The sequence below is a fragment of the Salvia splendens genome, chromosome 17 (genome assembly GCF_004379255.2).
Source record: "Salvia splendens isolate huo1 chromosome 17, SspV2, whole genome shotgun sequence".
Taxonomy (NCBI): domain Eukaryota; kingdom Viridiplantae; phylum Streptophyta; class Magnoliopsida; order Lamiales; family Lamiaceae; genus Salvia; species Salvia splendens.
In genome coordinates, this window is record NC_056048.1 from 23,672,006 (window position 1) to 23,814,553 (window position 142,548).

General features: G+C 38.3%; 13 protein-coding genes and 2 non-coding genes across 19 annotated transcripts; 4 read left to right on the top strand and 11 right to left on the bottom strand.

Moving 5' to 3' along the window:
• Positions 1–4,545: 4,545 nt before the first annotated feature.
• On the top strand, positions 4,546–7,608 carry LOC121773397. 2 transcript variants are annotated; one of them, XM_042170249.1, is made up of 3 exons: positions 4,546–5,013; positions 6,001–6,661; positions 6,795–7,608. In XM_042170249.1, the coding sequence occupies exons 2-3, from the start codon at positions 6,054–6,056 to the stop codon at positions 7,474–7,476; spliced, it is 1,290 nt and encodes a 429-aa protein (XP_042026183.1). In that variant the 5' UTR covers positions 4,546–5,013; positions 6,001–6,053; the 3' UTR covers positions 7,477–7,608. The 2 variants fall into 2 exon arrangements, with proteins under 2 accessions (XP_042026183.1, XP_042026182.1); XM_042170248.1 differs by having other exon boundaries at positions 4,547–5,013; positions 6,013–6,661.
• A 175-nt stretch (positions 7,609–7,783) lies between these two features.
• On the bottom strand, positions 7,784–9,144 carry LOC121773399. Its single transcript, XM_042170250.1, has 6 exons — positions 8,830–9,144; positions 8,636–8,750; positions 8,361–8,542; positions 8,219–8,283; positions 7,999–8,148; positions 7,784–7,924 (listed from the first exon to the last, which is right to left on the bottom strand). The coding sequence occupies exons 1-6, from the start codon at positions 9,059–9,061 to the stop codon at positions 7,784–7,786; spliced, it is 885 nt and encodes a 294-aa protein (XP_042026184.1). The 5' UTR covers positions 9,062–9,144.
• A 648-nt stretch (positions 9,145–9,792) lies between these two features.
• LOC121774501 (glutamate receptor 2.3-like) lies at positions 9,793–12,937 on the bottom strand. Its single transcript, XM_042171365.1, has 5 exons — positions 12,670–12,937; positions 11,262–12,586; positions 10,858–11,173; positions 10,370–10,779; positions 9,793–10,293 (listed from the first exon to the last, which is right to left on the bottom strand). Exons 1-5 carry the CDS (start codon positions 12,935–12,937, stop codon positions 9,793–9,795), a joined length of 2,820 nt encoding a protein of 939 aa, XP_042027299.1.
• Positions 12,938–17,274: 4,337 nt separating this feature from the next.
• On the top strand, positions 17,275–18,618 carry LOC121774503 (aspartic proteinase CDR1-like). The gene has a single exon (XM_042171366.1). It carries the CDS (start codon positions 17,275–17,277, stop codon positions 18,616–18,618), a length of 1,344 nt encoding a protein of 447 aa, XP_042027300.1.
• Positions 18,619–25,090: 6,472 nt separating this feature from the next.
• LOC121774504 (zinc finger MYM-type protein 1-like) lies at positions 25,091–37,367 on the top strand. Its single transcript, XM_042171367.1, has 4 exons — positions 25,091–25,136; positions 25,190–25,243; positions 35,833–36,863; positions 36,960–37,367. The coding sequence occupies exons 1-4, from the start codon at positions 25,091–25,093 to the stop codon at positions 37,365–37,367; spliced, it is 1,539 nt and encodes a 512-aa protein (XP_042027301.1).
• Positions 37,368–39,605: 2,238 nt separating this feature from the next.
• LOC121775606 lies at positions 39,606–39,766 on the bottom strand. The gene has a single exon (XR_006045158.1). It is a non-coding gene; the product is annotated as a U1 spliceosomal RNA (small nuclear RNA).
• A 1,090-nt stretch (positions 39,767–40,856) lies between these two features.
• LOC121775616 lies at positions 40,857–41,017 on the bottom strand. The gene has a single exon (XR_006045167.1). It is a non-coding gene; the product is annotated as a U1 spliceosomal RNA (small nuclear RNA).
• A 3,864-nt stretch (positions 41,018–44,881) lies between these two features.
• Positions 44,882–45,989, bottom strand: LOC121773965 (short-chain dehydrogenase reductase ATA1). The gene is made up of 2 exons (XM_042170877.1): positions 45,911–45,989; positions 44,882–45,836 (listed from the first exon to the last, which is right to left on the bottom strand). The coding sequence occupies exons 1-2, from the start codon at positions 45,955–45,957 to the stop codon at positions 44,987–44,989; spliced, it is 897 nt and encodes a 298-aa protein (XP_042026811.1). The 5' UTR covers positions 45,958–45,989; the 3' UTR covers positions 44,882–44,986.
• Positions 45,990–49,980: 3,991 nt separating this feature from the next.
• On the top strand, positions 49,981–51,943 carry LOC121774734. 2 transcript variants are annotated; one of them, XR_006044986.1, is made up of 6 exons: positions 49,981–50,155; positions 50,242–50,291; positions 50,478–50,583; positions 50,688–50,746; positions 51,635–51,750; positions 51,860–51,943. XR_006044986.1 is itself a non-coding variant. In XM_042171608.1 (5 exons), the coding sequence occupies exons 1-5, from the start codon at positions 50,051–50,053 to the stop codon at positions 51,684–51,686; spliced, it is 372 nt and encodes a 123-aa protein (XP_042027542.1). In that variant the 5' UTR covers positions 49,981–50,050; the 3' UTR covers positions 51,687–51,943. The 2 variants fall into 2 exon arrangements, 1 of the variants encoding a protein (XP_042027542.1); XM_042171608.1 differs by having other exon boundaries at positions 51,635–51,943.
• A 2,820-nt stretch (positions 51,944–54,763) lies between these two features.
• LOC121774733 lies at positions 54,764–56,876 on the bottom strand. The gene is made up of 4 exons (XM_042171607.1): positions 56,591–56,876; positions 55,572–55,695; positions 55,417–55,489; positions 54,764–55,259 (listed from the first exon to the last, which is right to left on the bottom strand). Exons 1-4 carry the CDS (start codon positions 56,616–56,618, stop codon positions 54,993–54,995), a joined length of 492 nt encoding a protein of 163 aa, XP_042027541.1. The 5' UTR covers positions 56,619–56,876; the 3' UTR covers positions 54,764–54,992.
• A 2,328-nt stretch (positions 56,877–59,204) lies between these two features.
• LOC121775547 (probable xyloglucan endotransglucosylase/hydrolase protein 30) lies at positions 59,205–61,742 on the bottom strand. Its single transcript, XM_042172635.1, has 4 exons — positions 61,384–61,742; positions 61,165–61,265; positions 60,862–61,070; positions 59,205–59,937 (listed from the first exon to the last, which is right to left on the bottom strand). Exons 1-4 carry the CDS (start codon positions 61,586–61,588, stop codon positions 59,421–59,423), a joined length of 1,032 nt encoding a protein of 343 aa, XP_042028569.1. The 5' UTR covers positions 61,589–61,742; the 3' UTR covers positions 59,205–59,420.
• Positions 61,743–73,741: 11,999 nt separating this feature from the next.
• LOC121774505 (non-specific phospholipase C3-like) lies at positions 73,742–77,611 on the bottom strand. Its single transcript, XM_042171368.1, has 4 exons — positions 77,581–77,611; positions 75,651–76,760; positions 75,124–75,294; positions 73,742–74,283 (listed from the first exon to the last, which is right to left on the bottom strand). The coding sequence occupies exons 1-4, from the start codon at positions 77,609–77,611 to the stop codon at positions 73,934–73,936; spliced, it is 1,662 nt and encodes a 553-aa protein (XP_042027302.1). The 3' UTR covers positions 73,742–73,933.
• Positions 77,612–79,605: 1,994 nt separating this feature from the next.
• LOC121775378 (non-specific phospholipase C3-like) lies at positions 79,606–82,827 on the bottom strand. Its single transcript, XM_042172458.1, has 4 exons — positions 81,466–82,827; positions 80,584–80,993; positions 80,251–80,421; positions 79,606–80,072 (listed from the first exon to the last, which is right to left on the bottom strand). Exons 1-4 carry the CDS (start codon positions 82,089–82,091, stop codon positions 79,741–79,743), a joined length of 1,539 nt encoding a protein of 512 aa, XP_042028392.1. The 5' UTR covers positions 82,092–82,827; the 3' UTR covers positions 79,606–79,740.
• An 86-nt stretch (positions 82,828–82,913) lies between these two features.
• On the bottom strand, positions 82,914–84,341 carry LOC121775379 (RING-H2 finger protein ATL52-like). The gene has a single exon (XM_042172459.1). The coding sequence runs from the start codon at positions 84,051–84,053 to the stop codon at positions 83,097–83,099; it is 957 nt and encodes a 318-aa protein (XP_042028393.1). The 5' UTR covers positions 84,054–84,341; the 3' UTR covers positions 82,914–83,096.
• Positions 84,342–97,968: 13,627 nt separating this feature from the next.
• LOC121773374 lies at positions 97,969–108,557 on the bottom strand. Of its 3 annotated transcripts, none has more exons than XM_042170222.1 (20): positions 108,253–108,557; positions 106,792–107,083; positions 106,627–106,708; positions 106,478–106,555; positions 106,336–106,395; positions 106,161–106,265; positions 104,514–104,624; positions 104,346–104,387; positions 103,313–103,426; positions 102,715–102,893; positions 102,391–102,545; positions 102,214–102,320; positions 102,082–102,124; positions 101,893–101,984; positions 101,617–101,665; positions 100,394–100,464; positions 100,143–100,265; positions 99,305–99,393; positions 98,693–98,738; positions 97,969–98,175 (listed from the first exon to the last, which is right to left on the bottom strand). In XM_042170222.1, exons 2-20 carry the CDS (start codon positions 106,875–106,877, stop codon positions 98,143–98,145), a joined length of 1,665 nt encoding a protein of 554 aa, XP_042026156.1. In that variant the 5' UTR covers positions 106,878–107,083; positions 108,253–108,557; the 3' UTR covers positions 97,969–98,142. The 3 variants fall into 3 exon arrangements, with proteins under 3 accessions (XP_042026156.1, XP_042026155.1, XP_042026157.1); XM_042170221.1 differs by having other exon boundaries at positions 102,214–102,323; positions 108,253–108,555; XM_042170223.1 differs by lacking the exon at positions 103,313–103,426 and having other exon boundaries at positions 102,214–102,323; positions 108,253–108,556.
• Positions 108,558–142,548: the final 33,991 nt, after the last annotated feature.

A 142,548-nucleotide genomic window follows, 5' to 3' on the forward strand; every position in this document is an offset into this window, starting at 1 on the left:
TATAGAAGCTCTGCCCTCGCCATCATCCAGTTCGCCGGAGCTTGTTAAGTTTGCGGTGCAGCAACTAGATATTGGCTAGGGCAGAGCTTCGACGGAAGACTATGTAGAGAGAGGGACAGAGCTATGCAAATGATATGCTTGGTTTTCTTGTGTAGAGAATGCAATTGATGCATGCCTATTTACAGGCCAAGCCCACTCATTGGCCATTGATGGAGTCTACAGTCATTATGTGTGCCATGATGGCTTGACTGTAACCGCAGGGGGTTACAAGCCGTTACAGGAGCTGGAGAGACATGATGCATCTGGACACGCTACACGACGAGATTTATCGTGGACCTTTTGGCACATGATGTGTTGGGGTCCATCGGGGACCTTTTGTCACCCGCTATGCGTCGGGGTCCATCGTGGACTGTTTGGGACCCGCTATATGTCAGGGTCCGTCGTGGACCTTTTGGTACCCCCTACGTGTTGGGTCCCTCGTGGACCTTTTGACACATGGCACCCGGCAGACGGGGCACGGGTCACGGGTCACAAGACAGGGTGCACGGAGCGTGCCTCACGGCTCGCGACGAGACATCATGCGCGTGTGGGCTCTGCCGCTCATCTTAGTACATGATAATTATTACAAGTAACAATTCATTTTATTAATACATGTTTAATAAGGTTCTCTCCACCAATGTGAGATAATTAACACTTTTAATTAATCCCTTGATTTTATCTCATTGCTCCTTTATAACTCACAACTGTGACAAACTTTAATTCATAATTTCTCACTCACCGGGAATCGGTTTAGAGAAAATGAATATACCACAGTCATCTACTCTGAAAGTAGATTGTCGCCATTGCATTTAATTTTACAAAATTAAATGTCTCGTCACATTTATTATTGGTCAAAGTCCATTGACCAAATACGATTCCAACAATATATTCGCACCATAAACTTATCTTTCAAAAATAAGTTTTAGAATATTTCAAATAATTTAACTATCGAAAATTTTGGATCATGTGATTCACAATACTCCTCCCGTTCCTGAAAAGTATAAACTATTTCCTTTTTAGTCCGTTTCTGAAAAGTATGAACTTTCTAATTTTGAAAACTTCATTCTCTCTAATGAGGTGAGACTCATTCTCCATTAACAATACGTTAAAATCTTTCTTTTTATCTCGCTCTTACTTTTTCAATTATACATTAAAACTTGTGCCCAACCAAATGTTTATACTCTTCTGAGTTGGAGGGAGTATAATTTATCTCACACATAGAGTGCATCTTTGAGAAAGTCGATCGACCATTACCTACTAGTATTAAACTTCAAATTCCTTGTTACGTCATAAAATTTTGTAAAAAGATGTTAATTTAATCAAGTACTACAAATAGTTTATAAGAGCCGAAAGTCAAAACAAAAAGAAAATTTTTTTCGTTGGCCATTTTCTTGGCATCATGTTGTTAAGGATTAATCATCAAATTCCACTATTTTTTATTTTAATCGATATCTCTCCAATTCACTTCACACCAATCATGTTTCGAGACTTGAAGAGTAGAAAAGTTTATGAGCATAGACCAATAACAGCATGTTGAAGAAAAATACAAAAATAAAAAAGACCAATAACAACAAAATAAAGGTAAAAAGAGAACCCAAAATTTCGCAGATGTCTCCAAGCACTAGTTATTGCTGGTGAAACAAATTAGTTTCATAAAACAATGGTCCCCTAGGAAAATGACATTTGCTACATTAATCTTAATGTTTTAATAATATTTCGTCCCATGTTTTATTTTTCTTGGTAGAATTTTCCTTTATCATGGAGTAGTTATTTTTTAATATTCTCACCAAGTTTTCTTCTTGCCAATCAAAGGTCCTACTGCAATTGCCCATTGTTGGTCATTTTATCCATCAACCTGAATTGAATTAAAATATTATCTCCATGACAAATCCATGATAAAAATGACCATATTCCAATTATTAAATTTGGGAGATATTATATGATTAATTTATTTTATCGATTTAAAATGTAATTAATGCATAATATTTATTTGTTAAACCAAGCCTGCTTGGCGCTTGAGACAAATATATCAAAGACTATATCATTTCAAGCCATAGAAAATACTACTACCTTAAAAACAAATATGGTATCCTATATAGTTATATGTGTAACCATCTTAGTTGCAATTATTGAACGACAAGCTATTGTATATTTTTGCTTTGTCAACTTTAATCCGAATCATGTACTGTATGAATCAGTCAACTTTTGATTGCTTTGGTGTTTATCATTATTAGCGAAGCATTTAAAAGGATTGATCATTATTTTTAACATCTTCATATTAGCTGGAACACACATATTTTAATATTAAGACTTCCACACAATAAAATACGCACTCAAAAAATAATCTAATAATTGCATAGAACATAATGCAATACTTTCTGCAAAACGTTATGATTTTCATATATACCAGTATGAATACAAAAATAAAAGTCGTCAATCATATAAATTAGTGTTCTACTTATAGGAGTACTATTTGTCACTAAATAGGGTAGAATGCAAAGCACATTTTTGATAAATGAAATACTTAATTACTTGAAACAAATACTCGTAACTTACAAATTACAATTATATTTGCACTAAGGATGTGATATTATTTTGAGTTAATTAGTTTTTTGTTGTTTATTTGTCTTTCACAATTAATCTTATGTTGTTTGATTGTTATTTTATTGTTGTCATTATGTCCTTATTCTTAAATTTTTTCTTTAATAAATTTTTATATTTAATTCAAATTTTATATAAAATATTAAAGTTGTACAATACTTTTTAAATATGATTATAAAAACACAGGCTATATATATCAATATTTTTTCTGCATTCACTTCAGATTGCAAACACGATGCTCGTTAAATTTAACTTGAATATTTTTTAATGCATAAAAAGGGGAAGCAACTATATTTGATTATATTATTAGATGGACAAGTATACATAGTTATATCTTTGGTTTTACAAATAAGTGACCCAACATCAGAGTTGCCATAATTTCCTAAACAATATTAGTAATATATTATTAGGTCATATTAATACGTTTTGGGAGAAATGGGAAAACGAAGTTATTCTCCTATCCACAGGCTTCCTTGTCTCCAATATATAGAAAGTGCTGGTTACAGCTGTATCCAAGTTCCTCCACCATACGCCCTATGCATACATACATATATATATATATATATTGTCTCTATATGTGTGTATATATTAATACTAACATATTCTTGAATATTACTCTCAATTTAGAATATTTGCAATTTAAAATTCTACCATTACCAACTTGTCACCAACCAAACTATTCTTATCCCCAAAATATTATAGAAAGAACTTGCTAGAAGTAGAAAACTGGCTGGACTAAGTATATTAATAGTATTCTTTTCTTCTTACTTTGTTTATGTTCTTTTTTTATTCACTACTATGTTTAGGATAAGATGTTATACATAAGGTGTGGTTTGTTAGTAGGTCAATTTAGAATTTCGTTAGATATATTTACCATAAGATGCAACGTGAGATTTAGACGAAATTACAGTATATCTATTACCATTACATCATTCGCTATTAACCAAGTATTAGCCCAAATCCTTTGATTATTTTAACTTACTCCATCCATCAAATTTAGTGATATTAATTTTACAAATAACGTATTATCAATGCAAAATAATATTACTATTCCATCTGTCCGTTGTTACTTGTCACTAATTTCCTTTTCGATCTGTTTTTACTTTTTATTATTTTCGTAATGAGCTCTACATTCCACTAAAACATTTGACTTATATTTTATTATAAAATCAATATAAAAATTAGGGTTCACATTTCACTAACTTTTTCTATATATTTTTTTTACATTTCTAAAACTCATGTAAGGTCAACTTGTGATACTTATTATGGATGAAACTCATGTCAGGTCAACTTGTGATACTTATTATATATGGAAGGAGTACTAGTCAACTTTACATATATGTTTCTTTTTTGTCTTAAATCCATTTCCAATCTACACTTCTATTTGTATTTTGCCTTGAGTATAACAAATACTCACTCCGTCCCAATATAAGCAAGTCATATTCATTTTTGGAACGTCCCATTATAAGTGAGTCATCTCCCTTTTTAGCGAAAAATTTCCACTCTTATTTTATTTTCTCTTTATTTCTCTACTCTTCTCTCTTTCATATTTTACTCTCTATTTTAATTATTTAAATATCAATTCTTTAAATCTCTTGCTCAAAAAAAGTGTTTCGCTTATTTTGGAATGGGGAGAGTACTACTAGAAGAAAAGCAAGTTTCATAAAAGAAACAACTATAATATTTATTAGTCTTTATAAATATAGAATGTTGGTTATATATAAAAAGTGGCGTGTCCCAATATTTGAGCCGAAAAATAATAGTAAATTTATTGTGCAATCTGTATGAAATAATTACTACCACTCTGTTTAACAGAAACAGTTAAATATGGAAGTGAAGTCTAAATTTGGGTCTGACAGTTTTAAGTAGACGAAATTTAATAAGGTAATAAATATGCTTTTACTTTCTCCGCTAATTTGTTCTTTTCCTTCTTAAAACCGCGCGCAGACGGTATGTTGAGACACACACACACACCATAAACTCCACTTCTTCAACCCCAACAACGCATTCATTCACAAACAGTACCCATTTTTCTTGTGATATGTGCATAGTCTATGTGAATTATTCTTTGCAAGCGTGGTTGGTGCTTTGGTTCTATCATCAATGACCAAAGATCCTCTCTTTTCATAATTCTGCATTATCTTTCTTGGATCTGCAAAAGGGAAAAGAGGGAAAAAGGCGATGAAACGAGTCCTCATTTGAGGGCCTCCTTGTTTTGTTGAAGAAAGGTGGAAAGGCTCAATCTTGAAGCTTGCTTTATTAGGAAAATTTTGTGGGTGTGGGGAATTTAGCAGCTTTTTTCTTGGGCGAATTCCTGAAATAGTGAAAGTGGGGTTTTTTTAAGGAGGAGAAGAAGCAGTACCAATTTTCAAGGTGGGTTGTTTTCATCATCTCTTTTTTGTTTTGAACTTTGTGTTGTTGCATGATGTTTATGAATTCTTGAAATGTGTTTATGGGTTTTGAAGGAATTTGATTCTTCTTGTGTGAGTTTTAGCTTCCTATGAAGTTATGCTTTTTACATGTGTAATTTATTGTTTCCAAGTCTTGACTATTCATCACTTGGTTTTACTCTATCTCTTTGTGTGTGTTTATTTTGGATTTTGGTTTATATGAGAGCAAAGTCTACGGCTCAAAGTTGTGATTTTAAGCCTACTAAGATTGAGAATTTGATGGTGGTTTGCAAAGAATTGCTTACAATATACAGAGAAGAAGAATAAGAAACTGCTTTAGTTGGGGGTTTGAAGGGGAAAGATGGAGGGCCTTGAGAATTTCCAATTCATTTGTGTTATCACTTTGGGCAAAAAGCAATTAAGCATTCCATAATCAATTCTTGGAATAAGAATACAACACTTAGCACAAAGGTGCCCCAAATTGCTCTTCTTCTTCCTTTTCATCATTTCTTTGGCAGTGGTAACTTGTGAACTAAAGCAAGTTTCCATGAAGAAATAAGCGAAAATAGATGTTTATATTCATTCCTAAAACTGCCTTTTTTGCATTTTTGTAGCATCACAGAAAGTATAAATCATGTTTATGGTTACTTTTCATCTTCTCCATTTACTTTTCATATAAAATTCTTGCTATATATGCAGCCGGTTTAGACTTTTGATTACAAAACATGAGTTATTGATTGGTAGTTTGTTCCACTTTTATTGAATTGCATTGGCCTTTTCAATTTTTTCGAGTAACTTTTACATGAAAGATGTGTTTTTTCGTAAGACAAAACACGTGATGATACATGTATCTCGAGCTTGAAAAGGCTGATTTCAAATAAGAGTGCCACATTTTTTCTTGACTGTTTTAGTTTTCCATGGTTATTGCATAACATTTATTTGTGATTGAGATCATCCTAATTATGAGTAGTTGGTGTAACAGCTTATGCTAGAAAGAATCTTTGAAGAAATGGAGTTATAGGAATGGATCCTCAGGCTTTTATTAGGTTGTCTATTGGGTGTCTGGGGATTAGATTTCCTGGAAGTGCAGTAGCCGCAGAAAATTCTGGTATATGTTCGTTCTCTTCTCCATGTGTATGTGAGATACGCCTCCGCGGCTTCCCTGTGCAGACAACACCAATCCCTTTTATGCCATCTCCTGAAGCAACTCCTAATTCTCACAGTGTCTCATCCAGCTTTTATCTCGAAGAATCCGACTTGAAAGCACTCTTGGCACCTGGATGTTTCTATGCTTCCAATGCGAGGCTCGAGATAGCTGTGTTTACGGGTAGGAAGGGGAGCCATTGTGGTGTTGGTGTCAAGAGGCAACAGATTGGAGCTTTTAAGTTGAATGTGGGTCCCGAATGGTGCGAAGGGAAGTCAGTTATTCTCTTCAATGGCTGGATTGGCATTGGCAAGAACAGGCACGAGACTGGTAAACCAGGAGCCGAACTTCATCTACGGGTTAAGCTGGACCCTGACCCTAGATACGTTTTCCAATTCGAAGACGATACTAAGTTGAGCCCGCAAATTGTTCAGCTTCAAGGCAATGTCAAGCAGCCTATTTTCAGCTGCAAGTTTACTCGAGACAGGTAATAATGTGAGATAAAAATGCTTGCTTGATTTCTACACTCTGTCAAAAAATGAATGGTTGTTTCTTGTTTTTGACAAATGAGTTAATGAATAGTTGTTTCTTGATTTCTTGTTTTGATAAATAATTCACAGGGCATCCCAGGTAGATCCACTAAGCAACTTCTGGTCAAATACAGCCGATGGTTCGAACCAAGACACGGGGAGACGAGAGCGCAAGGGGTGGAGAGTGAAGATACACGACCTATCGGGCTCAGCAGTTGCAGCGGCCTTCATAACAACCCCGTTCGTGCCGGCAACGGGCGGTGACTGGGTGGCGAAGTCCAATCCGGGAGCCTGGCTAATCGTCCGCCCTGATCCGTGCAGCTCCGAGAGCTGGCAGCCGTGGGGGAAACTCGAAGCCTGGCGTGAACGGGGAGGGATCAGAGACTGCATCTGCTTCCGCTTCCACGTCTTCTCAGAAGGGCAGGAAGGAGGTGACTTTCTCATGTCGGAGATACTGATCAATGCAGAGAAAGGTGGGGAGTTCTTCATAGATACTGACAGACAGGTTCGCTCTGCAGCAACGCCATTACCGAGCCCACAGAGCAGCGGAGACTTCGCAGGGCTGAGCCCGGTGGCTGGTGGGTTCGTCATGAGCTGTAGGGTGCAGGGGGAAGGGAAGTCGAGCAAGCCCCGGGTGCAGCTTGCAATGAGACATGTTACGTGTGTCGAGGACGCCGCCATCTTCATGGCTCTCGCTGCTGCAGTCGACCTTAGTATCGAGGCGTGCGCACCCTTCCGTAGAAAGATCCGAAGAGGCAATCATTCTTGGTGAAGAAGGTGATACTATTCAATCTAAGAAAATAGTTTCCTCTGATTATTGGACCACATTTTGTACAGAATCAACTTGAATTGGATGTGGATTCTACTGTGTTACTGCTAATTAATCATCCCTCTTCTCTCTGAATTTTCTTCCTTTTTATGCTTTTGTGTAATTTTTGAAGGTGAATGAACCAAAAAAAAAACTTGAAAATACATTTAGAACTTACAAGTGTGTAAATATATACAGAGTAATGTATTTACAGAATTAGGTATTTGGGGGAGTTTAACAATCTAGTTTATCCCCACAAAAAATAAGAATGCTACTTTGTGAATTCTGCATAAATGTTATTTAGTTGTATCTTGTATTGCTGTAGTTCCTCTAAAGCCTTGGCTTTTTCTTCACCTGCACTTTCTTCTATAGCCTTCTCAGACTTTGATATTTTTCTCTCAACGCTTTTTATCTGCAACAACACATTGATGTGAGAGAGATCTCACCACTTATAAACAAACATACAGAGAAAAAGAGGAGAAAGACCTTTCTATAAGGCCACCTTAAGACACCATTCTTTCTGCAGATCTTCTTCATGACTGTAGGGCATATATTCAATTTTCGAGCAGCTTCTTCGATCGGAAGATGAAAGTATTCTACAAAGTCATTGATCCCCAGATTTCTAGTCCTTTCCCTCTGCACCAAACATCAAACTTTCATCAACAATTATGCATTAAAAGTAGTATATATATCACATGTTAACAACCTGCATAGCAAGGGGGATCTTCATGGATCCTCCTGCTTCATTCAACTGCTCACTTTGATAATCACCTGCATTTACTCAAGAATCAACAATGAGATGTGATGTTGGATTAGTATATTATCTGAATTCAACGATGCTAATTAACCTGTTATATCCGGTGCGAATTGAAGAAAATGAGGCGTGTTATCTGGTTGGTTGAATCCAACACTAAGAGCTTCATAGAAGGTCGAGAGAGGATCTTGCATCGGACTGTACCCTTCTCGTCTACAAATCTCGTAATACTCCAACAAGAAATTCTTCACTGCCACCGTGCTCTCCTTGTGAAAACTACAACAATCAAATAAGTGTTAATCTAATTTGTTGAGTGATCATATTTTTTTCGATTAAGCCTTTTCCACGTTAAACGAGCAAGAAACTCACTCGAACATTTGGGAATCTTGGGTCTGCAAAGACGAGCCACAGTCATAAATTCCGAGAAGAGCGTGAGTGATTATCCCAAACACTCCATGAATCTCCAGCCGCTTCAAATTGATGCCTGTAAAAAATCAAAGTAACAAGTTGAAAACGGTGGAAATGGGAAGAAGTGAATTGAGAAAGAAAATGATTGAAATCACCATTGGTGTGAGTAATCTCTCGAAGGATTTGACAGCAAGCGCAGTTATACTGAGCTAATGGTTGGAGGAAGGCAGGGTTGAGTGGCGGTAAGTTTCCGGTTATATCGTTGCAAACTTGCCAAATTACGGGATCCGAAAACAGATCCTCTGTGTCCAAGAGATCGTCATCGTCCAAGTTGAAGTCATTTTGGTCTTGGGGTTGGAAAGGGAAGACGACGGTTGAGTCTGCCATTTCAGGAAGAGTGGCGGCGCCGGTGGAGGCGGCAACGCCTCGTGGCGTTGGCGTTGACGGCGGTGTGGTTGGCTTCTTCCTCAGATTTGGGGGAAAGAGGAGAGAAGAATTGAGTAAAAAAAGTGAAAAGAGGCGTCTGTGAGATTACAATAAGCGGGAGAGGCACAAGCGGTTAGTGACCGTTGGAAAAGCGGTTAACTTTCACAATTAAACTTTTCAAGCATTTACATATGTATAGAGAATTAATATTAATATAATATAATTTACATGTATTCATGATTTTGAAAAATTAATGTATACTACTTATATTTTATTTTGAAATATAGAGAATGGACTTAATGCGAAATAAGTGATTAATAGTAGTAAAAAATGTGTGAGTCCATAATGGGCTTTTATTTTTGGGAATGTACATGGCCCATGAGGTTATATATGGGCCGCACATGGGTCAGTCTCTAAACATGCTATGAAGGGAATTTTTATTTGTAATTTGTAATAAAATGTTGAACTAAGGTGTTGTCACACTTCAGTTTAGTAACACCACAACTAAATATTTGTTGATTTATGTTTTAGTATTGCCTCTATTTATAATTCTTTCCGTTGTTCAGTTCCATTGCTAACTCAAGAGTAATGCTATTTCACAAACTATGACTCTACCGTCCAAATTCTATGAATGTATCATTTCACAAAACTATATAACTCCACAATCCACATACTATCAATGTCATTGCTATCTAAAACAAAGAATGTTGATCTATTTGAACTAGCTCAATGTGATTATCATGCATAGGAGTTGCTGGTTCAGTTGTTGAGAACCCATCATCTTGTGAAAACATCCCTTCTTGACTCTGAGCAACTCCTCTCTCCCCACGGCCCCGGCTATCTGCTGCGGTTGACAGCAAATCGCGGCCTTTCTCTTTACAAAACACCCTACCAAGATCACATATCTTTTTCTTGAATGAACAAGTGGATGTCAAAATACACCTATTATCATACATGAACACACACAAGTATACAACTAGAGCAGATGATGATGATAGCCCTGCAATGAGGAAAAGCCCCCTAAAGCTGTCCAGAGTGAGGCTCTCAGAGGCGATCACAGCCCCATCGGAACTGTTACACCCTTCCTCCTCTCCGAGCCACTTTCTTGTGATAACCAACATCTTATCATCCTCTTTCAGTTTCAAGATTTGTCTTGAAACATCAGGGAGTAGTGGTGAGCCCTTTGGAAATGCCTGCATTGTCAATGAGCTAAAATTTTGATGGAGAGAGAGACGGAATAAGCGAGACAGAGAGGGAACACTAACTTACAAATCCAAAGCCAGAAGTCCTATAAGTTGGCCATATCATAGTATACTTATGGCAATATTTTGAAAGAAAGAGCCTAATGTAAGGAAGCTCATCAACAACTGCGCCTACTTCTCCGTCTCTGCTGCCTTTGGAGAGGGCGTCGTCATAGTCCTCCAACGAGCTGTATATCCTGAACTTGGAGCTGTCAAATTTCATACTATCCATCAAGAATCCACTCACAAAGGAGCCCTCTTGATAGCCAACATATTCACCATTCTTGACAAGATCATTCACTTCGTTCACCTTCGGCTGCAGCTGCTGCAGTGTTAGCATGGAGGTCAAGTTTGCAGTGTAGCTCGACGTTAGAACCAGCACCACAAACACCCACACAATCAACACAAATCTTGTCAAGTTGCTCTTCACTCTCTCCCCTGCCACGATAAAACCAAACTAGTTAAAACAAAGGAAAAAAGGGCTGAAAAAGCAATACTATATGTTTTTGGACTTACTATGTGCAAAAACAAGTGTTGAGAAAGAGAACCAGAAGATCATCCCAACTTGTTGCATTACTTGGCCTTGGAAATGTTTGTTAACGCGATGCTCAAGAACCCAAATGACGAATCCAGTGAAGACGAAGAATGCGCCTATGGTTAGCCAAAGGCTGGTTGTGAGAGGCTTCATGAATATCCAAGCATTCTTCTTCCTATCTTGATCCTTAATTGGGACAACTATTGCAACACCAGATTCTGTGTAAGGGAAGGTGAAATCGACGAAGTTTGATCTGTTAGCTACAATGGTGACATCTCCAACAACTGCATCATATTCCTGTCATAACATAAGTAAGAGAGTCAGTAGTACTCACAATGCAAGAAAATTGCCAAAAGAATCAAAATTTTATGGGATTTACATTTACCTCAGCAAATATTTGATAAACAAGATCATTATAATTCCCACCACTCTGTCCATCAATGGTTTCAAAAGGGATATACTCAAATTGAACAGCATAAGGCATTGATTTCATGACTTCCTCAAAAACATCAATGCAGAAACCAGTTGCTTTAACGGCTTTATTTTCTTGATTCCTCTCAACTTTGATAAATTCAGTGAAGCCCTTTTTGACAGGAACTCCAACTCTCAACTTCTTCCCGCTTGTCGGAATCTCCCAGCCTTTAGGCACGGTGCTCGTGGCCCCCGGCCACAAGATTCCTCCAAGATTCCCCTTTTCTTGAACTTCATCATCACACTTCAGCTCCTTTGAAATCCCATTTCTCTCTGACCAAAATCCAACAGTGCATTCTCCTCTGCCATACACACTCACTATCTCAAACGCAGACGGCTGCAATTGCCCATTGCTTATATTGAAATCGCCACTCAGCCCTTTAAACTTACAGTTTCTGATCAAATGGATAAAAGAGGGATCACTGTTTGAAGTCCCTATTGCTTCCAAATCTGTCAAATTCCAACCCTCGACCGGCTTCGAGAACCGTGGGGATGCCACTCCCACGTGCTCGACTGCCTCAGCCAATACTGTCACAGTGTCATAAGCCCACAATCCAACAACATCAAGTTCTGTCCTCTCCATCTCTGGATTCTCCCTATCAAACCTCTTCCTCCATCTCTTCGAAAACCTCCTAACCTCCTCGGATCTTGGAACATATGCCTTCACTCCTAACACGCCTTGCATCGCCTCAATAGTCTCTGAATCCACATAATGCAACAAACTAGTCAAAACATCAGCAATGATCCATGCATACCCCTCTCTCATCATCTCAGCCTCCTTCGCCATCTTAAAGAAACGCGTTGCAAGATATGGGAGCATGTGCACCACGAACACCCTCGTCTGCATAGTCTTCATCTTGTACAATTCTTGAAGAATTCGATCATCTTCTGCTGAAGGAGACACGATGCTTTGGTATGAAACCAAAGCATTGATCTGCATCAGACCCTCAGACAAGAATGGCATCAGGCCACTCCCATAAGTCGTATCCTCGTACACGACAACAACCTCCCTCCAACCAAAATTCTTCACAATTGCAGCAATCGCTTTGGCCTGCGAAGAAGAGCACCATGATGCCCTAACAAAGTGCGGTGACTCTGTAGGCGACAGCAACGGGCTCGTTGATTGAGATATGATTGGAACTCTCACTAGATCACCAATGTCTATCACAAAATCTGCTTGGATCGATCTTTGTGGCCCGAATATCGCCATCACTTGAGTATTCTTCAACAGATCAATGGCTGCAACAAAACATCTTATAGTCAAGAATTGGCTTAAAAAGAAAAATCAAGAAGAAAAAGAAAAAAAGTAGCATTAGCATTACCAGCTGAAGCTGCAGCTGCAGAGCTATTGCTGGCATCTCTGAAATGAGGCACAATCATAGTATTAAAACTTTGTTTTGAGTAGAAATCATCAATCGCCATAGAAATGCATGTCTTCAAGATTTTTCCAACAGTTTGGTTAAGATCAAGAATGATTCCCACATCAGCCTTTGCGGCAGTTGCATTATAACCGTCTGATTGATCAACACAAATGATCATGATCATGATCATGATCATCAACAGATGCAAAGACCATTTTGAAATCTGCATTGGTAAAGCATATGTGAAGAGTGTTGAAGCGAAAAACTTATATAAACACTTATTGATCATGCAAATTTGTTAGCAAGAAATTGGAATATAATTAAATCCGCGTTTAATTACTAAGTCAGTGATGTAAAGGCAGAGTATGTTGCTATGTGTAGTAGACTTGTCAAACATTTTTTTTTCTTGGATACTAAATATTTTCATGGCTGGTAAAAGTCTGCTGATTTGGTGACAGCTCTGACCAATTCTCGAATTTATGGATTTGGTGACAGCTCTAGTCCAATCTACATTTAGTTACAAAAAATATTTTTGTGGAGTATTTAGTGAGACTTAGTATATGACTGAATTTTGAGGTCTGCCCCTTGAGACAAGTTGAGCTTCCAGAATTGAGTTTACCCTTCAATTCCAAGCTTCTTGTTGACAGGAAACCCAACTTATTACCATCCATCTTGTTCTTTTTTTTCCCCCTCAAGTGTCCTGTTTTAGCCTTATTTAATAAGTACATTTTGGCCTTTGGGATTTGATAATAACATTGAGATTAGAGTAATCAACCATCTACATTAAGCTATATGACATATCTATAAGTAATTTATTTTATATACTCCCCCCGTCCCATAATAAATGTCTCACTTTCCTTTTTAGTTTGTCCCACAAAAGATGTCACATTTCCATTTTTAGAAAAAGTTCTCTCTCACATGAATATAAAAGTTATATTTTCTCTCTTCATTTAACACACAAAACAAAACCTCCTAAAATCTCATGGCGTTCCACAAGTGTGACATTTTTTATGGGATGGAGGGAGTGAGAATCAATTTTTTATAGTTATTGAAAATAGATGGTGATGTAGTTATTGCACTTCAATTTTGGCGCCATATCACAACTCTTTTAATAGCTCATACATACCTCTCCCATAACACTACTCCTATAATTTTAATTTTTCAGTTTCTAAAATTACAATGGATTACATATTATAATGTTATAATAAGAATAATATTAATAATTATTAAGCATCCAATATTTTACAACATGGCCTTGATTGAGCATTTGACAACATCTATTGATTATTATTGCACGTTAAAACGTCATTACAGATTTCAAACTGCATCGATTGTGAATGAATTAAGGCTCCCATTACCAAAATAACATTCATCAACTAAAAATGGAACATAAAATGGTAAATTGAAATGAAAAATAAAAAGCAGTAATGGTAAAAAAAATCTAAATCCGATGGTAACAATATGTTCAGAAATTCAATATGTTGCTCATTAATATCCAACAAAAAAATTGAAAAGAGAAAAAGACTCCATGTGGAAAGAATCAGGGGTAGAGATGGGGCAAATCTTCAGCATCAAACGGCTGGTAGCCCTCCACGTCATCTCCGCCCGTCTCCAGCAATTGCCTCTCGGGTCTCTCCGGACATAACAGATCCCCTCCTTCAACGCCGTTAGATATCACGCTGTTTAAATCGCAGTTTACAGCATTATAGTCATCTGTTGCCGGAGACGGCACCGGTGATCTCACTGGCTCTTCCGCACCCTCGATTTCTGGAGCCGGCGATGGACTTGTGCTCGGAGCATCATCACCATCTTCTTCGACCTCCGCCGCGGGAGATGGAAGCCCGACCCAATCGGAATCGGTTGGACCGTCGGAGGCCTCCGGAGCAACTACCGGACTTTCGTATTCCGCCGGCGACGGTGAAGGAACTCTTCCCCCATGAATCGGAGCCGGGGAAGGAACTCCAGGTGATTCGTCGTTATCAGAAACCCCATGAAATTGAGCCGGAGAAAGATATCTCGGGGATTGGCCGTTACCAGAAACCCTAGAAATTGGGGCCGGGAACGGAGCAGAAACCCTAGAAATTGGGGCCGGAGACGGAGCCCTCGGAAAATCGCTGTTGATGAAATCGGCGGGAATTGGAGGCGGAGAAGGAGCCGAATCGGCGGCGGCGGGTGGTGGAGCCGGTTGAGAATCAGCGACGTCGTCTAACGACGACAAAACGGAAACAACAACCATCCAGCGGTTACGATAAACCTCCCTCCTTCCCACTGGAACGCCGTCCACAGTGACGGCGCCGCCGTTGGAGACGACGTGGACCGTCTTGTTCGGGAACAGAGTGTAGAACTCGACTCCGACCGCCGACATCCTCGCAAGATCGGCCAAGAGCTGGCGCGTGGGGATGACGTGGTGGCGGAAATTGTACCGGAAACTCTCCGGCGTCATGAACAAGTGCACGTCGGAAACTGCAAGAACAGTCACCGACGTGAGCGGCAGCAGAACCGATCTCCGCACGCGCATGGCGGAGGCCACCACGTTGTAGCCCTTCCGCCGCAGAGCCCTCATCGCGCGCCCAAGAAACATCTGGTTCAGTTGGAGCGGCGCGGTGTCGGAGGTGGGGAAGCGGTGGGCGAGGGAGCATCTGGTGGCGAAGGCGGGGTTGAGGACGCCGTCGATGCCGTGGACGATGAGGTTCTCGTCGACGTAGAGGTCGGGCTGGCGGATCTTGACGGTGGTGATGGGGTTGGTGAAGGGGGAGGAGGAGATGGAGACCTGGCCAGCGCGGGGGCTCTTGAAGAGGTGGAGGCAGTTGTTATTGTAGAAGGTGCGGAGCTCGTCGCCGTCGTCGCGGGAGGAGATGGCGGGCCAGGTGGCGGGGGGAGGGCGGAGGGTGTGGTAGAGGAGGACGGGGATGGAGGGGCGCGGCGGAGGGCGGTGGTTGTTGAGGATGCGGGTGGAGGCGAAGGAGAAGGAGAAGTCGGGTGGGGCGAGGAGGGTTCCGGAGAAGTTGGCGGTGGAGGAGATGGAGACGAGAAGGGATGCGAAGATGGAGTAGCCTCTGATGCGGAGGGTGTCCGCGGCGAGGATTGCGGAGGGCGGCCGATGGGGGACGGCGGCACAGCTCCAAGAAAGGAGCAGAGAGAAAGTGAAGAGCTTGATGCAGTGGAAAGAATCCATGGCTGTTTGTGATCGAGTTTTCTTGGTTGCGAAATGGAGAGTAATGTGGTTGTGACTTGTGACTGAGAATGAATGAATTGGCGGAGAGATTTAAATGATTCTGCAACTGCTTCTCATCAAACTTTCCCTCGCGAAACTGAGATCTTGATTGGACGGTCAGGATCTAAAAGAAAAGCTGATCTTATCAAATTTTAACTTTTGTCCCGTATTATATGATTTGACTAACAGGAAACAAAATATGTTCTCTTAATACTGAAACAATTTTATTCTTTTAAGTTTTATTTGGCCATTTTATACCACATGCATTCCTTGAGAATAAAATAGATTAACTGAGAAACATATGTGAAGTGTAAGGTTGAGTGGCTGACTATTCTTCAACATGAAGTTAATTACATTGATAATTTGGACAAAGATGAGAAAATTTTCAAAATGAGATGGGACCAATTGTGTGATTAAAATGACCTAAATAGTATTTCATCCGTCCCACTTTAGAAGTCTCATTTTAGTTCGACACGAGTTTTAAGAAATATGAACGAAAGTTGGTGAAAAAAGATTGTTGAATGTAAGTCATACTTTTATATATTAGTTTTATAATAAATTGTGAGCGGGAAAAAAGTAGGTGAAATGTAAAGCCTATTGCCATTTATGGAATATTCCTACTGGAACTCCTAAAGTGGGATATCCAAAAATGATGAACCGGGACTCCTTAAGTGAGACGGAGGGAGTATCAATTTTTAGCATAACAATATTGCCAATATAATTACTACTAAACAAATACATATGACGCCATACATATATTTACCCTAGCTAGGAAGGGATGAAATAGCTAATAGTAGTACCTAAAATATTATGTATTCTCAATCTAAAATTAGAACTTTTCTTTTGATTCTGTATGATTTTTAAGAAATGTGGGAATGAAAATAAATTTTAAAAATTTAGTGGAGAGTATGATTCCATTTTGTATATTATTAGTAATTAGTATAAAATGTGTGTATCTAATGAAGTGATGAGAATCACATTTGCATGATTCTCCCTAGTTTTTAAAAACTTTGTGGTGTGCTATATAGACTCATTCATTTTAGTCCTATTATAGAGGACGTAGTGAGAAAATCCAAAATTAGAGTGATATATCCTGAAGTAAACCATGGCATCACTTATTTAAGAAATATCTCTTACTTTAATCAAGCATTTAAGGCTGTACTCTATCTGAGGATTTCCAATAACAAAATACAAGCAATGATAGTAACTTTCATTTATGCAAGAAAACCATTATTCCAGGAGAGTATCTTGGCCATCGACATCATTACATGAATCATCAAAAACTCTTCAACTATATAAACTCAAACACACACATTAGTAGTATAGCACAACAACATATAACAACATCATTCATGGCTGGAACAATGAAACTCATCAAAATAGCACTAGCTTGTGCACTAGCCCTAGTCTCGATCCTCCATGCAACTGAAGCAGCAGGTTTCAGCGTTGATCTGATCCACAGAGATTCCCTAAAATCCCCCTCACCCCAATCCTCCTTCGAGCGCATCGAAGCCACCGTGCAACGATCATTCAACCGCGCCAAAACCCTAATCCTCAGAGACGGTGGCAACAACTCTCCACAAGCAGCCTCAGTCGACATTGTCCCTGACGCCGGCGAGTACCTCATGAGGTTCGGCCTCGGCATCCCCCAAGTCGAAACCCTAGCCATCGCCGACACGGGGAGCGACCTCACATGGGTACAATGCGCCCCCTGCCAGAAATGCTTCAAGCAGAAGGCCCCAATCTTCGACCCGAGCAAATCCTCCACCTACAAGCCGGTCCCTTGCAGCTCACCCACGTGCAAATCCGTCCGCAGCACCTCGTGCAGCGGCGCTAAGGGCGTCTGCAACTACTCCATCCAGTACGGCGACAGATCCTACAGCAGAGGCGACCTCGCCACCGAAACCCTAACCCTAGGCGCCAACGAGTCCATCCCCACCACCATCATCGGCTGCGGCCACGTCGACCAGGGCACATTCGGCGCCGGCGCGTCGGGGATCGTCGGCCTCGGCGGCGGGAAAGAGTCTTTAATCCGGCAGATGCAGACCTCGATTAAGGGGAAATTCTCCTACTGCCTCGTCCCGATCTCCGGGCGGTCGAGCCAGCCGAGCAAGATGCACTTCGGGGACGAGGCCGTGGTCTCCGGCGTGGGGGTTTTGACCACTCCGATCATCGCCAAGTCGCCGGATACCTTCTACTATCTGACTTTGGAAGGCATGAGCGTTGGCAACAAGAGATTCAACCTGGCTCCGTTGTCATCCGACGACGACGAAGGCGGAGAAGGCGGCGACGTGTTTCAATCGGGGGAAGGGAACATAATCATAGATTCGGGGACGACGCTGACGTTCCTTCCCAGCGAAATGTACCGGGAAGTGGAGACGGCGGTGAAGAGGGAGGTGGGATTGAAGGAGATCGCAGATCCAGCGAGGCAGCTCAAGTTGTGCTACCCTGCGACGGAGGAGTTCGAGAGCAAGATTCCGGAAATCACTGCGCATTTTAAGGGGGCTGATGTGAAGTTGAAGGCTTACAACGCTTTTGTTAAGACGAGTGAGAGTTCAGTGTGCTTTGCCTTTGCGGAGTCGACTAGTTTGGGGATTGCGATTTATGGGAATCTGGCGCAGATGGACTACTTGATCGGGTATGATTTGGTGAAGAAGACGGTGTCGTTTAAGCCAGCTGATTGTAGCAATGCATGATGAAGATGGTAGTATTCCATTAAATAAGGGGATATGAATAATTACATGTTTATTTACTTTATTTTCCGGTAAATTATGAGATTCTTTCGCTAAGTGATGAAGTATTAAACAATGTTCAAGAAATTAAAAGAAGGAAATATCAAACTTTCAAATTTGTATTAGAATTCCAATATGACAAAATAAAATTCAATTTCATGCACCAAATATTGATAGAAATCCATGGGTTCCATCCTAAAACCAATTGGTGATAAGAGGAGAGACCCATGAGACTTATATAGTGGATTAAGCTCTTTGTGTACACTGATGTGAGATATTATTATATTCATTTTTGTGTTTCAATTGCCAACACTCTCCCTCAAACCCTTCAAGGTGAATCTTGGAGGGGTTGGACTTTTTTATGAACGATTGGACAATCGGCCTAATTTTTTTTCGATCGGTTGGACCATTGGCCCAAATTTTCATCCTAGTTATACTGCTGGGTCAGTCATTTTTTTCGGTTTCAGCCCAGATATACTGCTGGGTCAGTTAAATATGACCCACAGTCGGCGACCCGCTCTGATACCATGATAAAAGAGATCGAAATCGAGAAAAAGTTTATATTGTTCACTACTTTGATTTACATAGGTACAAGGTTTATATAGACTTAGGAGTATCTACATAAGGAAAACCTAATTAGCATAATTACATTGATTCGATATCTTCTAAGTATGGTATAGAATAAATCAATATCCTCTGATTGTGATCTTCCGTGATTTCTTCTAACACTCCCCATCAAGTTAAGTAACAGGATTACCGATACATAACTTGCACAGTACTTCTCGAAAGGACTTTGAGTTTACAGCCTTTGTCAAAATATCAGCCAGTTGATCTTCGGATTTCACAAATGGTATTTCCACCACTTTTGCCTCAATGTTTTCCTTAATGAAGTGTCTTTCCACCTCCACATGCTTGGTTCGATCATGTTGCACTGGGTTCTCTGAGATGTTGATTGTCGCCTTATTATCACAAAAGAGTCGGCACGATTGCGACGAGCGGAGATCTAGTTCTGTCATAAGTCTTCTTAGCCATAGTATCTCTGTCAGTCCACTTCTGATTCCTCGAAATTCAGCCTCTGCACTAGATAGTGCCACCACTTTCTGTTTCTTGCTTCTCCATGTAACAAGGTTTCCTCCTACAAAGGTGAAGTATCCGGCAGTCGATTTCCTATCAACCGGATTTCCTGCCCAGTCAGCATCTGTGTAACCATGTATCTCCATATGACCATGATTCTAAAAAAGTAACCCATGTTCTGCCGTTCCCTTTAAATACCGAACAATCCTTAGGACGGCTTCCCAATATTCCTCTTGAGGTAGGTGCATGAACTGACTCACTACTCCTACGACATAGGCAATGTCGGGTCTCGTGTGAGATAAATAGATCAATTTACCTACCAGCCTTTGATATCTCCCCCTGTCCGCCAACTTTTCTCCTTTGCGAATCTGAAGTCCATGATTTTGTACCATCGGAGTCTCCGCAGGTTTGCAATCCAGCATCCCTACTTCTGCCAAAAGATCAAGTACATACTTCTTCTGATTGATAAAGATTCCTTTCTTAGACCTCAAGACTTCGATTCCCAGGAAGTACTTGAGCTGCCCTAGATCCTTCATCTCAAATTCTCTGAAAAGATTTTTTCTTAGCTCAGCTATTTCTTCTTCATCACCTCCAGTGATAATCATGTCGTCTACATAGATGATCAAACAAGTGATCTTGCCATCCTTCTTCTTGAGAAACAAGGTATGATCTGAGTTGCTCTGCTTGTATTCATATTTTTTCATCACTTCAGTGAATCTCCCAAACCATGCTCTCGGAGATTGTTTCAAACCATACAATGTTCTTTTTAGCTGACAGACTTCCCCATCCAGAAACTCTTCCGTAAACCCAGGAGGAGGTTCCATATACACTGGCTTTGGCAGCTCTCTGTGTAAAAAGACATTAGTTACATCGAACTGATGCAACGACCACTCCTTGTTGGCTGCAATGGAGAACATTACTCTCACGATGTTTATCTTTGCCACTAGTGAGAAAGTTTCGGCATAGTCTACGCCGTATGTCTGGGTGTACCCTTTCGCCACAAGTCTGGCTTTGTAGCGATCTATAGTGCCATGTGGTCTCCGTTTGATCGTGAAGACCCATCTACATCCCACAGTCTTTGCACCATCTGGTAGCTTACCTTTTATCTGTGTACTATTCTTTAACAAGGCCTTCATTTTAGTAAACATCGCCTCTTTCTAATGCTTATGCCTCATGGCTTCCTCTATTGTCTGTGGGATTTCCTCATCTTCATATAGTGCCGTCTCAAAGGCTCGGGCCATCTTGGTCAGATTTCCTTGCACAAAGTTTGCTACCCCGTATCTGCTTTTCTTTCCAATCTTCTCAGGTGAGTACCGTTTCGGTGGCACTCCCCGTGTACTCCTATATGGAAGTCTGTACTGTCCTGTATCACTATCAATGGTGTTGTCTTCTTCTGTGCCAACAAGATTAGTGGAAACTGAATTCTCACCAGAGTTTGAGTCTAGAGTTACCTCGGATATCCTCTGAGGAGGATCGACGGGTGATGGATGAGATGACTCAGGTAGAGATGAGACATGCTCGGTGGTAGTGACGACCACTGGCTCGGTTGGTTCCTCGATAGAGGGATTTGGCAATGGCACGACCCAACTTAGATAGTCCGCAGAACTACCTGAATCACTCTCCCCCTGACTACTAAGGTGGGTGATGTAAAAGAAATCGGTTTCCAAAAAATTGCAGTTCATGGTGGTGATAATTTTTCTAGTGACAGGGTCATAACAACGGTATCCTTTTTGGTTTTGTCCATACCCCACAAAAACACATTTGGTTGCACATGGGGATAGTTTGGGTCATTCATGTTTTGGAATGCGGACGTATATTGTACATCCAAAGACTTTGGCTGAAAGGTTTAGGTGGTCAGGGATTTTGGCCATTCTGGATAAGGTATCGAGGGGGGGTTTTTGTTCAGGATTTTTGTGGGTACTCTATTCATGAGGTAGACAGAGGTAGCAACAGCTTCAGGCCAAAAATGTTTGGGTACATTGGATTCAATCATAAGGGCACGGGGCATTTCTAGAATTGTCCTATTTTTCCGTTCAGCTACCCCATTTTGTTCGGGTGTGTAGGCACAAGAGGTTTGGTGAAGTAAGCCTTTTTCCTTAAAGAAGCCGGTCATGGTACTGTTCAAAAATTCCCTCCCATTATCGGATCTGAGTGTTTTGATTGTGGTGTGGAATTGTGTCTGGATCATTTTAAAGAAAAGGATTAACCTATCAACTACTTGAGATTTATGTTTCAAGAAATATATCCATGTCATTCTTGTGCAATCATCAATAAAAATCACAAAATAACGAGAATGGCTTTCGTTATTTTGTGATTTTTATTGATGATTGCACAAGAATGACATGGATATATTTCTTGAAACATAAATCTCAAGTAGTTGATAGGTTAATCCTTTTCTTTAAAATGATCCAGACACAATTCCACACCACAATCAAAACACTCAGATCCGATAATGGGAGGGAATTTTTGAACAGTACCATGACCGGCTCAACTGGTTGGGAAGGGAGGCAATGGATACCGCCCATCCAGGAGGTCAGGAGTTCAAATCCTGGATGGCGCATCCTGGGATTAATTTCCCTGTGGGCTCAAGGCTTGTTGCCTTGGGACTTTGCAAGCGTGCAGGCCTGGACCTGTCTGAGGGTGGTCAACTTACATGCCCAGGACCCGTCTGGAGGTGGATAACTTACCGGTCTAGTACCGGTTGCGAAGAAGGCTAGTTCGTTTGGGGGCCACGAGGTGGTAGATAGCTTACATGCCTAGTACCAGCTGGGAAGAAGACTAGTTCGTTGGGGCCACGAAGGGCTGGGGTGGGCTAGTTCGTGCGGACACGAGGGGCTGGAAGAGGCTGGTTCGCTTGCCAATGTATCTCGAACTCCGATGTGTGTGTGGGTCTGTGTCCGATGTGTATGTGTGTGTGTGTGGAAAAAAAAAACAATAGGTGCAGGCCCCCACACATCAGCATGCACTAAAGAAAATATGGAATTCATTCGAGTGTCTGTAAGTTTAAAGGACTGTCTGTGGCTCTTGGCCAAAACACAAGTTTCACAACAAAAATCAGAAGGAATAGATAGTTTTGGAAAAAAGAGCTTAAAGTAACCAGGAGAAGGGTGTCCTAGTCTTCGGTGCCATAGCCAAGTCTATTGTCTCGTGGATCCGTGAGCCAGCATTGCAGTATCAGTTTGAGCTATCTCGTCCACGTAGTAGAGTCCTTGGTTCTCATTGCCACGCCCAATAATCCTCCTCGTCTGAATATCCTGTAAAATGCAGAAATTGGGTTGCATTAGAAGTGTACAATTCAATTCCCTCGTTACATGGCTAATAGACATCAATCTTTGTGACAAGGTCGGGACATATAAGCAATTCGAAAGTTTTAGAGTAGGGGATATTTCGACGGTGCCCGACCCCTCCACTGGAATCAAATCTCCACTTGTAGTTATATGATTTTGTGATTCCACCCAGGTTGTTAAAATCAGTTTTAAACGGAGTCATAGTATCAATAGCCCCACAGTAAAAAATCCATCCCCTATTAGTACACTCTAGGGGTGAGCAAAAAAACCGGAAACCGAATATCCGAACCGAACCAAACCGAAATTTTGAAATTCGGTTCGGTTTTTTCGATTTTTCGGTTCGGTTCGGTTTTAAAAATAAAAAAAAATCGGTTTTTCGGTTCGGTTCGGTTCGGGCTAAGAAAAAAATCGAAAACCCGAAAAACCGAATTATATATATATTCTATTAATTTAATATATTATATTATATATAATATATATTCTTTTAATATATTCTACTATATAATAAAATACACATATATAAATATATATTTATATTATATTTATTTTTTTCAGGTTTTTCGATTTTTTTCTGGTTTTTCGGTTTTGTTCGGGTTTTTCGGTTTTTTAAGTTCGGTTTTCGGTTTTTCGGTTTCGGTTTCGGTTTTTCGGTATTTCGGGTTCGGTTCGGTTTGAATTTTGAACTAAATTCGGTTTTTCGGTTTTGGTTCGGTTTTGACAAAAAACCGAACCGAAACCCGAATGCACACCCCTAGTACTCCCAGCCTCGTTTTTAACATGGAGTGCAGCGGAAAACTGTTCTAGTGGTGCAAAGGGGTTTTTTGACTCAAATATACTCAGCCTAGGGGTCAATTCACGTTTTTCAAGACTCTGGGGTTCAAATTCTAATTTCTGGAAGTCTGGGGGTCGGATATTCATATAATGGGATAACATTTGGGATTTAAGAATATTGGAGGATTGAAAAGCAAAAAATGAATTAAGGTTTGGTTTATAACCAAACCCTCTACCTCCACTGCAGTCCATCCCCCTTTGAGAGGGTTCTCCTGTCGCGGCTCCTTCGGTCATCATCTCCGTTCTCTCGGCCAAATTTTCGGCACCCCGCACGCTGCTCCCACTGGGATTGCGTTCCCCGCCGGTTGACCCTCTGTTCCCGGCTGCGATTTGGCGCGGCTGTCCTGCTCCGTCAGCGACGGCGAGCTTTGCCATCGCCTCTCTCACTTTCTGCCTTTCTTCCCACCATTCAGGGTATCCTACCCTCTGAAAGCATGTTTCCCGAGTGTGTTTTTGTTTCCCGCAATGGGAACACCACAGTTTGGATATGTCGGGGCGATTTCCCGGTCGGTTGGTAGTGGTGGGGCGCTGAGGCGGTCAGCTCCGTTGCGGTGGACGACTGCTCTGGGCGGCGAGACCAAGCCCGATTTCCCCAAGTGATGAGTTCCCGATGTTATCGCCGGTGGTATCTACGGTGGGCAGAGGCGATGCCGGTGGCATGATTTGACGTCGAGCCGCCTCCGTCTTTACCCACCCGTAGGCCGATTCAACTTATGGGTAGGGATCTTCCATGAGGATATCCCGTTTGATCGAATCATACTCACGATTGAGTCCGATCAGAAACTTAATCAGCCTCTTCTCATTTGAATGTTCTGTATTGGCTAACTCCTTTGTCGCAGCACGTAATGGGTTGCTTCTGGCAGCGATCGATGTTGATCCACGGCCCTTGGATCCTTCGGTAATATGTTTCCAAGTCCAGATTCCCCTGTTTTAACTCGATTGCCTTTTCTTCCAGGTCGTAAATCAGGTACTTGTTCGCCATGTTCTCGAATGTCACGGTGAGTCTTTCCCAGAGTGCTTTTGATGTCTGGTGATGAGCGAAATCGGCGATAATTTCGTTCTCGATGTTATCGACAATCCAGGAAAACACCACCAGATCGTCTTCTTCCCAGTCGTCGTATCCTTTGCTTCCTAGTGCAGGAGGGTCGTTTCTGATATGCGAATAGGCCCCTCGGCCTCCGATCTTGACTTTCATAAGTCTTTACCATAGTGGGTAATTTTTTCCATTGAGCTTGAATGCCACAATGACATTCTTGTTGTTCTTCAACTTCGTTGGCTTTTCTGGATCGTGTTTAGTGTCTTCGGTATCTGACATGATTTCTATTGATTTTTTTTGTTGGTAGGTTTTGATAGGAATTTGGTTTTCTGGCTTAATCTATGCCGTTCGGCCGGGATTGGTATTCGGGCGATGATGAGTTTTTTCTGAGCCCTAATCGGATTCGAAACTTGCTCTGATACTATGATAGAAATCTATGGGTTCCATCCTAAAACCAATTGGTGATAAGAGAAGAGGCCCATGAGACTTATATAGTGGATTAAGCTCTTTATGTACACCGATGTGAGATATTATTATATTCATTTTTGTGTTTCAATTGCCAACCGTTAATATTAATATATATGTTTCACACAAGGATATATAAAGTACAAAGTGACAAGATATGAGTACATAGGATTAGATACAAATATAGTTGTGGCTGTTGTCTTAAAGAGGAGTAGAGGACGCTGCATGGACCATCCTTTATGTAGATAGATACACATCAGACCACCCATAAAAGTGCATAATAGACACATCAAATAAGGATCCATCATATAGAAGACGGTCCTGATCAATTATCGAGAACACGAGTGATCACAAATACTCTCTCCGCGCAGTATTAGGAGTCTCATTTGAGTTAGGCATCAGTTTGAAGAAAATATAAAGGAAAGTGGATGAAAAAATAGAAGAACGTGGAACTCATTTTTATACATTAATTTTATAATAAAAAGTGAACTAAACTTGTTAGTCGAAGATGTGATCTACATACAATCTATAATAAAAATGAACCAAGATTCCAAATTGGACTAAAATAGCAACTGATTCTTAATAGCGACCCCAACAAAAAAGTGATATATTTGTGATTAAAAGGTAGTATTGTTATTAATACACATTTATGTTTTAAAATTCTCTAAAAATAACAATTTAAAAAAAAATTGACCGGGTTTGGGCGGCCTACACACGTATAGGATAGGACCACGATTGCTCACGAAGGCACTTTCCTCGATATGGGTACGAGATCATTATATTACTATATGTTACATATTTACACTATCTGGATTAACAACAAAATCGATTAAATTAATAATGCCCACTAGATTACTTTTTCATCTATTGCTTCATAATATCACGGCACTAAGAAAAATTATTATATATACATTCCTTAAGTTGACAATGCCATCTCCTAATGAACGCATTAACTCTTTCATTTTAGGATTTGCTCATTACTAACATTACAACTTTTCATTTTCTAATAGTAGTGTTCGACTTACTTTCCTTGCCTACTCCACGGTTGAGAAATTTGTCATTCATTGATGTTTCCACATCTCTAACTCATCATCCAGCAGGCTATATTCTCTTCGCTAGTTTCTGACCATTTTTAAATGACTTGTATAACATATAAAACAATGCAAGCAATTGTAATTGATAGAAGTAAACCCTAAATTCATTAAGGAAATCATGCTCATCCATATAAGTATCAATCCCCTAAACCTATAATCGCTCAAACAGACCCAAGCTAGATTAATACAATGAAACTCTACAAAAATAATTACCTAATTTTTGCAATAACCTTAACCCTTGCCATCTCAAATCCCAATTTCTATGCAACCGAAGCAGCTGGTTTCAGCATTGATCTGATTCACAGAGACTCCTTACAATCCCCCTCCCTCCTTTAACCCTTCGACCGCGTAGAAGCCGCTTTGCAACGATCATTCAACCGCGCCAAAACCCTAATCCCTACAGATCACTCCCCACAATCCCCCTCCGCCGAGACTGTCCCCGTCGACAGAGTATACCTAATGCGATTCGCCCTCGGTACCCACAAAGTCGAAACCCTAGCCGTTATGGATACAGGGAGCGACCTCACATGGATCCAATAAAATGTAAAAGACATGAATGAAAAAAGTTAGCGAAAATGTAAAAGACATGAATGAAAAAAGTTAGAGAAAAGTGAATCCTAATTTTATAGCAATAAAATGTTAGTGGAGTAAATTGATGGAATATACTTTATGATTCATTACCAAAAGAGGTATGATAAAAATGATATGAAACAATTAATAAAGAACAATCAAAATAGAACAATAAGAAGTATGTATACACATCTAATGCTAATTAATACTCGTTTCTACAATATTAATATTACATGTATATACATCTAACATTTACAAATCTAGAACAATATATTACATTGTATACATCTAAGGCCATCCGCGACGCGTCTCGTTGCTGTCTCTATCTCGTCTCGAAGAGACGAGACGGCAGTGAGACGGCGTTGCAGCCCTCCATCTCGGTCTCGTCTCGGCGGGCGTCTCGTCCCGAAGGGTGGGCTGGCGAGACGTCTCGCCACGCACCAGCGCCACTTGGCGCGCGCTGGCGCTAGGCGTGACGCCCACTCGCGGGCCACGCTGAAGCAATAAAAATTAAAACGGTAATGTTACAGTTTTTTACCGTTCAACGGTATTTTTTAATTTTTTTTCTTTTTTTACTTTATAAATACTCCTCTTTCATCCTCATTATACACACAAACACACATCTATTCTTCTCAAATCATCTCTCTTTCCTCTCCAATTTTCATCTCACCTCTCCAATTTTCGTCTCAAAATGTCCGGCGACGGAAACTCTAGCGGCTCCAGCGGCTATGACTTGAACACGTTTGGCGACTGAGGGCATGTACAATGTCTTGGGTGGTTCCGGTTCGTTGACGCCGGGCACCCAAGGCTCGTCGATGCCGGCGGCGTACCAACCACCCCATTTTGATGTGCATGCATACGTTCGTCCCTCCGCCCCGAGGTATTCGCAAGGATTATCCCAAATTAGGAAGAATTTTCTGGATGAACCCACTCCGGAAGGAGCACGAGGCGGTGGAAGCTCCGAGGGTCGCGCATTCGACGCTGTGGAGGAAGAGGAGGAGGAGAACGCGGAGGAGGAGGATATCGGTCGTCTTCTATACAGACACAAGGAGACGATGACTTTGTTCAACGCTTGGGTCAGCGTCTTGTACGATCCCATCGTCGGGAATCAACAAACCCGCAAGTGTTTTTGGGAAAAGGTCACCAACGCCTACAACGAGAACAAGCCGAAGGGGGCCCGCCGCTGCACTATGAAGATGCTCCGCAGTCATTTTGACCGAGTCGACAGAGATGTCAAAAAATTTTGCAGAATCTACAAGAATGAAGCTGCGAATTACCAAAGCGGAGCCAGTGGAGCCAACATTCTGAGAGCGGCTTTGCGAGTCTTTTTATACGACAACTGCAAAGAATTCAAACATGTCGATGTTTAGGAGGCGGTCAGAGACGTTGAAAGGTGGGCTGGCGGTGTCCAGTCCAACACGGGCTCGAGCTCGAAACGCACGAAGCCCATGGCGGGTGGCCAATACTCGTCTAGTGAGGGCGGGTCAGGCAACGCCTCACAAGAGTTTGCCTCACAAGAGGTTGAGGGCTTGGCCACCGATGCAGGGGGGTCCTCCCGTGGGCGCCGTCGGCAGCAAAGGACCAAGGCAGCGAAGGCGGCTAGAGGGAGGAGGGGCCGAGGCGAATCAAGCCAGGCGAGCTCGGGCTCGGTCTCGGGCTCGAACACCCTATTGTCCATGTACTTGACCGCCACGATGGCTGACACTTCCCACATGACGCCTCCCCAATATCAAGCTCATCTTGCCGAAATTGAGTTTATGGCAAGACAAATTGGTATTCCGCCTCCAGGTAGCTTGAGTGCACCGCCACCGCCTTCGGGGGATGATTCGCCGGCGGAGTAGTTTTTATAATTTCTATAAAATTATATTTTAAATTATGTAATTTTAATTTTTTTAGGATTTTAATTCTGTGTTTTTTTTTAAATTTTAAGTTGTAATTTTATGTTATTTAATGAAGTGTGTTTTTATTAATTGAATTTGTTGGAAATAAAAATAAAAAATTGAAATTGAATGAATAGTTAAGGGATGAGATGATTAAGAGATTGAAGGTTGCAGGTGTTGTTTCTTAGTTAAGAGATGGGATAAATATAAATAGTGAAGGATGAGACGGTTAAAGACGGATAAGAGACAGTGTTGCGGATGGACCAATGCTAATTAAGTCTACGTTCTACAATTTCTCCAATATTACGGGCATGTTCGCTGACCATTAAATGACCATAAATAGGGTCAAATGAGTGCATTTAATGTGGTTCGGTGTTCACCAGATGAAACGGGGTCGGCCTGCTAGAAACCCCTCGGCCCGCACTGTTGATCCATTTTTTGGTCATATATAATTCACAGTGGCATCGCAATATTTGATTTCTACTGTCATCCAGAATTGGACATGGATTTACAATTTTACCCTTCAAAATTTTGAATTCCCCTCTCTCACCAACATCAGCGTCATTTTGTACTTTTTTGCAATCGTGGATTCTCTCTCTCTACCTCCCACTCCACGGGCCCGTTGAAGAGGAGACGGTCGGCGAAATACCACCATCCTGACGACGTCGACATCTACCTCATCAGATCTAATTAGTCGGAAAAATATGGTTTGGACACATCTCTGTTGGGATCGTCGGAAAAATTCACACAATCGGTTGGGTCTCCTCCCTCTGTCATTTGCCATAATATCAAATCGGACTTTCTCACTCTCATCTATCCTTCTAATGTATCTATATATCTGGCATACAAAACGAACCGCCGAATTCCCACCTTTTCATCTTTCTCTCATCTCTTTCTCTTTCGTCGGAAAATTAAGAAATGCGGCTCATAAGAAAGGGAGAAATTGGATAATGAATTTCCAAACAATTGGGGATGGTTGCTGCGAAGATGTAGAAGGGAAGGGGAATTGCAATGGGGGCAATTAGTTGGGTAGATTTTTAGGTTTTATTTTAACTTTCTTGGTTATTTTTATTTTTATAAAAATGGAGGACAAGATGATCAAATGACAAGTATATGTCATGTCTACTGAAATTCATTTAAGGTTCACCTAGGCATGCACAAACCGAACCGGCGCGGCGGTTAACCGCCGGTTCGGGCACGCCGGTTCATGAACCGGAACCGGCGGTTTGAACTGTCCGGCGGTTGCCGGTTCCAACGGGCCGGTTCAGGGTCGAAGGTTTCGTGAACCGTGAACCGGCGGTTTGCCGGTTTGAACCGCCGGTTCAACGGTTCAAACTGCTATTTCCTGCATAGGGTTGTAGGGTTCAGGCACGGTTCAGAAAAACCGGCGGTTTCTGACAAAAACCGCCGGTTTTTGCCAGTTCCGGCAACTTTTCAGGCGTAGGCCATAGGGTGCAAGGTGTAGGCCTGCAAACCGGTCAGAAACTAGCGGTTTTCGGGCCAAAACCATGGACTGAACCGCCGGTTTGGGGTTGAATCGCCGGTTTAGGCGGTAAACCGCCGGTTTATGTAGAATTCAAAATTTGAATTTTTTTTATTTCTTCCAATTTTACTCCTATAAATACCCCACTTCCCCCTCATTTCTACTCACCTCATTCTTGTGTTAACAAGGATTTCCTTCTCTCAATCTCCATTTCTCTATTCTCTCCTCATTCTCTCTAATTGCTCAAGTTGTTTACTAGTTTCTACATTCTACTACTCACTCTCACTAGTATATTTGTTATTGTGCTCGTAATTTACCACCTATTTCATACTCCATACTGTCCATACATATTTCATCCATACTACTTTACTTTCATTTATCAATAATTCAATATGTCTTCTTCTCGTAGTGGATCGGGCCGTGGTGATCGGGGCAAGGGTATTGCCCAAGATCAAAGTACTAGTCGTCCCTCAAAATCAAGGCGACCTAGTCGTCGAGAAATTATGGAAGAGGTTTCCCGAGTGCAGGCTGAACGCATGCAAGTAAGTAATGAAAAATGATTTGTCCAATTCATATTTCATAATTTCATAAAATTGAGTTCATAATTTTTTTTTCCGTTCATACTTATAACTTCAACTTATATAATATTTGTAGATAGAAGAAGATCATATGACCGCCTTGCTACTCGCTGAAATGCAACAAGGTGGGGGTAGGGGAGGTGGTTCCCAACAAGCTGACGAGTTCGACGTTGCTATATCGTCGGACTCGGACACCAACGAGGATAGATCTCATTCTCGTATTCCGTCTAGCACCGGCAGAAATGAGGAGATGCCTCCCCCTCCACCCACTAACAAGGCAAAAGCTTTGAAATCTGACATTTTTGTCAAACACTACAAGAAGGTCCCGGTGGTGATTCCAAGTCCTCATGATCCGACCTCTCAAGAAGAGACATCAGCGTTTCATGCTTACTGCAACTATTGCGATAAAGTGTACAAATTTGCAAGTGGTGGAGAATATGGCACCCTCCGTCGCCATTTGGTGACGAAGCATCCGGTAGAATGCGGCACTACCTCTACCCAAACCCAACTCAACTTCCAACCCAGCGGCTCGGGTTCGTCAGGTACGCCTCTGTTTAAATATGATCAAAAAATATTTTCTGATGTTATGACTAGATGGGCGGCAATAAAGCATTTTCCTATTAACGTTTATATTGACAAAAAATTTGAGGTTACTATGCAAAGTGGTTTGAACGTAGCAATCAAGAGAATTGGTAGAATGACCGTGCAACGATCTACCGTTCGACAATGTTTGGAGAAAAAGGTAGAATTATCACGTTATTTAGTTAGCTTGGGCCACAGAGTGAACATTTGCTCAGATGTGTGGACGGATTGTTTTAACCGCCATTCATACATGGGCATTACGGTTCACTTTGTGGACAATAGTTGGACTTTAAACAAGCGTTTAATAGGTTTTAGAGAATTTGAAAGTCCACACACTGCACCCGAAATTGCTTCTTTGATTATACAAGTTTTAAATGAGTTTCAATTATGCAACAAGATATTTTCTATCGGTTTTGATAATGCAACTGCCAACACCGCAAGTATTGGCGATTTGATTGCGGCTTGTGCACCGGTAATTGGAGGTAAGTATTTTCATCAAAGATGCATTTGTCATATTTTAAATTTATGTGTACAAGATGCGCTTGAATTATGGCAAAAGCAGGTTTCTCCTATTAGAACTGCGGTTAGATTAATCCATCAAAAGCCAGCTATTGGCAAAGCATGGAAGAAATATTGCCATCAAAAGAATGACAGGTATACGAATTTTACTATGGATGTGTCTCATAGATGGAATTCTACTTTGACACATAAAGATTATTTATTTGATTTTTTTAGAACCTATCCCGTTCATGATTTATATCTTTCGCATAGTTGTTGGGAACATAGTATGGCTTTATTTAAATTGTTTAAATATTTTAAAAATGGTACTGTTGAATTGTCGGGTGTTTATTATTGCACTGCTGTTCGTGTTTTAGAGCATTGCATGTACATATCCCTTGGTTTTAAAACTGTAATGAAAAATGCTTCCTCTTCACCTGAGTTAATGTGTGTTTTATATTATATGATTGAAAAATGACTTAAGTATTTCACTGAGATTCCAACCGTGTTTTTGATTGCAAAGGTATTGGATCCAAAATGGAAATTAGTCGTTACCTCTAGGATTTTAGATTTTTATTATAACAATTTGAGTTCAATTGATCTTGGCCCCCTTCAAGCAATCCAATATGATACCAGTGACGAATTTGGAGTAGACCTCTCAGAAACCTTTCAAATAACCCTCCCGGACCGATCCATTATCCAACAAACCTTCGAGTTTAACTTGCGCGCTCTCTACACCGAATATGAAACCAAGTATAACAACACCCACCAAGTCAGAAGACCCCCCCTCCTCCACAACATAACTATGGCTTTGCATTTCAAGCCGATTATGATGACCCCGACGCGCAATCCCAACTAGCCGACCTATACAACTACAGCACCGACGGAAGGTCCTCAGGTATGGTAAGTGAATTGGATTTATATTTCGATTCACTCTTTTCATTTGGTGATGAAGGTCCTACTCCTCCCGCCCAAATCGACGTCCTCGATTGGTGGGGAACCCACGAGAAAGATTTTCCCATCCTTGCTTCAATGGCCAAGGAGATTTTTTCTGTTCCGGCTTCCACTGTCGCCGTCAAGTCCGCTTTTAGTGTTGGCTCGCGTGTGTTGGATGAATCAAGAAGTAAGCTCTCGGCGAAAAATATGGAAGCCGTGATGTTACTTGATGATTGGGCAAAGCCGACGTCAGAGAACAAGAAAATGATTGGGGTGATCGTCAGGAGGGATCACAAGATGAATTCATCGGGGATGAATCGTAGGCCAACCATCAATCGCCGGCGGCCAAGCCAAATAGGTAAGTAAGGTAAGAGAACTACGTGGGCCTTGATTCCCTAATGCAAATGAGCATTGGGGATACGTAGGCACCTCAACTTAAATTTTAAATTTAAGTTGAACTCAATTCCTTTTTCCTTTATTTCTTTTTTTCCCATTTGTACCTATTTTAAACACATGCAAATACAATTATATAATTGTATTTGTATATACTCAAGTCGACGAAATAGATTTCTCTATACGGCTAAATCCGGGAAACTTTTGACAATTCTACTATAATTGTTGATTGTTATACTAAACTCAACATTTAAAGTTGAATTGCTAAATGTGTCCTTAATTTAGTTATGTAGAAAGATCTCATTCGCCGATTAAGAGTATATATACTTACAAGTTTTTTTATAAGAACTTCTACGTCGTTTTTGTCATTTATAAATTGAAATTAGCTTCGTTGTTTACTAGTAGTCTCGTTTGTATTTAAATTTTTGTTTAAGACTTCAAGACCTCAAGGTTTTTTTATTTGTAATTGTTGTAAACGTGTAATTTCAATAAAATTGCAACTTTAATTGTATTTTTTAAAATTTTATTTACGCACATTTCATACATAAACAAATAAATATAATGCACAAAAAATGTTTACAGTAAAATGAATCGACATAAATAAAGTGAATAAACGAAGAAATGTTTACAGTAAAATAATCGACACAATTACACAAAGCAAGGAACACTAAAAAAATGTGAGAATTTATATATTTGCGTGTTCGTATATACTTAGTTAGTTTAGCTTCAATGTGTATAACTTTGAATTTTCGATTGAAGACTGAACGAGAGAGAATTGCTTCCGACGCTAGCTATAATAACCGCTTATTATTGGAGCCGTAACAACTTTGAAAAGTGAAATGTAATTTAATTAAAATTGAATATTTGAAAAATGCAAAAAAAAATTAAAATTAAAAATCGACGAACCGCCCATTCGTGCCCGGAACCGCTGGTTCAGGCCGAAAACCGGCGATTTTGAACCGCCGAGTAAACCGCCGGTTTTTTAAACCGGAACCGCCGGGACCCTTGGCGGGCCGGTTCCGGTTCAAGCATATCTTGAACCGTGAACCGCCGGTTCATGAACCGGAACCGGCGGTTCAGAACCGTTGTGACTTGTGCATGCCTAGGTTTTCACCAAACACCACAAATTAAATACGGGTTGGTGGGGCCACCCACATTTAATTCTAGCCGGTCATCTAATGCTGACTAATTCTACATTTTATTAGCAACTCAGAATGGTGGCGATAACATTTTCGATTTATTATACTCAAGTTGAGAGTATTTAGCTTTTATTACCTAGGTCGATTCAGCTTAAATGCGCAGATTGATCCGAATAGCTATCTAATTTTTTGTGGGTTAAAATTGAAATATTTTACTTTGGTAATTTCCATTCCAGTGTCAACAATTCAAAAATGATTGGCCAAAAATCCAATGCATTTGCAATTATTGCATTTCTTTCAATTTTTTGTAATTTGTTCCACACTTTATTGATAGTTTTAGTAAAATAAAATAAATCTTTAATATTATATCTAATATATGTATATATGCCTTGTATTTTTATTAAATTAATATACTAATAGATAAACGATTTGAAAATTCACAAGAAATATATTTGGAATTCTAAAGATGTTTTAAAATTTATTGAAATGTATTTATATTTTATTTTGATTTACAGATCTTAAATTAGGTTATTTAAAATGTCAAAGTCCATTATAACTTATTCTTAGGTTAAATTATTTGCCAACTTTATCACTTCATTGAGTTCATTCTTATCAGATGTCAAGTTTTTGTAATTTTTAAACTAATAGTAATATCTTGTCATGTTTAAATTTCACTTTTATCAGATGTCACTTTTATTAGTACTATTAGACATTGGATGGATCAGGGGCGGACACACGTACAAAGAGGGTAGGGCTGGAGCCCTTACCCAATTTTTTTTTATTTTCTACTTTCAAAATTTTTAAAATTTTAAAAAATTCTGTTAAGCCCTTATCAAAATAGTGCTACTGAAGAACAAATTATTTTGGATGCATAATTGTATGGGGCTGAAAATTAAAGAAAGGAAAAGTTAAAATTTGCTGAGGAAATATAACAATGGCGTTGGAGATTGGAGAAGCCTAAGGAAGAAGAAGAGGATTTTTATACATAAATTAATAAAAGTAAAAGTCAGATGGGCCCACTTTAAATGCTTTGACAGGGTGTGGTTACTTTTTAAACTTGAACACGTTTTTATTATTAAATTATAGTAAAATGAGTTTACAATTTACTTGGCCAACACCCCCACACGTTTTTAAGATTTTAAAAATTAAAAAGGAGAACAGAAGGGTTTCATTTTGAAGGTTACAGAGCGGCGATACAGAAACAATAGCATTTCGTGAAATTGGGGTTCAAGTCTTTTAAACTTTAGAGAAATTAATATTCAAATTCTTTACAAATTGTGAGGTAAGGAGTTTATTAAAGTTGTTAATTTTATATTCTATTTCTTGTTTCAGAGGTTACACTTGCCATAGTTAATGATATTGGAGATAAAGTTTTCACTCTTTTGGTTGATGAGGCTCGAGACGTTTCAATGAAGGAGCAGATGGGAGTTGTTTTAAGATATGTGAATAACGAAGGATATGTGATTGAGCGATTTATTGGAATCGTGCATGTAACTGACACTTCCTCTCATACTTTGAAATGTGCTATTGATGATTTATTGGTGAAGCATAATTTATCTCTATCTAAAGTGAGAGGGCAAGGATATGATGGAGCTTCTAATATGAGGGGTGAGTTTAATGGATTGAAATCCTTAATATTGCAAGAAAATCCATATGCCATGTATATTCATTGTTTCTCTCGTCAACTCCAACTAATTATTGTTGCGGCTGCCAAGGGTATTAGAGTTGTGAAGGATGTTTTTAGCTATGTCTCCATGATTGTGAATATGGTCGGGGCATCTTGTAAGAGAAAAGACCAACTTAGGCAGTTGCAACATGACAGATTAGTTGAACAACTTAATGATGGAGAAGTCATAAGTGGAAGAGGTAAAAATCAAGAAACTAGTTTGGTAAGGCCCGGAGATACTCGTTGGGGCTCACATTACTTTACATTGCTTCGTCTATGCTCTATGTGGTCTTCGGTTGAGAAAGTGTTGGAAGTTGTACGTGACGATGCTATTCTCCATGATAACCGAAGTACCACTGAAGGATTGATTGAAAGGATGGATAACTATGAGTTTGTTTTCACTTTGCATTTGATGAAACATTTATTGGGAATAACCAATGAATTATCCATTGCCTTGCAAAAGAAAGATCAAAATATTATTCAAGCCATATCATTGATCCAAAGTGTGAAACATCAGTTGCAAAGTTTTAGAGAGAATGGATGGGAAGACATACATGATCAAGCAACAAAGTTTTGTGAATTGCATAATATTTCACAAGTTGATATGGATGAAATTATACCACGCCGTGGTTATAAGAAGTATGGAGCAGAGTTGATCACGAATTTGCATCATTATCGTGTAGAGATTTTTAATCAGGTATTATAATATTCCTATTCATGTCTTCTATATATATATATATATATATATATATATATATATCATAATTTATGTTATTGTGGTTGCAATGTCAAGGTGGTTGATTTAACTATACAAGAGATGGATAATCGATTTTCTGAAGCTAGCACCGAGTTGCTAGGATGCATATCATGTCTTGATCCAATAAATTCTTTCTCTCGATTCAATGATGATCAAGTAATCCGTCTTGCTACTTTATATCACGAGGACTTCTCTGCAATTGATTGTTCACAGCTTCCACTTCAACTTAGTAATTTTATTGCTAATGTACGATGTGATCCTCAATTTGCTGCCTTAAGCAACTTAGGAGACGTTGCTACGGAAATGGTCAAAAGTGGTAAACATTTGGTTTTTCCGTTGGTTTATCGGATTATTGAGTTGGCATTGGTTTTACATGTTGCTACTGCTTCTGTTGAGAGAGCATTTTCTGCAATGAAAAAATCTTGCAACGTTTTCAATCGATGAGAACACGTAGAATTCAGTTGCCATCGCTTTAGACGTAAAACCGCAACTATGACATGCTGTTTTTATTAGATATATTTTGGACTACTTCGTATTAAATATATATGCATTTTATAGTTTTTGCGGTTTTTATATTATATTATATTATATATATATATATATATATATATATATATATATATATATATATATATATATATATGTTATGTTTACGTGAAGTCCAGCCCTTACAGTCAATTTTTTCTGCGTCCGCCCCTGGGATGGATCATGCACCTCTCATTAAATTTCAAAAAATTAATTCTAGCTTTGATTAGCTTTGGCTAGCCTGAAACTCATTTAGGTTAAGACTAAAATTTTTTAACGCATTTGCAGCCGCTTGACAACTGTATACTTGGTTTTAGAAATGCTTCAAAAAAATAGATTAGATTAGATTAGAAGGGATAAATATAAGATATGCATACTTTCTAAGTTCATTGCCTTTGTGCTCTCATCTCAAGGCCAAGCAACAAGAGAGAACATAATGTTGTGCCTAGGATGGAACACTATGCCTTGCATAGTTGATCTTATTCTATGTCATGGTCTGGAACACTATGCTAATATTTGTGAAAAAATTTCATTCATGCGCACTAACATATGTTTCAAGTTGACTTGCAAGCTCATGCAGAGTAACTTTCGAATCAAATGCAGAAAATAAATCTCTAGGATCGAAACACGTCATGCGTAAAAGTAAATATGTGCTGACTTCATCAAAAGATTCAAAACATCCTTTCCGAACATATGAACTTATGAGTAAATGAAACAACTCTCGCAAAAGATATTCCTACTCAAATGAGAAAGAGATGAGGTCCAAGAGAGTCCTCACTCTCCTACGGTTTTGATTCAAGAAAAATATTTCAACATAAAAGGTTAATCTAAAAAATATATGGAACCAAACCAGAAAAGGGAAGAAAAATATTTGACAGTAATATGGGGAGGGGCTGCGCGAACGGACTGGCACAAATTATGACATAGGCTCGACCACTTGGACCGACCTTAGGTGGGCACCCCGCCTAAGTGCACTGGCATATCTACATGGGAACAAAGGACAAAGAGGTACAGCTGTATCCCCAAATATTTCTAATAATATTATATAAGATTCGGCTAAATGTAATTGGAGTGGATGGCCCAGTGGTAAAATTCCGAGTATATCTCGTGCTGCACCCAGGTTTGAGTCTCCTCTAGAGCTTTTCATAATTTTATGTTCTCCTCTATGATATAAAAGTTTTTTTTTTACCTTTTATTATTACTAATGCATTAAAATATTTAATGCCTTTAATTTTTCTTATGTAACATTTTTTATTTTTCTACTAATATATTTAATTTTCTTTATCTTTTCACTATTCTCAAGCTTAATTCCTTTTAATTTTTTGTATTTTAAAACATTTTTTTGTAATGCATTTAGTTTTTATTGTGTATTTATTGTCCTTTTTAATATATTTGGATCATTTTTCAAATATTTTGTAATGTATTTTAATCTTCTTGTAATAAATTTTATATTTTTATTTTTTGTATTTCTAATACATTTTTAAAATTATTGAAAATTTTCTTAAATAAGCCAAAAGATGTTTTGTCATTAAAAATAACGCACTTTGCAAAAGCTTAAATAAATTATCTCTAATATATAAATATAAGAATTTTCATTTTTGACAGTTGAAGTCATCCAAATAAAATATAATGAAACTTTGTCAAAAAAAACAATGACAAGTTAAAAAAAGATATTAACCGATTCTGAAGCTGGATGATGTAAATATTTATCGTACCCCAAACTAAAAATCCTGGATCCGCAATGGAGGTCACCAACCTAGGCCATAGGCCTTAAGGATCACCCATCAACCCTGTCCAGGTAAGTACGTATCCCAACTCCACTCGTCGCCTTTTTATAACCCTTATCTTTTCCTTCTTCTTTCCAACCAATGTGGGACACTCAACATCACAATTTCCTTTTGCAAACAAATTCCATGTGCTAGGCATATAAAGAGTTAGTCTGCTAGAAATAAATGGAGTAACACACATTGTTTCACTACTTCCACCAAACCAACCAAGCCTGAATTTTATAGAACTTGCTTGACAAAATCATGAGCCACTTTATCTAAAGCCTCTTCGCAAACGGCCACAAATTTTCTCAACCATCTTTTATTAGATAGAAAAACTCTAGTAGTAAAAATCAGAAGAGAGGCAGGAATAGATTTGATTAGAGTTTAGGCAGGGGCTGCGCGAACGCAAGCCCCCTCTGTCACAAATTATGACGCAGGCTCGACCACTTAGGCCGACCTTAGACGGACGACCCTCCTGAGTGCAATGGAAGTCACCAATCTAGGCCATGGGCCTTATGGATCACCCATCGACCCCGTCCAGGTAAGTGAGTTCTACGCTGCTACTCGCCCCTCTTTTATATTCCTTCTTTCTTTTTTATCTTCTCACCTACCGATGTGGGAAACTCTTTTTGCTAATAAAACTCTACACCCATTCACTTTATATTTCTCATCCTTATGTGTGAGGACTACTCTTATGATCTTATCACTATCAAGTAGGTTTTATTGCACAATCTGATTTTATGAAGAGATATGCAAAAAACCTTATGATTTATGACTTGTATGTTATGAAAACTCTGCATCTCAAAGAGTTGTGATCTGTATCATCATGTCACAGCTGATCATCAATTATGCTCAAAGAGTAGTAATTGTGTAAGAGAAAGGTACACACTTTTGATTCTCTGCTCCTAACTCTTTTAATTCATACAGCAGATACAAGGGTGGTGTTACATTTTTCACTCCAATAGCACTACTACTAAAGATACTTTGCAAATTATTCCTAATCGGCAGATTAATAATCGTACGGAAGTATGGTGATCGTTAATCTACATCCTAAACACCAACAACACAATTTTGATTGCCTCCTGAAATTATTCAATCTTTCCAACATGTGAAATGCTTATAAAGATTAGACTAGACAGGATAATACAATTTACATGGACAACTCAAGCATCTTTTTGCAGCCACTCTTGACATGTATATTCTTGGTTTTAGAAATGCTTATAAAGATTAGACTAGACAGGATAATACAAGATTTACCTACTTTCTAAGTTCATTGCCTTTGTGCTTTTATCTCATAGCCAAGCAACAAGAGAGAACATAATGTTGTGCCTGGATGGAAAACTATGCCTGCATAATTTATCTTCTGCCATGGTCTGACTGAAGCTGAAGAGCTAATTCATTAATTCAATACCCCATTACCAAGATCGCTTAATTCAATACCATTACCAAGATCGTTTGCAAACGTGTCTGCAACTAGATTAGTGATCCAGGACATAAATGTTTCGGCTGAAGCTGAAGAATTCATTGATTCAAATCCAATTGAATCAAGAAATATTGTATTTTTGTACAAAATGTTAATATCAGAATCCATTTCGAACCAAAAACCCAAACAGGCTAGAAAAAGATTAGACTAATATGAGCAGGGGCTGCGCGAACACAAGCCCCCTCTGGCACAAATTATGACATAGGCTCGACCACTTGGGCCGACCTTAGGCTGACACCCCTCCTGAGTGCAATGGAGGTCGCCAACCTAGGCCATGGGTCTTATGGATCACCCATTGACCCCGTCCAGGTAAGTATGTATCTCAGTTTCACTCCACCCTTTTTTATAACCCCAGTCTCTCTCCCTTCTCTCTCTCCCACCGATGTGGGATAGTACTACTCAACATCACAAATTCCTTTTGCAAATAAAATTATACACCCATTCTCTTCTCCACAAATCCTTAGAGCACCCACAATGGGGCGCCTGATGCGTGCCATCATCCTCGGGCGCGCCCGATGGCTCCATTGTGGGTGTCCGCCCGATGGCACGCCCTACGCCCACGCCCTAAGCTTCGGGCACGGAAGAAGCGCGGACGATGGCCTATCGTCCACGCCATCGGGCACCATTGTGGGCTCCACGGACGATGACACGCGTTTTTAATTTTTTTTTTAAATGCTAAATTCGAAAAATTTGTATAAATACCCCCTACCCTGGCTTCATTTGTAACATTTCATTTCACGATTCCACTCTCGAAACTCACATCTTCATTACTACGAAATGGATTCAAGTCCCAATAGTCCGATGTTTAGTGGTGATGCGCGTTGGCCGGGTACGGACCCCGACGAATATCGGCCGTTCGACGCCAATACGGAGTACGATCCCGAATTCAGTATGGAATTGTATGGTTTGTCTGACATGGAGCCGTCTCCAAACCGACCAGCCGCGCCGCCGCCTCCACCGCCGCCACCCCATCCGCCGCTGCCGCTGCCACCCCCGCCAAAAAGAAGCGGATCCGACACCGTGCGTACAAGTTTCCACCTCCGGCAACGAATGAAGAGTACGCCCCCGGCCGTACGAACTACAAGCCGGATGAAACCCTCGTCTTGGCTAGGTGTTGGGTGGATATATCGGAGGACCAGATATTCGCCAACAACCAGAAGCAGCTTGCGTACTGGGAGCGCATCGCCGAGCGCTACAATGAGGCGAAGCCGCCGAGAGCGTACAAGCGCCAACGGGAGTAGCTCCGCAAGCACTGGGATCAGGTGAAGAAGCAAGTCAACCTATTCGCGTCGGAGTATGAGAAGTGCGCGAGGGAGCAGGGGAGCGGCGAGAGCTTGAGCGACGTGCGCGATAGAGCGCTGTTGTCGTACCAGTCCTTCAAGCATTTGGGCATCTAGGCGCTCTTGAGGGACAAGCAGAAGTTCCAAAAAAAAAAAGAGCAATAGCTTGAGAAATAACCTAAGGTAACAAAAAAAAAACAGCCAGCAATTTAGTATAAAGAGTGTAGATGAATAGTTGAATAGATAAACTCTAATTTTTTGCTTGAAATGCTAAGGTACCGAATGTTGTCACAAATTTTTTTTTAAGGAAATCATCTTAATGGAATGCATATGCTAACTTTTCTTAAATTGTTAACTTGTTAACTCACCAACATAGTGTATTAAAAATGTCAACACAATCACATTAAAATATCAACATATATTTGTGTTGACATTTAAATATTAAAGTCAACATGATGCATTAAAATATCAACTTAAATTTATGTTGACATTTCAGTATCATCGCGTTGACATTTTTAATACACTATATTTATGAGTTAGCAATTTAAGAAAAATTAGCAACGGATCACACTCCTTGAAATACATTACAAAAGAATATTTTATGTAACAACACAATTGTTTGGAAGGAGTGGAAATAAATGCATCTAAACTAAATTAATAAACAAAATGAAAATAAGCATGACAATAAAGATGAAAACAAAGTGAATCAATAGTGCATATGGAGTATTTTGTATTGAAAGTAATGAAAACAAAACACCAAAATTCAGTAAAAAATAAAGTAGGCAGCAAAAATTTTATAATATGGATGATTAGTTAGGATTTCTCACTAAAATGCATCAAATGGCTCCAAATAGATCTATAATAGAATGTAAAAACATGATATTGGGTAAATTATGAAATTGTTTGGGAAAAAATTGTAGAGCAACGATATGTATGTATCTTCGTTTTTCGTCAAAATACACAATTAGGTGTAAATATTTTTAAAATTTCTATTTTCAATAAATGTTAATGTTGAAGAATTACAGAAATTTAAATAATTAGTGGGAAACTTTTATGGTGTTATTTTATTAAACAAACGAAGTCGATAATTTGCTACTCCATATACTAAAAATTGTCGACCGTTTGAAACACTTTCAAGAATATATAACTATATTATTTATATACTCCCTCCGTCTCTGAAAATTTGTCATTTATTTTCTTTTTCGTCTGTTCCTAAAAATTTGGTGCTTTGATTCAATAAAAAATTGAATCTTCGATTTCACAATGTTTTGTCAGAGTTTTTTTCGTATTTTCTTTTAGCATAAAACTAGAAAATGAAAAAGGAAATATTTTAATAGTATTACCCCAAAATAAATAAACTTGAAAAATTCTTTGCACGTTTTGTTATAAGTTTTTTAAAGGAGAAGATTCCCCTTTAATTTATTTAAAAAACATGAGTCATGTAATCTTGGATTGTATGCAATGCAAGTTTCACTAACGTAAATTTGTAGATTATATCTTAACAAAGTTAAGGTCAATTTCCGACTTTATAAAAATTTGAAACAATACGAAAACAATGTGACTTTATTTCAAACAATATAAATCAATTTAAATTTTCTTTAAAAATATTAAAACTCACTTCTTAACAATATTATAATTATGGATGTTGGCTATACGTATGAAGCGATATCACTTTGTATTCATAGAACAAAAATTAATTTTATTTTGATATAATAATATTAAAATTTAGTGTTATTAATAATAAATAACTATATATTCATTCAATTAATAAAAATGTCGCAGCTCATCGCGCTGGGGCTAATCTAGTTTATATTGAATATTGTAGTTAAATTCTACATTCACACTGTTGGAATTAGAACAGATTCATAGAAAAATAAATAGAAAAATAAATAGCGCAGAATAATAAAAGAATAGCTAAAGAATAAATGGGAAGTAATTTAAGTGAGAGGAAGAAGAGAAAAATTGAAATATTTCTGTTCCAGACTAAAATTTTTGATTGAGAGATGAGTGAGTGACTGTAGGAGAGTGAGCAAGGGTATTTATAGTGCTACACTAATTCTAGTTTTTTTTAATTAAAATAATAGTGCAAAGTTCCCAAGTTTATTAATTCTAGTTCACTCTAGAACTCTTCAAACTAATACTATCCGCCGGTCATTAAGAGTCTCATTTCTTTTTGGTATTATTAGTTTTAGGAAATGTTAAAAAAAGTGACTGGAAAAAAGTTAATGGAATAAGTGTTCCACTTGCATATATTAATTTTAAATAAAATGTGAGTGGAACGAGTTAGTGGATTGTAGGGCCCTATGACCATTTATAGTAAATATGAATCATAACTACTATTCGCAGACGGACTAAAATAGAAAAACAAGACTCCTATTTGCGGACGGAAAAAGTATTCTTTTATTTATGTTTTTGATCTAGAACTTTCTAGCAAAGTCAATGCGATTTACTTGTGAGACTGAGAATAACTTATTTTTGACTTGTGGTGATTTCATTCATTCTTGTTGGCGAAAGGTGATAACCGTATTGAGGATGTCCAATGCATACTTTGGTGTCACTAGTCAACACATACATGATACATCTCCGCTTTCAATCTTCTGCTATTTCAGAACTTCCGCATTATCGACTAGCGGTGTAGTCTTATTTTCTTCGACATAAGTCTTGACCCATGAGATAATATCTCATACTAGTGCTCTAGTCCCTATATTTGTTGTCATTTGGACTGTCGATACTATTAATATTCCTAGAAAAATCCATAGTAAGATATTGGTATTTCTGACACTAATTAAGTAATGAATGATGTTCTCAATCTTTGATTGTGAATCTTGCAGGATCATCTGTTGTGCAATATTGCATAGCATGGGTTGTTGTTCTCTAATACAACAATAGAAAATGATAGGATATACATATAAATAAAATGCAATAAATCCTTTACTTGTTTTGCAGCATCAACATTGACAGTCTGAGCATTGTATTTGTATGTGTTTGATACAAAATCATACACTACTACTGATCATGTGTTTCCAGGTCATGTGGTTGTATGCTTTTATCACCCTTGGTTTGGTATATGAAACTCATTTGACTGCTACCATATGTGAAACCTCCATCTATAACTAGGTTGTGCCCTGTTATAAATCCTGCATTGTCGCTTGCTAGAAACACCACTGCTTCGGCCACATCCTCCACGCTCCCTCCCCTGCCCCTCAACAGACTCCCCTTCTCCCCAACGATCTTGCTAACATCTCGAGGCTGCAGATTCTGATCCCCGAGGAATCTCCGGAAGGAAGACATGAGCATCTCCGAGGGCACTCCATGTGGTGACACGCAGTTCACTCGAATCCCGTGTATCCCCAACTCACAGGCACTACTCTTTGCCACTCCAAGAATGGCAGCTTTGGACAAGGTGTAGGCATGTGATGCTAGGCCTCCCATCATGGCTGCTGAACTCGACGAGCATATGATCGTCCCTGCAATTCTCCCCTCGATCATGGCCCGTGCAGCGTGCTTGATCCCGTGCACCACTCCATTGAGATTTACCGCAAGCAGGGCAGACAATTGTTCCATTTTAAGGCTTGTGATGCTCCCTTCAGGGCCAGATATACCAGCATTGTTGAACATTATGTCCAGCCGCCCCTTCCAGCCCACGGCCGCCTGGATTGCTCGCTCCACGTCTCGCTCCAAGGAGACATCACAGTGCACGTACTGCCCTCCGATTGCAGTAGCTAGTTTTGCTCCTGCCTCGTCTAGTATGTCAGCAATCACAACATTCGCCCCGTTTTCAGCGAAGGCTTTAGCCGTTGCTGCTCCAATCCCCCTCGCGCCACCAGTTATCACCGCTACTTTGCCTGTTAATAATCTTGTTTAACATGAAGAGAGAAGTCACAAATAAAGAAAAAAAAGAGGGCAAAAATATTAGTGTATTGTACTAACCTTTTTGAAGGTTGTGTAATGTCAATTGTTCTGTCTTTTGATTCCATTTGATTGTATAACTCTTCTTGTTTCAATTCATGCACTAATATATAGCTAATTCTTGTAAGGGAATGGTTGAGTTATTGCTCATGCACACCTTTTTCATTCACAATAACAAATTTCTAACCTCTTTTTACTTACCAAACTACATTATAAAGTAGGTGAAAGCTTTCTTAGCATGATTCAGTAATGAAAATATGAAAAGTGGAAGTAATTATATTATAAGTGTGATAGCATCCAATGATAATGTCATGATATGATACACATTTTAACGTGACATATTATACAACCACAATATGTTAGACAAAAGCTAACAAAATGAAAAGAAAAATGAAATCAATCGACAATCAGACAGGAGTGGTCAATGGAATTTGGGAGGAGCCACCGGTGGTGGTGGAGGGGCGTCGGGAAATCTTGTGGTCGGCTGCAGGCGGTGGGCGGGCCCCGCAACAACGCTTCATGATGGTGTATAAAAAGGTGAGGAACCAGAAGATCCAAGGAGCGTGATACGAGTATTCTATCATTATTAATTAGTTTAGATATATTAGGAATTTGCATATCTTTTCTTATATTTATTTCTTGTTCCATAAGCTAGTATTCTAGTATTATAAAGAGGACTAGGTTGTTATCATTTTACTCAGAAAATCAATATATGAAATAATATACTTTGGCTTAATTGCTTTTGCATCAAGAAACAAACCCTTAAGCTGCCGACAAGAACTTCTCGCGCTCAGCTGCAATTTTTTGCCGTCCAATTCACGACCCAACGTTGGGCGCTCGACAAACGACGACATCTCGTTTCTTGATTTTGCGTGGAAATCGACGTTAAGGAATTAGGTCCTTAACAACCGGTGCTTTCATCCAGAGCTCACCATGACTGGATCGGATGAACGTATACCGCCGACGTGGCTCCTCACCGGAGGCAACACGCATGTCCTGATCAAAGACTCTTCGCGCCGCGCGTCCACAAGCGCACGCGGCGACAATCGGCCGCGATATCCGCGGCGCGATTTCCAGGCGGCCGCCGAGGCACCGCACGATGTGGCAGGAACAGCCGTGATTTCCTCCACCGGGTTGGAGAAGATCTTGGCGCGATTTGACATAATGGAACTCAGGCTGGAGAAGTTGGAAGCGCCGCGCGTTCCCGAACCTGATCCCCCCGATTTCTCGGACGAACTTGATGACGAGGGGTATCACTCCCCACGCGACGCTTGGGCGGCAGACGACGGTGTCCACCGGCCTTTCATCCACGGTCGTCGACGAGGCGCTACCCATGCATTACATAGGCGCGACGACCGTTTTCCACAGCAGACCGTTCATCGGGCGCCGTACCGCGATCGCCTCAAGCCTCGGCACCGCACGTGCTGGGACAGGCCGCGGGTCCGATATCTGGGGGGATGTCGACACGAGTTTTCGGGGGTACCGCCACCCGACGTCTTGGGACTCACCCCTTCCTTGGCAAGATCACGGTACCTGCAGGACGGAGAGACCGAAAGAGCTTTCCATGAAGGCTACTCACTTCGACGGATCGGACACGACGAATTAGATTTCGAGGGTCGATTATTATTTCGACCACCTGGGGATGGCCGAGTCCGAACGCCTACACTATGTGGTTATGCTGTTTCGACCACCGGCTGCAGAATGGATATTCAATTACCGTGAGAATAACCCAGTCGTGACGTGGAGGGAATTTTTGGAGGACGTGCGCCACAGATTTGATCCGCCAAAAAAGTGCATTCAGTTGCGAGTGTCAGATTACAAGCCACAGCCACCGACCGGATGGCCCATGCGACAACAACTGCCGCCCTTGCATCAGCCCACCTGTTGGGACCCACCAAAACAACATGAATACTCGTCACATGAGCCACCAACACATGTGGATCCCCTTGACTATGTGTTTGTAAAATTCGAACCTTTGCCGTAGCCACCACTGCCGGATCGCTTTCGGAGTGAGGTAGATAAGGGCAGATGTTATGGAGAGGTCATTACTCACATGCATTCGCCAACACGAGACGGCGACGGGGAGCTGTGTGATTCAGAGGACTCCATATTAGATGCAGAGCTTTGTGATTCAGCGAACTCCATATTAGAGGCAGTAGCAAAGAAGCTCATGGATCGTGGCTTGCCTAGTGAGAATTGAGGATCTAGGGAAGGTAGAGATGGCAGACTCGAAGACCAACAAGTTCCATCCTTTGATGAAATCTACCCACCGTGCAGCCCGGATATGAGTAAAGAGACGGAGGAAGAGGCATTATTAGACGATGTAGAGGAGGTTGATTCCATTGAGGAAGTGAAGAAGGCTGTCGTTGCTCGAGTGACATCCCAAGATGTTATTGAGAATTGTTTGGGTGAAAGGGAGAGTTGCATGATAGTGATGTTGCAAGAATGTTTCAGCGACCGACATTGCTTGCCATCGATGCACGGATGGTCCCGCCGCGAAATTACACGGCGTGTTTGGGAGTTCGTGGACGTGTTAACAAGCATCACGTTTTAGCGCTGAATTTTGACGACTGTTTTGATCCTACCTTGATGATTTTTGATGGAGAAGGTGAAGTGACACGTCCAACTATTCGGTATGCGTTTGATCCAGGAGGAGACGCCTCGCCAAGCTTTTGCTTTCAACTCTCGTCTTTGGTTCGTGGTTCCCACCTTGAGGATAACGTGGATTTTAACCGTGGGGGGGTTGATACGAGTATTCTATCATTATTAATTAGTTTAGATATATTAGGAATTTGCATATCTTTTCTTATATTTATTTCTTGTTCCATAAGCTAGTATTCTAGTATTATAAATAGGTTGTTATCATTTTATTCAGTCAATCAGTATATGAAATAATATACTTTGGCTCAATTGCTTTTGCATCGAGAAACAAACCCTTAAGCTGCCGACGAGAACTTCTCGCGCTCAGCTGCAATTTTTTGTCGTCCAAGTCAGGACCCAACGTTGGGCGCTCGACAAACGACGACATCTCGTTTCTTGATTTTGCGTGGAAATCGACGTTAAGGTCCTTAACAGAGCGGCGATGAGGAAGACGGCGGCAGATTGGTACCACGGCAGCGAGAGGCTGGGGACGAACACGTAGAGGAAGAGGAAGACGCCGCCGGTGGTCACGCATAGGAAGAACACGGCGAAGATATTGATTAGGCATTAATTAACTCTATAAAAGTAAAAAATATTAATTCTAGTAATCTTTTATGAAACTATTTTGTCAATTATAATTAAAATAAAACTTAGCGATAAAAAATTGTTGGATTGAAGGTTAGATTAACACTCGACCGTGTATCCATAGATTATTTTGTTTAGTTATTCAAAATTTTCTATTCCAAATATTTTATTTTTTTAATGAAAAGTAAAAAATTATTTGATTGGAAAAGGTTGAAATAAATAATTCAAAGAGTCCGTAAAGGATCGAAATTAGGTACATCACAAAAAGTTATTTCGCACCCTTAAGTAAAAAAATTGGTTTAGTAACAGATTTAATTATGGATAGTATTCCCTCAGTTCGGTTCTTTATAGTTGATGCATTTCTTTTGAGTAAAAAATTCAAGAAAAATTATGTTAAATAAGTTAAGTGGAAAAAAATAAAGTAAAAAAAATTAAGAAAATATAACGTACTAGTAACTAGTAAGCAGTATTCGTAGGTGGTGTTCTGTTTCCTAGATAAAATAGTACTAAGATATAATCTTGAGTTGTAAGATTATTTTAGTTGGGGGGTTAGTTATAACTGATTATCCCATTATTATTAATCTAGAATTGATATGTGAGATTGAATCTCATGATCAAAACACACTACATTTTAATCCCGAAATACAATTTTGCAAACCGAACACTTCTAGTAGATAAAGAATAAAGTAATATGAGTTGTGTTGTTTTTTGTTAAAAAAAATTGACTAATTTAATCCAAAAAGAATACGAAGTAGTATCACTAATTTTTCTATCCATGTAATGTAAGTAATGGCATTTTATGAACCATTTGGTGTATATTTAATTATTTTCAATTAATAAATACATTTGCTGCAGTTCGTTAATTAGTTACTCCAGAATAATGGTATTCGGTTTCACTAGGGATTGGACAGAGCGTAAAAGATTCAAGAATCTAAGATGGTTGCCTCCAATTACGCTGCGAAATTTTATGTGATGATAGTTTGCGCCGTGATTTTACTCACTTCCGATCTAGTTCTTGCCAAGTCTCGATCCCCCATCTCTGTAAGTCCTGATTCTTCCTTTCTTTTCCCCCCAAAATATATGTGTAATCCGCCCCTTATTTATCGGGTTATTCTCCTTCTTGGCAGGACGCGGAGACTCGACAGAAGAAAAATGATTGCTATGCAGACATTGAGAGGTATTAATTTCTCAAATCCCTAATTTTTCCTTCGTGGGGTTGCTATTTAGTGTTCCGGTATTTATGCAGCTCTCACGCTTACATGATTATGTTAAAATTGCGGATGATTTTTTTGCTTTTTAGTCGTTAATTTCACTTGTATCTGATTCTTGGTCCAGTGCATTTGATAAAAAATTTAAATTGCAGTGGATTGTGGGGTGAGCAATGCACGTCTTCGACTATTGCTAAGGAGAATTGTGCTTTACGATGCCTTTCGCCGATTTGTTACGAGCTGATCTACGAGAGTGATCCGGTGAGGGTTTTACCTAACTTACTACCATCTATGAAAAAATCACTGATTGTGCTTCTGGTTATGGATTTCTGGTGATGAGTTGATGTGTTTCTTAAACTTTGCAGCTGGAAGAAGGGGAGAAAGACTTTACTAGGAGTTCGGAGTATAAATATTGCATGCATAGGTATAATAACTGATGCTTGAAAATTGTTGTTGAATATGAGATGATGGTCAAGGTGCACTGAGGATTTTATGATTTCAATTTCTTGATGGTCTTACTTGTCATTGCTTGTGGAATTATGCTCACTGGTTTCTGGTTTCACTGTGATAGTATGTAAAGGATGAGTGTCTCGGCATAAATTGGAAATACTGTGCTTATGCACGATCCACTATATGCAGTCCTTGGGAGCTCATACTATAGATAACTCTAAGCTTACATTCTCGTGTCCTGTAATTCCGCAAGAAATAGTTGGAAAGATGTTTTCTGCAGAATAATTCATGTCATTGTGAGTCCAGGTTCCGTAACATCTGTATGCATAAAGAAATTTGATGATCATGGTCTTTTCAACCTAGGCTATCTCGTTCTGGTATAGCATGTACGGCTTTTTCTTGGGAGAGCGTTTATAGGCATGGCTGTGATTGTGAGAGACAATAAGTCATAGCTAGAGTTGTTTGGCAAGGTGAATGAGAACTGAGAAGAGTTTGCCATATGAAAAGAACTTTAAAATTGCATTGGTATAAAAAAAATATTATCTGCTTAGTGAAAATTAAGCTAGTTGCCGTATTACACATGGATCACGGGGGTATTGGCATGCTTGGCCGCAGTAGTACTTAGTAAAGTGAACCTAAAACATGCTAAGGCAATACAGTTTGTTACTTGTATCTGCATTGATGAAAAGGAAAGTGGTAGTGCAATTGTTAGGGTTCATCTACTTGCACTCTTGTTTTAATTCCTTTTTTTTGGCCTCTAAATGTGTACCATAACAGAGGTTAACCTTGAATGCAGAGAGCTGTTAATCTCTGGTTGAGTGTGTTTGTTATCTTACTAGTAAATCTTTGAATTCAATGGCAGGGCATCTCTCGGAGAAAGCTTAGATGGCATTAGAGGATCGTTCAACCATTAGAATGTTTGATGCATGATGCATATATGGGACGTAACAGCAAAAACAATTGTCGTCATAGTAATAAGTAAGCTCTGTGGTTTAAACGGCTTATGTAGTCTCTTTTTTCATGTAAATTTCGTGAGCAGATTCAGCACTCTGTACACCTCTTGTTCATGGTTTCTTCTCCTAAGCAGAGTATTTTTAAAGTTGGTATCAGTGACGGATGTTCAGCTTGATTTTTCCCAATTAATAGGTGCTTGCGCCGTTTTACAGATCTATTTTTCTTCTTTTTTAATGTTATAGTATTATTAATTAATTAATTATATTATGTAGAAATCAATAGATTATATTAATTGTGATGATTGTTCATCTAGGTAATAAATAATTTTTCGACATTACCGATGGACATTAGTTCTTTGGTAATCCGGCAACTTCTGTCCGACGTTGGATTTGGGAACAAGCCATTTCTGATGGTTCCGACTGTCAGCATTTTGCCGGTATTGGTTTTGACAGTGACCATCTGTTAATAAATAGTTGTCTCGACAAGACTACAAGTGCACATACAAAGGTCGAATTTTGTGGGTGATTCGTTGGTAATTTTTGGATTTACTAACAGAGACATTCATCTGTAAATTCCTCATATTTAGTAGTGTGTGATGTTGAACAAAGCTTTAGTTGGTAATATGTGTTGGAGTGAATTGTAAGTCATTTATGCGAGTTTGTGTGGGAGCATGACTTGTAAACAAAAATGTGTGCAACGGTGAATCACCACCACGAAATGATAGGAGTATATAATACTCCGTCAATAGATGATCAGTTAACAAGGTTCTGTTTCTGATTTATAAATTACTATTAGTAAGTAATCAAAGATTATTCGACAAAAATTTACTCTTTCACTCGTACAAGTATAACACTATTTAATAGCTACAATTGTTATAACACTATTGTTTTCCCTTCCTACCAAGGCAATCATAATTCATAAATCCCGATTTCAGTAAACCCTAATAAGCTCTTCCCGTCAGGCGTTCAATGTCATCAAACTCGTCATCCTCCGACGATCTACGGAAGCAGGTAATTTGTTTTCAGTTCTTTTCTGCTTTGATTTTAATAGAAAATTATTCGTTGATGAATGATGATGGTGGAATTGACAGGTGAGAAGTCATGAGGTTGCTGTGGCGGAGCTCAATGGTCTTTCTTCCTCTCGGGTGCATAGGCTTTCCTCTGTCTGAAACGCTGCTCTTAAAATGTTGTTTTTTTTCCTGGAGTTTACAAGTTGAATGATTGTTCATTGATGAATTAATTACACGGATTTTATGGCTCAACGTAAAATGTGAACATGCTTATTTGGTGGATGGAGCCATCGTATTTGTTAAGTTTGTTTGTTTTTCCATTCTTCTTATTTTCATGAGGAATGATAGATAAGTAATCATTTCATGGGAAGAGTTTGTTATGTTTTTGCTTAGTATAGATGTGTGGTTGTTTTGTAGTTTGAGGTGTTTTAGGTCCTGAGATACCCGACCTTGGAATACTGTGTTTATCAAGCATTAGTGCATTGAAGAAATGCAGAGGAAGTATATTGTAAGAGAGGAGATTGGGATAATTACTTCATTATGCAACTTACTGTTGTGGTGATGGTTTCTGGTTATTTACTTACCTGGGAAGCCTTATCATGGTATGGAATGTGGTCAAGAAAAGTATGGTGTCATTTGGTGTTTCATATTGAGTGTCAACTATAGTATTAATGATTTTGTATGAAAGCTTTGTATGTGTTGAATAACTTCATTCATGATCATCCTTTTCCGTCTCTTGCAAACTTCGACTGGATTTTACCTTCTTCACATCACACCCCTGCCAACCAACCCACTGAAAAGATAGAGAGTGAGATTCTTCTTGATGAAACTTATTGTTACAGCAATCCTTCCTGGTTGGCTGCTGCTGCTAATTATGTCTACATTCCTCCATCCACCCTTGATATTTTCTCCAAATGTCTCATTTGATTTATTATTGAACGTGTGCAAATTGAACTATTAGTCTATTATAGATTCATAACACTGGTGTAGAGAACTGATCAGTCCTGCATGATATAGTGTGGCAACTTGTGGTCTAGGCTGTGCATAATGAATTGCATAGGTGACATCTTCCACACAAGTTTAGGTCACGGTGCTATATACATAGCATATAAGAAGATGTTTTTTCTATCTGTATGTGTGGAGCTGCATGTACTCTTTCACCTACATTTATAGTATATGAGTCAGGTAGTGTGGGTCAGGTGATATGTACATAGCATATAAGAAGATGTTTGCTCTAGTACACTGTGAAGTGCTGCTTTTTTATCGGAAAAGCAGGAAAAATCAGGGGGGTTAATAGGTTGATGTGCCATAATTTGGAGGTACATCCTCTTGTGTGGGACTCAAGAACTTTTCTCTGTTCCTATTTCTTGTTTGATGATTGCAATACTTAATTTTACAGTTTAATAATATTATTCTATGTAGGCTGTCTATCAAAAAAAATGGCAACATATTTTTCCGAACAACCATTCCGAAAGCAACTGCGTTTGAACAAAGTAAAGTATACCGTTGAGTTTCTGCATATAACAATTCTGTGCATATATGGCTTATGTATTAACACTGCTGTTTTTAATTATTGGGCAGAACAATTGGATGCAGCAAAAGCTAAGCTCCAAAAGCTGAGTTGATCTTGGTGTGATCAAATCCATGCACCTGACTCCTGACCTAACTATTTCAAATGATGTGCATCCATATATAGTCTTGATAAAATTTCAGTACCCAAGTTGTAGACTACAGTTTGGTGGAATACCATGTATTTTCTCTATTCAATTTCTGATTGCAGTGATTACTCAGTAGAAAGTGAAGACGAACAGGTTTGCAGATCACTATGAACACTTCTTCATAGCTCATTCAATTTGTCAATGTGTAGATACTTGTATTGCATATAATAAGTAATTTTCCAAGGCATCAATTTGTTGAGTTACAGTGTATTTTGTTAAAGTTGATTGTGTTATTAATGAAACTGTTTCGGCACCAACTGGGAGTCTGGGACCAAATAATGCTTCTACTATATTAAAATTTTGAGTTATATAGGGAGAGATCACCACAAACTGGGATGACATTATTTCTGTAACAAAAAGGTTCATCCCATAACTATCTGTGGAAGCAATGCAGCTTTTAAACATCGTACTTACATTCAACAATTACTACACCACATTTCCAACATAAAAAGGGTTTTATTTGCCTAGGATTCTATATTGTATTAACAAGTAGCAAACAGGCCATCTTCACACAAACTAGTGAAAAGAAATTGAAGTATTTATGATCTCTCAGCACCTTGTTGGAAAGCAACAACCACGAGGGTGACGAGGGAAGCGTAGACTGAACTGGGTATCTTCTCCACCACCTTTCCGACATGCGGGACGTTCTCAGTTGAGCGCTTTGTTAGCAGTGCCACAGTTGGAGCAACAGCCAGAGCAATGATCAAACCCTGACTTACCATCAAGAGTGTATCTTTTGTAATGCGGCGGGTGAACTTCACAAATTCTTCACGATCTAGCGCACCATCGCAGTTCATATCGCACTCCTGCAGAACATATGTTACACAAGATAAACATACGCATTTATTCAGTAGCTGAATGTGGAAGGTGGGAAAAACTCATGGATTTCTGGTTTAGATATGCTTTTCTGCAAAAAACAATGTGTATTCGATAGGTACATGATTGGAAAGTCTTATCTCATACCTCCAGCAGTTTGCGCACTTCCTCCTTTGTTGGGGGATCAAAGTGAGGACCAGGCAAACGCTTATTAATATCACTACAAAGAAATAAATATATAATTGAGGAACCTCAAAAGCAAATTACAACGATGTAGGAGGAACGAAGGCGAAGCTTCTCACTTGAATACTAGCAGCACACCAATGTATAGCTCTTCAAATGTCAACTTACGGCCCTCATTGTTACTGACACGGTCAAAAACTTTGCTACTGATATGTCGAATCTGTTTTTCTTTCCATTCTTTTCCTGCAAAATAGGGCAGCAAGAAATTATTTACATACATAACTGAGTTGTGACCCTAGTGAAACCATATTGCAGATTCAAGGCATTGAAAAAGCTCACATCCATACACAAACTTAACCGTTACATGAATCAGCTGGAATATAGAACACGACAATCTAGTAAAGGCAGCGCCTGAATAAGAAGATGTCGACAAGAAATATACCAGCTTGCCATCGCAAGGTGAAGCTAGTAAAGTACTTTCTTGCAAGAAAATGTATGATCACAACTCTGTTCTAACCTCAAGTTCCATGAATATTTCAGTGTGCAAGTCAAAACAACAGAAACTACTCTGTTTTCCACGCCGTTCCAAATATAATCAATAGTATATCATCACCCTGTAACAGAGTGTTGGGTGTCTATAGCTATTACATTATCAGTTGGGAATTGAACAGGAGGAGGCCTTCAATCACAGAAAGAGTTTCCACTTCCACAAAATCTCATCTACACCAAAGAAATCATGTAAAAAATGCCTGTTTATCAGCAATTATCTCTCTTTTTACAACAAATTATCTATCTTTTTACAACAAATTATCTTGAGTTTCTGGTTGCTCAAATTTGACATAGACAAGAAAAATTAGGCACGAGAATCAAAATAACCAAACATAGTCACCATAAGTATATGTTTCATCCAGTTTAGTACTGAAATTTCGACATTTTTTTCCCAAAAATGACGAATTTCATGTGCAGATAGCTACAAAAACTCGGCCTTTACACTACTTTTAATCGGTAACAGATTGAAAACATAACTCCCACAATAGATTTTCACTTGAAAGCCAAAAGCCCACACAAAAAAGAAATTAATCAGAATTCAATTCTCAGAAACACGCAGACAGGAAATTGTATGTGAATAATATTATACCTTGAATCTTTTCAAGAATTTGTCCCATGGCTATTGAGTGAGGAGGTCCGAGATTATGGTGTGAAGCTTCAGAAAGAGAAGTAATCAGCGTTTCAAAGTCGTTGGAAAAGACAAGGGGATGAATGATCTATATCATTTCGGGATCTACTCCACGTGAGATCTTGCCGATCACGAGACAGTTAAATTTCGTGATTATTTGTGTCACACTCACAATTTGGAATTATTAATTGAAGAAAGCGTAATTAAAAGAGAAATACCAAAGTGAGGGACGACAGACAGTGACTCTGAATGAAATACATATTCTTGTTTGACATATATACAATTGAGGGAGATTCTAATACGCAGTACATATTGTATATGAAGAATTACAAATTTACAATAAATATTCAAAAAAAAAGTTGAACTCAATTGATTTGTTTAAACATAGAATTTAATTCCATTTCGGCAAATGCTAATGAGTGATGATGAAGAATTCCATTATTTCGATTTCGTTTTCATTTTGAAATTGCATTGAATAGTAAATGTGAACTCTTTTCCTCTATATATTTATTGGGAATTTTCAAATCGAATGCAGGCATGATTTCATACTCCATGATTGATTTGAAGGCAAATTTAAGCATAAAGAGCAGCATGTTGAACTTGTTTGATATTCATTCTTATGAAACTGAGCTCGATAAAGTTGTAATAGACAGTGACGAATCACGATTTGAATAGAGTTATTTTCACCTGGTTTAAGGCCGAAAAATGTCAATTGTCGAGGCCAAACTGTTTGATCTTGTAGTATAATTGTATAGTACGATTCGGAGAAGTAAAAAGGTTAAAATCTAGAATTTTCCAAATTGGCTGAGACTGAATAATTTGTTCACAAAACAGCTAACAAACTGCAGTCTGTGAGTCAAACAAAACATTCGAACTCATGTAAACCACATTGAAACCATCAAACGAATTCCTCCGAATTCACATAGCAAAACATGATACAACAACTACTGAGACAAGCTCACAAACCTCTCCGATGTCAAGTCCATGGTGATGTCTCGCTCGCCCTTAACCTTGTGGCCGAACAATTTGGCTGCCTCATCAAAGGCAAGACCATGAACTTTAACCTCACAGAACAGAGACTTGTGGAGTTCAATACATGAAATGCAATTATAGAATAAGAATTGTGGGTAGAATAACGAATAAAACTGTGAATGTTAAAAAGGATGAATTAGATTCAGATAAAAAATGATGTGGTTCAACTAAGCTTGATAGGTTCTATAGATGGTCTAAGAAAATTTACAATTATGTATGAATGGTGTGGTGTGGTCCTCGTATAATTTATTACTATCCTCCACAAAAAATAATTTTGATACTTAATAGTATGAGTTTTAATGCAAATTATTGAAATAAGAAAGAGACCGAAAGAAAAAGTTATTGAAGATAGAAAATGAGACCCACTATTTTAGAGAAAAAACTTCCTATACATATATAGATAGTGGACGACGTAAAATAGAAAAATAAGACTATTTTTTGTGGACGAAGATAGTAATATTATTCACCTTATGTGATAATATATAGATTTAAATTATATATAATTCTAAAACATTAAAAATTAGGTAATTTTAAACATTGCCCTTATTTTACTTCAGTTTTAAATTGGGGTAACCGTCCCTAATTTCATAAATTTTGGTCGAAACATACTTTGTAGCGAATTTCCATATGTTTGTTTTCCTTAAGTTAAATTTGTCTTGTCAGATTATGTAGATAAAAGAAACGTGTTTGTAATAGGTGTAAATAACATTATTTTGGGCATTATTTGAGTTTTAAAATCCCTATGAGAAACTCAAATACACTGCATAAATTTATATTGCAACCAAATTTAAAGTTGGTAGAAAATACTATAGCCAAAATTTATAATTTTAGAATTCAATAGATCTTTTAAATTTGATTGTAGCCGATCTTATCATCAGAATAAAGTGAAGCCCAATCCGGCCCAAAATAAAAGCCCAAGCTGTATTGCTGTTATGTGTAGAACCCAAGCTTTATTTATGTTTATTACTGGTAAAACAAGCTTTAAGTAGTGCATGAGCATAATTAATTTTATCTAATTTTACTCGAAACAAAATAACTTTGGCACTGAGTATCCGATTATAAAAGTTTAAATTTCCAAAAGCTAAAATAATTATCAGGATTACAAATGAGCTCCTTGCCTTCGTAAATATTCGTCTAACTCGTTTAACTTATGATCAAGCTACTAAAGTTTGAGCTTGACAACAATCAACTAATTAAATTATGAACAAGCTTATTAACTAAGTTAGCTTGAAAGAATAAAATTATGTGATATTTACATGATATTTTGACAAGTGTTTGCTTCTATAAGCTACTATATTTTATTGGTTATTACATAAAGAAGAATTGAAGAAACACTATTATATGGTCAACAGATGTAACTATGTAGAAGGTGTAACTTGTAAGATTGTGGGTAGTAGTTAAAGATATTTAATTGTTGGCCTAGTCAACACCGAATTTTTTGAATTTATAGTGTATACTGAATAGTGAAACAGTAAACTTTATTGAGATTATCCATTTTTAAATTTCAGTTTGGTGGTAACGTTTACATATTTCTTTTACTTAATTAAATCACAAAGTTAAAAATCTCTCACTATCTCAAGAACTAGTACAGTACAAATCCCCATTTATTTTATATTACAAGATGGGTCAAGCTAAAGAATTTCCCACTCCAATCCATAAACAAATCTATATTTATTTGTATCAATCCCAAAAATAAATCTATATCTTAATTAAAAAATCACCTTAACAATCCAATACGGTATAAATATGTACTTAAGTATCACTCCTCCTCTTGGTTTCCATAGTTTCTAGCTCCCATAACTTCGCTTTTTTGCTTGTATCTTCGGTGGCGGCGTTCGAACTTAGGCCGCCCCGTCTCCTTAAATTGTTGCCTCATCACCGGATCAATAACACATTCTGATGGTGGAACCGGGTATCGTACCGTATCGTAACAATATGAATAGTATATGTACTTTGACCTAAATTTTGCCATAGCCAACCTTTGTTTTTGTGTTAGTGTTGCAAAATCAGCTCCGGCTAGATGATCATCTCTTTCGGCACATTCGGTGGCCGTGACCTCCTCCAATGGATCGGCGGCACATCCATGGATGGCGAAGTCGGTAAATTCAGCAACAAAAGGGGCATATTTGTAATTTGCTCGGTATTTACCACCAGAAGTAGCCCAGTCGGAAGCATCCCATATTGTAGCATATAATCCCATAGGCTTGGATGGGAAATCAGCCCCCATTTCATCATTTCTTACTATCTCCCGGATTGGAACATCATCAATGTAAAATCTGCAAATAAAAAGTCAAAATTTATTACATATTGTTTAAATTTTAAGAAGTGTGTACTTTATTTCATTACTACGCCACATATATATGTATATTTTGAAAAGATATTATAATTAAGGTACACGAGATACGATTGTAAGTATTATTTGACTTTACTAGTACTTAAAACACATTAAGTGTGCATTTAAACATATTATTATACACCTATAGGCTATATAGCCTGCATGCGAAAGATATTAAAACACACTTATGTAATTTAAATTAATTCCCCTAATTAATTAAAAAATAGATGTGACACTACGGAAATTGGCCAGGCTTTGGCTCTCCACTAATAACGAATTATCTCAAGTACATATTTAGGTAGGTGCCTAAAACTCAAAGTCCAAAATGGACAATTGATTAATTATACCTTTAATTGTAGTCGTAACTTTCATGAAATAGGTTAAGCAATACGCAAAAGCATATATAGGAACGGTCCATCATAATTATGACTTTTTAACAGCTAATTCTCCTCAAGCTTGACAAGGACAACACCATCATTTATGTTCACAAGATTATTCCTAACCATATTGTGATAATTAACCAAAATACTTTTTTCCCGAAAATTTCATCAAAATCCAACCTTTTACCAGTCGCCAATTAGATCCTGTGACCTTGCATGTGACACATATATTTTCATACACATGTGAACTTTGAAAAGTATAGATGATTCTAACATAATACACATATATACTAATCAATAAAATATAGTACTATATCTTAATTATATGGGGCGGCCTAAATTTTGATGCTTATGTTTAAAGTGTGTGGATAAAGCGTGGTTATATTGTTGATGAAGCAATCTATTTTGAAAAGGTCAAATACCAAAATTTTAAAATATGAAAAGGGGTAGCAGCCAAAAATTAAATTAAATTAAAAAAAACTTACATAATATTGTGGGTGGTCCATAATATGCTGTATCTATGAAACTCTCTGGAAGGGTCAAACCAGAGGTAATATCTCTCTTCTCTCCCTCTGTGTGTGCTTCCATTTCCATACATATTCGTCTGAAACCTCCATGCTTTCCCCTTTATGTTTCCTAAGAACTCGAAATCCAACTCGTCGTGTGTCTTCTTGAACAAGTCCCCATTTGTAGTCTGTATTTAAAAATAATTAGACTATAATCATACCTTATAAATAAAAAATTTAGTACTATTAATTATAGATTATGATGGTTTGTAGGTATCGTACGTAAAAGGCGACAACGATTCCGGCTGTGTAGTCGGACGGAAGCTTGATTTTCGCGCTGAAGAAGCCGTGGTTGTAGTGGTCCGATGATCGGAAGCCGGACCCTATTTGTACACAAATTAATTATCAATATATATTACTAATATAAATAGAAAAAGAGATGTATGTATGCATATGATGATGATCATCATCATCATGATGTTGAATTGAACATGTACATGCCTGTGTATTGGTTGAGATGGAGTTGAACGGATTGATCATCTTGGGAGGGGATGATGTTGGATTCGCCAAAGAGAGTGGTGAAGCCTTGGGTGAAAGGGATGATGGAGATGTCATTGAAAGCTGCAGCGTGGGATATGCATAAACATAAGACATGGAGGAGGAGGAGGAGAAAGGCTGCAGGCATATGGTTTTTGAGTTTATCCATTTTGCTCTGCTAATACTACTCTTTTTGTTTTGTGTAGAGAGTATATATATGTGTAGTTTGAGGGGAGAGAGATGATCGATAATTTAATAATTAGTGGACACAAGAAAAAGTGGGAGTTACAATCGAGGGTATTTTTGGAAACGGTGTGAAAGACTCTCTCAATTATTTCACTACTCAGATTCTTCCACCTTGATATTTAAAAGTCCATATATATAGAGATACCCAAGGTTTTCGGTTCCGGCGGTTAACCGCAGAACCGTGACTTTTTTCTTAAACCGAAACCGCCATATTTTGAACCGCGGGTCGGTCCCGGTTCCGGCGGTTAACCGCAGAACCGTGACTTTTTTCTTAAACCGAAACCGCCATATTTTGAACCGCGGGTCGGTCCCGGTTCCAAATTTTACGAACCGAAACCGTGCCGGAACAGTGAAAAACCGTCGGAAAACCGTGAAATCTAGCCGGAACCGCGGAAAACCGTCAGAAACCGGCGTTCGGAACCGTGAAAAACCGACGGTTCCAAACCGAAACTGTAACCGTCGAATTTGGAACCGGAACCGCGAAATACCCTCACGGTTCGGTTCCGGTTCGATAATTTCCGAAATCGGAACCGGGGGCATCTCTACATGCATATAGTATCATACTTCTTGATTTAGTGGTTATTATTAACTTATTTTTATTGTGTAAAATTAAGTTATGATATTATATTAGTTAAAGGGTGACTATGGCTAATTATTGTATGATTATCCATCTAAGATTAAGTTATGAGACACAATCTCATAAATCAAACATAATAGTATATAGTAATTAATTATGAGATATAATCTTGCTAACCGAACTCAGAGAATATTCTATATATAAAGGTACATAATTAAATATAGTACTACTAACTAATTATTAATACATAAAAAATCATTATTTATGGACAATTGAATAATCAAATCTGAAATATCTAATTACTTGCATGAAAATTATTAATTGAATAAATTAATTCCAAAAGGGCAATGAGATATTTCCTCATTATGGACGGTTTCTACATCTACTAAATACTTACCTTGCTTGTATACTTGTGTAGATGTACCAAATTCGATAGGCCACACCAATTTTCTCTCCTTTGTTAATGTGAATTAGTTAAATATGATTTACAGTATGTAAAATTACTTTTTACATAATTGTCTTTCCTTGATTAAAATAAATAAGTCAAATATGATTTACCATATCACTTTTTAATTATTGTATATCTTATTATATAATTAAGTTAATTTCGTGAAACATGGCATACAATCTATGCTTGTGATATTCCTTTCATTACAACTTCAATATTGTTTTATTATGCAGTATTCCATCCGTCTCTAAAAAATAGGCAACATTTGAAATGACACGGGTTTTAATGCATAATTGTTAAAGTAAAAAAAGATAGAAAGAAAAAAGTGATTGAGTATTGTTAATGAAGAATGAGACTCGTCTCATTAAAGAGAAAAAAATGTTTTTAAGGGACGGAGAGAGTAATATATCCCAAAAAGACAAATGTTTTTTAGAGATATCCCAAAAAGACAAATATGCTCTATTTTGAAGAAACGGAGAGAGTAGTATATTATGTATCGTGTATTTAATGTGTTTCATTACAATTATATTGTTTATAGTAGTACTTATATGTTATGCACAGCATCGTGATTTATGTTATCATTTCTGTTACAGTTATAGAATTGTTTCATTATGCAGTGGACAATTTTTCAGGATAAAGATATCTTATCATATCTAATTAAGTTAATTCCACTAATTAGTCTTTTTGGTTCCTATATATATTTATGAAATTCTTCCTTTTTAATTATTAAATTTATTCTATTAATGTTATATTGGAGATTTATAAAATAAAACAATTAAAATCAAAGTATCCTATTCTTTAAAATTATTGATTTATTTTCAACATTAAGTTATCTATAAGATTTATAAAATAAAGCAATTAAAATCAAAGTAGTACTCATTTGTTTACGGATATTCATATAAGTTTAATGCCTAAACATCTCATTAAATATTTTGCCCAATTTGAAGGTCCTATTCTTTAAAATTATTGATTTATTTTCAACATTAGGCATTAAAGTTATCTATTTATAATAACTAGAGAGCCACTCTTGCGCCAAAGCACAAAAAGTCAAGAAAATGGAAAAGCAACTACTTGTCACAAAACCACATATGTATTAAAACTACAATTAATAGCAGTTGGAAAATGAAAACTTTTTTCCCACCTAATAATCATAACAAAGGACTAAATAGCTCTCTTTTATTGAAGCAGCGATGGGTTAGGCTATCTAAATCAAATATTTATGTATATTAATTTTTAAATTGATTACTAGTCTGACTGTTATCTGTACTGATTAAACAATGTTCTATTGTTTCTCAAACTCAATTTGAATTTCTATCAAAGCTCTGACTTTCTTTAGACAAAAACATCATATGTGTATGAAACAAGCTGTCCACGTGGCTCAGTATTATCAGTTTATACAATTAAATCCATTTGACCAGAAATTGATCAACCAGCTTGATAACTGCTACTATAAAGTAATTTGTGTATAATGAATGTGTCACGAAAGTTTTAAGTAATTAAGAAAGTTGCAATGGCCTTGTCACATAATATTATTTTAATTAATTAAGAAAAATAATACTCCAGTATAATCTACTTGCTCAAAGACAGTTGTCACGCAGAACTGCATGAGTTGCCATAATATTGATGTTCTGTACCTATTCGAGTTCAAAAATCTAAAAATATGTGTTAATTACATGACGAGACAAATGATCACTTACAGAATTTCTGAGTATGACAAAATAATTTGGAAATTGGAAAATTATGAGCTCATTATAATGATAGCTTTGTTTTTCGAAAAGCTTTTTCCTAACTTATCTTGGCAAGCAAATTGCCTTTTTGCTAAGTAAATAGAGGTTTATGTATCAGGTAGGAGACATCTAAATTTGAATAACCAATTTCACATTAAAACTCGTGTCATCCCAAAGTTCCTATTTTTATGGGATGGAGAGAGTAACAAGCTATGGATTTATCAAAATACCCATTAATTTTCCCCCCTCTTTGTTTATACTAGTATTAATCTCAATTTTATGTTCGGTGAATATGTATATAATAGCGTACATTTGAAGTAGTCAAGAGGCTTAAGTCCCTACCATGCTTATTTTTTACAAACACGGCCCATACGGCCCTCGTGACAAAATTCAACAAATTCCTCTATTCCGAGCACACTAAACACGGTTGTATGTGAACAAAGCACGACCAGTGCAATGATCAGAGTGTGATGACTAAATTCAACACAGCCGACTATTCAAGCACGAGGTGCTTGGAAAAATTTCAATATTCAAGCACACGTTATGCTAAGAGATTGCATATTAAATTATTTTTAAAAGTTTTATAAGTATTATTTTCCTTGGATGTAATAGATAAATCTTGTGACCTTGGACTAGTGACCGAGCACCGCCATGTGCTTGAAATATCTATGCGTTGCGCTTATGTTTACCGAGCACTATTGCCTTATAACAACTAACTTTGTGATCCGTAAACATTCTTTTTTGGTGGTGTTCGGTTGTCAAGATAAAATAATACCAAGAGACAATCTAGGATTGAGTTGTGAGATTATTTTAGTCATAGGGGGTTAGCTATGACTAATTATCCTATGATTATCCATTTAGGATTGAGTTGTGGGGTTGAATATCATGAACCAAACACACTAAAAATTTAATCTCGGATACAAGATTACAATCTCTAATACCAAACTCAACACTTAGCAGAAGACATGCTTTGATGACCTGTTTCATAGTTTGTAATAAATAAATATAAGCAAAACAATTGTCTAAGTGAAAGTATGTTGTTGTCAGTTGATAAAAACTGAGATGTTCGTGAGATTTGTTGCACCAACTTTACAAAATAGTCATACTTTAAATACTCATCAAGATAATACGATAAAACGAATCAATCAATTATTGTCTTTTTTTTACCCAATTTAATCATTATGGTATTTGTTGACGAAAAAGACGGGGCGCGGCCAAAGTAATGTAAATAAAAATTCATGCTAATAATAAGTATAATAACTATCCCAAACGTTACACATAAGTAAAAACTATTTTGTAGTGGAGGAATATTTCACAATCTTAAATTGTTTGTGTAGTTGTATTTGTCTGGAAATATATGGGCCAACCCTTTGAGGAATCTACTAGTTGGCCGGTCGCTTTCTCCGCCGTTTTCAGCTATTTTTTATTTTTCAAGCATTTAAATTGGGAATACATTTTAACAATTAGGGCCGACTTTCTAAGGAATACAAGAAATGCCACCTGTGTAATTCTTTGCTTGAGGATGTGTATCCATGAAAAATATAGAAAAGATTTAGAAAAAGTTGGAGAGTAAATAAAAAGGTGAGGGAAAGGGGAAATTAGGCAATTTTGATTCTTCAAGGCATGTAGATGCTATATTACTTAAAAAGAGTTATTTCAGTGGATGCGAAATTGAAGATGCAACTACTTTTTGCATTATAAATCTTATTTGAAGTATATGCCTAGCCTAAATCACCATCCTATATATGACAATTTCAATAAATTTGAATAGTCTTCTTCTTTATAATGACGGATGTACTGTTACACAAAATGGAAGGGATGAATTGATAACTCATCATTTAATTGCTAACTATAACTAATTTAAGATTATATGATTTTAGAAAAACTTGTGGTCTACAATTTGCCACGTGTAATTTTTATTTTTATTAATTAAATCGAAAAAGATAAAAAAAAACTACCAAATTAGGGTTTTAGATGAAAATGTCAATATAGTGTTTCGAAAATATCAACACAATGCTTTGAGAATGTTAACACATTGCTTATATTGACATTCTACATGTATCATATTGACATATTTTATATATCATGTTGACATTTGTTACTGTACGAAAAAATTAAAATTTTTTGAAATATTTTCTAAATTTTGACATCGGAACATATGCAAGTGAGATCTCGTTAGAATCCTTGTGAAATTATCTTTAATTTGATATATGTTGTGCGAAAAAATAATTTAAATCGAGAAAGTTATATGCATTTTAAAGTTATGGAATATTTTTTAAAAGTTAGTTACAACTAATTTGTTGTAAGTTGACCTTAATACCCACGTTTTTTTTTATCTTATTGACATTTTGAGGCTGATGATTTAGGCCTTTAATTTAAATATCTAATAGCTATTATTTAGTTATAGTTAGCAATTAAGTATTGAGTTAGCAATATAACACTCCTCTACAAAAAAAAATATTATGTACTAAAAAATACTTTGCCGTGGAGATAAGGGTTTCATGGTATATGTATTATGTAAGGCATGTACATAAATTCCATCTAATTTGTTTTTATTATATTAATGAATATATAATTAAGTATATATAATATACTTAAGCAAAATATTTATTATACTACACCAGTGTCGGATTAAATGATTGAGGAATTGAAAAAAGAACATTAAATGCATGTGTTATGCACATGGTGTGTGACTTAATCTTTTTAATTTAGTATTAATATGAGAATTGTTAATAAATGGTTTGCAACGCATGGGATTGGCTTCCAAATTTAGAATTTCTGGTAATAGTCTGTAAAATTTACGAACCCAATAGTAAAAGATTCAGTTGATCTATTTATTGAAAAAAAAACAGGGATTGTAGCTAATGATCAAAACCATCGCTGTGATTGAAAGGCTTAATTCAATAAAAATAGTAGTTGAAAGTGTTTGTGTGGAGAAGAAGTCTTACATTGTAGATAACGCTGGGTTGTACTGGAAAAATTGTTTGAATATCTAAATAAATATAGACTAATTTTTATGGAGGTATCAAAATGACAAAAACATGGAGTATATAAATATAGAAATGCAATGATTTATGTTAAAAACATGGTAAAAAAAAGACGCAAAATAAAGTATCTTTAAATTGAGGATGAATAATTTTAATCTTTTATTTTTAGGATGCTTCCTTTTGCTTTTCCTAGTTTTAGTTGAGACATCAACGGCGAAGAAGCTTTTTAAGTGTTGGTGATATATTTATAAATAAATTAAGGTCCTTAATTGTTTTTAAAAATATTCTTAGCTATTTTTTCGGAAGTGATTTAGGGATGGAGAAGTATATGCTGTCAACCTTATTAAATGAAATTATTATACTACTATTATCTTGTTTTCATTAGTGCTCATATTTACTTTCATATAGACTATTTAGTGAGTATAACTAAGTTTAGGGGCTTAAGTCTCAATAATTTTCTCAACGCTCTGATACACGCAAAGACACAATCTTAGAAATGAAATATGAGATTCAATAATATATTGAGATGAAAATTACTTTGAGATAAAGATGGAAAATTCGATGGTTACTGGCACTTTGTCTCCATCAAATTCGTGAAAAAAATTTGACTTGCACATTATTTGTAGTTTGATACCCGTCACTCATCAGTCATCAAAACGTTCTATCCTAAAATTCAACTAATGGTTGAGTTGGATTTTAGCCGAAATACGAAAAATGTCGTGGAAATTATCTATCACGGATCGAAAACAATGTCTATCTACATTTTTTCACAAAAATAATTTTTTTTTTTATCTCAGATGAATCTAGTATTATCCTATGGACAGACATGATATAGTACATGACATTTTTTTGTCTCCAATTAAATGTCACCTACAAATTCTAAGAAATAAAAAAAGTTAATAGTGAAATATAAATTTTATTTTTATATATTAATAGAATGTGAGGCTCATTAAAAAATAATAATTTGAAATGAGACACTTAAGATGAATATTTCGACATGACACGACAATATGAGATATTTAACGATGAACTGTCTTATAAAATATTATAAATCATCAATTTTTCGCATCCATGAAACATAGGCTTGTTCCTGACCTCCTAAACACGCTACCAAAGCCACTCAAAACTTAATCAAATAAGACAATGATGATTAATCATTAGTTTAAAACCCACAAATTCAATTAAATCCATAAGTTCCATCGAGAATTCTCCAACGGCTCTATGAACCTTTTTTAGATTAATTAATCACATAAAACCAAACCCAAGTTGTTAACATAAACAACACTTCATTAATAATGGCCAATCATATGATTATACAATTCCTAATTCAAACACAATTCGATCATCCAATACTAATTTAAAACTTCAATTCGCCAAAATACTGATTTAATTAAACACCAAAAGAGAAAAATCAGTGCGCCAGACTAACATAAGGCCCCCACGGCTTACTTAAGTTGGACGTAATATTAGAAAGTGGCTCACAGCTACATATTGGATTAGAGGTTTACTCATATTAATCATTCCAAACTAACAAAAATAAATTTGTAGTGGAGGCAGTGGGACCGGACCCATTTACCAATTTTATGAAATATATGTCACGCAATGTCTGTTGGTTTTATTGTAATATACTGTATTGTATAAATTGTAGTACATGTTAGGAAACAATTATTCTCACCATATTAAATTCGATGCATTATTTTAGAACTTTGGTTTAAGACAGAACAGGGAAACTAAAAAAATGGAAAATCGGTTTGGTTTGAGCCAATGAGAAGGAGGTCAGCTCGAGTGGTGGGCCATACGAAATCAAACAGCGCCCATAATAAAAAGAGCAGTTCATTTGGTCTGTGACTATGTGCTGTATTATGTGAATATTTATGTTTAATTATTTGTTTTACATGTGTTATTTATAGGTGCATGAGTATGGAGCCAGTAGACTAGATGGAGGGATAAGAATGCATACGTAATAATGTGTATCCACATACAAGATGAGGATGAGGCCATGGGGCCATATAATTCCTACCCTCCACCTCACCCAATTACCAAACAAAAAACCAACATATTATACGAAGATTTCGTTGCAATTAACATATATAGAGATAAGTTTTTAAATCGTACAATTATTATTTTATAAAATTGCAATTTTGTTAAAATATGCATTTTTTTAATAGTAGTAGTACTTCCTCCGCCCCACAAGAATATGCACTCTTTCAATTTTAGTCCGTCCCACAAACATATACAATTTCTAATTTTAAAAATTCTTTTTTCTCTAATGTGGTGGGACCCATTCTCCAATAACAATACTTTAACTATTTTTCTTTCTACGTCTCTCTTACTTTACCAATTGTTCATTAAAACTCGTTCCCGACCCAAAGTGCATATTTTTATGAGACGGATGGAGTATATAAATAACAAAATGCTCCAAATGACTAATGATCCAGTACAAATGTCATATAGGAGTACATATTATGCCGAACAAGTACCAAGAGAAGAGCCAAAAATAATACTCCCTCTGTCCCATAAAAATATGTGCATTTTCCATTTTCATCCGTCCCATAAAAGTATGTGCATTCCAATATTTTAAAAATCGGATCGGTAAGCAAACAGGTGAAGCAACTGGTTCAATGGTTCAATGGTCGAACAACTGGTCGAACCGGAATATTATTAATTATAAACATATATAATTAAATATATAATATATAAAATATATATTAAATAATGAATGATAAATGTAATTAATAATTTATCACTAAAACACATTAAACATTATGTATACTTATATATAAATATATTTTACTAAGAAGAGTAAAATATAATGAATATTAAATTTATACTAATATTTTTCATAATAAAGTATATTTTAAATATACTAAAATTTTGTCGATATTTTATGATAAAAATAAATAAAGTTCATTTTTTTCAAAATATGTTTTATTTGAAGCAATAATATAACATATAGTAACAAAATGCAATTAATAATATATAAAAATATTAAACCTTGTGTATAATTGATTATATATAAATAATAATAAAATTTAGTGAGTGATAAATATAGTTATATATAATGTAATTAATAATTATTTATTAAATTTTGATTATAAGTTAGTGTAAATAAAAATTTATCACGTTTAATATATAAATTTAGTTAATGGTCATGTTATATTACTCAAAGTAGTGTGGTGGAGTGGTAAATGTGTTACTAATTTGACAAGAGGTCTTGGGTTAAAGCCTCCTTGACAACAAAGTTTTAAGCAATTTTTGTGAAAACCGGTTTCCGGTTCGCGGTGCAACCGGTTTGCACTGGTTCAAGGCGGCTCAATATAGTGGCGGTTTATATGATCAAACCGGACCGGACTACTTACCGGTTCGCGGTCCTACCGGCCGGTCCGGTCCGGTTTTTAAAACACTGGTAAATTACAGTTTTGGAAAGTTATATCAATTTAATAATGTAGGTCTCACTATCCACTAACACTACTTTACTTATCATTCTCCTCCTCTCTCGTCTTACTTTAACATACCATTCCCTCATCTTTCTTACTTTACCAATTTTATCTTAATTTTTGTGTCATAACTATTGCTCATATTTTTATGGGCAATGGAAGTATAATCACAGTAAAGTGAAGAAACAAAACACCTCTTACATGGACACAAGCAGTAGGACAAACAAGATTACCATCAACCAACAATAAGAGCCAATAACAACATGAAACGAGCTTGAAAAAAATTTGACATTAAAACCAACAAACATATCGGCATATCGAAGGTTTATTATCAAGAGCCTCTTGCCTCACCGTGGTGTCATACCTCCAATAATATCACTCAAAATCTCATTCATGCCTCGATGAGAAAGAGAAATCCAACCATCCAAGCACCATCTAATGTGTAGTAAGTTGTTTGTTGATTGGATTAGTTGAGAATTCGAATCATCAATTGTATGCATGCAAACTCTAAAAAACATTATACCTATTAAATAAATGTGGTAAGTTGTTTGTTGATTGTACGTGGTAAGTTGTTTGTTGATTGGATTAGTTGAGAATTGAGCATAAAGTGTATATTTGCAACTCTAAATAGAAAACATGGAGTGCCTATTAAAGTGGGACTCTTTTTTCAATAATACTTATACCTAATAAATAGTATACTCGAGTAAGTTATAAATATAAATATGTTATGCACATGGATAATTTAGCCTTGAATGTTCATTATGAAATGCCAAAGTAGAGATGAAACTGAGCGGAAGTGGAGAAAAGAAAAAGAGGCAAATGATAGTGTATATATATGTAAAGAACAGTCATAGTAATCTTTCGTTATTACTCCTTACATTATTACATCCGACAGCGCACACCTTAGAGTAAAAGAAAGCGAAAAACAAGAACCAAAAAGTCAAGGATGAACCGAAAACATTGAATCCATGAAAGTGCAACCAAGTATACTAAATTGTCAAATAATTTAATGCATGGACTTTTTTGACTGAAAACAACTTTACACTTAACCGACGTTGGCACAAACAAATTGAAGATCCCTGAAGCTAGTTTAAATTTGTTTGACATTAATTTCATTTTGAAATTGTATATACATTCCTTCCTCTCTATTGTTTTTTGGGCACCAGTTCATGGAATTGTTCCATTTATTTCCGAGCCCATTGGGTTGGTTGGTATGTTTTGAGTTTAAGAGGCTTTATTCTGTCAACTGGGCTATGCATACCATTATAATGAAGATACTTTATGTCTTATGCTTCATCTTCTCTTCATTACCTCTCTCGATAGATTGCATTATTCTGACACTCCCTCCTGTACCAAAAAAATTCAATGCTTAACTTGCACTAATCTTCTATTTGGATTTGTTTGTTAAATAATTTATATTCGCATTTCCAAGAGTTCTTCAATTTCAGATTGATAGTCTAGGCTTGTATTAAGGAGATGTTTCATATCCTTTATTGAAGATTAGACTAGACCCATTTCAAGGAGTTGTTTCATTCTTCATTGAAAGTTTAGACTCGTTTTAAATAGTTTTTTATTCCTACTATTCCGTAGTAGTTGAGTCATTTTATCATTTTGGTATGTTGCATAATAGTGAAGTCATTTCTCTTTTTAGTAAAAGTCAACACATTTCTTCTCACTTACTTTACTCTATCTTAGGGGTGTGCATTCGGGTTTCGGTTCGATTTTTTGCCAAAACCGAACCAAAACCGAAAAACCGAATTTAGTTCAAAATCCAAATCGAACCGAACCCGAAAAACCGAAAAACCGAAACCGAAAAACCGAAAACCGAACTTAAAAAACCGAAAAACCCGAAAAAAAATCGAAAAACCTAAAAAAGTAAATATAATAGAAATATATATTTATATATGTGTATTTTATTTTATTTTATATATACTAATAGAATATTTATATATAATATAAAATTAATAATACATATAATATATATTATATAGTAGAATATATTAAAAGAATATATATATATATATATATTATATATAATATAATATATTGAATTAATAGAATATATATATAATTCAGTTTTTCCATTTTTCGGTTTTTTTCTTCGACCGAACCGAAAAACCGAAAAAACCGAACCGAATTTCAAAATTTCGGTTTGGTTCGGTTCGGATATTCGGTTTCCCATTTTTTTGCTCACCCCTACTCTCTCTTATTTTATTCTCTCTTCATCTCTCTACCTTTTTCATTTTCTACCTTATTCTTCATTTACCTAACTCAATTAACACATTTTTTCTTAAATTGTGTGTCGAAAATAAATGCTTCCACTATTGCGGAACGGAGGAAGTTGTTTTCGGTGCTCATTATGATGCATGTCAATGATCTCTTTAGTTACTTATTGATGGTTTTAACTCATGCTAAGGAGCTTTTATGTTTTATGGAAAATTTTTCCTTCAAGAAGCTAATTTATACAGTTTTTAGTCATATTTAAAAATCATACTATTTCCTACCTCATATATTAGATTTTTTTATTATTTCGGATTTTGCAACGACAATAGGTGTTGTTGCAATGCTTCAAGTATTGAAGGCTTGACTGAAAGCCCACGTCTTCATTCTGGTGGGCCATCGACGGCCGGTGTAATTGAAACCATTGGTAATTCATAAGCCCAAAAGTTGTTAGCCCAAAACTTAAATTCTTGAAGCCCTAAGTCGAGGAGGCCCATATTTCGTTCTATCATTTCTGCAATGCATTTATACAATATGCCAACATCTTCATTTTATTTTCTTTCCTTGTACAGTTTTACTCAAACTAAATTTCCTTCTCGAAAACCATCTGAGCTATTCTTGCAGACAAATCTTCTTTAGCATATTAATTTATATATTGACACTAGAACGAGATACATAAATAGAAAGCACAAAATGGTGTGACATAGAAAATTAAGTTCGAATCAAATTCGATCACATCACATATAATCATGTGCACGCTGCTAGCATCAAAACACTTGAACAGCAGCCACAAACGAAACAAAACAAGGAATTAACGGATCCAGTTAAAAATAAAAAGCGACGAGTATTAAAACACACGCAAAAACATTGAATCAATCACGAGCACAACCAAGGCAGTCGATCAATTTGGAGGCGAAGGAGTTGGAATCAGCCGGTTTGGCAGCGGCGTCACCAGTTTTAGGTATGCAAATGGTGGATCCATCGGCGCCTTCCTCCCTGGCCTTGTTGCATTCATTCAGGAATTTGTCGAAGGCAGTCTTCACATATTCGGCTCCTTGTGCCACCGTCATTTCCTCGATTTGCTCGTGTGGGAAGTCCGCGTCACTGCGCTTATCACCGCACAGAACCGCGGCCAACTGCACCAGGTCTTCTTGGAAATCGCATAGTTTCGCAGCCTCGTTCGCCTCTGCCTCCCGCAGTTTCGATGGCTCCCCTAAGGTCACTGTCGTTGTCGATATTGTGAGGTTCAATTAGTATGCTCCAAATTGCACATTGCCATATTCATAAGTCATGCCTTTTGTCAAATACTAGTATGTACCTCTCCTATTTCAAGTGTTGGATAATTGGCACGTTTATATTTTAAATTGGTGAAATCACACAATTTGATCAAATTTTAGTCGGTCATGTAAAGTTTCAAAATTGAAATAGGAGTAATTACGAAGTTTTAATTTTTAGCAATTATCTCGTATGGGTACAAAATGAAGTATTTTAGTGATATTCAAAATACTAATTTTAATGAAACAATTCCGTTTTGTAGCATCACCAAAGACGTAGTTTTGTACACAGATATGACTATTGATAAAAATTTATATTATGTGATTTAATATTCCGTTTTCATTCTTTATGCGATTGATCCTAATTTGACCAAATTTATAATTTTAAGGATAATAGCAAGAGATTGGAATCAAAAAATTAGAACATGAAATGAAACACTAGTTTGAAAAACAGGGTTGATTTCGTAGTTAGAATCAATTAGCTAGCATGTGAAATTAAACACTAGTAGTTTGAAAAACAGGGTTATTCCAAAGTTTGAATAGTATATGATGAAATGGCAGTCTACAAAGATAAAACTGTAGTTCTATTATGAGCATTAATGTTTATTAATTACCACTTACAAAATAAAAATTAAAAAGGTAGTGACTTGTATCGGACCAGGTCAACGTGGCATACGCTATTTATTGATGTTATGTGATGTTTAATAAAATCATAAGATTAATGTAAGTAGAACTGCAACGCATAAACAAACACATAATAAGAATATTTATAGATGAAAGAAGTGTACCGGGGCAATCGGTTCTAGGGCTGCTCCTGTTCAAAGCTACATCAAAAGTGCCAGCCCATTCATCTCGTTTAGTCAAAAACTCCTTTAGATTGAAAATCTTTTTAACGGTTGCCGGTATAGACGAGTGCTCGAATTCTGACATTGGTGTTGGCCCTGAAGGCCCATGTACAACTGCCCAAATCATCACAACCATATTAATCACCATCACTTTCATTAAACTATACAATATAAAATAATTAACATTATCTTTCAATTATAATATATCAACTAATGTTTCTTAATAGTACTAGCTAGCACTTACAATTTTCAATTTCGCAATCATATGAAACCTAACAACAAATTACTTTTAATTTGACATAACGGATTCATATTCACTTTTCAGATGGTCCCAAGCTAATTGAGTATTTTCTTTTATTCTTTTCACTTAACTAATAAAATTTCATTTTCTTATATATCGTGCCGAAAACAAATATCTCCGAGATCAAATTGATACTGGCATGGTCGCTACGATAAATTGAATAACTCACCGGTGCCTTTCTCGATCCACGGGGATATAAAAATGGCCGGAACCCTAACCCCAAGGCGGTCAAACTGGAAATTGTACGGCTCGGGGCCTACAAGCCCGTCGGGGCTAGGAACGCCCGTGAGCGGAGTCGGAACGTGGTCGTAAAACCCACCGTGCTCATCATAAATAATCACAAACAGCATCTCATTCCACTGCGGACTCGCCCTCAGCGCCTCGTAAACCTCCTTCACAAACTTCTGGCCTTCGTAGACGTCGTGCGACGGATGATCGTCGTTCCCGGGCAGTATCGCCAAGTCAAAGAAGCGCTGCTCCACCACCACATAATTCGGCAAAGTCCCCTCCTCGCAGTGGCGCTTGAACGACAGATCGAATTGGTGGAAGTTGAAAATGAACTTGAGCTGTCTCAGATTCCGGTAAAACAATGTGGACGGCGGGTATTGGTAGTAGATTCCGAAGGTGAAGTCCTCTTCGTGTAGAGACTCGAAGATGGTTTTCTGCGGGTAGCCGGCGATGAGCTGGCTGGTGTCGTTGCTGGAGGCGCCGCTGGAGGTGGCGGAGTGGACGAAGAGGCGGTTGGGCTGGGTGGAGGCCGGGACCGCCGCGAACCAGCGGTCGCAGACGGCGAACTCGGAGATGAGCTCCTTGTAGACGGCGACGGAGTCCGGGGAGAAGCCGCTCATGACGGTGGAGGACATGCCGGCCTCTTTTCGCTCCGCGTTTTGGGCGAAGCCGGTCATGGTGGGTTCGGGGTTTGAGGCGGCGGCCTCCGGGGTCCACTCGACGCCGAAGATTTGCTCGTAGACGTCTTGGATGGAGTGGCCCGGGTCCGGGTTGACGTAGGCCGACCCGTCGCGGAAGAGGAGGCCATTGGAGCCGGGTAGCGGGTTGGATTCGGAGCCCGTGACGCCGTTGATTTCCGGGTTTAGGGTTTTCATCCATCCTAGCATGTGGTCGAATGACCGGTTTTCTTGGACTAGAACTACTATTGTTTTGATCGGAGATGCCATTTTCCTTCTCTCTCTAAAATCTCTCTTGTTTTGGACTCGAGTTTTGGTTGTTGGGAGTGACTCGTCTATATGGATTATACTCTCTCCGTCCCATGTTACTCGTACTTTTCATTTTAGACCGTAAATTTTGGATTGATTTTTTAGTGTAATTAAATTAGAATTTTAAGTGTAATGAGACATCACTTAATAAATAAGCTCTTAACTTACTCTAACATATTAATTAAATACATTAATTCAAACTTAAACTATAAATAGTGTAAGTAGTTTGTGACGAGCCGAAATGGAAGAGTATAAGTAACATGAGACAGAGGGAGTAACTTATAACAGGGAAGATATTTATTCAAAGTATATTGTATGGATGTAAGATTGCAAAAATTGAGATGTTAATGTTGCTTGTCTTGATGTTATGATGATGTTGTACAATTTGAAATGAGGTTAACCGGTGAAGAAAAACTGTAGTGGGATTTGTTTTTTTCAATGATAAGGTGAGACTTATTATGGGCTATGGGAACCCACATAAATTATTGGGGAGACAATTCTCTGTTTATGAACAAATAAAAGAAGCTTTTTGAGTAAAATGCGTTGTTTTAGTCCTAAATCAAATTACTTTTAACCATATTAACTCGACGTCGTTGGTTTCATTTTTTGGTTTTTGCACATGTTATTTGTGATTATTATAAGCCAATCCAACTAACGATTATTATAAGCCAATCCAACTAACTCATGCACCCTTATCTCCAAATGTGGGGTTGGTTCTATTTTGTTAGTACACTATCATTAGATAATAAGTAAGCCGACAATTAACAAGGGGATTGCTAATTTTCACTTTGGTCATTTTCTCACTTTTAGATGTGACCTTACTTTTGTAGCAATTGGTAATTCTTAATTGAATTTTTAAGCTTCTTAGTACTACTTAGTACTTACTAACATAGTAGAAGTATTTGCTAACATTCATTGTACTACTACATAAGTAAAATTTGTTTTAAAGAATAAATATTACTAGTACTATAATAAAATAAATAAATTCAATAATGAAACAGATCTACACTATTCCAGAGGCTAATTTCGTGTTTTGATGTTGTTGCGAACTCCATTCCATTTTATATTTACTATCTATTGTTAGAGATTCGGTGTGCAAAAATATCTATCGAGTTTCCTGATCAGTGATGTAATATATTGGGAATTTAAAATTATCAGAGTTAGAGATAATAGCAAAAACGAGAAGAAACCTACCCCATCTTCATCACGTTTGTTATACAATGTGAAATATATATCCAACAACCACGAACTGTATATTATTATTTTCCTTCAGTTGAAAAAAGATGTAATACGATACGTGTCAAATTTGGGAATCTTAATGATGCTCGTAAATTCCTACTAATGGGTGCAATTCTAATAATTCAATCTATAACGTGTTCAACTAATTCGAATTCATAAAGTTACGTGACAATTGATTGGTTTAAAAAGATTTTCTTTTCCTTATAACAACGGCATCTATGAGACAAAATTACTTGAAATAGTAATTTTAGATGTGGTTTGCCTAGTAATGAATATAATCGGCAATCAATTTCATCTAAATTATTTGCGTAATTTGGCACGAGCTAGCACTCGATTTCAAGATTTGGACCAAATACAAATCAAATTCAAATTCAAATTCTCTTCCACAATTTCGTCATTATATGATAAAATTCCATTATACCATGTACGTATATAATAATTAATCACATGCTGATATTATTGATCTTAATTCTGTGTAAAGTTATATCAAAATAGTGGCATGATAAATACACCCAAACAGCCAAACTTATGCAATAACTTACCTAGATATGATCGAATCAAATGCTATAAAATTTAATACTAAAAATGATGAAGAATAGTGCAGCTGAAGTCTCAACACGTCGCACCTAACCTTAAATTTTGCAATATATATATCAAATTAGTTGATTTTCATACGTGTTACACCACAATCATAGAAGGGCCCAATCAAATTATTCCTTGTACACCACAATTACAAAAGTGTTTTTTCCTCCAATCTCGAAGCATACTTTAAATATTATTGTTAAAATTAATACTACTAGTCAGATGTAAAAAATTGTTTAATCAAGGTCAACAGTATGTATTGATACGCTGCGAATATTTTTTTTCAAGGGGGGTTTATATAGCTGGATATATTATATAACCTGGTCTTAATAAGATCATAACAATATACTGCAATGAAAGTCAAAAAGAATATATTGATTGGAGAAATTAGTCAGAAAACAAGATCTATTGGAGACTAGAAGATGTTATTTTGGGTGTGGTTGCCAAATCCCTTTGTTTTCTCTACCGATATATTCAACATGTAACTGATTGCCGATTTAATTTGACTTTATTTTTATGTTCGATGAAGTAAACTCGATGAATTTGATGTAGAACAATAAAATCTATAATAAGCTAATCATGTTACGAATAAAATCTACACACCAACATAAATATATTCACATAGAAATACACCACCTAATCAAGCCCAACAAAAAAGGGTTTTAGTGGATTACCACGCGGAAGGATAATTTTAATATTTTTTTTTTCGTAATAGCTGAGCCAAAAAATAAGAGAAGAAAAAGTTTCTTTAATTATTATTTATATCTTAATAATAAGGTTATGAAATGCACTGACCAAAAGCCCAATATGTTATCGAACTTGGGCTCGATTAAACCCATCTGGGCCCACAAGCACTAGAAATGGGAAAATATTACTCCCTCATCTTATAAAAGATGACTCACTTTCCTTTTTAGTTTGTCTCAACTAAGACAACTCATTACTAAAATTGAAAACGCATTTATTTCTACTTTATTCATCTTTTTTACTTTACTCACTCTACTTAACACACAACATAAAACTACATAAAATCTCGTGCCGCTCAAAGAATGGGTCATCTTCCTTAAGACGGAGGGAGTAGTACTCTCCATATACTACTAAGTAAAAATTAAATACACCTTAGTCCAAATGAAATTTACAAACAGTAAATATTAATTTATAAGATAAACAGGTTGCACGCATATTTATTGTAATTTAAAATATACACACATAAAAAATAAAATAAAATCATTGAACAGCCTGATCGCGGCCACAAGCGCAGCAGGCGAAGAGTTTCCCGGCAAAGGACTTTGAAACACGCTTTTGCTGCGGCTGATGCGCGAGGCACACAATATGCGACTCATCCTCTCCATTCTTCACCGCGCTGTCGCAGTCATCCAAGAACTTCCGATACGCGCCTCCCACGTAATCAACCGCCTCAGCCACCTTCATATCCTTCACCTCTCCATGATCGCCTCTCAACGCCGCACACATCTGCACCAGCTCCTTCTGAAACTCCGTCAGCTCCACCTCCTCGTTCGCCTTCCTCTCCCTCATCTTCCCCGGCTCCGACAGCTCAACTGCACTACCATCAATATTCATGTCATCTGTGTATTTGTTGGGTTACAAACTCATCCCACATTAGAAAATGATGAAAGTTGAAAGCAGTATATAAGTGTTGTCCGAACCCCAATTAGTTTAAAGCCTTTTTGGAGCGACTCAAAAACAAATATGTACGAAACGTGGTAATGTTATTACCGGGGCAGTCTGTTCTTGGACTAGTCCTGTTTACGACACACTCGAACGTCCCCGCCCAAGCGTCCCGTTTTGTTAAGAAGCTTTTCAGATTGAAAATCTTCTTCACCGTTGCTGGAATCGATGAATGCTCGTATTCCGACGTCGGATATGGCCCGGAAGGTCCATGCAGCACTACATTAATGAAGGAAGTTGGAAGCAATATATGAGTGGCAAACAAATCCGTGCAGGCTTGGCCGTGGACAATATCAAATTAATGTGCAGTTGACGATCCTAACATATATAAGAAAGATTTGGTTATAACTATAATGAAAGATTGTGATAAGTTGCAAGAACCTGTTCCGGGCTCAATCCAAGGGGAAATCAAGATTGCGGGGACTCTGACTCCGAGGCGGTCGAATTTGAAGTTGTAAGGCTCGGGGCCAACGATGTCTTCCGGACTAGGAACGCCGGTGGCGGGGGTGGGGACGTGATCATAGAATCCGCCGTGCTCGTCATATATGATGATGAATAGGATTTCATTCCACTGTGGGCTTGATCTGAGTGCCTCGTACACTTCCTTGATGAATTTCTGGCCTTCTGAGACGTCGTGGGGCGGATGATCGTCGTTTCCCGGGGCCAGTATTGTCTCGAAATACCTCTGTTCTATCACTACGTAGTTTGGTAGCTTCCCATCCTTGCAGTGCCTTTTGAAGCTCAGATCAAATTGGTGAAAGTTGTCTATGTACTTCAATTTTCTCAGGTTCCTGTCATTTAACTCTGTTAGAAATATTCTACATTTTGCAAAGTGAATTTATAAGTTACTGCTTTGTAAGGTTTAAAAACTAGATTTGCTATAAAAATAGGAGAAAAGTAAAAGCTATCAAATAGTCTTGATTGGTAGCTTTGACCATTGAAAAAAAGTTTATCTTGTTTTTTGATAGAGAAGGGAAGGTGATGGTGGGGTCCTGCCATTCATCATATCTAACTAATCCTTTACCTAATCAAATAGGATCAACCATAAGTTGATATCATTGGTGGCAATGTATTGGTAGTGGTATGCTAGTGACAATTCTTGAATTCTTGAATTCATAAAGGCAAAAAAGAAAGAAATTTTAAGCTTTACTACTATGTGTAATCCACTTGCTAATAGCTAAAAAGTGATTGAAAACATCAATAAAGAAATTTTAAGATTGAAAGAAATCAAGGAATTGATGCTTCATGAGTATATGGGACTACCTGTAGAAGAGAGTTGAAGGAGGATACTGATAGTATATCCCAAATGAGTGACCTCCCTCCTCCACAGACTCAAAGATGGTCTTCTGTGGATAGCCTTCAATCAGCATCTTCGTGTCGTTTTCTGTTGCACCGTGGGACGTTGCAGAGTGTATGAAGAGCCTGTTTGGCTGTGTCAAAGTGGGAGCGGAAGAGAACCATCGATCACAAACTGCATACTCCGATACCAGCTCCTTGTAAACAGGCAGCTGCTCCGGTTTGAAGCCGTTCATCACTATGTTGGCCATTCCTTTCTCTATGGTCTCCGCTTGCTGAGCAAAGCCTTCCATTGTAGGAGACAGATTGTGGTTAGAGGCTGATTCCTGACTCCATGGAACGCCATAGATTTGCTCGTAGCATGCTTCAAAAGAGTGGCCAGGATCAGGCTCAATGTTTCCGGATTGGTGGCCATAGAAGACGCGACTTGAACTGAGATCGGAGGTGGAGAGAGGGTTGGATTCTTGGCCTGTGACGCCATTGATTTCAGGGTTGATGGACTTCATCCATCCTAGCATATGATCGAATGATCGGTTTTCTTGGACTAGGATCACTACTGTCTTGATGGGGTAATCTGTGGGAGTCTCGGGCATTTTTTTGAATGTTTTTCTTTTTCTTGGTGTATTTGTGGATATGAATATGAGATTGCAGAAACAAGAAGAAGAGTTGGAGACAGCTTAAGCTGAGCTATTCATCTTCCTTTTGGATTTATCAAAAAGCATGTGATTCTTGATTTTATTAATGAGTTGGTGCCAATAAACTATGTAAGAATCTTCTTCCAAGTATGAAAAACATAAGATGCATTCTGTGAAGCATTGTGCAGCAAAGATTATTCAATAATAGTATAACTACTTCTGATTTTTATGTATTTTATTTGACCAAATCCACTTATGATTATTATTCAATAATAGTCTAGCATAAAAATGGGATGCTGTTTCAATTCAGACAGTTATGACTAGTAACTTATAAACTTTATATTGGGTGGCCTTGTTTTCTGGGTAATAAACATGGCCTCAACCTATTCAATTATTGGCATATGGTCATATTCTGGGCTACCCTAAAAGGCCTAGTCACACATTGACTATCAGATATGGAAAGAGGATAGCTAAATGATTGAGGAAATATTGGTGAGACATGTGGGCACTTTGAGTTAGGTACAAGCCTTGTATCTCCATGTGCTTGCTTGCACATTGCCAACACAATAGGCCATGCCACCCCTTCCAAATCTCACCAGACAAACACACTTCATCTCCTCAACACTTCTTGTAACCTAAGCTGAGCTTTAGATCCATTTATGGTTGATCTCAAAGGAATTTGCGTGTGCGCTCCCCTGTCGTTTACTAAGCTCGAATTCGCAATTTAAAAGCTAACAAGAGTGAATAAGTTGGAAGCATTTCAAGAACAAAGCTCTGTCATGACACCAAATATTGATTTCTATATAAAGAGAAGAACAGTTTCTCCAATTCTGACATTATGTTGGTTCTATTGTGTACTCATCAATCATCATCATACAATAAACGTGGAAGTAAAATGGCTCAGCGGAATCTATGTTGTAAGAACACTGATTCTCCACAAAAAAAAAAGTATCTTATCTTACACTAAAATTTGGCAGCGGCCTCATTGATTCGGAACACGAATCCACCGGCCGAAATCGACCTCTTCATCGAAGCCGGGCTTCGCAGAAAGCCCTTTGACGATCCAACGCCCCTCCAATTCTGTCCTTGCTCATCGATATCTTCAAATTTCAGAATATCAGAGATCAAGAGCTGCTGCGGAAATGTGTCTAGGGATACCGATCGTCTATACTGATCCTCCCCAATTTGGGGGTTTTCATCCTCGCCGGCGTCGGTTTCAATCACAACCATCTCTTGAGAGTGAGAGCTCTGATCATCCACCACCAGCACCAATTCGTCGTCACGCCTCTCAAATTGGTAGGAATTCGCCGTCGCCGCCGCCGGAGGCGACGATTGATGGAGATTGGTTGGAATCGGAGGAGGGGAAGGGTGATGAACCACGACGACGACGCTGGCGCGGCAGAGGGGGCAATTGGACTGCGATTTGAGCCACGTGTCGATGCAGGGGAGGTGGAAGGCGTGGCTGCATTTGGGGAGGAGCCGCAGCGATTCGTCATCCTCGAATTCGCTGAGGCAGACGGCGCAATCGGTGCCCTCGATCAACCCCTCGCCCTTTTTGTATTTGCAGACGGTTATGGTCTTGATTAGGGACTCGTCCAACCCGTCCAGCGCCACCTGCCACTGCTCCGGCGAAGAATCGTCTCCGCCGCCGCCGCGACCCTCCGCGCCGCCGCTCCTCCTCCGCCGGCAGTATCTCGTGACGAGGGTGTAGTAGCTGACGAGGAGGAAGGCGCTGGCCAGCACGCCGATGATGGCGATTATAAGAGGGGAGAAGGGGGCGCCGGAATCATCGTCGGACGGCGGCGGAGGAGGGAAGATCAAGTAGCAGAATTGAGGGCAGTAGATGCTGCAAATCCCCTGTGAGCAATCTCTGTAGTTCTCATAAGGAGCCCATGGATTGGGATTTCCAACACTCCCCATTTTCCACACTCACACCAACAGTTTGATTAGATTTGCAGCAATCTATGCATAGTTGAGACTTGAGAGAGAGCTTTGAAGGGAAGGAAACTAAAGGGAAAAAAAAGGAGAAGGGAATGTGAAAGTGGAAGTTGATATCTACCCTCTTTTCTCTTTTGTTTTCATGAAATTTATTCTATGCATCATATCAAGAATCTATACTTTTTTGATGACAATAATTTCAGATTGTTAAAACTAAGTACATCATCCATCAACACTAATTTTTGTGCCAGTAGGTGGCACAATCACAATTCAAACTGCATTTACTGATATTTAAGGTAGAGAATGGTCCACATCTACTTTGCTTTATGTTTTGGCTTTTCTTTTTAAGCCCTTTCTTTATGTGTGAGCTACAATATTTCAACTTAGCCCTTGTGATTAAGTTAGTAGCAGTGACTGAAAGCAACATATCTTCAAGCAACAATACCTATTCAAACTTTAGTCTTTTGTCCCTAGTTCTCAGTAATTGTATTTTGACCATTATTAATCTCTTTTGTTAACATTATAGTCAGAGAAAAACAGAGGAGGAGAGAGGGAGCCCCCACCATAGAGTGAGTGTGACGAATCAAGCTTGAATCAGTGGCATGTGGGCTGTCTTTATATTTGTTAATTTCACAAATTCAGAAGCAGGTGGAATATTAGGGAGCACTCTTTGATTAAAATAATTGGGAGGCATAGGTTTATGGTAAAATATTTGAGGGAAAATGTGTTGAGCCATCCAAAGGATAGGGAAACAGCGTATACCAATATAATTTGCTTTATTAAAAGTGGGTTTCTTCTTTTATGTCTGCATAGGGAAGATGATACTATGAATGTTATCATAAAAGTTAACAGCTAATGATAAATTTAGGTACAAAAACAGTAAATCTCATCATTAACTCGTTGAATATTTTGGACATTAGCTGTCATATAATTCCTACTCTATAATGGCAGTGGACTTCACAAGTAAACGCCTAATTATGGTCTCTCATTAAGCTAGTCAAATGGTGATCAACTCTTTCACCGAAAAATTTGGAATTACACCAAATTTCATTATGCACAAATTCTTGACTTTTATCTAAGTTCAATATGTACTGTAGTATTTCCATTAATATAATTTCTGATGTGAAAATGGTGAGAAACAGATAGTATTTCTCTCTATGAAGTTACAACCATCCGTATATGATAAGGCCTATTTCATGCATCGGTTTAGGGGTGAAATGTATGCTACTTGATCAGTTTATCGTGCAAGGCGAGTGTTAATTGTGCAGGAATGCCGCTTGACCAAGGGCAACAAGGCCAAGCTGATCAAGCTGGTGCAGATGGCGAAAAAGGACAACAATCGGGTGGAATGATCAAGGAGGGTGATCAAGCAGTTAGGCGGGGACCACGACATTCTAGAAGAGAAGCACGTGTAGCTGATGCGTTGGATAGGATCATCAATCAGTTATCCAGAACGAAGGAGAATCCTCATTCGATTGCTGAGGGACCACCACATTCTAGAAGAAGGGGCACGTGTCAATTGATGAGGTGCGCGATCCTAGCGTGAGCGAATATTCTCTGCCGAAATCGTTATCTAGCTAGAGGTCGTTGCGGCGAGCATATAAATAGAGGATGTGCCACCATAATGAGGGAGCTCCGTATAATCTTCATTTGATCTTCTTTTTTATCTTATCTTTTCCGTTTCTAGTTTAGTTTCCAGTTCTGAAGATAGCTTAGTTAGAGAAATGATCAGTTAGAAAGAGCGACCGAAGGGAGCGCGATAGAATACTCAATATCTGTTCGGCGCCGTCTCAAGTTTCCGACCGAGAACTTCTCAGCTTTACTCGCTTTCTTATTTTCTGAAGTTGTTAGCTTAGTTTAATTTCGTGTTGTTCCGTAGTTAAAGAATCGATCTTTTTGTAGTCCGCATGTTCACAGTACTGATCTGAGCTTTGAATATAAAATTCGGGGTTATTTGGTTTTCGAGAAAATTGTCCAGCGTTCCAGTTTAGTTTGCTTTAAAGTCTCTGATCCAGTGTCTCATTATGTTGAAAGTCGAGGTGTTTTCGCAGTTTCGTAGCGTGATTAGGTAGTTAGTCTTTATTCCAACCTGTCGTTCACTTGGTCCAATTTCTGTTTTTCTTCCAGCATTATGAATGCCTTGATCAAGTAGATAGTTTATTTTCTGCCTAGCATAATCCAGTAGCTTAAAAACTCCCAACTTAAAGCGTGGCAGCAGCCGACCCCTGTTCACTACTCACACACTCAACACACCGGTTTCTCTGTGGGATCGACTCCGAACTTGCCGCTTTACTGTTAAAGTAGTGCAAATTTGGGAGTTATAAAAATATATTTGCGGTGGGAACGAGAGAGAACGCCTTGATCAAGTGGCAACGACATTTGCTAATTGATCCACTCGGTTCAGTTATCTTCCATATAGCTTGATCCACTCACTTCTTAAATCGCGTCCGACCAAAATGGCGCCGTTGCCGAGGAAACATGGTGTTATTTTATGGTTGTGTTTAGGGCATAGGTGTAAATAGTTTTATTTCCTTCTTTTCTAATTTGTTTTTTTCTTTCCTTTTATGAGAAGGTACCACCGCGGAGGACACTGGAATCATCCTCTCATATACAGAGATACTAACGCTCATTGGTAAATCCAGGAAGCCGGTGTTGTTACCACTCGATACAGAGCCGCGTTAGAAGCAGCAGCTACAGAACAGCTGACCAGCGAGGAAGAAGGAGAAAAGAACGCACCACCAAAGCCACCACCACTTGAGCAAGCAAAAGTAGAGATAGCCCTCGTCGACAACGACTCAGGAATTGGCTCCCTGCACGCTCATGACGAGAAGGAGCCCACCCATGCCATCGCTATCACTCCAGGAATGCGCACAATCGCAATCAAATCCCGTGTTGTCAAATTTCTATGGCCTTTCGAAAGAATATCCTTACGCTTTCCTTGAAGAATTTTGCAGATACTGTGATATTGGCACGGATGGATCCACTTCGGAGGATTATAGGCTCAAGGCTATTCCCTTCGTCTTGAAGGGCGACGCAGGAGTCTGGCTTTCGAGGTTACCAGAGGGATCGATCAGGACATGGGCCGAGTTCCGCATGATATTCTTAGACCGCTTCTTCCCAGCATCGAAGATGAGTGCCCTGAAACGGGAGATTACAGAGGCCAGGCAAGAGTATGATGAGCCCCTGGGCTAATACTGGGATAGATTTCAGGGGTTGCTTCAAGCTTGCCCCAACCAGGAGATCGTGAGGTCTATTCAACCTTCTTTGGCGGACTTACGGTGGACAGCAAGAACGATCTCAACCTAGCAGCCCAAGGGGATTTCTCAAAAACCCCATTCAGTCAAACAAAGAGTATTCTGGAGAGGCTAATCGAGGCGAAGAGGTCATATGAGACCTCCCGTGGCCAATACAGAAGAGGTGTCGTGCACGCAGCGGAAGCAAGAAGTGACGAGAAGTTGGAGGCTCGATTCGAGCAGATGGAGAAGAAGCTGCTGGAGGTAGTAGAAAAGTCCAGAGCGCCTCCACCGCCTGCACCCAAGGAGGAGCACCACTATTACTGCGAGTTCCCGCCTGAAGTGGAACCGCAACCTCAGGTGAATGTTGTCGGCCATTGGAACGCATATGGCAACTGGATCCAGGGAAAGCAGAGGGATGCTCCGTGGCGAGACCATCCAAACTTCAAGTGGAGCGATCAGAACCAAAGCCAACCGCCCCAACCATCGACGCAGCAGATACAATCCTCTGAAGGGCAGCCCAATTGGCCCGCTTGGAACCAAGAGAGATCAAACAACGGAGGAAACAGGATGCAGGGTGGTCAGGCAAACCGGTCAGGAGGACGACAAGGCAATTGGTCAAGTGGCCCTCAAGGGAACTGGTCCAGTGAAGGACAACCTAATTGGTCAAGCAGACATCAAGGCCCCCAGTCAAGCAACCAGGGGAGACAACCGAACAACCAGGTGGTGAGTTATGTCTCGCCACATCAAAGAGGCAACCAACAGCACCCAGACAACCAACAGAACAACCAGCCACAGTACCAGCCAGACCACCATGGGTCGTCCGACTACGCTCAGCCGAACCACGGTGGGGGGCCGTCGAATCAAAGATACAACCGGCACCCCAATGAAGGTCAAGGAGAAATGATGATTCCGCACCATCCTAATGATGTGATGCGAGAAATTCAGGAGGCTCAGAAGGAGCATAGGGTGGCGCTGGATATGCTTACAAAGCAGTTATCTCAAGTTGCCATGTCGCTGGGAGAGCTGAGAGGCAACGAAGGGAAAATTCCTGCCACGGTGCAGCAGCCTGGGCGTGAGAACATTAGCGAAGTCTCCCTGAGGTCAGGGAAGGTGTACTAGAGCCCCAGCCCACATGCAGTGTCCCCAGTGTCTATGCCTGGACCAAGCCACCAAGAAGAAGGAGAGTCCAGTGGAGCGGATCAAACGAAAAGGAAAGAGAAAGGCAAGGCGAAGATGGGCAGTGAGACCACAAGGGGGAGTCAAGGAGAAGAAGCCGAGAAAGTCAAGCCATATCCATACCGCGGAATGGTGACCAGGAAGAGAGACGCCACAATCGACGTGGCCAGTATGTTCAAAGATGTGGAAGTCAAGGTGCCACTCTTGACGGCACTGAAGATGCCCCCAATCAGCAAGTTTATAAAGGACTACCTGGCGGGGAAGGTCAATGAGGACGGGAGAATGATTACAGAGGAGAACGTCTCTGCCGTGATCCAGATGAGCGACCTCCCATCGAAAAAGACCGACCCAGGAATGTTCACGCTCCCGATTTCGATTGAGGATATTCAAGTGGAGCACGCCATGTGTGATTTAGGGACGTCTATCAATGTTCTAGCCTCGAAAAGTTGCCTGATCAAGGCAAGTCACTGAGAAGAGAAACCAAAGAAAATCCACTGCCTACTGAAGTGCCGAAACCCGCGAAGGAGTTAAAGCCCTTTCTAGCACATTTAAAGTACGCCTATCTGGGGGAAGACGAAACAATGCCAGTCATCATCAACAGCCAGTTGACCCAGGGGCAGGAAGACAGATTGCTGGAAGTACTAAAGCGCAACCAGAAAGCCATAGGATGGAAGCTGGCAGATCTGGTGGGCATCAGCCCAGACTTGTGCATGCACCACATCATATTGGAGGAAGGAGCTAAACCGCACCGTGACCAGCAAACTCAACCCCAACATGAGGGAAGAAGTGCTCAAGGAGATAGTCAAGCTGGTCTCCATAGGAATCATATACTCCATCCTTGATAATAACTGGGTCAGCCCAGTACATATGGTGCCGAAGAAGGGAAGAATACAGGTTGTAAAAAATGAGAAAAATGAGTTGATCCCAACACGGCCAGTCAATGGGTGGAAGATGTGCTTCAACTACAGGAAGCTGAATGCGGCCACGAAGAAGGATCACTTCCCTCTGCCATTCATTGACCAGATGCTTGAGAAATTGGCGAGGAAGCAATATTTCAGTTTCCTTGATGGGTACAGTGGCTATTTCCAGATCGCGGTGAACCTAGAGGACCAAGAGAAAACCACTTTCACCTGTCCTTTCAGCACCTACGCTTACAGAAGGATGCCGTTTGACCTCTGCAATGCCCCGAGCACTTTCCAAAGATGCATGATGAGCATCTTCTCTGATTTGTTGGAAGACTGCATAGAGATCTTCATGGATGATTTCACCGTCTATGGGGACACATTTGATCAGGGGCTACATAGCCTGAACAAAGTACTGGAAAGGTGCAGGCAGAAGGACTTGGTTCTAAATTTTGAGAAATGTCATTTCATAGTTACCGAAGGAATAGTCCTAGGCCACGTGGTGTCAAGCAGATGGATAGAGGTGGATCAAGCCAAGGTGACAGTCATAGCAAAACTCTCGTACCCAACGAATCAGAAGGAGAGCTGAGCCTTTTTGGGTCATGCGGGCTTTTATAGAAGATCTATCAAAGATTTTGCGAAGATAGCCCAGCCCTTGACAAGGCTGCTCCAGCATGAGGTGGAGTTCTCAGATGATTGTAAAGCCGCGTTCCAGCTATTAAAGGACAGACTGGTCAACTCTCCAATTATCCGCGCCCCTGACTGGAGTCACCCCTTCGAGGTGATGTACGATGCAAACGACTATGCAGTAGGGGCGGTCTTGGGTCAGAAGATCGATGGGAAGAGTTATGTTATCTTCTACGCGTCAAAAACTCTGAATCAAGCGCAGAAGAATTATGATACCACCGAGAAGGAGATGTTGTCAGTGGTCTACGCCTTCAAGAAGTTCAGGCCTAACCTGCTGGGGGCAAAAGTGATAGTCTATACCGACCATGCGGCCATCAAGTACTTACTGGCAAAGAAAGAGTCAAAGCCGCGTCTGATCTGATGGGTCCTCCTATTACAAGAGTTCGACTGGGAGGCGGTTGACAAGAAGGGAAGCGAGAATAGAGTGGCGGATCATTTAAGCTGGATTATGCAAGAAGATAATGAGGAAGCTAACTCTGATGTTTTTCCTGAGGAGCATTTATATCTGATCAAGGCAACATCTGAACTTCCGTGGATCAACCGAGCTGAAGGGATTGATCAAGCTGACCAAGGAAGAGAGATCCATCAAAGGCAACATGAGCCATGGTTTGCGGACATGGCCAACTATTTGGTGACGGGCGAGCTGCCCAAAAATGATGAAGTTACAAGGGCACAGAAGCAGAAGCTCAAGAGCGACTCCCGATACTTCTATTGGGATGATCCGTACTTGTGGAAGATGGGGGCGGATCAAGTCATCCGATGCTGTAAACCAGATTGGGAACAAAAGGACATATTGGTCCACTGCCACACACTAGCTTGTGGCACTTCGGGTCAAAGAAGACAGCGAGGAAAGTACTTGATAGCGGATTTTACTGGACATCCATCCATAAAGACGCCTACGAATTCTGCAAGAGATGCCCAAGGTGCCAGCTGACTGGAGGAATCTCTACAAGAGACGAGATGCCACAGATCCCCATAATAGTATGCGAGATATTCGATGTATGGGGAATGGATTTCATGGGACCCTTCCCTTCTTCTGAAGGCAATCTCTACATTCTGGTAGTAGTGGACTATGTGTCCAAATGGATAGAGGCGAAGGCAACGAGGACGTGTGAGTCTAGGGAGGTGGCCAAGTTCTTAAAATCAAACATCTTTACCCAGTACGGGGTACCGCGACCCATCATCTCTGATCAAGGGACTCATTTCGCCAACAGAACCATCGAAGCTTTGATGAGGAAGTATGGCGTCCACCACCGCCTGTCCACACCTTACCACCCGCAGTCAAATGGCCAGGTTGAAGTGTTGAACAGAGAGATCAAGACGATCTTAGAAAAGAAGGTCAACCCCACGAGGAAATATTGGAGCCGTCGTCTGGAGGACGCGCTTTGGGCTTACAAGACCGCTTTCAAAACGCCGATCGGAATGTCCCCCTACCGGCTGGTATTTGGAAAGATGTGCCATCTGCCTGTGGGAGTCGAGCATCAAGCTTTCTGGGCGATCAAAGAAATGAACCTGAATGCCAAGTCTGGTGCTGAAGAGAGGAGATTGCAGCTGCAAGAGCTTGAGGAGCTCCGCCTTGATGCTTACGATTCTACCATGTGGTATAAGGAAAAGATAAAGATGTGGCATGACAAGAACCTTCGCAAGATGGAGCTCTAGGTAGGCCAGAAAGTGCTACTCTTCCAGTCAAGACTCAAGCTGATGCCTAGGAAGTTGCGGTCAAGGTGGATCGGCCCCTATACCATCATCGCCATCAGAGCAAATGGAGCAATCGAATTCCAAGGAAGCGATCCTGATTCGCCTTCCTTTTTCGTGAATGGGCATAGGGTGAAGCCATATAGAGATGGAATGGAGGCGTGTGTGGTGGACGACATTTTACTGCTCATGCCTAACTCTCGCCAGTAAAGCAGGTAAAAGGAGTGACCAGGTACTCTTGGGTAGTCTGCTTGATCAAGCAACAAATTTCTAAACCTACAAAACTGATCAAGTGACATCCTAAGGGCACTCAGTCAAGTCCTTGGTAGTTAGTGTAAATATTTTTCGTGTTATTAGTTTTAAACTCTTAGGAAATTAAAAGTTGGAAAAAAAGGAAGAAACTGATCAAGTGGTTAATTTTTTAGTATTCATCTGGAATTAATTGTCCACTTGATCAGTTGAAATTTGAATTTAATTGGTGGGTTACAGTGGTTGAATTGATCAGGGCAGGGTGATGGCAGGACGCGTGCACTCATTGAAAAGGTATCGGAGAGCGCTAACTTATGCATTGAAAAGCCGTACTGGAGAAAGGAAGCGTATCGGGGAAGCTAAGCCAGCTGTCGCTCTGAAAAAAGCGCGCATGTACTCGAACCGTCGCAGGATCTCAACAGTCGGGATCTCGGTGTAAAAGGCAGCTTTCTGAACCGTATTTCACTTTTGCCCAACCGCCTACAGTACACTATATTTGCTCTCATCCATACCTCTCAAGGCTTCAGAACCCTTTCTCAAGTTATCATCCCCTCCACACAAACCACCCACAGCCATCACCAAAAAAATGAAAAATGAAAATCACTCAACTCTGCACTTCCACACCAACCACCGCAGTTTCTCCGTCACAACCTAGCGCCGCCGCTCCTCTTCCTACAGTGGACTTGGCCGCCATGAGGCGCCTAGAGAATATCCTCTGTAGCATACCCACCGAAACAGATCCCGCGGCGGCTTACGCCACCCTAAAAGCCCAACTCGAAATTTTTCAGTCTAAGGACCCCGCTCCGACTCCTGTACCCCAAAATCCTCCATCTTCTTCCCCCAAAACACAATCTCCCCCTCACGCTCCTAAACCTACTCCCATTTTCCCGCTGGTACAAACAGCGGAGACGACACTGACGAAGAAGAGGGAGGAGCGCAGCCTGTCGCCGCTCCGGTCGAGGGAGCGGAGTCCATACCGCCACCACCAGCAGAGGGCACACCTGCCCAAAACATCCCGTCACCAGCGAGTGGTGGGGGTTCTACTTCTGCCCACGGGCCACAGCCGATGGAGGTTGTGGACATTGACGATGATGATATGGAAGATTTTTCGCCGCCTCCTAGCAACATTCTACTGCAGCAGAGAGAGGCTGACTGGATTTTTCTCCAAGCTGTGGAGGATGAACCGGAGAGGGAGGAGCAGCCGCTGCGCCGCAAGACGCGCAGGATGACAATGGACCACTTTCTAGGGGAGGCAGAGGCCTTGAGAGCCAACCAGTTGAGAACGGAGGAGGAGACGATGGAGCAGAGACCACGCGTAGTGCGGCGACTGGTGGATGAGGAGGAGCCAATGAACCAAGGGGCCGGTGAGGCCGTTGATGACTGTTAGGCTGTTGAGGACAACCGTGTGAGAGCTGAGAAAGAAAGAAAGAGGAAGGGGAAGGAGGTAGTTCACCCTTCTCCTAACGCCCTGCCAATGTAGGGATTGTGATCACTGACGCCTACCAACCGGCCTCCCCACAAGAAGGAGACGAGGGCAGTGACACAGAGGGCCGAGAGTTGCGCTGGACTCGGACGTCCAGGGGGCAACAAGGAAGGCCTGCAACACCCCCTGCCGTCGACTACTCCATACCGATTGTGGCCTTGACCCCGGACCTCCTCCAGCAAATGCTAGTTTGACAACCCCAAATGGCAGGAGGAGGTCAACCAGCGGGTGACCAACCAGAAGAGGCTGAAGGCCGGGAAGAAACTCCACCAACCATCCCTGGAGACGATCCGGGTTGAGGAGAAGTTTGCCGAGTACATTACCGGCATTGGATTTGAGTGGTTGTTGGAGGTTAATGAGACTCCCGTGCCGGAGGTTTTGGCCAAGGAGTTCTTCACGTCTTTCCGGTTTACTGGCAGTACAGACTTGGAGACCAGGAGCGTCTCTTTCCGGGTATTTGGCCGCGGCCAAAAGATGAGCTTAAACGAGTTCTCCAATAGGATGGGACTCTATACAGACGCCCAGGTAGTCAACGGGGAGTGGTTCGGGTGTGATATCAGCCTCCTACAAAGGAAGCCCGACTTCGATCAGCAGGCCGTCTGGAAGGCCTTATGCAATGGACGCGCCCCAGCTTTCAAAGCCTCTGAATCCAAAGGAAATCACATTGCTGATCCAGCCCTCCGCCTGGCCCAGGTCTACCTCGGCTTCAACCTCCTTGATCAAGCCAACGCGATGGCGATCATAACCCTGGCCGAGCTCTACTTCATGTGGAACATGAGAGAGCAGATGAAGGTCCATCTTGGCTTCTGGCTGGCCTACTCCATTAATCAAATTGCTACCCGCCCAGCCCGCCATTTAAACGTCTGCCACCTCCTTGGAGCTTATCTGAGGAGAAACTGGAATGTGGAGTGTGCCGGACGTACCCTTCTTTGCCCCAGCCCTGAACTATTTGACCTGGATTTCTTTTTTTAGAATACAGTGAGAAGAAGCAAGGAGGGAAGTTCCGCTTCTATGCCACTGGCCGGCGGGAGCAACAAAAAGATCAGCCAGAGAGCAAGAGGAGCCCTGGCAAGCAACAGAAGCCAAGGCTGGATTTGGTGCCCACTCCGGGGACTGAGCAAGAGGAGGCTGCTCGAGCTGATGATGGATGGAAGCTCCGCATGGAGCAAATGATGCAGCAGCTAGTGGAGAATTCCCACGCTCAACTGGTCATGCTGACCAGGTTGCTGAAGGCAGTCCGCATTCAAGCCACTGCCAGGCAAGCACCACCTCCCTCTCCACGCTCTCCTCCAGTCCGGTGTACCTCTTCCAGGCATCCCTCTGCTTCCCCCGGTCAACCCTCTCAGAAGAATTAGTATACCCCTCACCCAACTCGTTCCATTCAAAACAATTTTTATTTTTAATTTGAATCTTTGGTCTGTATAAATACTTTGATTCATCTCGCACTTAGACCTTTGTCGGGTCTAAGTGTGAGAAGTTTATGCATTTCTCTGCTCGTTTTTTACTGTCTATGTGTTTTTGTTCATGTTTTTCTGTTTTTCGACATGCTTTGATTTTTGGCACTATCTCCCACTTAGCCCAGTGTCTGGTCTAAGTGCGAAAAGTTTTCCTTGATTTGTTAAATCTTTGTCGTGGCCTAACCCTTTTTCCACTGCACCAAGTCGCTCGAGGGCGAGCTAATATGCAGTGGGAGGGGGGAGGGTTAGCCTAATTGAATCATTCATGTCAACTTTAAAAATAAAAAAAATGCAAAAACATCAGATAGAAATAATTAGGGCAGTATGCATGCAATTGGAAAAATGAAAGATATGAATGCTTTGGGAAGAGTAAGAAAAAAGACTCAGTATGTTTACATGTAGAAACTTGATTGCTAAACTTGATCAGTTTGAACGACGCAAGTATGATGGAAATGCTCAATTTTAAAACCTTCTGTGAAACCTCTATATATGTGAGTTATAAGTCAAAGTAGAACACTTTCTACTGTTTTTACAAAGAAAAAAAATACGAGAGGCTACTTTTAATATTTAGATGAAAATTGCACAAGTAGTAAGGACTAAATGCATTAGAACTTAACCATTTGAGCCTTTTTTTTCCTTCGTTTCATGAACCCGCCTCATCAAACAAGGCACCCCCTAGTTAACCACGTTGGGCCCATATACACTTTTACCTGTCTTTTGAAACCGAAACCCACATCTTTATACATTTTTACCAACACGTGAGGAAAATGGGTCAAAGAGGTGAATTATTTCAAAGAAAAAGGGATAGCAATAGAATAGCTGAAATAAAAGGGTAGCCGGGTTGAGCAAGTTAGTCAATCAGGTTGATCAAGTCAGAAATCAAGTCGAAAAGGAAAAAAAAATTAGTTGAGAAAAGAGGGCAGGAAAAAGTTGTAACCTGACCCAGTAAGTCGAAAGTTAGGGAATAAGCCAAAAATTAAAGGCTAAAGGTCGTAACTTGACCAAGTAAGATATCAAGTGGCAAAGTAATTACTCAGCCTGATCCGGCAAGTTTGTTCAGATCTTTGGTTTCTTGGATCATGTGTTTTTCTTTTTACAGTTTATATTTTTAACTTAGAACCCCTAAGACCCTACCCTAACACATTACTCCCCTTAAGCCCCATTACAACCAAAACAAAGACCTTAAGGAACTATCTTGTGCAGTCCGATTCGAGGTATTAAACTTGAGGCAATTACCGAGTGAACAGTCCTAACATCTCTGGTGATAAATGAGTGACTGAGTGAATCCAACAGTTGGTTTAATCTTGACAAACTGACACCTTGATCAAGTGAACGCGAAAGGGAAGAAACATAAGCTGCTGGCAAATGGATTGATCTCAACCTCGGGCATGATTGTTGGAAGTTTATTCGGTTTTATGCATCTATGTGAATATGTGTTTTTTTTAGTCTTGTTTTTCTTTTCATCTTCTTTTACTTTCTTGGAATGAGTAAACCATGCCTGAAATTTGCCTTATCTTTTTCTTTTCTTTTTCTTTTCTTTTTCTTTTCTTTTTCTTTATACTTGGGGACAAGTATGTTTAAGTGTGAGCAGTTTGATAAGACATATTTCATGCATCGGTTTAGGGGTGAAATGTATGCTACTTGATTAGTTTATGGCGCAAAGCGAGTGTTAATTGTGCAGGAATGTCGGTTGACCAAGGGCAACAAGGCCAAGCTGATCAAGCTGATGCAGATGACGAAAAAGGACAAAGATCGGGTGGAATGATCAAGGAGGGTGATCAAGCAGTTAGGCGGGGACCACGACATTCTAGAAGAGAAGCACGTGTAGTTGATGCGTTGGATAGGATCATCAATCACTTATCAAGAATGAAGGAGAATCCTCATTCGATTGCTGAGGGACCACCGCATTCTAGAAGAAGGGGCACGTGTCAATTGATGAGGTGCGCGATTCTAGCGTGAGAGAATATTCTCTGCCGAAATCGTTATCTAGCTGGAGGTCGTTGCGGCGAGCATATAAATAGAGGATGTGCCACCATAATGAGGGAGGTCCGTATAATCTTCTTTTGATCTTCCTTTTTATCTTCTCTTTTCCGTTTCTAGTTTAGTTTCCAGTTCCGAAGATAGCTTAGTTAGAGAAATGATCAGTTAGAAAGAGCGACCGAAGGGAGCGCAACAGAATACTCAATATCTGTTCGGCGCCGTCTCAAGTTTCCGACCGAGAACTTCTCGGCTTTACTCGCTTTCTTATTTTCTGAAGTTGTTAGCTTAGTTTAATTCTGTGTTGTTCCGTAGTTAAAGAATCGATCTTTTTGTAGTCCGCATGTTCACAGTACTAATCTGAGCTTTGAATATAAAATTCGGGGTTATTTGGTTTTCGAGAAAATTATCCAGCGTTCCAGTTTAGTTTGCTAGTTTAGTTTGCTTTAAAGTCTCTGATCCAGTGTCTCATTATGTTGAAAGTCGAGGTGTTTTCGCAGTTTCGTAGCGTGATTAGGTAGTTAGTCTTTATTCCAACCTGTCGTTCACTTGGTCCAATTTCTGTTTCTTCTAGCATGACGAATGCCTTGATCAAGTAGATAGTTTATTTTCTGCCTAGCGTAATCCAGTGGCTTAAAAACTCCCAACTTAAAGCGTGACAACAGCCGACCCATGTTCACTACTGACACACTCAACACACTGGTTTCTCTGTGGGATCGACCCCGAACTTGCCGCTTTACTGTTAAAGTAATGCAAATTTGAGAGTTATAAAAATATATTTGCGGTGGGAACGAGAGAGAGCGCCTTGATCAAGTGGCAACGACATTTGCTAACTGATCCACTCGGTTCAGTTATCTTCCATATAGCTTGATCCACTCTCTTCTTAAATCGCGTCCAACCAGTATGTACAAGATACAAGTTTATATTTATCGTGTTCGTGCAGCTACAATACAAGGTCAAAAATGAGCATCTGACATACAGAAAGTCCTCTTCAAATTCTAAACCTATGAACATAATAAAACGGAACGTGATCGATGAGAGGCAAAATGGGACTGTACATTTACAGTGTTACAATACAACACAAGGAAAATGGAGATGCACTATATTTTAATTACTTATTCTCAATCATATAGCAAAACTGCGTGTATTCCTATTCCAAGAAAGAATGAAGAATGGCTATAAACACTGCACCTACAAGAAGATGGCCGATCAAGCTTTACTTTTCCGCTTCTCGTCTAGAGCCTGTTTGAAGGATATAAGAGGAATTTAACTGGTTTTGCATATCTATAGTCCCATATGATGAGACATTTACATCTCTGCATAATTCATCTATTTTACGCACAATAGACTCAAACGACAATGACTACTTAACATGTAGTGTTTATAAAAAGGAAGGCAGGCACAGCAGATAATAGATGATCATGGAACCATCAAGAAACTCGCATTTTCATCACTCGTCATATATCTTGGGACTCTAGATCTTCAGTGAGGTCAATATTCCCTAATGCAACATTATGCGATCCCTCGCCTGATTTCTAGTAGTAATAACTAATTTTATCTGAATCGACCAAAAAACAGTCACCGGTTTAGAATGGCATGCACAAACCAATTTAACTTAACTACCCAACAGAATGTGAAATTGACTTCTTAGAAGTGATTCTCAGTGGCAGCATTAAGGAAAAATTGGGATTATTCTGACTGTAAATATTGATGTCCATTAGAGAGTAAATTAAGTATTTTATTATGCCGGATGAGGTACCTTGCTCTGGAAGATTCTCATTGTCAGCACAACTGTATCTCGCAGTCTACATAGAAAAACGGAAGCATCAAGTTAGAAATATATGCAAGAACTTACATTACGCACAAATTCATCAAATTTAAACAGAAATGATTTTCACATAATTGAGAACATGAGAAAAAAGGTTAGATGTTTCTATCTCTATAAAGTGCTTTTTGTATTTGTAATTAGATTAAACCATACACAATTTGCTTCTGTCCTAAAATTGCTGGGGATGGTTTACTACTTCACTACTTGATTTACCTGATGAACCCAACATATTGAACAACAAAAATGTGGTCAAAACGTTTACCTAAGTGGAGTATTAAACAAGTTGGAAATATAGCGCTCCCTCCATCCATTAAAAGTGGCTTGTTACTTTGGGCACGAAAATTAAGAAAGTTGTTACTTTTTGGGGAACAAGTCACTAATAGTGGGACGAGTCGGTTAACCCAAGAGGGAATACGAGCCACTTAATGGGACAGAGGGAGTAACTTTTATATACAATTAAATAAGAGTCAGATGATGAAAAGTTTAAATCATGAAAAAAACATGATAGAAGAAGCTGATATAAGAAGTGAAAGTAGGTATTACCGTATGTCATTACTTGTACTGAAAGGATAAGATGAGCCATCTGAACCGATCAGGACAAACTGCGCTGGCAAGCCGTTTGGTATTTTGATCTGAAAATTTTAAGTTGAAGGCTTAAAGTAAACATTACCAAAAAAGGAAAGATAGACAACAATTTCCATAATAGTGTCAAGATCTCGTAATGTGAATATACCAGTCTTTTCACGACTTTGGAGGCATTTACTTTGAGTGATAGGATGGATTAATAACAATAATCCCCACTAATCCACTGTTTACCATCATGGATTGATTAATTTTGGGCTTGTTTTATCATCTTATAATTCAAATACCAAATTCTATTTATATCAATCTATCATATCATTCAAAATAACGCCACCTATATAGTAAACGAAACCCTTACTATCAAATACAACACTGGTGCACATAAGACAGCCATTCTAATAATACTACCAACTTCAGCTTTAAGTGACATCTTTTCAATAGATCTTGGTTGTAAATTAGAAGATAAATATATAGTACTTATTTGTTACTCCCTCCGTCCACAAAAATAGTCCCATTTGTGGATGTCACACGTTTTAATGAGAAATTTGGTAAAGTAAGAGAGAAGGAGAAAAAGTAGGTAAAAGTAAGAGAGATATGAAGAAAAAGTAGGTAAAGTATGAGAGAGAGGAGAAAAAGTGGGTAAAGTATGAGAGAGGGACTTTCCATTTATAGAAATGGGACTATTTTTTGTGGACATCCCAAAATGGCAAAATGGGACTATTTTTCGTGGACAGAGGGAGTACATGCTTACAATGTAGAAAACGGAACTGACAAGGGTGGTCTTTAAAGAGTACCATACCGATAATTCTTTAGAATATTTATCTGAGATTATAACATCCTGTTTTCTCCCATCCTTAATCTGAAAACCTGACCGCCTCAGGAATAGAGTTGCTGGCTCCCAATTCTCAGCAGAAGCATCTAGCTGTCAAAATGTTTTAGAGAAATTGTGAACATAACTTTAAGAGGAATATCATAAACATGTTCAAACTAGCTTTTGAAATTATGCAACACGTGAAGTAATGGTACAAGTGAAAAATTATCAGTACATACAATGATTAGGACACCAAATGTTGCCGATCCTTTAGAAATATAGGCATCAATCTCATCCTGCATATCCACAACTGCATTTTTCATACCACTCATCAAATATACAACTAAGAAGAAGAATTTTCCCAGTTTTATCACTGGATGTGCAACAAAGATAAGGCCTGCCTATACTGATCTGACTTGATTCACATAACACAAGTTCACTACTAAGATCAGAATCCTTTTGTCATTCCCTAAATTGTCATCTTCCTAGTGCATTTTTTCCATGTTTAGGGTGGGAGGATAATTTTCTGCACAGGTACATCAGAAAAGGAAAAGGTCCTCATTATTAGCAGTTAGCAGGCAGCCAAGTTTCTCTCAAATTAAGCAGGCATGTACACATTCAAACATTTTCACATCTTGAAAGATTTGTATACAAGTATCACAAGAAGACCAGGTCATTTCCCCCATTAAGGGGTGAACATGCATCAGTTTAGATATCCTTTTCATGAGCAGGTGAAAGCTCATAAATACCTGATCTACAACGTTTATTTGAGAAGTAGTTTACAAAAGAATTGTCTTTGTAGTCTATTTCAATATGAATACGAGTCCCAGAAAACTGACATGTTGACTAACTGACCTCATGAGAACTCAATTCTCAAACATATACAGGTTCCAGTGCTATTCTTTTATGACTCTTTAATGGGTGTCAGTTCTGTGGTAATATTTGAAGTTTGCTTGTTATTAGGTTTACATTCGCATATGAGATACCATGTAATGTAGAGGTATGGCCAAAAGAGCCAGAACCAGTAAAGAGAGTTGGCTGAATGGTACATAGTAGTAATACATACTAAACATAAAATGTGATAACATTCGGCAATATCTAACATGAAGGCCAGGTGACCGATTAGGAAAGCAGTAGCTCATATAGATGAAAAAATCCAACCAAACCAACAACTGGCAAGAAGAGGAATCAGAGTTCTGTGGCTTAACATGCATGATAAGTCGAGACAACTTATCTTTCTTAAAATTGTCAAGTTTCATAAGTTCATCGAGGTATAAAACCAGACAAAATACATACATGTTTGGACACAATAATCAAGAATGCTTTTGAACTCATAACATTCCAAGTAAGTGTTAATACAAGGTAAGAGAGAAATCTAAATATGGTAAAAGTCTTCAAAATTTCAAGCATTACAGTTGAAAAAATATTTATAAAATAATCTAGTTAATGGAAGTGCACTCACCACAAGTAATCTTGTTGTTATCGTTGGCGAAGATCCTGACGAGCTCACCCTGATGCAATTTGATATAAAATAAAAAAATATGATATCCATCATCAGTCAGTTGTGCATACACAGGAAATCATATGTGCTGCCAACAATCAAATATCTAATACAAAAGCTGCTTGATTCTTTATTATATTTTCACCATTTTACGATTCCTTATTTGTTTCTAAGATGCGCTTTCTATAGAGCTTAGTAAGTCAAGCAAGAGTAATAGAGGAAACAAAGCTACATTACCTGTCGTCCTTGTTCATCCATTGGTATACACTCAACAGCAATAATCTTATCAACATCATCAGCTGTCACTACGTACTCTGGATTGGTAGCTCCTGAAATTAAAAAAAATTGAATGATATATTGCCTAAACACGCCACATTTACAAATATGTGCATAACAACACGCGCGTGCAGCTGTTCATTCACTTACCTTCAATATACTGCCTTGTCCCATCTGGATAATGACGAACCCACTAATTAGGAGGAGACAGCATATAAAATAGCAATTATCAGTAAAAGTAAATGCCAAATGTAAAACATTGAGTGAATATATTTATCATACCTGAAACATGCAGAGAGATGTTCCGCGTACAGGAAATCCACAGCCTAACAGTTTGCATCCTGGTTTAGCTTCCCCGATTATTTGAAAGTTCTCAATTCCAGGACCATCTTCTGAGGTAGAACTTGTGTTATACACAAGAAGATATGCTACTCATTAACAAGAAATTAGGCATGTTACCTTCTGAACCAAAAGAAGCAGCTCTATCTACTTGCATCATCGGTGAACGGGGAAATTGCTCAACAGCTCTTTGCTCAGATCCTGACAGGAGCCCATTTCTTTCATGCATAATGTCTGCCATATGGCTTTCAGGATTTCTGTACTCTATTTTTGACCTGAATAACAGGAGTAGAAAATTCATTGCAGTTCAGTTCTGTAGTACTGTCATAAAGTTTATAAAGAAACTGAAGCGCAGCAGCCTGAGTAGGATTTACGAAGTTCCAGCACTTCATGAACCTATTCAATCTCCTTGAAATTGAGTAACTCTGAACAATGATAGGGAACCTGTCAAAGTTGGGAGATGTCCTTTGAAAATGCTCATTATCAGGTGGTTGATGCATCTCAACACTCTGCCTCAGGCTTTTGTTAGGATCATCAGCTTGCATATATCTTGACATGTCATCAGCTGGTTCCATATTTTTCCCATCAATATAATTCCCATACTGAGAAAACCCGCGGAAACCCTACAGAAGGAAGTCAATAAAGAAACAATGTCTATTTGCAAAAAAAAAATTGTCCACAAATGATGAGTAAGCCAACCTATTAACTCCTAAACCAATGGAACAGATAATACTCCCTCCGTCGACGAAAAATAGTCTCATTTTGCCGTTTTGGGATGTCCACAAAAAGATAGTCCCATTTCTAAAAGTGGAAAGTTAATATCTCATACTTTACCTACTTTTTCTCCTCTCTCTCATACTTTATCCACTTTTTCACCCCTTTCTCTTACTTTACCTACTTTTCTCTTCCTCTCTTTCACTTTACCAATTTCTCATTAAAACTCGTGCCGTCCACAAATGGGACTATTTTTTGTGGACGGAGGGAGTATTATTTTCAGCGTGAACAAAGACCAAAGCAAAAAACAAAAAAATGTAGCAATTACCACCGAACTGCTAGGAAATGGGGTACTCTCGGGTCTTAAACTTGGAATTTCTTTATCAATATAACTGTTTCTGGAATTATCTCCAATCATGGAATTCAACTCTACAAGTCTGGCCTGCATTTAATGATTTCTTATTAGCTATATTGAAGTTATGATGCGCAGCTGTAAGCCTACGTAGCGTGATGATAGACAAGCATAAAATAATGGAATGAAAATCTTTATGAACTCTTCTTCTAAGATCCAGTCCTGTGCACATTACCCTTAATTTCCAGTTAAAATATACAACTCTCTCCGTCCACGAATAGGAGTCCCGTTTTTCCATTTTAGTCCGTCCACGAATAGGAGTTCCGGTTCATAATTACCATAAATGGTAAAAAGGGCCCCACATTCCACTAACTCATTCCACTCACATATCATTTAAAACTAATATGTACAAGTGGGACCCCCTATTCCACTAACTTTCTTCCACCCACTATTCTTAACATTTCTTAAAACCCGCGCTAGAAAGAAATGGGACTCCTATTCGTGGACGGAGGGAGTATAAATTAGCTCTAGTAATAAGATTCCATTGAGTTTGGGATTTTAGATGATAGGACCCTTGCATGACCTATGCTTTAGTTGAGTTAGCAGGATTAGGATTTGGTATACGATTTGCAGCAGATTTCTCTGCTTGGGCAAGAAGTAATATTCCTGACATCACTCACAGTTATGGCAGGTTCCCTGCAAGTTTTTTCCTTCTTTATCAGAGTTTGTTACTAAGGGTATATAGTTTGTTTTGTTTATCTTTTATCTCAATAAACCCTTCACTCTATCAGAATGAAGATAAAGATTAATAAGCAAAACGCACTCGCATGAGAGCATCATCTCATAAATTAGAAAGCACACCATATCCACACTTCCACAGCTACTCAACAAACAAAAAGGAAGAGTATCAAATAGAACAAAAAACAAAACTAATCAGGAGCTAAGATTGTTGATGCCACAAACACAAAGTGACAGAATGAGCAAAAATAAACGGACGGTACAAGCTTACATGTGATGTTCTTATCTTCAATTGGAGTTGATCATGCAAGTGCTGCATTAAAAGAGTGTCAAAACTTTAGCAATAAGTTAAGTATTGGCTCGGTGAAGTGAAGAATGAAGATACCGTGGAGTCAGAAAACTTACAGAAAATGATCTGAACTTTAATGTAAAGAAATACCTTGATGCTGTTGGTAAGGGCAGATGCATTGGTAACATGAGGCAAAGCACCATACTCGTCCAATATCATAAGCATGGATGATTTGAAGATATGTTTCTCATCTTCAGCAACCTGGTCCCATGTGAATGCTTCTATGAAAATCCAGGAAATGTAGAAGAAATGGATGGAAGTGGGGAGGTAAAGAGATATATATTGAAGACAAATAAGTCTAAATTCATTTCATATGCAGAATGACAAGGCATAAGCTTTGCTCAAATATTCAATTTTGTGTTGAGTAAACTGGAAATATTCAAATATTCAGAGGAGATGTGATACATATTCAGTAAGTAGAGCTCTGATAATTGTCCCATTACATACCCCGCCACTAAAATAAATAAACTGGAAATGATAATATTAAACAAATAAAGAATAGTATATATATATCATACTCCCTCCGTTCCATAGTAGTAGAGTCATTTCATTTTCTGCACTTATTTTGGAAAAATGATTAAATAGTTAAAGTGGATAAAGAGTAAAGTAAGAAAGAGAATAATGTAGAGAAGTCTCTTATCTATATTATTTTTTTTTACTTTTTACTTTTTCTCCACTTCAACTATTTATTATCATTTTCCCAAAAAATGAAATGACTCTACTACTGTGGAAAGGAATGAGTATATCTTAAGAATTCATGAGCATTGTATGATTCTACATGTTCCACTCACTTACTGATAGAGTGTGTGTTTCATCATTACCACAATTAAGCTCTCTTAGTCTACTTTATCGTCAAAAAAGAGAAGACGATGATATAAGGCAAAGTATACATCTTTCTGTTTTTTAGATCTTCGGTAACAATGTGAACAATTAGAAATGGGTCGCTCACCCCCTTAAAAGGGTTCATAAGGGGGGAGGTTGTCCACACTCACATGTGTGGGCCGAAATGACACTTTGGACTTCCATCACGTGGGTAGGCAAGACAAGAGATAAAGAGATAAAATCCATCATCGACTTGGGCCCGCTCTAATACCATATTAGAAATGGGCCACTCACCCCCTTAAAATGCCTCATAAGGGGGAGGATTGTCCACACTTATACAAATTAGATGGGATCTTCACGAAGTCAAAGTGTACAGAATTTAAGAGATTTTAATGGGAACAATGCGGCTTTGTTCTTCGCAGCCAAAATAGGTTACATGAAAGATAACTACACTGCATCAGCATTTTCTGGCATATACCAAGTATAATGAATTTTTTTTGCAATGAAAGTTGAACCCAGCCTTTTAAGGAATTGTACACAACAATCACAAAGTTTAGAAGAAAGTAAAATTGGAACTAGAGTATGTCGTGGGTTTTCATCAGTGTACTGAAATCAAATAGTTTTCATATAATAGACCTACGACTGAATCTTGATATGAAAAAACCCAGCTTTCAAAGCTCGACTCCATTGGAGTATAGGAATTCCGAAACCTAAGAAAGGTTCCACCTTCCAACTATCCTAGATATGAAATCAATTAAGCTGCAGCTGGACATATGTGCCATAAAGTAGTACAAGAGTGCAGGGACAGAAATTTGTCTGCCTGGAAAAACTGCAGCTGATAAATTTACAGCAGAACCAGATAGTAACTAGTAGCAACACTGTAAAAAGCAAATAGTGATCAAACCAAATATTCACCTTTAATTCATTAAGCAAATTTAAATTTACTTCAAGATCGCCTTTCCTCCGTGCCAACTCATTTGATGCAGAATTTATAACTTCATTTTGCTTTTCATCTAGAGCCTAAAACGAAAATAAGTTACACAATATAGGCTTACAAAAAATTAAGGAAAGGTGGATGGCAGACACATACCATTCGTAACTCGGAGAATTTCCTCTCAAGTGCATATTTCTCATTCAGCATCTGTGATTCCTTCAATCATATAAAACGATATAAGCAATGTGGAAAACATATAGACCAAGATTTATCATTGAAGCCAAAAAGCATGTCCTACTTTGATACTGGCAAGAGCAATTTGTTCACGAAGATACATAATTTCTTTCTCTTGAGCTCTTTTCCGGGAGTGAAGTTCCTATGAAGCATTCATTCAATTTAGAACTTCAAAATTGATACCTATACCAATCTTTTGAACAAATATAGTACCATCATATCTTGGTCTTGAGTGTGGCTCAAGTTTTCTTTGCCCTTCGAATTTTTAGGTACAGAAGATGCTTCCAGGTTGTAACTGTGGTCAAATAGGTTTTAGTTTGAACAAGTTCTAGGCACAATCAATTATTACCTCTTCCTTACAGTTGATTGACCAATTACCTGCTTGCAGATTCCAAGCTTTGTTCTTGATTTCCACCGATACGGTTATCCTTGTGGCCATTAGCAGGATTATTACCAGACAACATTGCCTATAGGTCAAAGTCCACAGAAGACGCAAACTCGGAACATTCAAGGTCAGCACACTCTGGCACAAAGAAGGCCTTTCATTTCAGTTTCTTTTTTTCCCTTTTGTAAGAGTTGTGGTTGTGTGATAACTGAGAAGCCCATCAACCACGAACAACTTTAATTAGAATCTGATTTGTTTGTATGGTTCCAAGCGAATACGAAGAACCTAGAGAAAAAGAATCAAACCACAAAGCATAAGTTATGACCTTTCACACAGAAAAACCTACATGGATTATATGGGCAGCAAGCTGAAAAAAATACTGTTCTACATTTTTTTCAATTCATTGTAAGCGGAACAACTTCTTCGCAAGGTTTTCACATTTATTTACAGCATCAACACCAAAGCCAAAAACTTATGCTTCCAGATAGTAAAATAGAGGATAAACTGAGTTTAAGTCTTTAACTATGTATATACTATATAGATGCTCGAAATCATTTAAACCAAAGCTGACTACTTCATAGCACACTGTTTCAACTTACAGGAACAAAAGAATAAGTTTGAGATGAAAAGGTTGCAGCAGACCAAAGAGTCAAGATCCACTAGAAAGTTCACTCCTAGACTTATGCACTTCGACAAATAGTAAGCATTACTTTAGAAATTGCGGGCATGAAATAAGAAATCTCCAAAATTCTCAGCTTCACATTGCCTTATTTTTGCAAATAGAAATCAGAAGAATTTAAGCTTAAAAATGACAGCTAACAACAAAGTTATACCTCCTTGATAAGAATAGCAATGGAAGGAAAACCATAGAAAACCCTTGTATATTGCTCAAATTTCCATAGCAGATTTTACCAAACTAAAAAAAAAAAGAAAAATCAAGAGCTTCTACTCATATGCTTCCACTTGTAAACCACCATCACTCAATATGAGAGCTCAACTAAGTTGCATAACAGCAGCAAATCACTCATTACATTATGAGGATAAACACGGTGCATGACACGAAAACCATACATGACTTCAAAATCCAAATTCACCAAACAAGAAGAAACAGAAGGGAAAGACTCCTAACACCGAAGAAACAGTAAGCAAACAATAGTGCTTCAAATCTTTCACCATTAGGAAAAAAAACTGTAGTATCAATTACTACATAAAAGATGAAATCAAGTAAACAAGACGGGAGGGGAAAGACCCAGAGATGTCAAAAATGACCATTAAAACCTAACATCATTCAATTGATTCATAAAAACAAAACACAACACAACTCGAATTCCAATAATGACGAATTCATGCAATCGAGATTTCAAAAGGACAAATTCGCATCACATAAATCCACCACACATTCTAGAAAATCAAGGATTTCAACAAGGAAGATAAATTAGTCCGGGCTCTTTTACCTCTGCAATTTGTCACTGAAAACTATGATTGAATGCCTCAATAATTCGCAGCCACATTAAATTGAAGAAACAGGGTCTATGATGCGAGAGCGAGAGAGTATTTTAGGCGTGAAAAGTCAGCTGCAGAGCGCTGGAAACTTATACTATTATTATTTTCTCCTTTTTCTCTTCCATCAATTCAGTGTTGCATTTTCAGCAATATGTAAGATGTGAAAAGTCAGTTTGAAAACGTCGCAGTAGTGGATGAAGTAGGGATTGTGATTCAATTTCTATTTTCAATTTCAAAATTTGTTGTTTCTAGAATTTCAGGAAATAGGGCTTTGTGATATAAATAAACCATAAAATGACTATAAACTTATATAAACACAATCTATTTAAGATTTCTACGATGTAATTTGCATAAATGGAAGGCTGGTCAAAAATCTCTGCCTGCATTAAAACCGATTCAACTGTGTACAACAAGATTCACATTAAATATAAACGTACATAAATTGTACCAACATAATTAAAATTTTACATTAAATATCAATTTATAAATTTTAGTTAATTTAAAATAAATCACATAGTACTAATTATTCTACAACAATTTAGAAAATTATTAAAAATTTTAATTAAATATCAATATATTTAAGATAAAATAATATTTTATTAAATATTATATAATTATTTCAAATTAATCTTAAGATAATGTGAAAAATTATCACAAATTATTCACATCATTTCCTCTTTATTGCTATAGAATAACACAACTAATAACAAAATTCATTTATAAATTAGTCAATTAAATTTGAAAATACAAGGATATTATATACAAATACAATTTATATACATTTATCTTTATTCTTCTCTCAAAAAAAGGAAAATAAATATGTTTTTGATGTTTCTAATTGAACATTAATCTTATTTGATTGGAAAATAAATTATGAATTACAACATGAGTAGCTAGACAAGTTTTTTAAATAATAAAAGATCAAACGTTGTTTACAATATGGGAATCGGAAGAAAAAAAAACTTTACATGGATAGCTATAACCGTATATTATCATTCTTTTTTTAAAAACTTCAAAAAGAATGTTTCAAATTTCGAAATCTAAATAGGTATGAAATAAAATAAAAATGTATAATCCAAATTATCATCTAAAAAAATAATACTTTGATGAAAAAAATGTTTCCTTGCATACTTTGTGAACACTGCCATTATTGTTTCTTTTGTTATGGAGTACATTTATATTAATTCTTATGTATAATAAATTATTATTGGCTTCGTAAATTTACAAATTATATAAAAGTAAAATTCGCCTTAGTCATTTTTTCCATCTATTCCTTTTAAGTTCAATAAATAAAAATAATAGTAGTAATAATTTATCCTTCAATTGTATGTAGTTTACAATATTAATAAAATCAATAACAATTTCTCACAATTTCCTAGAACATTCAGAATAATGGAGTGGATATCATCGGGTTGTTATAACGGAAAAACACGTTTATTATTGTTGACAAGATATATCGATCGAATAATAATAATATTATTCAACTGTAGTTAATTTTTTGTGGACACTTATTCTTTTCTGCAATTCTGTCAACATTTTCTTAATGAAATATTATTATTAATTTATAAAATGATAAATAATTATATTCTTTCTTTAACTTCAAATAATTAAATAAAAAGTATAAGGTTTGAGCTTTGATTTTTATTTGATTATATACATTTTTAAGCAAATAATAACTTTTGATGTTCAGTGGAGTACTAAAACTAAAATAAATGTATAAATTAAATGTGAGTGAAAATCATGACGACCAAATCAACTAAATAATTAATAAATTAAATAACTTTTTAACAAAAACGTTAATCACATATAGCAGTGTATGAATTCAATCCTCGAACCATTTTCTTTACTATATGGCAAACAGCTTTCGATGTCAGTTAACGTTTCCCTCATGATTCTGTGGTTTTGCTGGTTGATTTTCGTGGCTTCGTTCGACACATGTTTTAGTTTTCCTATAAAACAATTAGGTGGTTTTCGGTTTGATAGATAAAATAGTACTCCCACCTTCCCAAGAAAGTTGAGTAAAAGAGAGAATAATACAGAGAAGACTATTCTCTACATTATTTTTTATTTTACTATACTATTTATCTACTCTAACTATTTATTGCGATTTTTTCATAACGAGTGCAAAAAATAAGCAACTCAACTTTCTTGGGACAGGGGGAGTACCAAGATATAATCTATGATTAAGTTGTGAGATTATTTTAGTTGGAGATAGGGTTGGCCATGACTAATTATCACATGATTATCTATTTAGGATTGAGTTGTGGAATAAAATCTCTTGAACCAAACGTACTAAATATTTAATCACGAGATGCAATCTTGCAAACCGAACATCCTTTAGGTGGTGTTCGGTTTTCTAGATATAATAGTACCAAGATATAATCTAGGATTGAGTTAATGAGTTAATATTTGTTGGAGGGGGTAGCTATGACTAATTATGAATTTAAGATTGAGTTGTGAGATTGAATCTTATGAACCAAACACACTACATATTTAATTTCGAGATATTATCTGCAAACCGAACACCCCTTAGAGTATAGTTTTAGTAAGGCAGTAATTTGTGTTAGGAACAAACAGCCGATTATGTGCTTAAATTCTTTAATTTTGCTACAAGGTGTTGGGTGAATTGTCTGACTCGTTTTAGGGAATCTGAACGGATAATTAATATGAATTCAGTGGGTATATAAATGAAAATTCATGAGCATTCAATGCAGATTTTATTAAATGAGGCGATATGTTCTGTTACTGTCATGCCCTGCTCTCAACCACAATAGATAGCCTAATAATGATGGTTGATTGTGCATGTGCCATATTCTGTTTTATATATCTTGGTTGCACTTTTAGTTAACAATAATTCCTGGAGTTGTCTTTTACACTGTCTCTAATTTATGAACAAATGCTAATTGAAGAATTAGAACCTAATGCATTTACACTGGCTACTGTCATCAAAGCCTGTATACTGGAAACTGGAAAAGCCCTGCATTGCCATGCTCACGAATCTGGGCCTGTATCGGATGATTATGATAGAGCTGCTCTCATTGATATTTATTAAAGAGGCTGCGACATTGTCTTGGCAATCAAAATCCAGAGCAATCAGGTAGAGAAAACTAAGTAATGGAACATAAATAAGGACACCAAGGTTTAGGTGGAAATCCCCAATGTAGGAAAAACCATGGAACCAACTCCTACAAACTTCACTATAACAAATACAGTAGTACTCTATAATGGGAATACAATTTCTTCTCTATCAACCAAAATAGGAGCACACAATTATCATCAACAAGACAAATGGATTTGAGTCTGACCATCCAATCCATAATCCGACTATCCATGTGTTTGGAACTCTCTGCAAAATTTAAGTCCGACCAGAACAGATATAACAACGCATCCATGACTTCATCGTGAACTACACAGAGTGAAAAACGTGTCTGGAACTCCACGTTTTCCGACAAATTTTGCACTCTTGTTATGCACTCTTGGCATCTAAATTCTAGATATCATTATGTATTCCTACATGTGTTGGGCATTCTTAGACCACCATAATTATTATCCAACCATCTCAAAAGACTTGGCATATGAATCATCTTCATTATGTAGAATATGAGCCATCCCTCATAGGAACTCTGACCATCTACATTAATACTCATATTCTACCTCCTTGTAGGAGGGAGTCCAAACAGCAATGATAGGAGGATACAAAAATCATGGACTCGTGAATGAAAGATGAACATAGCATTCAGATGCTAAGTGTTAGAACTCGGTAGGGGAAATATTCGTGTTATTCATTGTGAACACAGAGATTACAAGTTATTCTACAAATAAGGTTATTCTACAAATAAGGTAACCCTAATTTACAATTAATTACAATATATTCTCATATCAAAAACATATAATTCCCCTGATTTCGTGTGATCTTCTCCTTGATTTCGTGAGATCTTCTGACACTCCCCCTCAAGCTAAGTAATGTGGTTCCCAATACTTAGCTTGCATAGTACTTCTTGGAACGACTTCGAATTCACTGCCTTTGTCAAGATATCTGTCAGTTGATCTTCAGATTTGACATAAGGCATTTCTACTACCTTGGCTTCGATATTCTCCTTGATAAAGTACATGTCTACCTCCACATGTTTGGTTCTATCATGTTGTACCGGGTTTTCGGAGATACTTATAGCTGCTTTATTGTCACAGAACAATCTGCACGGAAGAGCTGGCCGGAGATCCAATTCCGTCGTCATCAACTTTCGTAGCCACAATATCTCAGTCAGTCCACTCTTGATTCCTCTGAACTTTGCCTCTGCGCTAGATAGCACTAATACCTTTTGCTTTTTGCTCCTCCATGTCACAAGATTCCCCCTACAAAGGTAAAGTACCCGGCGGTGGACTTTCTGTCATTTGGGTTTTCTGCCCAATCTGCGTCAGTGAAGCCATGTATTTCCATGTGTCCGTGTCTTGCAAACATAAGTCCATGCTCCGCTGTTGCCTTCAAGTATCGGATAATTCTCAAGACTGTTTCCCAATGTTCTTCTTGAGGTGTGTGCATGAATTGACTCACCACTCCTACTGCATATGCAATGTCCGGTCTCGTATGGGATAGGTAGATAAGCTTTCCCACTAGTCTCTGGTATCTCCCCCTGTCGGTTTGTTTCGCCCATTCCTTCATCAGTAACCCGTGATTTTGCACCATCGGAGTGTTTGCGGGTTTGCAGTCGATCATCCCAACTTCTGCCAATAGATCGAGTACATACTTTTTCTGATTTATGAAAATTCCCTTTCTTGATCTTAGCACTTCGATCCCCAAGAAATATTTGAGAAGACCGAGATCTTTCATCTCAAATTCATGAAACAGATACGTCCTTAGCTCGGCCATCTCTTCCTCATCATCTACGGTAATGATCATGTCATCCACATATATGATTAGGCACGTGATCTTGCCGTTCTTTTTCTTGATAAACAATGTATGGTCTGAGTTACTTTGCTCGTAATCGTACTTCTTCATCACTTCTGTAAATCTTCCAAACCATGCCCTTGGGGATTGTTTCAGCCCATATAATGTATTCTTTAGTTGGCATACTTCCCCATCAAGGAAGTCTTCAGAGAATCCAGGTGGAGGCTCCATATACACCGGTTTTGGAAATTCTCCGTGTAGAAATGCATTGGTCACATCAAATTGTTGAAGTGGCCATTCCTTATTGGCGGCGACTGAGAATAGTACTCTGACGGTGTTGATTTTTGCCACTAGAGAGAAAGTCTCATCATAATCTACACCGTAAGTCTAGGTGTATCCTTTTGCCACGAGACTAGCTTTGTACATGTCTATCGTACCATCCGGTCTCCTTTTTATCGTGAATACCCATCTGCATCCAACTGTTTTTACCCCTTCGGGTAGCTTGCTTCGCACCTATGTGTTGTTCTTCATTAATGCCTTCATCTCAACTATCATTGCTTCCTTCCACTGTTTATGCTTCATTGCCTCTTCGGCTGTCTGTGGAATTTCTTTCTCTTCGTATAGCGCAGCTTCAAAAGCTCGAGCCATTTTGGTCAGATTTCCTCATACGAAGTTCACAACTGCATAGCGACTTTTTTTCCCAATCTTCTCTGGGGAGTATCGTTTCGGCAGAATTCCTCTTGTACTCCGACAAGGGAGCACATATCTTCTTGTATCTCCATCAACCGTGTTGTCTTGAATTTTTGTTTCAGTAGAGTCAGTGATAACGGGAATCTCAACTATGCTCGGATCAGGAATTTCCTCGGATATCGTCGGAGAAGGATTCCCAGGGCTTGGTAGAGATGGCTCTTGTGGTAAGACCTGCTCGGCGGAAGTGACAACTAGATCGGTTGGTTCCTCAATCGAGGAGCTTGGAATTGGCACAACCCAACTTAGATAGTCCGTGGAACTACCCGGATCACTCTCCCCCTGACTACTAAGGTGGGTGTGGTAGAAAAGTTCGGTTTCCAAAAAAATACAGTTCATGGTGGTGGTGATTTTCTTTGTATTGGGATCAAAGCATTTGTACCCCTTTTGGTTTATCCCATATCCCACAAAGACACATTTCATTGCACAAGGCGAGAATTTCGTTCTTTCATGTTTAGGTATGTGGGTATAAACGGTACAGCCAAAGACTTTCGGAGGAAGGCTAAAGTATTCGGGAATTTGGGCTTGTTTGGATAGGATATCAAGGGGGGTTTTCATGTTTAGGATTTTGGTTGGTAGGCGATTTATGAGATAGATGGATGTGGCGACGGCTTGTGGCCAGAAATGTTTGGGAACTTTGGATTCGATCATGAGAGCTCGGGTCATTTCTAGGATCACCCTATTTTTCCTTTCTGCTACCCCGTTCTGTTCAGGCGTATATGCACACGAAGTTTGATGAATAACTCCGTTCTCTCTACAAAATTGGGTCATAGCACTATTAACAAATTTTCTCTCATTATCTGATCTAAGGGTTTTGATGGTGGTTTGAAATTGTGTCTGGATCAGTTTAAAAAGGATGAAAATTTATCGAAGACTTCTGACTTGTGTTTCAAAAAATAAATCCACGTCATCCTAGTACAATCATCCACAAAAATCACAAAATAACGAAAACCATTTCCACCAACAAAAGGCGCAGGGCCCCAAACATCAGAGTGTACTAAAGAAAACATGGATAGCATTCGAGTGTTTGTAGGTTTAAAATTCTGTCTGTGGCTCTTGGCCAAAACACAAGTCTCGCAAGAAAAATCAGAAGAAATAGAAAGATTCGGGTAAAGCAATTTAGAGTAACCAGGAGAGGGGTGTCCTAGTCTACGGTGCCAAAGCCAAGTTTCCTGTTTCGTGGATCCGTGAGCCAGCATCGTACTTCCATGTTGAGCTATCTCGTCCACGTAGTAGAGCCCTTGCTTCTTAGTGCCACGCCCAAGAATCCTCCTCGTCTGAATATCCTGCAGAATACAAAAATCAGGATGCATTAAGAGTGTGCAATTAAACTCCTTCGTCACATGACTTATATACATCAATCTTTGAGATAGGGTAGGAACATAAAGACAGTTCTTGAGCCGTAGTGTAGGCGATATTTCAATAATGCCGGAACCCACAACAGTAATTAATTCCCCATTCGCAATTCGAATATATGATCTATCAGTATCTTCACTATAATCAAGAAAGTCATTTTTATCTGGAGTCATGGTGTCAGTTGCCCCACAATCAAATATTCATCCTTTTGAATTTTTTCCAGAGATATCATAAACATGGAATGCAGCGGAAATTTTTCGTAATGGTGAAAAAGTATTTTTTTGACACAAAATTGGGGTGTTTTTCGGATTTATTGACATCTGGGGGCCCTTTTCAAATTTTCTGGAAGTCTGGGGGTTCATGCATAAGTGGATGGGGTCTCTTTTTTGTATTTCACATATTTTTGGGGAGGAGAATAATAATATGGCAAGGTTAATTAGGGTTTGGATTATATCCAAACCCTTTACCTCCTTTTGTCGCGCCACTTCCTCCGATTCCTCCGATTTTCGTCCACTCAGGCAAATTTCCGACGCCCCTCACGTTGCCGCCGGCCGATGGAGACTCTTGTTTCACCCCCGATCCGACTCCGGTCGATTCCCCATGATTCTCGACCTCCGTTCGCAATGGGACCCTTCTCTGTTTACACCGATGACGATTTTCGCCTGGGCCGGAGAACTCTTTGCCTTTTGTCGTTCCTCCCACCACTCCGGATATCCGATCCGTTTGAAGCAATTCTCCCAAGTATGCTTCTGCCTTCCGCAATGGGAGCACCATAGTTTTGAGGTGTCGACCCTGTTTCCCGGCCGGCTGGTGGTCGTGGGTCGTGGCGGTGGCGCATTACTTCGGTGCAGCGGTCGTTGGTTCTGTGCGATAAACCCTTGTCCGATTCCTCTGCCAAATGATGATCCGGGTCCGCCGTTGGCTTCGTCGGTGGGTGAGGGCGACGTTGGTGGCATGATTCTCCGTCTAGCCGCCTCCGTCTTCACCCACCCATACGCCGCCTCCACTGATGGCGCCAGTTCCTCCTTCAGAATTTCCCTACGGATTAAGTCATATTCCTAATTTAACCCGGTCAGGAACTTGATGAGCCTTTTGGAATTTGAGTAGTTTCTGAATTGTTCGATCCCCTTGTCACAATAGCTAATTGGTTGTTTCTGGCTTCGATCATTATTAATCCACAATCTGTGGATCTTCCTGTAGTATGTTTCAAGGTCCATGCTTCCCTGTTTGATGTTAATCGCCTTTTCTTCCAGGTCATAGATGATGTATCGGTCGACTTTGCTCTCGAACGTCACGGTGAGGTTGTCCCACAAGGCTTTCGATGTCTGATGGTGTACGAAATCCGCAATTATGTCGTTTTCAATGTTATCGACAATCCACGAGAATACCACGAGGTCGTTCTCTTCCCATTCGTCATAGCCTTTGCTCCCCGGTTCTAGGGGATCATTCTTGATGTATGGGTATGCACCCCTGCCTCCAATCTTTACTTTGATCAATCGTGCCCATAACGGGTAGTTCCTACCATTCAATTTGAATGGTACATTGATACTTTTGTTGTTTCTGAGACTCACGGTCTAGTTCACATCTTTTGTATCCTATGTATCTGACATGTTTGGTGTAGGTTGGTATTTCGGATGGCTTGATTCTGGTCGAAAGAAATGGTCAGGAAAGGTATTTCAGATGGCTTGATCTTGGCCAGAAAAAAGGTCGGGAAAGGTATTATCAGCTGTGATGAAATTTTTCTGAGCCAAGTTCGACTTGCCCTGATGCCATGTTAGAACTCGGTAGGGGAAATATTCGGGTTATTCATCGTTAACACAGAGATTACAAGTTATATAGACTAGGATATTCTACAAATAAGTAACCCTAATTTACAATTAATTACAATATATTCCCATATAAAAAACATATAATTCCCCTGGTTTCGTGTGATCTTTTCCTTGATTTCGTGTGATCTTCTGACGCTAAGAAATAAAGAATTTGTATAATCAAATTGGAATGACAATAACCAAACTAAATAGTTAAGGCAAAGACCTCAAAATGGATTTGAATTAACCTCATCTTCCTCCAAAAAATGTGGATTGGTGTGAAATGCATAAAGGCTGGTCTCAAGATCAATATGCTCCAACAGACTCACTCGGTGCGTGATCTGCTCTTCATCATCCACAACTTTCAACCCTCTCTGAGACTCCCTAAACGCCACTCTGTACGCAGCAAACAACCTTCCGATCAATAGGCGAGGCCGCGGCTCCGGCTCGCCCTTCCTCAGCAGGCCGCGAAACTCAGCAAGCATCTCCCTCAGCTCACCCGGGGCCTCTTCCAGCAGCAGCGCCCCGCACTACCTGCAGAACCTCGCCGCGACCCCCACATTGTCCGAGCTCAGATGCTCCAACAAGAGCACCAGCAAGTCTAGCGCCAGAATCTCGTTGGCGATCCTCTGGTTCACTAGCTACGCAAGGAGCGCGGATGAGGTGTGCATCTGAGGCCTCTTCCGAGGAGGATTTGATGGGCTAAAAAGTCCAGGTTTAAGACGTCGGGCTTTTCGACCATCCTCGTGAATCTTTTGTTCATGGAGAGCCATTCTGATTCGGTGAGCGATATGGTGTCGTCGAGAGTAACGCCGGAGTACATTGTTAAGAGGAAAATCCCCTCAACGTCTAAAGCGGCAGATTTCCAGCAATCCAGAGGAAGAAGAAAGGTAGTCGCAGGCTTTCCCCGTCGATCACACCGAAACAATGCAATGAAACGTAAAGAACAAGGAGTAGTAGGGTAATTCGTTATTTCATAATGACGGAAAATCCCTTTTTATATCTATGGACCCTAGGGTTGATTCGACCTACGATCCGGGAAAGAATCAACGAAGAAAACCCGGAAAGGAGCTTATAGATTTGCTCGACCCAATTCAATGTTTAAACGATTCAAATAAGGAAACAAAAGATATGGAAAATAATGACAACTAATTATGGAAGAAAAGGAGACTAATGTGAGACGTAATCTTTATACTTCTCTGGGGGGTGCGCTTGTCGGTGAGGTCGTGAGCTTGCGATCGAAGCAGCTGGGCGCATCTCCTCTGCCGGATCGGTGTCGAACACCTGTGGTTCTTCTGCCGTTGGGTGTCTGTGATTGTCGAGCTCAGTCTCCGGTTGGCCTATCTCTTCCCCATGCTGGTCCGTCGTCTCGCCGACGTGAGGAGGTGAAGGACCTGTATCATACATCGAATCCATTAATGGAGCGGCGGCGGCGTCCATCTGAGGAAGAACAGAACGTAAGTAGAGCAGAGATTTTGTTCGATATTTGGAATACTTATTTATGGGAGGGGATTTCGGAGTACTAAAATTTGAAGCTTTTCAACTTCATGAATTAAAGTTTTTTCAATTTTTTTTATGTGAGTCCCAAAGTTTTTGAATATATGATTAAATATCACATAAATTTTGCCCCAGTTGTCATGGGCTTCTATGGTTGGGCCGGACTGGCTCAAACCAGTCAACTTGGTGCCTGCTGCCCAACCCAGACCCACAACCAAAGTTGGTTGGGCTGTGTTCTCTTTTAATTAGTTCTAACCCAATTTGGCCTAAGCTCACTTAGTAAGTGGGCTGGCTGGACTGTGTTCTAAATTAAAACACTCCTCTCATCCCACAATAGGAGTCACATTCGGTGCGAGCACAGAGTTTTAAGAAATGTGAAGAATAGTGGGTTAGAAAAGTTAATGGAATATGAGGTCCACTTTTTTATATTGATTTTGTAATAAAATGTGAGTGAAGTGAGTTAGTGGAATGTGAGACCTACTTACCATTTATGGTAAAAGTGAACTGCGACTTTTATTGTGGGGCAGGCTGAAATGGAACAATGTAACTCTTATTGTGTAACGGAGGGAGTGATTTTTACTCCCTCCATCCACTATTTAAAGAGCCATTTATTTCATTTTAGTTGTCCACGATTAAAGAACTATTTACTTTTTTCCACTTTTGATATGTGGCATCCACATTCCATTAACTTTTAATGATCACAAGCTATTATAAAACTAATGTTAAAAATATGTCTCACATTCCTCTTACTTTCTCAATATACTTTTCTATACAAATTCAAGCATTTTTTTAAAACTCGTGCCGCGTCAAAATTGTTCTTAATTTAAATGGCGGACGGAGGAAGTAATTTATTTTTAAAAATTTCATATTTTTTATTTTATAGATACTATTAAAATAAAAAAAAAGGTTAAATAATGAAACTATTTATAAGATTTTATATTTTCACTTATATTTATATATATTTATTGAATGATTTTAAAATTATATTAAATAAATATCTGCATTCAAATTTATCATCTTATTATAATTATTTTCAATAATAGGAGGTAAATAGGAATTTTAAAAATATATAAATTAATGACTAAATATAATTAAATTTATACTATAAATATGTCTCACATTTTCCTTACTTTCTCCATTTACTTTTCTTCACAAATTTAAGCAATTTTTTAAAACTCGTGCCGAGTCAAAATAGTAGTATTAATTTACGTGGTGGATGTAGGAAGTAATATATTTTAACTTTGTATATATTTTTTATTTTTTAGATACTATTAAAATAAAAAAGAGTTAAAAAATTAAATTATTTAAAAGATTTTATAATTTCACTTATAGAGTCTCATTATATGCAAATCCACTCCTTATTGCCGAACCGCAGAACTAGACCAAATTAGGGTTTTTAGATTTAGTTTTTTATAGATGAGATCCGCAAATGTATAAATTATTTTCGCCTTCATCACGAGCTTATTTTACTTCAGCCCAAGGCAAATAAGTCATAAAATATTAGGAGGATTTAACTTCATTACAGAATATATTACTTCATTCCAGTACATACATGCTGTTTCGCGGACGGAGACGTCAAGATCATCCCGTCAACACTGTGATAGTCCTGAAATTACAGCTATGACAACAAAATGAAGTGATAATCTAATTGAATGGTGTAATAAGCACATTGAATAATGTAATAAACTATTTGAATGAAGTATGTGTAGAAACATTTGAAGTCCTACTGTAATGAAGTAAATACTTTGTCCAATGAAGTAATAACGTTTTTGAATGAAGTAATAAACCTACCGGAATGAATTGTATTTTTTAAGGTGAATATAGTAAAAACTCAATTCAATGAATTCAAATGAAGCATGTGTTAAATCATTTCAAAACCTACTCGAACTCAGTAAAAACATACTGAAGTTTCAAGGTATTACGTACCAGAATGGAGTAATAAACCTCCTAGAATGAAGTAAATTGGGCTTGTTGAAGACCGAAATAATTTACACATCAGCGAATTTCATAAAAAAACTAGATCTAATGGCCCTAATTTAGTCTCTAGTTCGGTCTTTAAAATTAGTTCAACATTTATCACAACTCTATAATCATATATACTATTGGATAATTTTAAAATTATATTAAATATCTACATTCAAATTTATCATCTTATTATAATTTTTTTCAAAAATCGGATGTAAATAGGAATTTAAAAAAAACTACTAATTAATGACAAAACATAATTAAATTTATATTGAAATTAGAAGATAAATAGGATTTCTAATTATGGTCATATTTTGGACTGGGTTGGGCTGAGTGAGTTCGAAAAATAGTACAATTAAAGTCCACTTCCATAATTAGCCCAGTCAAGACCTGCTTTGTTTCGGATTGGGCTTGAGCCGGCTCATACTGGACATGAGCCGTGGCCAGCCCTGTTGATAAATTTAGTTTCCAAAGTCATGTTGAGTTGCAAAATCCATAGAAATATCAAATAAGGTTATGATATTTTTGGTAATTTGTCAGTTTACCGTTAGTATCAAATTTAGGGGTTCTACTTACTTTTGAAGATTGAACTACATAGGTATTGTAGGTGGCGGAAATGGCGGGGCGGAATTTAAATATTAAATATTATTTTTAATATTATTTTTAATAATAAAATAAATAATATTATATTAATATTTAAGTAGCACTAGCTTCGTTAATAAAATATAAACATGTACTATAGCTTGCAAATATGTATTATTCATTTTAAAATATAAAATTGTTGTAATTATTATATACATCCAAAACCATTGTAAATATTATATACAAAAGTGATATAAGTAAAGTAGTAAATATTTTTAAAAATATTTAGATTTCAAAAATATTTAAAATGTTTATTTTGTTACATAGAGACTAAGATGCATGGACCACAAATTATAAATACTTTAGGACAATAAAACTTTAACATTAACAAAAGATTAAAAATGATTTGAACTAAAGAATAAATATAGCAAAAGTAGTAAAAGTTTAGATTTGATAAAGTATTTAAAGGTATTATTTTGATAATAAGAAGAAATATGAATCGGTAAAATAGAAAAGCAAAGAATGAAAAACATATGTTCTTGAGGATTGAACCCTAGACCTCTAGGTTAAAAATCCAACAACCAAACCATTGAGCTACTAATGTGAGACGTAATCTTTATACTTCTCTGGGGGGTGCGCTTGTCGGCGAGGTCGTGAGCTTGCGATCGAAGCAGCTGGGCGCATCTCCTCTGCCGACTCGGTGTCGAACACCTGTGGTTCTTCTGCCGTTGGGTGTCTGTGATTGTCGAGCTCAGTCTCCGGTTGGCCTATCTCTTCCCCATGCTGGTCTGTCGTCTCGCCGACGTGAGGAGGTGAAGGACCTGTATCAACTCCTCCCTCCATAAGAGCTTCCTTGTCCTCAAGGAGCAAGTTGGGAAAATAACTCGCGATCACCTGCATGGGTTCCCATGTGCGAGCATGACCCCCATCATCACTCCAATGCAATAAACCTTCATCGACCGTGACACCATCTTTCAATACCATTCTCCTGTCGGTCAACTTCAACGGAGTAGCAACAGGTTTTCCCCTCGCAAAGTTTGTCGGGAAGTCCGAAATATCCAGCGACGAGCTCTCCACATATGGCCGCAAAAGGCTCACATGAAACACATTATGGATCCGACTCCCCAGCGGCAACTCCAATCTATACGCTACCTGCCATATCCTCTCCGTCACCACGAAAGGGCCGTAAAAACGACGCGCCAACTTAGTCGAAATAGGGCGGGCCACCGAGTGTTGCCGATATTGTTGTAACTTGAGTAACACTCGATCCCCTATCTGAAATTCGACGTCACGGCGGTGACGATTTGCTGCTGAGCGCATCCGCTGCAGTGCCTTTTCCAAATTTCGACGCAGCACTACAATTAATTCGCCTCGCTGGCGAATCACCTCGGCCACATTAGAGGGGGTGGCTGCTGACGGGGCCGCGGCAATTAGGGCAGGGGGTTCTCTACCATACAATGCGTGAAAAGGCGAAGTCCCCAACCCTTCATGATGAAAGCAATTCAGAGCCAACTCCGCCCAAGGTAAGAAATTTGTCAGCCACAAATGCTCTCAAATATTGTTCCAAACCACGGTTTCTCACCTCGGTTTGGCCATCCGACTAAGGGTGATAGGCCGTCGTGAAGTTAAGTTTTGTACCACTCAGACGCAATATGTGCTCCCAAACGTCATTGAGAAACATTGAATCTCTATCCGACACCAAGGTCTTTGGGAAACCATGATGCTTAACGACGGTGTCAATGAAAAGGTTGGCCACGCGCCAAGCATCGAATCGGGTCGGGAGGGGAGCAAAATGTGCATATTTGGACAAACGGTCCACAATGACCATGATCGCAGTAAACCCGCGAGACTGTGGCAATCCAGTAATGAAATCCATCGAAACATCTTCCCAAACCCACAATGGAATAGGTAATGGCTGCAGTAGACCAGCTGGCTTCTGTGTCGAATACTTAGTAGTTTGACAGTCGAAACACGAGTCAACAAAGAGCTTCACATCCTTCCTCATGTTTTTCCAGTAGAATGTAGCCGCCAAACGACGAAATGTCCGTTCCACACCCGGATGCCCCGCTGACGGAGTCGAATGGTGCTCATACAAAAGCGCCTCTTTCGTGACAGAACTCGAGCTCACCACAATGCGACGCTCCCTATAAATGAGGTCATCTACAAATGAAAACATAGGTGGTGTTGATCCGTCGGCGATCGCCACTCTTAGCTCTATCAAATCAGGCTGCTTGCGGACGTCTTCTTTCAAGATGTCAATGATGTCCGGAATCGGGTGACAGACCAAAAGGAACATATTCGGATCGGCTGTGGGGCTGTCCGCTTCCAAATCACGACGGGAAAAGGGCGTCTGCCACCCTGTTAGATGCGCCAGTTTTATATTCAATCCGGAATTTGTACCCCATCAATATTCTAGCATATAACTGTTGGTCTGGTGTCTGGATAATTTGCTGCAGCAGCTCCTTTAGACTCTTCTGGTCACTTCGAATTACAAACTCGCGTCCAAGTAAATATTGTCTCCACTTCTGGACTGCTTCCACAATTGCATACAATTCCTTGTGGTATGTCGAGGTAACTCGCCTGCGGGGGCACAATTTCTTGCTAAAGAAAGCAAGGGGATGATTATCCTGAAGCAACACCGCCCCGATCCCAAAATAAGATGCATCCGTCTCCAAATAAAAGTTTTTTGTGAAATCCGGAAGTCGGAGCACCGGTGCCGACGTCATTGCGGCCTATAGAGCAGCGAAACTGTCATCAGCTAAAGGAGACCAAATAAAGGCTTCCTTCTTTAGCAACTCTGTCAGAGGGGCGGCAATTGAAGCGTATCCCGCAATAAACCGTCTATAGTAACCTGTAAGACCAAGAAATCCTCGTAGCTGCTTAACATTGGAGGGAGTAGGCCACGACACCATTGCCTCGATTTTGGATGGGTCAGCTTTAAGCTGTCCTTCTGAAATAAAGTGACCTAAGTAATCCACAGTAGAGCAACAAAAGGTGCATTTGGATAGTTTAACAAAGAAGAAATTATCATTGAGGATCGATAAAACCTTGTGAAGATGCTGGCCATGTTCCTCTAGCGTAGAGCTGTAAATCAGTATATCATCAAAAAATACTATCACCGATTTTCATAGGAGAGGCCGAAATAAGTCGTTCATGGCTGCCTGGAATGTTGATGGAGCGTTTGTTAGCCCAAAAGGCATCACCAGGAACTCAAAATGCCCATCATGAGTTCTAAAAGTCGTCTTGTATACATCGTCCGCGTGCATGCGTATCTGATGGTATCCTGAGCGCAAATCCAATTTAGTAAAAAATCGGGTCGCGCCTAACTCATCGAACAACTCATCGGTGGTAGGAATCGGAAAATGGTCCGGCACAGTAGCTGTGTTAAGTGCTCGGTAATCTATGCAGAATCTGAATGTGCCATCCTTTTTGCGAATCAGAAGTACGGACGAGGAGAACGGGCTGTGACTCCGTCGGATAATACCTGAATCAAGCATTTCGCGCACTTGACGCTCAATCTCATTCTTTTGAAAGTATGGGTACCTGTATGGACGGACATTCACTGGCTTGGTATTCGGGAGGAGATGAATACGATGATCGAAAGGCCGTTGCGGAGGCATGCCCGAAGGAATTTTGAAGACTGAAGAGTGCGCCTCCAAAGCCTGTAGAACTAGCGGTGGGAGTTCTGGCGGGAATGTCGGCTCCTCATCCAGCTTACCAGTACTTTGTTGGACAGGGACTATCTCAAATATTTATGCGCTTCCTTGATGTGACATGATGGAAGCAAACGTTCTAACTGAAACTTCCCGAATAGAATGCTGCTCCACAGTCAGGCAAATCGGTTTCCCATTGCTCAAGAATTCGATCGTTCCAATGTCATAATCATTAGTGACGCGGTGTAGTGAGCGCAGCCAAGCCATGCCAAGGATGATGTCTGGACCATGAATGGGCAGGACATGAAGATCTATTGTGAACAGATGCCCTTGGATAATCAGCTCCGTCTTTAGACTGGCAAAAGAGCAAAGTAATGATTCTCCATTACCCACATAGACTCGAAATGGCCGAATTGCCGTCAGAGGAAGTTGCAGCTTCTCTGCAATCTGCGGATGTAAGAAGTCGTGGGAGCTCCCAGTATCTACCAATATACGCACTGGGAATTTTTGCACTGATTCCATTAGCTCAATTGAGTCAAACCGTTGTCGGCCTTCCAAGGCATATATGTGGGATAAATCTGATGTGATAAGCTCGTTGTTGTACGGCTCGTCTGAAGGCTGATCCTCGTCATCTTCTTCATCACCCATATATACCAAAAATCTCTCTTTACAGACATGCCCTGCCGCCCACTTTTCCGGGCAGTACCAGCAAAGACCATCCTTCGTACGTTCGGCCTTCTCTGCAGCAGATAATCTCATCACCGGCAATCGCGACATGTCCATGGTCCTGCGGCCTGAATTAGGAGCTGCTGCGTTCTGCCCTGGCTCGGCGCTGTCGACGACAGTCGCTGGTCGCGTTGCTGCCATGGTCGGCGGTTGAAGGCCGATTGTGGTTGCTGCCTATCCGCTGCACCATCAAACTTGACCAGGTTCCTGACCGGCTGCTGCAACCCTTCAATGTAAACCGGAAGGAGAATCGAATCTAGCACCCCTCTGAGGTTGTTCCACATGCTTTCGAACTCCAAATTGTAAGCTGCCAACGTAGTCGTTTGGCACAACTTGGCGATGAGCCCCATGTAGTTGACGAAGTATTTTGGATCGAAACGTCGACGTACATCCTCCAGAAATTCCGGCCATTGTGCATAAGGATTGTTTGCCTGATAATTAAACACCCATTCTGCTGCCGGTGGGTCAAACAACATGACGACGTAGTGAAGGCGGTGATCTTCCGGGAGCAGTATATGGTCGAAATAATATTGGACACGAGAGATCCAACTTGACGCCGCAGAGGCATCAAACCGCGGTGCGTCCATCTTTACATGACGTGGCTGATCATATGCGTTTGGATGAGTGTGCGAACGCAAAGCGGGGTTTTCCCATGCCGAGCCTTGCTGATACGGTTGTCGTTCTGGGGCTGGGCGGTGACGCAGCGCTGGATTATCCCATGAAGAGGCTTGGGGAACCGACATGGCGACAGAGATAGGAGGCTCCCACTGCGTGCGGGGTTGCGGAGTCTTGAATCTAGGACCGCTCGACGTGTGTGCAGACCCTGGTGCTGCCGTCGAAGTTGGAAGATCCCACGCACTGAAACTGGCTGTGTTGAAGCCTGGTGGTGGCTGGGGCGTGTGGCCAAACACGCTGCTGGGGGGACCCCTGGTCGAGCAATTGGTGCGCCACGATTGTGACAGCGCGGCGGAAGGTAGGGTCCCGCTTGAAGGAGAAGGCAACGGTGAAATAGACACCGACACTGCCGTCGTTGGAAGAAAACCCGGAAGCGTTACCTCCGACTGCCATCCCTTTGGCATCTCGTACGGTGGATCCGGGTCCGGCCTCGTGGCGACATGATTCGAGGTCGCGCGGCGGTCTTGTTCCTCCAACCGTGTTTCAAAGCGGGCCATCCAGGCAAGTATATGGTCAAGGGTCGCCTTCACCGGGTCCAGCGGAGGGATCAGCGGCAGTTGGGAGACGACAGGAATAGGCTGCGTCGAGACATAGGTTGTTACGGCTAGGGTTTCGGTGCGTGTCGCACCCGAGGCAGGAATTGACATGAGTCGAACTGAAAGCACCAATTTGTTAAGAGGAAAATCCCCTCAACGTCTACAGCGGCAGATTTCCAGCAATCCAGAGGAAGAAGAAAGGTAGTCGCAGGCTTTCCCCGTCGATCACACCGAAACAATGCAATGAAACGTAAAGAACAAGGAGTAGTAGGGTAATTCGTTATTTCATAATGACGGAAAAGAATAACAAATCCCTTTTTATATCTATGGACCCTAGGGTTGATTCGACCTACGATCCGGGAAAGAATCAATGAAGAAAACCAGGAAAGGAGCTTATAGATTTGCTCGACCCAATTCAATGTTTAAACAATTCAAATAAGGAAACAAAAGATATGGAAAATAATGACAACTAATTATGGAAGAAAAGGAGACTAATGTGAGACGTAATCTTTATACTTCTCTGGGGGGTGCGCTTGTCGGTGAGGTCGTGAGCTTGCGATCGAAGCAGCTGGGCTCATCTCCTCTGCCGGATCGGTGTCGAACACCTGTGGTTCTTCTGCCGTTGGGTGTCTGTGATTGTCGAGCTCAGTCTCCGGTTGGCCTATCTCTTCCCCATGCTGGTCCGTCGTCTCGCCGACGTGAGGAGGTGAAGGACCTGTATCATACATCGAATCCATTAATGGAGCGGCGGCGGCGTCCATCTGAGGAAGAACAGAACGTAAGTAGAGCAGAGATTTTGTTCGATATTTGGAATACTTATTTATGGGAGGGGATTTCGGAGTACTAAAATTTGAAGCTTTTCAACTTCATGAATTAAAGTTTTTTCAATTTTTTTTATGTGAGTCCCAAAGTTTTTGAATGTATGATTAAATATCACATAAATTTTGCCCCAGTTGTCATGGGCTTCTATGGTTGGGCCGGACTGGCTCAAACCAGTCAACTTGGTGCCTGCTGCCCCAACCCAGACCCACAACCAAAGTTGGTTGGGCTGTGTTCTCTTTTAATTAGTTCTAACCCAATTTGGCCTAAGCTCACTTAGTAAGTGGGCTGGCTGGACTGTGTTCTAAATTAAAACACTCCTCTCATCCCACAATAGGAGTCACATTCGGTGCGAGCACAGAGTTTTAAGAAATGTGAAGAATAGTGGGTTAGAAAAGTTAATGGAATATGAGGTCCACTTTTTTATATTGATTTTGTAATAAAATGTGAGTGAAGTGAGTTAGTGGAATGTGAGACCTACTTACCATTTATGGTAAAAGTGAACTGCGACTTTTATTGTGGGGCAGGCTGAAATGGAACAATGTAACTCTTATTGTGTAACGGAGGGAGTGATTTTTACTCCCTCCATCCACTATTTAAAGAGCCATTTATTTCATTTTAGTTGTCCACGATTAAAGAACTATTTACTTTTTTCCACTTTTGATATGTGGCATCCACATTCCATTAACTTTTAATGATCACAAGCTATTATAAAACTAATGTTAAAAATATGTCTCACATTCCTCTTACTTTCTCAATATACTTTTCTATACAAATTCAAGCATTTTTTTAAAACTCGTGCCGCGTCAAAATTGTTCTTAATTTAAATGGCGGACGGAGGAAGTAATTTATTTTTAAAAATTTCATATTTTTTATTTTATAGATACTATTAAAATAAAAAAAAGGTTAAATAATGAAACTATTTATAAGATTTTATATTTTCACTTATATTTATATATATTTATTGAATGATTTTAAAATTATATTAAATAAATATCTGCATTCAAATTTATCATCTTATTATAATTATTTTCAATAATAGGAGGTAAATAGGAATTTTAAAAATATATAAATTAATGACTAAATATAATTAAATTTATACTATAAATATGTCTCACATTTTCCTTACTTTCTCCATTTACTTTTCTTCACAAATTTAAGCAATTTTTTAAAACTCGTGCCGAGTCAAAATAGTAGTATTAATTTACGTGGTGGATGTAGGAAGTAATATATTTTAACTTTGTATATATTTTTTATTTTTTAGATACTATTAAAATAAAAAAGAGTTAAAAAATTAAATTATTTAAAAGATTTTATAATTTCACTTATAGAGTCTCATTATATGCAAATCCACTCCTTATTGCCGAACCGCAGAACTAGACCAAATTAGGGTTTTTAGATTTAGTTTTTTATAGATGAGATCCGCAAATGTATAAATTATTTTCGCCTTCATCACGAGCTTATTTTACTTCAGCCCAAGGCAAATAAGTCATAAAATATTAGGAGGATTTAACTTCATTACAGAATATATTACTTCATTCCAGTACATACATGCTGTTTCGCGGACGGAGACGTCAAGATCATCCCGTCAACACTGTGATAGTCCTGAAATTACAGCTATGACAACAAAATGAAGTGATAATCTAATTGAATGGTGTAATAAGCACATTGAATAATGTAATAAACTATTTGAATGAAGTATGTGTAGAAACATTTGAAGTCCTACTGTAATGAAGTAAATACTTTGTCCAATGAAGTAATAACGTTTTTGAATGAAGTAATAAACCTACCGGAATGAATTGTATTTTTTAAGGTGAATATAGTAAAAACTCAATTCAATGAATTCAAATGAAGCATGTGTTAAATCATTTCAAAACCTACTCGAACTCAGTAAAAACATACTGAAGTTTCAAGGTATTACGTACCAGAATGGAGTAATAAACCTCCTAGAATGAAGTAAATTGGGCTTGTTGAAGACCGAAATAATTTACACATCAGCGAATTTCATAAAAAAACTAGATCTAATGGCCCTAATTTAGTCTCTAGTTCGGTCTTTAAAATTAGTTCAACATTTATCACAACTCTATAATCATATATACTATTGGATAATTTTAAAATTATATTAAATATCTACATTCAAATTTATCATCTTATTATAATTTTTTTCAAAAATCGGATGTAAATAGGAATTTAAAAAAACTACTAATTAATGACAAAACATAATTAAATTTATATTGAAATTAGAAGATAAATAGGATTTCTAATTATGGTCATATTTTGGACTGGGTTGGGCTGAGTGAGTTCGAAAAATAGTACAATTAAAGTCCACTTCCATAATTAGCCCAGTCAAGACCTGCTTTGTTTCGGATTGGGCTTGAGCCGGCTCATACTGGACATGAGCCGTGGCCAGCCCTGTTGATAAATTAGTTTCCAAAGTCATGTTGAGTTGCAAAATCCATAGAAATATTAAATAAGGTTATGATATTTTTGGTAATTTGTCAGTTTACCGTTAGTATCAAATTTAGGGGTTCTACTTACTTTTGAAGATTGAACTACATAGGTATTGTAGGTGGCGGAAATGGCGGGGCGGAATTTAAATATTAAATATTATTTTTAATATTATTTTTAATAATAAAATAAATAATATTATATTAATATTTAAGTAGCACTAGCTTCGTTAATAAAATATAAACATGTACTATAGCTTGCAAATATGTATTATTCATTTTAAAATATAAAATTGTTGTAATTATTATATACATCCAAAACCATTGTAAATATTATATACAAAAGTGATATAAGTAAAGTAGTAAATATTTTTAAAAATATTTAGATTTCAAAAATATTTAAAATGTTTATTTTGTTACATAGAGACTAAGATGCATGGACCACAAATTATAATACTTTAGGACAATAAAACTTTAACATTAACAAAAGATTAAAAATGATTTGAACTAAAGAATAAATATAGCAAAAGTAGTAAAAGTTTAGATTTCATAAAGTATTTAAAGGTATTATTTTGATAATAAGAAGAAATATGAATCGGTAAAATAGAAAAGCAAAGAATGAAAAACATATGTTCTTGAGGATTGAACCCTAGACCTCTAGGTTAAAAATCCAACAACCAAACCATTGAGCTACTACATTTTATATGAGATTTATTGAAAGCAAATAGATTTTTACACTTCACGGCAGGGGCGGATATGCTATTTTTGGCTCGATTCAAGGGAAAGTTAAGGCTCTCCGAACAGTCGAGAGGGGGCGACCGCCCCCTCCTACCCTCCCCCCAGATCCCCCACTGGTATTGTTGTTTTGTTATATGATTGATTGTTTTTTTTTCTGATTACTAGGTCTAGGATGGGGAAGTGAGTTCATGTGTGCATCAATATATAGATGCAGGCCCCAGAAAATTAGTTCTCCATAATTAACACTTGGTAAATTGATTTAATATATAATTACTATAATTAAGGAATTAATATGTGTGAGCGCGTATCTGCGTGAACATTGACTACCAACTATTTCAATATGGATATGAATTTAAGTACATTCTAAAGTTCCAATCCATTTTGGATAAATAATAGATTCGCATACTAATATTTTTAGTATTTATTTAATTTAATTCTTAACATATATGAACCGACTCCTTCCGGTCAAAATTTGCAATTTCATAGATGTTAATAAATAGATTTATTATAGTCATTTATGTTTTCCAATGTATTACCATTACCAGCAAAGGAAAATCTATCTGTTCAATACTTGAAAAGGAAACTTAATCTCTAAATTTCAACCATATAATCTATTTTTGAAAAATTTCAACCATACTGGGATATCGTCTGGAGTGCATTCTTATCTCTTCACCCCCCTCTAACAAAAAAGATAGTATTTAATTTATTAATTAAGATATACAAGTATTTAATGCATTCTCATGTTTTAATATAAAATGTGCATTTATATTTATTCTAATTATAAAAATAGTCATTCTGGTGTCAATAATGCCGCAATATAATTTAACTGATAAAACTAGTCACATGCATTATAACATGCTATCCAAAATTATTTAAGTAATTACTGTAGTATTAATTAAAAATAATAAATTATTAATTTAATAGTTTATCAATAGTTTAAATTTTAAATTTTAGTCCTATTTCATAAAAATATAAAAAAATTATAATCACATATTTTTCAGATCTGTCATTTATACGGAGTATGTTTTAGAGGTGTGTGTGTTGCTAAAATATATCGAAAAAAATTTAAGAATATGATAACGCATCAATATAATTTGTTCAATAAATTAAAGCTTCAGGCCTAATAAGAACATTTATTGCGTTTCAGGGGCCCTTAAATGGGCCTAACACTATATCAAATTGGGCCTACATTTTACTAACGTCTTCGATTTTTTTCTTTATTCTTTTGTTGAGAAGAACTTCTTTAAATAATGTGCGTGGGTGCATTTAACATGTTATAAAATAAGGAAATTAAAATCTGTTGATTCTTTTCATGCTATATTGATATAATTATGTCTTTGTGTTGATAATTTTAATACACTAAATTGAAAGTTATTAGTTATTATGTGAATTAGTTAGCACACTAACGCAACCCTTTATTTATAAATTATAGCGCCAAACTATTGTCGTCAAAACATACTATAGTATTTTAATAAATTTAATTAATTAGTTACCCTTTTAGGGGGAATACATAAACAACTGTGTACAGTGTACTACCTATGCTGATTATTTAATTTACTTCAATATAATCAATTCATTTGCCCTCTTTAAATAGAATAACAATGCGACATCTTCATATCCACCTCCACTCCACAACCTATTTCTAAATTTGCGAAATAAGAAATGCACATGTTTTTTAAATCAAAAGTTGAATGTACTTAATCATCAATCTAATGATTGCTAGATTAAATCATGCTAAAATCTAGGCATTTCAATCACTATTCTTCCTCACCAATAGATCTCCAAATGATTCCAAAAATAGTACATATTCTTAAAAAAATATTCTTATTTATATCCTCTTTTTATTCCTTTTCAAATACTGACATATTTAATTACGAACATGTTTATGGTTATGCAGTCTAAACCTCTCATTTCATGCTCAACATCAAAACCCAGTATATATTAATTATATTCACCACCTAGTGATGCTATCTAAAAGTCTACTTTTCGAAAAGAAAAAAATATTGAGTGGATGGGGTTAAATACTAAAGTTGAATGTTTTATAATATAATTGATAAAATCAAGGCCACATCTATCTGGTTGATATAATTGCCATCACTTAGGCAAAACCTTGGAGTTGCTTAAAATCAGCACAAAAGTTGGTATAACCAATAAATCTAAATGGACCAATCTTTCACCCTAATTAGACCAAGAATATTTTTAAACTCACCCTATATGGTGTGACAGGTGCACCTATCTTTATCAATTTCTCATTTTCTTATGTAGCGAAATCACTCCAAAACGCACCTCAAATAAGTAATTTGATTACAATTTCACTCATCCTTTGTATTCTACATACTTTGAAAATAAAATCTTAGACTTGTTTGCTTCAACGGTTCATTGTGATTGGTGCACCCACAACTAAATTTAGCATTAGTACCATGTATTAAAAAATATAATATTGTTTAGGTAAGAAACATGGTGGGGACCTCGGATTTTAAGTATGCGATTAGGAGGAATTAATAGCTTTATTTGAGTCCGTAAACGCCTTCCTATTGGTGGATGGTGACATGGTTTTGAGATTATCAACAAAAGTTGTTAATTAATGATAAATTAAGGCGCATGGCGACAAGTTTAGCGCAAGTGTTCAAACGATTCATATTTGATTTGCGAGAATGAAAAATAAGACAGTATTTGCTTTGGAATAATCTGTCCAAGACTCCAAGTTGTGAATTGAGAAGCCAACCTTTTGCGGATTGAGGGGTCGTTGCTCTAAGAAAAGACCAAAAACTTAATTAGGTCTAATATTTCTGTCCAAATTTTTTTTTGTATTTATGCCGGTGTCCGTGTTGATGGCAGATTAGGGAAATAGAGCTTGTGGATGAGACACGGTGAATAAGGTGGTTGCTAACATCAAAAGGCAGATGCGGTGCACTGATCATTGCTGCTAGCAATGGTCGATGAGTTGCGAAATTGTGGGATTGATGACAACTCTTAAAGCTATATATATTTAATTGATTTTTTCGGTCCCCATTGCCCGGAGGTGGCCAATTCCATCTGGATCCGTCGTTATTTTATTTATATCATCATAAAATCTGCAATTTTAATGGTTAGTTCTTGTAGTTAAATATCATGGTAAAATTTGCAATTTTAATATAGCATGTGACAAACTATACATTGCTCACTGTAGCTCTCTTTATATGATAATCATGATAATTTTGACATTCCTATTAACTTACGAATCAAAACTATTACCTAGCAATGTTATTATTCCTACACGTATTTTACATGGAATTATAAAAAAAATGATGCAAGATTTGTCGCATTGAAATCAACCTGGCGGCTACAAGAACTGCAATTATTTTGTGTACAATAATTTTGAGGTTATTTGACTTGAATTTAAATAACAATTTCAAATTAGCAACTCAGAGTAATAAAATAATTTTGATATAGAAAAGCATTGTTGTTAGTTGTTACAATGAGGTCAACCTTGTAAGAGAGGTTTTTTAAAAGGAGGTCGAATTTTATTATTTGAGATTTGACATAAAAAATAAAGAAAACATCTTCGTTCACACTGAAATTCATTGTGGCATAAATAAATCTATGGCATTAATATGTGTCGCTGGCACAAGGCATAGTTGACCGATTCAAATGAAGAGATGATGAGCACATTGATAAAATTAACTCTGTCAAATAATGACGACATCGCGATTATTTTGAATTAATTACTGAAAGGAGTACCAAAATAATCTATTGCTCCCTAATGAAACATTAAAATACTAGTCCTTAGTTTTTAATTTCCACTCTCCAAATCATGAAATCTACTAACCAACTACTGCATCAAATAATTAATTAAGGAGAAGCCATTTTTTATGTACAAAGAAGAAAAAAGAAAAGAAACAGAAGTTAACAATCACACCCTCTCACCTTTGTGTTCAACGAATATAATTTAAAATATTTCATATTATAATAAATCCTAATTTCAATGGTCAGAATTAGCACTTAAACTTGGAATAGACCATATTAATTAGCATTATTATCCAGAAAGTAATTATAGTATGTAGAAACCCCTAAATCTACACACCCCATAAATAGTTATTTCTATTTTTGTCAAAACGCCATAAAAACAAGAATATATTTATTTTCTCTTCAAATAGTCTCAAAAATCTATTTTTGAAAAATGCTATAGTTTAATGAAAAACTACTTTATGGACCAATGTACTAGTACTGAATGACTATAAATTTCAGGTAATAAACCAAACAATTACTACTCTTTCCGTCCACCATATATTTGTCACAATTTTCTTTAGTTTCATCCATAACATCTGTACACATCCATTTATGAGTATGTAATTATTTAATGTGAAATAATACTCGCTATATCTATAGTCTTATTTAAAGATAATGGTGTATGCAAAAGAGTGATTGTGATTTGTGATGTAGGCAGGATTGAAATGATAGTATGAAGGGACTGGTAGATCTTTCTGAAAGCAGATTGGATTTAGAACAGAAAACCCTAATTGTAATAATTTTACTTTACTTTAACCTTCTACCCTTTTAGCAGAAAGCATGTAATTTTGGCAGCTTGCAGAATGTGACAGAAGGCTGAATAAAATAGATTATATTGTGGGAAATAAACGAATGAAAGTGGAGTTTGTGGCGTGGGCATGTATGAATTTGATAGAAAAAGAAGGGACTTAGCATAGGTTAGGGTGCCCGGAAATTGTGGGGGTGGGGTTTTTAAGGTTTTGAGAACTGAGGTTCTTACAGCTTTATGTCCCAACACTTTACCTACTACTCATCCAATAATTATTCTTTTTCACTATTTACATGTTCCTGTTTTTTAATGAACGAAAACCAACTATTCGCTTCTTCTGCTCCACCCGTCTACGAAAAATAAATAAAATTATGAACGGCACGGATTTTAATATATACTCTCTTCGTCCCACGTTACTAGAGACGTTTCTTTTTGGCACGAGATTTAAGAAAGTTGTGTTTAGTGAATTAAATAAAATAGAAGAGAGAATAAAGTAAGAGAGAGAAGAGATTAAAGTAAGAGAAAGAATAAAGTAAGTGTGATTAGATGTTTTGGTTTTAGCCAAAAAGAGAAATGACTCAAGTAACATGGGACAACCCAAAATGGAATACGACTCAAGTAACTTGGGACGGAGTGAGTAATACCTCCATCCCATATTAAGTGTCATATTTTTCCATTTCGATCTGTCCCACAATAAGAATCACATTTCACTTTTACTATAAATGGTAAGTAGATCCCACATTCCACCAACCAATTCTACTAACATTTTATTATAAAACTAATACTATATATAAGTGGGACTCATAGTCCACTAACTTATTCAACTCACTTTTCTTTATATTTCTTAAAACCCGCGTCCACACTAAATGTGGAACGGAGATTGTAATTGGTAAAGTAAGATAAAGATATGAAAAAGTAAGAGAGGGGGAGGGAAAAGGTAGTTGAATGAGCATTAGTGGATTGTGGGGTCCACATTTAGAATGATGTGTAGAGTTAGTATTAGTTGAAAACTTTCCTTTTTAAACTTAGTCTATTTTTTGTGGACGGACCAAAATGACAAAACTTATCTATTTTTCGTGGACGGAGGGAGTATTACATAAACTTTGTTCTTCTATATTACTCCCTCCATCCGCCATTAATTATCACATTTTGACTCAGCATAATTTAAAAAAATGTAACTAAAAATAGGTTGAAAAAATTAGTGGAATTTGAGTTCTACTTTTGTACTTTATGGAGTAATAAATAAGCGTGAAAATGAATTAGTGAAATGTGAGGTCTATTAACAAAAGTAGTGCATAATAAAAAAGTAAAATAAGTATTGACGGACGGACTAAAAAGGTAATTAGTACTCCCTCCGTCCCGGACTACTTGCACTTATTTCCTTTCTGGGCGTCCCAAGTTATTTGCACTATTTCCATTTTTAGTAAAAATTTTCACCTACAGCTGTAATATTTGACTTTGCTATACACTCATTCCTTAATCTTCGTGCCGAAAATGAAACGTGCGAGTAGTGCGGGACGGAGGGAGTAACAAATAATGATGGACGGAGGGAGTAACACCGTGTAGCATATAAAAAATATCCCATGAACCGGTCCTCACCGGGCCGGGCCGTACCAACCCAACCCATTTGATGACTAATAATACGGTAAGTGATTCTTCCATTTTCGTTTATAGTATATACTCCAGTCTCCAGTTGGTTTTACCTTCTTTTGTGGCATTATTGTGCCTATTTGTCTCGGTATTGCGGTGAGTTTATGTGTTGGTTTACTTCTTTTTTTGGGGCTATGAATTGTCTTTAATTCTTTTTCTTTCTTTTGTTTTCTTTGCGTCCCCTACTCTTTGGTAGGAGGCGGTTTCAAACATCTTGTTGGTTTTGCACTTTAGTAGGAGTACTTATGTTTTTATAACTCGCTGAATTTTGGCTTTAAGCATTTTGATTTTCATAAAAATCAATAACATATCGTTGTGGAACATTCGAATTTCCCCTTTATGTATAAGTCAAATGAACTGATTTATAATATACATTAATTTTGTTGTTTATGGATTTATTTATTACTTGGTGCTCATTAATTAACTCGGTAAATGCGCGGTACAGATATATATTTTCCAAAATGATTGTTGTATATATATATATATATATATATATTTTTCACGTTCATCAAGTGCTTTACGCAAGGATAAAGCTCACTATACCTGAAGAAAACGCTCACTAGATTTTGTACGTACAATCAATTATATTTCAAGAAAGGCAATCAATCCAATTTGTCTTGGTTGGCATGTATTATATATTATGGCACTAAAGTTCAGCACGTATATTAAGAAAATCAGTGTTTATTAATAAAAAAAAGTACTAATATACTATCTCCGTCCTGTCCCATGTTACATGCACAGTTGTTTTTCGACTCGTCACAAACTCCTTAAACTATTTATAGTTTAAGTTAGAATTAATGCATTTAATTAATATGTTAGTTTAAGTTAAGAGCTCCTTTATTAAGTGATGTCTCATTACACTTAAAATTCTAATTTAATTACACTAAAAAATCAATCTCAATTTTACAGCCTAAAATGAAATGTGTGAGTAACATGAGATGGAGGGAGTACTTAATATAACAAATTACGTGTTATTGTGAAAACCATGAATTCATTGAATGTTTAAAATCACTGCATTCATAATGAAATTAAACTTACCCCATTAAAATATCTAAGTAATGTTTGGAAGAATGTTTTTTCTGAGTTTAATTACTGGTTAGATTTTTACGGGCCTGCTACGTGAAGGTGATATAAACAAAACTTCAATGTTCCAAAATAATATTAATTGTTTGTATGAATAGTAACTCACTAGATATGCTTAATATACTCTTATATTAATATTTTTAATGTGGCACATGAAAACCCTAATTTGTTGTACATCGTGATTAATTACTAGATCAACGTTGGCGGATACACACTATAGTAGGGGAGTTTGATTGAATTTTCAGTATTTTGTTGAATCGTTGTACAAAAGCCCCTTCTATTGCAAGAATTGTATTAAACTTATTGTCACAATATTTTTTTTGCTTTTAATTATAAAATATGATTGAATGTTTATTATTTTATTGAATCATTGTACAAAAGCCCCCTTCTATCACAAAAGTAGTACTATTAAACTTATTGTCACAATATTTTTTTACTTTTATTTATAAAATATGATTGAATTTATAGTATTTTTTTGAATCGTTGTAAAAAAGTTCCTTCTATCACAAAAATCGTACTCCATGAAACTTATTGTCACAATATTTCAAGTTCAAAATATAGAATGAATAGCTAATACCAAAATATGCGTCTGCCTCTTTTATAGTCCTACACATATGAGTGTGACAGAGACCTCAGCCAATGCTGTAATTTGAACACCCTGTCCATTAATTAAGCTTTAATATTAAAAAAAAGTCACATCACTAAATTTTGTTTTCAAGTACTTGCGTTTAAAGCATGCACGAACCGAACCGGCCCGGCGGTTAACCGCTGGTTCGGGCCCGCCGGTTCATGAACCAAAACCGGCGGTTTGAACCGTCCGGCGGGTTTGCGGTTTAGGCAGGCTGATTCAGGGTCGAGGGATTATTGAACCCTGAACCGGCGGTTCAACGGTTCCAACGGCAGATTCCGGCTAGGGGCGTAGGGTTAAAGGCTAGGGTTGCTGTTCAAACCGGCAGTTTCTGACGAAAACCGACGGTTTCCGTCGGTTCCGGTGACTTTTCAAGTGGCAGGTCGTAGAGTGCAGGTCGTAGGCCTGAAAACCGGTCAGAAACCGGCGGTTTCCGTCAGAAAACTGTGGACTGAACCGCCGGTTTCGACCGAATTTGAAATTTCAAATTTTTTTTCTTCCAATTTTACTCCTATAAATACCTCACTTCCCACTCATTTTTACTCAGCCCATTCTTGTGTTAACAAGGATTTCATTCTCCATCTCTATTTCTCTATTCTCTCCTCATTCTCTTCTAATTGCTCAAGTTGTTTACTAGTTACTACTTACTACTTACTACTATATTTGTTGTTGTGCTCGTAATTTACCACTTATTTCATACTCCATATTCAATCCATACTACTTTCATTTATCACTATGTCTTCTTCTCGTGGTGGACCGGGACGTGGTGATCGGGGCAAGGGAATTGCCCAAGATCAAAGTACTAGTCGTACCTCAAAAATCAAGGCGACTTAGTCGTCGGGAAGTTATGGATAAGGTTTCCCGAGTGGCGGCTGAACGCATGCAAGTAAGTAATGAAATATTATTTTTACAATTCATAATTTCATAAGATTGAGTTTTTTTTTTGTTTTTTTTGTGTTCCTAATTAAACTTCAACTTATATTATATTTATAGATAGAAGAAGATCATAGGATGACCATGCTACTCGCTGAAATGCATCAAGGTGGGGGCGGGGGCGGTGGTTCCCAACAAAATGACGAGTACGAAGTGTCTATATCGTCGGACTCGGACAACAACGATGATAGATCTCATTCTCGTATTCCGTCTAGCACCGGCGGAAATGAGGAGATGCCTCCCCCTACACCCACTAACACGGCAAAAGCTTTGAAATCTGATATTTTTGTCAAACACTACAAGAAGGTCCCGGTGGTGATTCCAAGTCTTCATGATCCGCACTCTCAAGAAGAGACATCGGCGTTTTATGCGTATTGCAACTATTGTGATAAAGTCTACAAATTCTCGAGTGGTGGGGGGTATGGCACCCTCCGTCGCCATTTGGTGACAAAGCATCCGGTAGAATGCGGCACTACCTCTACCCAAACCCAACTAAACTTCCAACCCGGTGGCTCGGGTTCGTCAGGTACGCCTCTTTTTAAATATGATCAAAAACAAATTTCTGATGTTATGAGTAGATGGGCGGCAATAAAGCATTTTCCTTTTAACGTTTATGATGATAAAAAATTTGAGGTTACTATGCAAAGTGGTTTAAACGTAGCTATCAAAAGAATAGGGATAATGACCGTTCAACGATCTACCGTTAGGCAATGTTTAGAGAAAAAGGTTGAATTATCACATTATTTAGTTAACTTGGGCCACAAAGTGAACATTTGCTCAGATGTATGGACTGATTGTTTTAACCGGCATTCATACATGGGCATTACAATTCACTTTGTGGACAATAGTTGGACTTTAAACAAGCGTTTAATAGGTTTTAGAGAATTTGAAACTCCACACACTGCACCCGAAATTGCTTCTTTGATTATACAAGTTTTGAATGAGTTTCAATTAGCCAACAAGATATTTTCTATTGGTTTTGATAATGCAACTGCTAACACCGCAAGTATTAGCGATATGATTGCGGCTTGTGCTCCGGTAATTGGAGGTAAGTATTTTCATCAAAGATGCATATGTCATATTTTTAATTTATGTGTACAAGATGCGCTTGAATTATGACAAAACCATGTTAGTCCTAATAGAACTGCAGTTAGATTAATCCATCAAAACCCGGCTATTGGCAAAGCATGGAAGAAATATTGCCATCAAAAGAATGTTAGATATACGAATTTTACTATGGATGTGTCTCATAGATGGAATTCGACATATGATTGTCTGAAATCTACTTTGACGCATAAAGATTCTTTATGTGATTTTTATAGAACCTATCCCGTTCATGATTTATATCTTTCACATAGTTGTTGGGAACATAGCGTGACTTTATTTAAATTGTTCAAATATTTCAAAAATGCTACTGTTGAATTATCGGGTGTTTATTACTGGACTGTTGTTCGTGTTTTAGAGCATTGCATGTATATATCACTTGGTTTTAAAACTGCAATGAAAAATGCTTCCCCTTCACCCGAATTAATGTATGTTTTATATTATATGATTGAAAAATGACTTAAGTATTTCAGTGAGATTCCAACCGTGTTTTTGATTGCAAAGGTATTGGATCCAAAATGGAAATTAGCCGGTACCTCTAGGATTTTAGATTTTTATTATAACAATTTGAGTTCTATTGATCTTGGCCCCCTTCAAGCAATCCAATCTGATACCAGTGACGAATTTGGAGTAGATCTCTCAGAAACATTTCAAATAATCCTCCCGGACCGGTCTATTATCCAACAAACCCTCAAGTTTAAATTGCACGCTCTCTACACCGAATATGAAACCAAATATAACACTACCCACCAAGTCAGAAGACCCCCCTCCTCCACAACATAACTATGGCTTCGCATTTCAAGCCGATTATGATAACCCCGACGCGCAATCCCAATTCGCCGACCTATACAGCTACAACACCGGTAGAAGGTCCTCAGGTATGGTGAGTGAATTAGATTTATATTTCGATTCACTCTTTTCCTTTGGTGACGAAGGTCCTACTCCTCCCGCCCAAATCGACGTCCTCGATTGGTGGGGAACCCACGAGAAAGATTTTCCCATCCTTGTGTTAATGACCAAGGAGATTTTTTCTGTTCCGGCTTCCACTGTCGCCGTCGAGTCCGCTTTTAGTGTTGGATGAATCAAGAAGTAAGCTCTCGGCGAAAAATATGGAAGCCGTGATGTTACTTGATGATTAGGCCAAAGCTGACGTCCGAGAACAAGAAAATGATTGGGATGATCGTCAGGAGGGATCACAATATGAATTCACCGGGGATGAATCGTAGGCCAACCGTCAACCACCGTCGGCCAAGCCAAATAGGTAAGTAAGGTAAGAGAACTATGTGGGCTTTGATTCCCTAATGCAAATGAGGACTGGGGATACGTAGGCACCTCAACTTAAATTTTAAATTTATAAAATTTAAGTTGAGCTCAATTCATTTTTCCTTTATTTCATTTTTTTTCCATTTGTTCCTACTTTAAAAATATGCAAATACAATTACATAGTTGTTTTTGTATATACTCTAGTCGATGAAGTAGATTTCTCTATACGGCTAAATCCGGGAAACTTTTGACAATTCTACTATAATTGTTGATTGTTAGACTAAACTCAACATTTAAAGTTGAACTGCTAAAGGTGTCCTTAATTTAGTTATGTAGAAAGATCTCCTTCGCCGATTAAGAGTATATATACTTATAAGTTTTTTTATAAGAACTTCTACGTCTTTTGTCATTTGTAATTAGCTTCGTTGTTGACTAGTACTCTCGTTTTTATTTAAATTTTTGTTTAAGACTTCAAGACCTCAAGGTTTTTTCGATTTGTAATTGTTGTAAACGTGTAATCTCAATAAAATTACAACTTTCATCGTATTTTTTTGAATTTTATTTACGCACATTTCATACATACACAAATAAAAATAATGCAAAAAAAAATTGGACGAACTGCCGAACCGGCGGTTT

What these genes read in the sequence shown, in the direction of transcription:
- LOC121774505 (XM_042171368.1), bottom strand. Translation starts at nt 77,611, where the DNA reads ATGAATGTTAGCAAATACTTCTACTATGTTA. An exon ending in CAAATACTTCTACTATGTTA is followed by an intron (nt 76,761 to 77,580) that starts GTAAGTACTAAG and finishes TAAAATGAAAAG; the next exon opens with TACGAGTAACATGGGACGGA. An exon ending in GTGGATCGAGAAAGGCACCG is followed by an intron (nt 75,295 to 75,650) that starts GTGAGTTATTCA and finishes TGATTTGGGCAG; the next exon opens with TTGTACATGGGCCTTCAGGG.
- LOC121774503 (XM_042171366.1), top strand. Translation starts at nt 17,275, where the DNA reads ATGGCTGGAACAATGAAACTCATCAAAATAGCACTAGCTTGTGCACTA.
- LOC121774733 (XM_042171607.1), bottom strand. Translation starts at nt 56,618, where the DNA reads ATGGGACAAATTCTTGAAAAGATTCAAG. An exon ending in AATTCTTGAAAAGATTCAAG is followed by an intron (nt 55,696 to 56,590) that starts GTATAATATTAT and finishes CCTATTTTGCAG; the next exon opens with GAAAAGAATGGAAAGAAAAA. An exon ending in GGTGTGCTGCTAGTATTCAA is followed by an intron (nt 55,490 to 55,571) that starts GTGAGAAGCTTC and finishes ATTTCTTTGTAG; the next exon opens with TGATATTAATAAGCGTTTGC.
- LOC121773397 (XM_042170249.1), top strand. Translation starts at nt 6,054, where the DNA reads ATGGATCCTCAGGCTTTTATTAGGTTGTCTATTGGGTGTCTGGGGATT. An exon ending in TGCAAGTTTACTCGAGACAG is followed by an intron (nt 6,662 to 6,794) that starts GTAATAATGTGA and finishes AATAATTCACAG; the next exon opens with GGCATCCCAGGTAGATCCAC.
- LOC121774504 (XM_042171367.1), top strand. Translation starts at nt 25,091, where the DNA reads ATGACATTCTTGTTGTTCTTCAACTTCGTTGGCTTTTCTGGATCGT. An exon ending in CGTTGGCTTTTCTGGATCGT is followed by an intron (nt 25,137 to 25,189) that starts GTTTAGTGTCTT and finishes TTTTGTTGGTAG; the next exon opens with GTTTTGATAGGAATTTGGTT. An exon ending in GTGTAGAGATTTTTAATCAG is followed by an intron (nt 36,864 to 36,959) that starts GTATTATAATAT and finishes TGCAATGTCAAG; the next exon opens with GTGGTTGATTTAACTATACA.
- LOC121775378 (XM_042172458.1), bottom strand. Translation starts at nt 82,091, where the DNA reads ATGCCCGAGACTCCCACAGATTACCCCATCAAGACAGTAGTGATCCTA. An exon ending in CCTTCAACTCTCTTCTACAG is followed by an intron (nt 80,994 to 81,465) that starts GTAGTCCCATAT and finishes GTTAAATGACAG; the next exon opens with GAACCTGAGAAAATTGAAGT. An exon ending in TTGGATTGAGCCCGGAACAG is followed by an intron (nt 80,422 to 80,583) that starts GTTCTTGCAACT and finishes TCATTAATGTAG; the next exon opens with TGCTGCATGGACCTTCCGGG.
- LOC121773399 (XM_042170250.1), bottom strand. Translation starts at nt 9,061, where the DNA reads ATGGCAGACTCAACCGTCGTCTTCCCTTTCCAACCCCAAGACCAAAAT. An exon ending in AGAGATTACTCACACCAATG is followed by an intron (nt 8,751 to 8,829) that starts GTGATTTCAATC and finishes GATTTTTTACAG; the next exon opens with GCATCAATTTGAAGCGGCTG. An exon ending in AGATCCCCCTTGCTATGCAG is followed by an intron (nt 8,149 to 8,218) that starts GTTGTTAACATG and finishes TGTTTGGTGCAG; the next exon opens with AGGGAAAGGACTAGAAATCT.
- LOC121775379 (XM_042172459.1), bottom strand. Translation starts at nt 84,053, where the DNA reads ATGGGGAGTGTTGGAAATCCCAATCCATGGGCTCCTTATGAGAACTAC.
- LOC121773965 (XM_042170877.1), bottom strand. Translation starts at nt 45,957, where the DNA reads ATGGAATCAAAAGACAGAACAATTGACATTACACAACCTTCAAAAAG. An exon ending in ATTACACAACCTTCAAAAAG is followed by an intron (nt 45,837 to 45,910) that starts GTTAGTACAATA and finishes ATGTTAAACAAG; the next exon opens with ATTATTAACAGGCAAAGTAG.
- LOC121773374 (XM_042170221.1), bottom strand. Translation starts at nt 106,877, where the DNA reads ATGTTGTCTGGTAATAATCCTGCTAATGGCCACAAGGATAACCGTATC. An exon ending in CTCAAGACCAAGATATGATG is followed by an intron (nt 106,556 to 106,626) that starts GTACTATATTTG and finishes AATGCTTCATAG; the next exon opens with GAACTTCACTCCCGGAAAAG. An exon ending in TGAGAATCTTCCAGAGCAAG is followed by an intron (nt 98,176 to 98,692) that starts GTACCTCATCCG and finishes TCCTTCAAACAG; the next exon opens with GCTCTAGACGAGAAGCGGAA.
- LOC121775547 (XM_042172635.1), bottom strand. Translation starts at nt 61,588, where the DNA reads ATGGATAAACTCAAAAACCATATGCCTGCAGCCTTTCTCCTCCTCCTC. An exon ending in GAATCGTTGTCGCCTTTTAC is followed by an intron (nt 61,071 to 61,164) that starts GTACGATACCTA and finishes TTTTAAATACAG; the next exon opens with ACTACAAATGGGGACTTGTT. An exon ending in TGGACCACCCACAATATTAT is followed by an intron (nt 59,938 to 60,861) that starts GTAAGTTTTTTT and finishes TTTTATTTGCAG; the next exon opens with ATTTTACATTGATGATGTTC.
- LOC121774734 (XM_042171608.1), top strand. Translation starts at nt 50,051, where the DNA reads ATGGTTGCCTCCAATTACGCTGCGAAATTTTATGTGATGATAGTTTGC. An exon ending in TGCTATGCAGACATTGAGAG is followed by an intron (nt 50,292 to 50,477) that starts GTATTAATTTCT and finishes TTTAAATTGCAG; the next exon opens with TGGATTGTGGGGTGAGCAAT. An exon ending in TATAAATATTGCATGCATAG is followed by an intron (nt 50,747 to 51,634) that starts GTATAATAACTG and finishes ATTCAATGGCAG; the next exon opens with GGCATCTCTCGGAGAAAGCT.
- LOC121774501 (XM_042171365.1), bottom strand. Translation starts at nt 12,937, where the DNA reads ATGCAGATTTCAAAATGGTCTTTGCATCTGTTGATGATCATGATCATG. An exon ending in AACACTTGTTTTTGCACATA is followed by an intron (nt 10,780 to 10,857) that starts GTAAGTCCAAAA and finishes TTATCGTGGCAG; the next exon opens with GGGAGAGAGTGAAGAGCAAC. An exon ending in GGACTTCTGGCTTTGGATTT is followed by an intron (nt 10,294 to 10,369) that starts GTAAGTTAGTGT and finishes TTGACAATGCAG; the next exon opens with GCATTTCCAAAGGGCTCACC.